This window comes from Metopolophium dirhodum, chromosome 3 (assembly GCF_019925205.1).
Source record: "Metopolophium dirhodum isolate CAU chromosome 3, ASM1992520v1, whole genome shotgun sequence".
In the NCBI taxonomy this organism is placed as follows: domain Eukaryota; kingdom Metazoa; phylum Arthropoda; class Insecta; order Hemiptera; family Aphididae; genus Metopolophium; species Metopolophium dirhodum.
The window spans coordinates 37735782-37879960 of record NC_083562.1 but is presented as its reverse complement, the minus strand read 5'-3'; the positions used below and the strand labels follow the sequence as shown (position 1 = coordinate 37879960).

Sequence of the window (144179 nt, the reverse complement as noted above, 5' to 3'; positions counted from 1 at the left end):
ATATATTACGATTATAGAGAGAGACAAAAATAGATAGAGAGTGAAAGATAAGGAGTTACCGGTGCATCCTTCGATGTGTTTTTCAACACACCTTAACCATCACATGGTGAAAATACACATCATCGTTTCGCGAGCTGAGTTATGAGTTTTTGTAAGTAACCGTAATGATTAAATAGGTCTAATTTATTGCATCTATACACTGATTGATTATATGATTTAGAAAATGATGCAGTGGTATACATCGAGTCAAGAATAATTTCAAAAGGTATAACTGGTAAAGTCTGCGAAACGTGCTGTTGTTGCATATATTATTATATTGGTTATAGTTATTTGGTTACTCATACCTATTATTGTATTAACGCAAGGAATACGAGTACCTCACTATGCATAAATAGAAAAAAACTCTGTCGGTCTGGTGTAATCGCGCGTCTTAAATTTTGGATACTTTTTTCAATCTCTTATTCCGTTATATTTCGACATCAACTACGTTTCCAGCGTTTATTTTATGATGTTTTAATGACATTGTATAATAAATATAAAGCTGTAGCCTTTCACATTAATAGTATTCCGTATCTCGTTCTAGGTACCTATATGATGTTGGGGCAATAGGTGTAAAAATAATTGTAATTTATCAAATAAGTTTGTGTTTAAAATCGGAGGTCGTTTTCGTGCGAAGTGCGCATGGTTCAGATATAGGTACCTACGTAGACTAATATATTTATATTTTATACACTAGTAAACGTAGTGTAACAACATTAAAGTACATGTACATTATACAGGTTAAAATCCTAGGCATTGAATTGAAAATGTTGGTAATTTAAAAAAAAATTAAATCTCATTCATTGAAAAATTAAAATATGCAAATATTATCGTGATAAAACGACGAAAACTTCGCGGTCCGCTCCAAAATTAGGTTATGGATTACAATATTATAAAACGTTGCTCAACAATAAAGACCCGCCGAAGTGTCCCTAACGCCGCCGCAATAGCCACCACGTACTTACATTTGATAGGCACTTAGGTAATGGTTATATTGTCAGTTGGTACATGTTTATACCACGAATGTGTATATTATAGAGTCGATTATTATTACCGTTTTGTTGTTTGCTGCAAACGCGCGGCCAAGGTTTCCTAGCTGGGGACTCGGCCAAAAACAGGACGAAAAATTGAGAAATTCAGACGACGTTTTTATCGTGTGTATACCTACATATAATAATAATAATAGGTAAGCACAATCACATGGTATTCAGTAGCTGATACACGCGCACTCGTGCTATATATATACCTACTACATTGACATAAGCGTAGATACCTGTTGCATTCAGTTGTCACAACTATAGTATAATATACACGTCGAAGGCGGATTTTTTAAATTACAAATTAAATTAGGCGACTGTATACAATATAGGTACCTGATGTATAGAAGCAGTTCCTATAATGACACGACTACGACGTACAGGTAGTTGTAGGCTCAGACTTGGGCATAGTATACCTACATACACCCGTTACCGCGCGTATGGGTACACCGGCAGTGCGAATTGTTGCCACACCACGCACCGGAGTGGTTTTAGCAGCGTTTCTAATCGTTAATAACCAATCTGTTCAACGCGAACACGTGCATAATAATTACGATTACCTATAGCTGGTATATATATATATACGTAGATAGTTTATGTGTCTCCTATATATATATAGGTACTACCGCGGCTAAGTAATGTGTGTTACGAAAGAAAACTCGCGTATAGTTTCGCGACGGATGCTATTTAACTAATTATTTATAGATTTTTTTTTTACCGATCCGGCCCAATGGTAATAAATTAGGTATAGGACTCGGATAAACGCGCGCCAGTACGTGGTGGGAAGTACGTTACTATATGGCAAGGTGTTCAAGGTATCGAATAGGGAAACCAATCAAATAAAAACGAGACGAATCCTTTTTTTTTTTTAGCAAAGTAATTTATTTATGAAAAGATGCTAAACGCTTTGACACGCACATTGTATAACATATACACATATTATAAATATAAATAAGGGTGATTTTTACAATATTGACCTTAGAAATAACAAGTCACACGAAATATAAACAACATAATTTCATTGCGAACGAATGGAATTTTTATCATCCTGTAAGACTCTTGACAAGTATGATCAGCAAATTGAAAATTATGAGAGGATCTGAAATAAAATTTTAATCATACACATAAATATAAGATATTAAAAAGTATTACATATAAGGCAATTTCGTCAATAATATCTAACACGGCGTCGTATATATACATAATACCATTGATTATAAATAATCAATGATAATACATAGTGTTTCGACAAACTTATGTACTTGCAGGAGACCGTACGACGAAATGAAAGTAATTTGTTTTTAAATTTAAAACTGTGGAAATAGTCACGGAAATATTAACCATTTGCATTATATAACACGTAGTTACGTCTATACTATAACGCATCTATGACCTAAGGAGTATAATACATTCACAGAATTGTACTCTACCTATACACAACAATATAATATACATATAGTATATACATACGCGTAGACGTTAATTCACATAAGACTTAATTTTACGATGACCCAATTTGGAACACTTCTTTCGTCAAATTACAATATTACATTATGATGGCTATAATAACATATTAACATGATATAGATTTTTATTTTTGATATTTTATTATGGAGATAAACGTCTGCAATCGGCGCTACATTATGTAAAACCGTACGTATACCGACATACCGTACTTTTAATGAAGGCAATTACGTATAGGTACAGAAAAGTATCGTATTAATTAAAAACTGTTATATACCTAGTGCAATAAATTTTGTTATTAAACCGTATTTTCCAAGCACCGAATACGATCGTAATCCGGAGCCGCATAACTCGCTCCGGTATAATGATCGGGTCAACAAACTGAACAAACTCGAAAAAAATTAACAATAACATTCATTATACTCTACAATAATATTGGGATAATAGTTGATAGGCATTGACTTAAAATACAGTTTAATTATTGGTAATAGGTATGTATTGGGAGAAGTGGATACTTCTAAAAAATAGGGGTCAATTTAAATACAATGTTTTTTATAAGTAAAGTAAAAGTTACTGTGTTTAAATTAATTTTCTTATAACTATATGAAAGTATAAAAAAATTAAAATTATATGAAGGTACACGGTTAAACTTTTTATGAGTTTATGAGACTAAACGGTTTTTTAAAAAATTAATAATCTAATATTTTACTACAACCGAAGCTGCGCGCGTAAGCATCTAAAAACAAACAAATTTCGATTTAAAACAGAGGTGTTTTACGTCCGAAATCTTTCACACACGCATTATATTTGTTTATTAAAATATTATTACATATAATTAATTATTTTGCACTCAATACTAGAATCGCTACTCGGTGTAAGTATTGATAAATAACTATGGACTGCCTATACACAACGCCTTAGTGCAATGTGACCTAAAGCTGCCTCATAATATATTATATAGGCAAAAAGGTTGACAATTTATTAGATACCCATCCTAATGTCCTCACTCCTCACTAATCTGATGTCTAGATATATTATGGTCTTAAAATCTCAGCATTAAAAAATTAGGGTTTCATTTAGTATGTTATAATAATAAATATGTCTTAACTCATAAACAACTGTTTTAAATGTGAGATCATTGACAAATTAAAGAAAATTAACTATATATTTTTTTAAATATTGTGGATTGAATAATTTGTATTTTCGGATTTATGACTTCAGCTCGAAATATATGCTCAGACCTTTTGTCCAACATTAAATACCTAAATGAATCAGGATTTTTTCAAATTGTAGTTTTGGTCCCGGAATTTTACGACTTATTGTCAATAATTATATAGGGTGACAGTCCGACCTGGGTCTAGACTTGACATGGATAGAATATAAATATTAATATTCTGAATACATTTATAAATACAATGTTAAAATTAAAACAAACACGATTTAGGTAATATTCTGAGAGAACTTAAATTTTGGAAACCATAATGTTCATTGTGTAAAGCAGTAAAGTATGCTTTAAGTTAAAAATACATTTTTAATACACTTTTTAATTTTCAGTCAAAGTAGTTACTTGATGGACTATCATCCAAAATAAGGTCCAGCAAATTTGTGCAGCAATTGATGTCTACTGTCGATAGATATTAACTTTTTATTATTAAGCTAATTATATTAAAAAATACTAAATATTTATTAATATTTTATTTTTTCAAAATTTCAAAATTTAAGTGGACTACATACTTTATTTTTAGATTACTGGTAGACAAGATCGTATACTAAATTATAGCCAATTTATCACTCATTCATTCATAACTATTATACGCATTTTGAATTTAAAATCTTTTAACTAGGTACATCAAAAATATAATCATCAAGTTGATTGTATTTTTTATTTTTATTTGTGAGTTTACATGGTTTTAAAATGTATGATCATAAAATGACGATCTTAAATAAGATATAAAAAATATTGTTTTATAGATTAAATTTAAATATCAGTTTTATAATAGTTGGACAACCTTATTTTAAATAAATAAAACAAATAGATAGTTATCAGAATAAGACTGTACAAGAAAGGATCAATATAAACTTAATAAATATATAATAAACAATGAGTTTACAAAGATATCGCATGTATACAGAATAAAAGCTTTGTTAAGTAAAATATTAAAAACTAAATGACCATGTTAAAAATCACAAGAATTCATAGAATTTATTAAATATTACTGAATATTTCACGTAAATAGATGGAATACAATTATTTAAAGAAGTTGAGTTGCGATAACTCAAAGTTGAAGGGGATTAAAAATTTGCATCAAGATATTATGTATTATTTGATACATATTTATGTTATTTCTAGGAGAATAAAAAAAAATTTGAGTTGTTAAGTTTTTTGAGTTATTGCAACTCGACTGTAATATAATGCTAGTGACATTGTACTAAATTAATCTGAACCAATAATATCAGCCTTTGGGGGTAAGCTGGTAAGTACTTAAGTATGTAGAAGATGTTAAACTATTAACTTTATAAAAACAATGAAAAATTAGGTATATTCCAGACATGAATAGTATAAATAGTTCAGCAACTCTAAAAATATAGGTCTTTATCTGTATACATTTTATAGTAGGTTTTAGGTGGAATAGTGTATTACAGACTTAAGTGATTCTTAATTTTTATGACACATGGATCCCTGTATGATCTTTAAGGCCATAATCCCAAATTTATGAGAAAAAAAGTTTAATTCCAATAACTTAATTTTTTAATAACATTAGTATATTTTTTTACACAAATGTTTCTTTTTTCATTGAAAACAATCAAGAAATATCTATAATAATTCAATAAAAATAAATAATAATAATAATGCTTATAATATAATATGCAATATACGCTTATACTGTGTGTGTGCGTGTGTGTATGACAAGAAAAACGAGTGTCGTGGGCACTATGACAACATGAGTGTAGCAGACCACGGGTTAAGAACCGATGGTGTATTATATAATATTATTATGTACACAATATGTGGACCCAATTAATGATAATGTATTTTTATGAACCTACCCAGTAAAAATAAATAACAGTACCTATTGGTGGTAGAAATGTTTAGAATCATAATATAATGTAGTTTTCAATATGTTTTATTCACCTTAATTTAAATTAAAAACTAGACTTTCGGCTCAGTAGTGAGGCCAACAGTATACTTACATTTGACGACCGTACGGATAGACTTCATGAGTGACAGTATCTGCGTTTTCGTAGTCGGCATATCCTCAAACTCTCGGTTCACCGTGGACCAGCCGTCTAAAAAAACCAAACGGTGTAAATAACCAGTGACACGCCTAATTATATGGGTGGAATGCTCGGTGGCCCTGGTACTCACACTTGGCCAGAACCCTGTCTTCGTTCAGGATGCATATGGCGTTCAGACACAGTAGCGAGGCCTCAAGCAAGGTCCACAATGAAAATCCCATGTTTGTCGCACGTCAGTACGTCACCCGACGGGGCAGCCAGATGATGCTACGCAGACGCGGAAATGACCGGATTACCGGAAATATATTCGAAAATCGAAATCCCGTTGTCGAAGTCAGATGAAAACACGAAATCTGGAATCATGATAACTACTAACTATATAGGCATAATAGATGACAGCCTGCATCTTCGCCACACGCACGATTTAAGATAGTACTATCTTAAATCGTGTTTTTACGTAATCCACCAAGGATTGTTATCACTAATTTTTGTTGACATTTAAACTAACTGACAATTTATTATTTAAGTAATTAACCATTATCATTTATTACACTGTTGAAGTAAAACAATTTTTAATTATTATTAAATAGGTAATCATAATTCATAATACTCGATCATGGGGAGTATTTAGTACCTATAATATATTGTAATTATTTAATTAATTAATTAATCAGATCATCTTGTATGATTACATCTAAGCATAGACTAATTTATAGGTTTATACATCTAAGGCCTAAACTGTGGTGAAGTCAACGGCATATAATATAAAGTACTAGCCATGACAAAATAAATGTATTATGTCATGCTGATAATGATGTATCGTGTTCACAGGTTAACCCAATTTGTTAATACCTATAAATTGAAATTTAAGTTTTTAAGGATGTTAAAAACTGGCCAATTTATATAGGTACAATATGAATACTTATCAAATACGTTAGTAATGACATGGTCGTTTTGTTTATATTTAACTATAATAATTATGACTCCAGGTCTTTCCAACAAGTACTTATCTCCAAAATAATTATGTACTTACTTGTCAGTTACTACTTATCTCAAGAGGACGAACACTGTCATTTTTGTCTTACAATTGCGTAACATAGCAAATTTACGCTCAGCAGATTACGTTTAGATTCGTTAGTTTAAAAATTAGATTGAATCGGCGTTTTATGAAACATGGTTAATTTTAACTTATTATTTAGTCATGCATGAAATCGCGCGCGTTATCACACTACGTGGCCGGTCTGTTATCGGCGGAAGCGACGATGAAGCATTTGAAATTAATGGCGGGCAAATTTCTTCCATGTTCGTCCGTCCCTTATCGGTATCGCGTTCTAACCTACGTTTGCAGACCAAGTGATAACGACGAAACTACGACGACGGATGTCGGGGTCGAGACTTTCGTTTTTTGGGTATAACAACTTTGCGTTTACAATTAATTTCACACAGCTGAAAATATAATTAACAACGAATTCGTGCTTTTTAATTACCATTAATATATTGTTTCGTTGCGATTATTATCAATTCTATCGTCGGCCCCGTCGTCCGAACGCCGGTCGGGCGTGAAGTGCGAGTCGTGTCCGTCGCCGTTTCGACTGTCTCGTATTTGTTTTTGTTCGCGAACAACGGAAATATGTGCCCGTCACGCCGCCCGTGTACGTAGCGTGAGCACGCGCTCGCCCGCTCCTCCGAATCTCCCGACCGGCCCAGTCATCGCCGCTGCACGTGCACCACACACACACTGAGTGAGACGATGTTGCGACGTTGTTGAGCTCGTCACATCGTCGAACACTGCGACGGACTTTAGCCAGAAGAAATTGCTCCTTAAGGTGGTCGCCCAACGGATACGCTCCTCAATCAGGTAAATTGTTGTTGGTTGTTTCTCGCCAGTGACATCATTCACGCTTCTCTAAGCTACACTCCGTGTCATATCCACTTGACAGCCGCGTTTATGCGGTGCTGTATTATGAAATATGAAGGATATACCTATTGTGCATTAGGGGTGACGCACACCATTGTTACCTTTAAAAGTCTTTTCCACTATTTGTACCGATCACCTCGTCGCTGTTCCGAATACGATTGACAATGTCCCAGTACAAGGTCTAAGCTTACCGTCCTCCAAACGATATGTCCAATTGTGTTCTATTAGTTTTTGATCAACTGAATTTTATGAAATTTGACATAATTTTCGTTTTTTCATGTATCTGGGGATAATCAATTTTTGTGCATGATATATTGACTTGATTAATTTACCCAGTAAAGAATACCTTTAATAACCTCTTATTTTTTTATTGATGACTGCAATAAATTGATTTAGTATTATTTATTTTAGTTGAATTATTTCCTTCGTATGGATTTTACAGTAAGTAGGAGGTACACCAATATGTCTAGATATAATAAATAATTTATTATAATGCAAATAGTATGAGTTGTAAATATTTTGCCAATGATGAATAATTATGATTTGAAAAAAAAATAAACAGGTAGGTAATATGATATTAGTTATATTTTATGTCATTTCTTACTCATTTAGTTTAAGTCTGAGGCAAACAAGTAGTTGAGAAATTTAATAAGTACCTACCCTGGTACTTACTTCATATATTTAACTATGTATTTACCCACCTGGGTATACCTATGAGTTAATATTTGTTTATTAATTAATATACTAACATGTATAATTTTTTTTTATAGCTAAAAATGGACTCTGAATCAAATGATGTTGAGTTGAAAAGTGTCGTTTCAGATACAAAACGCACTAGGTTTCAAGTAAATTTGGTGGATTGTGAAACTCCTCCAAGGCTGCGATTAGACAGTGCTTCATCAGAAGATAATAAATATAAAAGTTTTCGACAGTTAACACGTGAAGCATTACCAAGATTGGATAATTACAGAAATATTATGTCGGTGCATGTTGCATGCAGACCTACTCTGGATGAACTGCATAATTGTGATTTGGCTGAAAAAGTATGTATATTTTCTTAATAAAAATTACATATCATTTTATAATATATTAATTTTTATAGAACATGGAAGCTCATGAAAATGAACCAAGTAGACCAACAAAAAAGAAACATGAACAAGGATGGATTCAAGGAGTTCTTGTCCGTAACCTGGTACAAATATGGGGTCTTATGTTATTTTTAAGAGTAGCATGGGTTGTTTGTACTACTGGTTTAAGTAATATAACTTTATTTTTTTACATTATCATTAATGGAAATTAAAATAAAAAAAAAATTAGTTTCAGGAATTGTTATAATATTATTTGGTGGTGCTATCACAACTATAACGGCCTTATCTATGTCTGCAATTAGTACAAATGGTGTGTTGAAGGAAGGCGGAACTTATTTTATGATATCTCGTTCACTTGGCCCAGAATTTGGTGCTTGCATTGGTGTAATCTATTCAATAGCATTGGCTGCCGCATGTGCAATGCATATGGTTGGATTTTGTGAAATGGTGCAGATTATCATGAAGTCGTTTAATTTATTTATACTGGACGGTGAGGTACAAGATATGAGAATTCTTGGAATATGTTTAACAGCTGCATTGTTATGTGCAACATTAGGTGGCATTCGGTCACGCATTCAGGTTAATATATACATTGTTACTTAAATATATGTATTATTAATCTACCATTTCTTTGGTTGTTCAAATATTTAGGTGCATGCAGCTGTGCTAGTTCTTATAATCGCAGCAATTTTAGATGTATTTATAGGAGCTATTTATGGGCCAAAGTCTGATTCTGAAAAAAACGAAGGTTTCATTGGTTTTAGCTGTAAGAAAAATTAATAATAGTATAAACCTAGTATAGTTTTATTACTTCATAATCAGCAATATATTATTATCTTTTTAGGGGTCGCAATTAATTATAACATGTTCAAGAATTTTGAAACTTTTGAAGATTGGTGTAAAAGTTTTTGGTATGGGTTTAGTATATTTTTTCCAGCAGTATCTGGGTTTTTAGCTGGAACAAATAAATCAGGAGAATTAAAGGTAATTTAAATTGTTATATTTTGTTTGAAATCTTAAAATGTTATATACCCGATCATATTTCATTTAAATATAAAATAACTGAATATTTGTATGTGTATCTATACTCAGACTCAGAAAGTGCAATATACTGATAATACAAATATGCACAAAATATTTGACAGTGACATCATCAATCAACTTTAAGTGAATTAACTATTCTAGAATATTCAACCAACCATTATTTTATCATTGTACCTATACTTTAATAAATAATAGTTGTGAAGTCCAGTATAGTTAGTTCTAACCCATTACCACTCGCGCAGAGTAAATATTCACCTCAGACAAACTAAAATGCACTTTTAAAACTAACATAATATTATTATGTCCATAACTGTTAGTACCTTCTAATAGCATATGGGTATATATTTCTTGTTATTATCATTTTTTTTCTATATATTTTCGTATAAAAAAAACGATGGTGTAAATTTTTACCACGCCCGAGTGTATGATGTGGCATCAATAATCACGCTATTGGTAACTGGTTAATATATGAACTATTAGTAACCAATTTGAGACAGAGTATGATTAAGTCATTATAGCAGAAAGAAATCTTTATACTAATTTTTTGATTTTTATTTGCCATCTAGGACTCATTAAGAGCAATACCAAGAGGTTCCTTAACATCTATTTTTATTTCTTCATCCATTTATATTAGTATAGCAATTTTGGTTGGTTCAACATTTGTAGATCAAGATCCATTTTATAAATCTAATTTTGATGATCATAATAAACACTATGTAAGTTTTTAGGCCTATATAAAAGTAAAATATTTGTAAAATGTATTGTTTATTTTATTTTGATAACAATTTTTAGGCAGTCAATCGGACTATTGGACTTATAGCATTATTTAGCCCATTAGTATACGCATGTATCTTGGCCTCAACATTAACAGCCTCATTTTCTTCATTTTTAGCTGCTCCAAAAGTATTTCAAATGTTATGCAATGATAGACTTTACAATAATCTTACATGGTTTGGATTTAGTAATAAATCAGGAGAGCCAATAAGAGCTGATATTTTGACTACAATAATTGTTTTGCTGTTTATACTTCCCGGTATTATAAATTATATAATTTGTGTATTCAATTATTGTTAATAACAATGCATTTGGTACTTATAGGTAACTTGAATGTAATATTACCGTCAATATCAAATATATTTCTTAGTGTCTATGCGTTGATAAACTTCAGTACATTTCATGCATCTTTAGTTAAACCAATTGGATGGCGTCCTACTTTTAAGGTAAAGTTACTATAACTATTCATTTTTCATAAACATTTATTTAAACTAATAAAATATTTTAATTCAAACATTTTTATTTCCATTTCAGTTGTATAATATGTGGTTAAGTTTAGGTGGTTCAATGTTATGTGTAGTATTGATGTTTGTCATTAGCTGGGGAACAGCTCTGGTGACATTGGGAGCTATATTAGCTTTGTACTTAATAGTATCATATCAAAAACCAGGTAATTATATTGATTTAGAAATAAAAAGTAACCAAATACATAGAAATGATTTATTTCAGATGTCAATTGGGGTACAAGTACCCAAGCTCAAACTTACAAACAAGCCTTAATGGCCGTTCACAATCTTATCAGGGTGGAAGATCATGTCAAAAACTTTAGGCCTCAACTACTTATACTTACTGGAATGGCATCTTCTAGACCATCATTAATTGATTTTGGACATCTCATCACAAAAAATTTGTCATTACTCGTGTGCGGAAATATTATCAAAGTATGTTTGTATATTAAGTTGAAATATTGAAACTAATTATATTTTAAACGACATTATATCATCTAAAATCTTATATTTTTAGGCTCCATCTTCACAAAAGTTACTTGAAATTTATTCAAAACGTGCTATAAATTGGTTATGTTACCACAAAATCAAAGGATTTTATGTACAAATAGATGGTACTAATTTTGATGATGGTGCTAAAAGTTTAATGCAAACAGTTGGTTTAGGCAAACTGAAACCAAATATTGTTTTGTTAGGTTATAAGAGTAATTGGTTCAAATGTAGTTCTCAAGATTTAAATATGTATTTCAATGTGTTACAGTATGTAAAAACTGATTTTGAGTTATAACTTATAATTAATCATAAATTATTTTGGAATTTTTTTAGTAAAGCTTTAGATATTCATATGGCTGTGTGTATATTGCGTGTCAAATCTGGTCTAAATTTTTCGAATTCCGTTCTCATTGATGAAATGCAACTTGATATGATGGTGAACCGTAAAGCATCATACCTTTCAGAAGAACCATTTTTACATAGTAGATCACAGTCAATGTCTACCGTTAGTAAGTATTAAGTTATGTTTTTAAGAATGTTATAATAATCATTTTTGCCTTTGACTGATTTTACTTTGATCAAAATTGTATTCTGTAGTAGTTATGTATTTTAATTGCTATTCATACTGATTATGTCTTACAGAATATTAAACAATTAACTTTTTGTTAAGAGTTCATATTTAATATTTTATCTCTAAAAGAATTATTAATGTATTATTCATTAATTTTCTTGTTTTGATATGAATTTTATTAATATTAAAATCATTTTCAATTTGATTCTGAAATTATGATTAATTGACTTATAAAAATAATAATAATAATAATTTATTATGTATTTAATATTTTACATTTATGTACATATTTTCCAATTTAACAAATTTAAATTTATACCTAGTTAATTTTCTTCTACAGCTGATAAAAATGACAGCGATGAAGAAAATGAATTATTGAACAAAGAAACATCTACATCATTCAATAAACAAAGCACTGATGATAAAGTTGATGATCAACCAAAATTAAATAAAAACCAAAAAGTCAATATTGTCAAGTAAATTTTTAAGAATTATTTCATAATGTTAAATAAATGAATAATGAATTTATACTTTTTATATTACAGAGGAACTGATGGTTATGATTTACCCAAAGACACTATGAATGAGATAACCAGGTTTCAACGTAAACAAAAGAAAGGTTCAATTGATGTTTGGTGGTTATATGATGATGGAGGTAAAGTTTCAATATTCACTGCTAGTAATATTTTATAATATTGTTATTTCAATTTGTTTAATTAAGGCCTTACATTACTTTTACCATACATCTTAAGCACGAGAGGTAATTGGTCATCTTGTAAATTGAGAGTATTTACTATAGCTAATAAAAAAGATGAATTGGAATTTGAACAAAGAAGGTGAAACATTTTTTAACTATTTATTAATTTACTATTATATTTTGTTATGTTATTTTAATGTTTGGTGGTCTCTTGTAGTATTGCTAGTCTGTTAGCCAAATTCCGTATTGATTATTCAGACTTGTTAGTAATAACAGACCTTATGAGGAAACCACATGAAGAAACATTAGCTTTTTATGATGCACTGATTAAAAGTTATAAGCCTAAAGGACCAAACAGTGAAAGTATGGAATATTGTAATGCAAAAAAAAATGACACCTTATTAATATATAAATTCACTTTTGTAGATGATGGTATAAAAGAGTCTGAGTTAACAGCAATGAAAGAAAAAACAAACCGTCATCTTCGGTTAAGAGAGCTACTTTTAGAAAATTCACAAGAAGCCAATTTAATTGTAATGTGAGTAGTACCACTAGTACCTACCAAGCTTTGGAATAGTTTAATAATAGTGTGACCAAAATGTATTTTGTTATTGTGTCTTGATGCAACTAATATAAAATTATCATTGCTTTATAAAATTAGCTTATAATATATTGAGAGTATTGAATAATTTTGTTCTATGAAATTAGTAACTTATTAATTATTTATTCGGTTAAATGTATAATAAAATACAGGAAAATACTATTTATCATACTTTTACTTCAACGAGTTATTTGATATAATCTCTAGTTATAAAAATGTAATATCCGTTAAAATATACAATCATAATATAAAATAAAAACACCATAATAGACAATAAAGTATTAAATTATATAATATAAAAATTAGTTTAAATCTTAAAAACTATTAAACTAAACTTGTTTATGAGTGCTGTGTTTGATTCCGAATTATACAGTACATTTTCTTGTAAATGCCTGCTTTTGTTACACATTTGATACATTTTGTACTTTTAAAATGTAAATGAAAAATTCCAAGTTTTTTATTGCTAATAAATTTTCAGACCAGACCACACTGTAAATAATATTAGTAGTTTTAACATTCATAAAAAAAATACTCCAATAAAATATGTAGGTCTAATTTATTACACTAGTATTGGATCCATGTTGATAAAATTATAAAACTATCTCTGTGTTTTTAAACAGCTTTTATAATTTAATTTGGTTTACCTCTTCTTTTAATAACATTAGATACTAAATTTAGTATTTAACAAATCTGTCTTTCTTTTTTTCCGTTATTCAAAAAACTTTTTAATTGGAATTTTGTACATAGTTATTGAATGTGATAATAATATTTTATTTATTTTTTTAGTTTCTGACAAGAATAATATAATATGACCGATTCTTATGTTTAACAGTAAATTAACAATTGTAATAAATATTATATGAACAGCGTGAAGGATAGGAATGAATTAAATAACTAATTTAAATATACATTTTATAATTTACCAATAATTTTTAGATATTTCATAAAATGACTGATTCATTCAATGTTTTAACTGTAAACATATATGTTTATTTATATTAATAAATCACACACATATTTAAACCATAATATCATACTATATTATGTACAAATTTATTGTTTTGTTAACAGGACTTTACCAATGCCCAGAAAAAATGTAGTACCAGCATCTTTGTATATGTCCTGGCTAGAGACGTTGACGCAAGGTATGCCTCCATTTCTTTTAGTGCGAGGCAACCAAAACTCTGTACTTACATTTTATTCCTAAGCATCTTTCGCTCAAGTACTGTTCCTCTATTAAATACCGGTAAAGTGATGTTAAGTAATAATATTTAAGTAAATTGAAAAACAACAATTTAACATGACTCGTTGGCACAAACCACGTTTTATTATATTTTTATCACAAAATAAGTGTTTTTTTTTTAAAGTTATAATAATAATAAGTTCTTCTTTGTATACAATTTAATGATTCATTAATTTGCAAAATATGTTATGTGTAATACTGTAAAATTGTAATTAATTAATTAATTCAAAAACATGCTATAAATTAAACACATTTTGCACAATTAAATTTTTATTTTTTAAAGAATCTCATTTACATTTTACATACAATATATGTATATATATATAAATAATAATATACTATGGTACAATGCTTAATATATTTGACATACTATAATCATTTTGAGTTATTGATGCATAGTTTTCAGTTTTGGTTTTCTGATGTATAATTTATAATTTACTTAACTTTAAATATTTCATTTATAATATAATAATAAAACTTATTGAACCCCGTCTTTAGTCAACATATCAATCATTTCATCTTGGTTTTAAATGGAACATTTGCCTACTGAGATTTATATTAATTATTGATTTTAATATTTTCTCTTTAAATTGCAATGTTTCTCAATACATTCTGCTTACAATTAAAAAAATCATTAGAAATACAAACTTATCAATTTTCAACATAATTAGATCTGAATTTATAATTTTTGTATGTGAGAATCTTCTATTTTTATGAATGAATCAAATTAATTATTATAGTTAATATTCACTGGTATAAAAATTATTATTTAATTATTTAAATGTTTAAAATCAAGTATTGTTACTATGCATTTTAACTAGATAATTATTATTACTTTTTTATTTACTTTTTTTAATGAACTAAAACACAATTATACAAGATTACATAACGTGTTTAATGTTCATTTGTGTATGCATAATTTTTAAATATTTATATAATTTGCTTACCATAAAATCTGATGAACTACTGTAAATAAAGTTGAATGTTAAAACTAATCAACATCTAATATAATTTTTTACTATTATTCATTTTTTAAATATTGTCCAAGGCCATATGTATGGTTGTACATTTATTATTTAAATGAAAAAATATCAGTTGTTATTCTATTACGGAGCTTTAAAATTGTTTAGACATCAGATGTATTCTAGTCATACTATGGAAACAAAATTTTACCTACTTTGTCAACTTACTATCATTACACATTTAATGAACCTGTACAAAAATTTACAGTTTTGTTTAAAACATAATATAAGATGTATAATACAACTAATTAATATTATTAGAATTGAGATATCTGTGATCAATCCACAAATTAATTCAGTTTATATAATTTTTTGGTTTTTTTTCATTGTGGCCTTTAACAAAAACGCTCAATTTGTGCTCAACGGAATCATTTATGTATATTTTTGAGAACATAATTTATTTTGCTAATACAATTTATATTTTTTAGTAGAAATATATTTTTTATAAATCGTAGTATAAGTAAATTATACATAACTATTATCTAAGTTTGACACTCCAGCAATAAAAAAAAAGACTTATTTTAGAAATGTATAAGAATATTGTTTTCATCAATATATATATATTTATATATTGTGTATACGAATAAATATTTTAATTTAATTATTCATCTTGGTATCTTTTATTATGGTAACTATGAAGAATTATTACATTATTTCAATTGATGCTTTGTTGTTCATGGAAAACCTATAAAATTCAAAATGATTGTATCACCCCTAAAAGAACTCAATTTTCAAGTATATTACATTTTTTTTGTTCATTGATTGTCTAAATATTATTTATTTTAATGCTTATTAATGCTTTATTTTGTGCTTATTCCTTCTTACATTCAAACAAAGATTATCATCGTAAAAATACTGTCAAGATATAAATGGTTCTTTTTTTCAATTTCTGACGGATTTTCCAAGTAGGTAGGCAATAAGTACTAGTGATACAACAATAGTTTACTGGTATACAATACGTGTTACCTAGTGTTTAGTGGCCATTACAACATAATTTTTTAATGCAAGAATTCTTAATGGATGGCATGCTATGATATACGCACACATACACACATATACGCACGCACACAATATACCGAGGAACCGTAACGTTTTGTTGCTGTAATACTTAATAATAAAATCATTGGTAAAACATATTTTGCGCGTCCTACCTTTACGGCTATACCATAATAACATCACGTTTCGGTGAATTAGTCTATTGTGATATTATCATAGAATATACTGGGCCCTACTACGATATTATTCGACAATTTGCCTCGTGGCAATTTTCTTTTCGTATAAAATATCCATATAACATGTCTATTGCCTACTATTATTATTATATTTCTGCAATCCGGCTGTAACATAAGTTATTGTCATGGTTTTTTCTCCGTGCAGGAGTATATCACACAAACGCATATAACTTATTCGGTCGAGATATCATGGGAATACCTATACTCTATACCTATATAGTTTAACTTTACCTTATACTTAATGCATAATATTATACATTATTATTATTTTATGCAGATTATAGGTCTATAGTTTCTCTCCGGAAAACTGTTTAAAATCCTCTCGATACCTAAATAAATAGGTTAATAACACGACGTAGACTGTAGAAGAAGAGTCTCTAGATCGTGCGTGGTTATGATTTGCGTCAAGTGCAATGGTATTTCTCGTTTGTCTGACACTATAGCTCCTTTCTTGGTTAGGTTGTGTGATAGGAGATAGTGGAATATCAAATTTGTTATGCCTCGAAAATAGAATAATATTCAACCGCGATCTTCGCGAGTTCAACACTGCGCGTTGTAAACAACTTTAGGCCCATTTTCATATAGCCACGCCATTTAGGTAGGTATCATACTCACGTTTTTAAATTTACATTGTCTGAGATTGTATACGCGTACTTCGGTACGAAAATATATATACTAATATAATATATTATATATATACCACGAAACTTTGGTTCGAAGCCGGAATGACTCCTTACTCAGTTACTACTTACTCCTTACATTCGAACGAAGTTAATTCATTATTGCAACGGACAATCTTATTTTATGTACCAGGTACCTCAATATAGTAATATACTATGACCTAGATAAGGCTGCACTAGCTTACGTGACTGCAGCTATATGCATATGTACCTAGGTACCTATACGGCTACCGATACCAACCAATTGGCAGCTAAATATACCAGCCTTGGATTATTATGACCGACGAGGTATTATAATTGTTTTGTTCATACTTACATCATCGTTGTCATGGAGACAAATATATTAATATTATATACCTACTGAAATCAGACATTACTCGGCTAGGCTAGTAAATAATAATGTTATCTTGTTATTTTGCATATTAAACTCTCGTCTCCCGAACAATGTCTCACAATTTATTGCACATATGACACGAAATTTTTCGGCCGCCGCCGACTGCAGAACATATACCTATAGTGATGACGTCGTGTATCTCATGTCCGTATAATATGCATAATCAATTTGCGTGTCACATAAGACATAGTTTAGAACATATCTTATTGGACACATACATTGTCCATGTATATTTATATACGGACATGATTTACAAAATATTATACAAAATATATACACCTCTTCAGTGCTTAGTACATCATTATTAGCTCATTACCTCATAAGTTGTTGCAGTATCTCCCATTCTCACTTCCCCCGGCCTCGCTGATCCAAATTTGAAGTATGTATTATGTATTTAAGTATTATGCCGACTAATTAAATCTGGACTATTTTCGATTTGTATCGATGTATATACTTGTAATCCATGCCACACAGAAGTTTTGATTATTTATTTAACAACTCGCAAGTAAAATGAAAACAATATACCTACGTTATAGGATTAAGTTAGGGTTAGATTTCAATTTTTTTATATAATTTATTATAAAACTAATGGACCAGCATTTTTGTTTTATAAAGATATATATATATATATAATCTGTACCCTAACATTAGGATACATTAGGTAGGTATATACTATAAAATATAAATACAAGTAAGACAACGAAGCCAAAGTGAGCGAAAGTTTTGAATTATGCATGTTGTTTTATCATATTTTTTAACAATCTATTAATAATTTGGTGAACATTATGTAAATATGCGTTACTTACGACATCACACCTGACTTTAAAAGGGTTAGGTTTTTTTGATGGACTATGATAGACATTTGATTTTTGGCATCCACCTCTGGTGTGATTGCCATTTGTATAGATAAAGAGCTTCGTATTTAATTTGATGTTTGTAATTTTAAGCCTACGGAGACATGTACTAAGACAAGTCTTTTGGTTTGAATATGACGATCAATAGTTATTCAGATATAGTCACCTCAGGATTAGGAAGAAGACGCGGAGTGAATGTGGTGTATGGGGATTTCGATTGATTTACTTTTGAGCGCTATTTTTTATGCGACAGCCATCATGATCTCAAGATCGTTTTGGAACGTGGTTTATGGATGATTATGAATTAATATAATACCTTGTCATCCACAAACTCAGCAACTAATGAGTTTGGACAAGTTACTATAGGTTATTTAGAGGTTATGTAGGTACACTAATTATTGAACATTTAACTGGAGAGAAGATGCCTACACGCGGGATTCTTGCACTAATATTTACTATGTCCGAAAAATACGAACCAAGTCTGACTTGAAAGTGACGGTTGGAAAGATACGATTTGATTATCAACAATTAGGAAACATGTGGAGAAGAAAAAGTTTTAGTTTGTATAGCAACCAAGTGCCATTGCGCCAATACGCGTTAAATATCAAAAAACACGCAAGAACAGTATTTTTTCTATTAAAGAGAACAGGATATCGGCTACATATATTCAATGGATTTTGCGCATTATGGAATGAGAGTTAAGACATCTAAAACGGGTATTTGGTGGAATGTCACTGAAAGTTCGCTTCATAGGAGCCAGGAAAATTATTTTTAGAATTAACTTCTCAAGAATTTTGGGCGAAAATGGCAAAAGACTAATAGGTCGGTAGGTAAACGAAAGGAATATTAGGAGGCTCATTTAGTTTTAGAACTTAAATGATTGATGAGAATTTCCGAAGAAGTGGGAAGTAAGCCTGCGGTCTTAGAGACCAAACTACCATTTTAATATCATTATAAGTAAAGTAATTGCTCTTTTCATCTACCCACTTCTGCATATGGGATAATCTTACTTAATAAATACATATTATAGTTAACTACTTACCACCGTATTACCGTAAACAGACTAAATTATGGCTAAATGGATTTTCGATATATATCAATTAAACTACCAGTATTTGGTAATTGGGTACATTGACCACAGGGTTCCACTACTTATAACGTGACGTATAAAGTTTAATTATATATGTATATTCAACTTAATTGTAGGTAACGCGTGTTACCGAAATTTTTTACGTATACAGTTACCTATACTGTTAAATATTAAATAGACAAATAGTATACGGAATACGACACGGTGTGATAAAAATCCGGTTTTCATGAACATACCGTGTCTAAGTAATTATTAAAAATACCACGGAATCGGGTAGGTAACTTGATGAAATACTGTCTGCATATTATATAAGTTTAAAACAAAAATTGTATAAGTAAGTGCCATCCAACGTGTTGATAAGTATAAGTTCAAAATGCTGGCGGTAGATCACGCTACCGTTATCGTCCGGACTCGTATTGTTGGTCGAATACAATAATAATTTATAATATTGTATTGTTATTATAACACACCGAGACACACCACACACGAGTCACGACCACCGACTAACACGCATAACAGTTGCGTAGGTGCATTTGGTTTTAAATACTATGGATTGGTGGTGAATGGTGACCCAGATGAACAATAATAATATTATATTATTCGATATACATTATATTCATAAATCATAACAAACCTTGAATTATTCAATAAATACCTACATTTTATATTGAATATAGGTACCACCTGATATAGAGAAAAAAAATATAGGTAGGCATTCCAGCTATCCTGAATGCAAGGTTGGAAAGCGTTTTAAAGTTTTGTACAAACTGTTTTAATCGTGTGTTTAAAACTTTTAAACAAGTGGTTTTGTTTGAAACATATTATAGGACATAGGTACACACCACACACGAATCTTTACAACAATATTTATTAAAGTATATAAAAAAAACATAAAATTGTTAGCTATCATCAATTCTACCATGAAATGTAAATGTGCGTAGAATATTACCAGTACCATTACATTTATAATTAGATAGGTAACCAAAATCAATAAATTGTAGAATCAACACTATGTTCAAGTTTAAATCACTATAATAATATTTTTAAATTGTATTAATCTTATTAGTTATTACTAATTATTTTTAGTTGTAGGTATAGGTATTACTTATTAATTGAAAGTTAAGTTTAAGTGGTTGGTTCTGACTATGTAAAATAAATACATGATCATTTTATATAAAATTTATAAATTTATTTATTTGCACTTAAGTTTCAAACGGGCCAGGCCAAATTACATACATTATATTATAATAATAAAAATCGTTCATTATTAATAAAAGACAATGAAATGCAATATGCAATTAATGATATATGATATATATTTATAGACGTTATAGCTGTGAATTTACAAGTATGGTAGGTAGTAGGTACCTATTACAATACATTTTAAAAGAGTTAAAGTTTGGTGATATGAACAGATCGATGTTTAATTCATTTATAGTTTTGATAACTCTTTTGAGGGGGATGTCGCTTGAATAAACAGTTACTTTTTTGGTAAGATAAAATGTATTATTAGACCGGGTGTTACGAGTAGGGGTATAGAAGGAAAAACAACTCGAAAGAACTCAGGAAATTAAAATTGTCCTGTAAGGAGTTTATACGATAAATATAAATCTAACCGCAAGCGGCGTTTTTCAAGTGTTTTAAGGTTAAGAAGCGGTAAAAAAGGGGTGCACGAAGAATGCGTTTCTCTAGCTATGGAACATTTAAATGAGAGGAACATAAGAACTTTTGCTGAATTTTTAATTTATGATGTATATTAATACAGAAAATAACACCCGTCTTAAACGAATAGAATGTTAATATGGGTACCTACATTTATACACTTGTTTATTATTTTTAATGAACCAATTACCGGCTAGTATCTATAGTTAACAGATTTAAGTTAAAACACAAAAAACTGAAATTATATTAAAGCTTGAATATGCTATTCAAAAATTAAATTGGTTATTTCGGTTTGACATAAAAATGAAAAGTTTGATTTGACGTTTTATTCAAAAACTGGTGTTCAGTGCGGTATAAAATGAAATGTTTGGTACGGGTTGGGTTAGATATTGAATCGTTGAACTTGAAATGTTCGGTTAAAGTTCGATATCTCACTGAATTGTTTGATTCGACGTATCACGTATGAATAAAAAGTTCGATTCGAGACCATTATTTTGAGTTCGACCCACCCCCAATAAACCTATGACCTATCGACAACTTTTACAAGCCTGTTTTGCAATATTATAAATGCCTCGTATATGCCTGTGATTTCACATTCAGTAGAAGCCAATCTATTCTACACGAAGGGCCTATCAGATGTGACGGCCATTATCATTAATTATGGTTTAAAAAAGCTGGACATGTCGTCAGATGTTGTTAAATGCATAATTGACTGAAAAGCATGACGTATACGTCCATACATCATGCACGTTAATTTCTATAGTATAGTCAATATACCGTACAATATAATCAATGACTAAAAATATCATAATGACGAACACAAATGCGTTACAATATAAGATACTGATCTACCTATAGTCACTGTTATCACGGCCACGATATAGAACAGCATAATATAGGTAACCTATACAATATGTCATTACTCATTATTGTTATTAACCTGTGTATCATTGATTATACAATAGGTAGGAAATACGAATTATAAAATAAAACGTAATATAATATTGTATTCGTTTATCTGTCGATGAACGCAACTAATATAGGTACGAACATACTACATAATGTCACAGATCCAAGTATAGGGCGACATTGAGACATATTAGAGGTAGTATTTACCTACCGCTTAGCTATCACTAGTAGATAACCGTGGTAGCCGGTAGGTAGTTATGTGTGTATGTTAGTTTTTTATAATATTATATGCCGCTACAATAATATAATGTTTTAATAGATTTCAATAAGAGTGCGTGTTTATTACCGATTGTGTTTCAGATTCATTGTTCGCCAGTTCGGTGATCGACTCGAGATTAAATATTAAAATAACATTGTTTCTATATTAGCTTATTATTATATTATTTACATAACTTCATATTATAGTAATTATTGTGCGATACGGCTATAAAACAAAATATATTTTTCTTGTTGACTCATACAAATCACAATAATTATTATCACTATTATATAGAATGATCGTATACTATTGATTATTGAACTATTGAAGTAAATGTTAAAAAAAATAATGTTTATTCCGTATAATATCTATACGAATATTGCTAGTCGCTAGATTTATATATACCTACCTCTACCTACATACCTACAATGTTATGACAAACGGATTAAGACCTAATAATTTACTATATTAAGCATGGCCAACGATTAACGAAATAATATAAAATATGCAAATACCCTCTAGGCACCTTTCTATAATTCCGAAACGGATTTTTCCATTTCGATTGAAATTGCTTATTTTTTTGTTATATTTTATAATTTATATATATAATGTACCTATTATGTATTGCTCACGGACACTCAACGTTTGTCACCGCAGGCGCACATTCTAACAGTTCCATCAGATCAGATATGCGAACACTGTATACAACTATAGATTTAGGCATATGTAATACAAACGATTTAGAAACCATAAAAAAATAATACTTTTATACGTATATACGTCTACATGTATGAAATGTAAATAGAACCTATATACAATATAGAGCATAATCTCTTAGTATTTTATTTATTCCTCTATAGGAGTTACACATTACACGCACCTCGAACGTGTCGTTCAGGATAATAGCTAAAATAATATTATATTAGTTTATATAGGTACACAATTTATAGTATACCTACCGTCGTGGAACATTTGAAAAAAAAAAAAAGTAACAAAACGCGATTTCACTGTTTTCTTCGCACCAGGACGTTAGTGTACGTTTTCTTTACTTATGTATAGTAATAATATTGTAATATAACAAGTATATAGTATAGGTATCTATGCGTGAGTATAACAATATAATGTATAAAAATACAAGTACTTACCTATATAATGATATTATGTGTGTACACAGAATCACAGCGGATATCTGCAGACCGATGCATTGAGTGTAATAAAACGCGTTATGCAAGCATTGGAGTATTATAGGTAAGTACGCAGTTTACAGAACGTTTTATCTACACACAGAAGTCTGCGCAGCAATGACGATTTCTTAAAAGTCGACAATAAAATAAACACATTTCGTATATTATTTTTTGTCACGCCTGCGCCGAAAGATTGGTTTTCGATGTCGTTTGGAGCGTTGGAAAGCGATGTTTTTCCGTCCAGCGGGCGGTAAAGTGGGAATCCCCAAAAGTGCCGGGCGGTAAAGTGGAAATCCCCGAGAGTACTGAGCACAGATATCACGCGTATTCTCTGAACTAACAGACGCTAAAATCTATACTGCGGTCCTCATAAAACATTTTTGGTTACATCTTATATTCATATTACAACCTCCTTGCATGACGCGTAAACATTTTTTTGTCACGCCTGCACCGAAAGTTTGGTTTTCGACCACGGTTGAAGCGTTCGAAAGCGTCCTTTTTCCGTCCAGCGGGCGGTAAAGTGGAAATCCCCAAGAGTACTGAGCACAGATATCACGCGTATTCTCTGAACTAACAGACACTAAAATCTATACTGCGGTCCTCATAAAACATAAACTTTTTGTTACATCTTATATTCATATTACAACCTCCTTGCATGACGCGTAAACATTTTTTTGTCACGCCTGCACCGAAAGTTTGGTTTTCGACCACGGTTGAAGCGTTCGAAAGCGTCCTTTTTCCGTCCAGCGGGCGGTAAAGTGGAAATCCCCAAGAGTACTGAGCACAGATATCACGCGTATTCTCTGAACTAACAGACACTAAAATCTATACTGCGGTCCTCATAAAACATAAACTTTTTGTTACATCTTATATTCATATTACAACCTCCTTGCATGACGCGTAAACATTTTTTTGTCACGCCTGCACCGAAAGTTTGGTTTTCGACCACGGTTGAAGCGTTCGAAAGCGTCCTTTTTCCGTCCAGCGGGCGGTAAAGTGGAAATCCCCAAAAGTGCCGGCCGCCGGGCGCGTATCCCCTGCACAACCAGAAACTAAAATGTATACCTACCACGGTCCTTACAAAACATAAACTTTTGGTTACATCTTAAATGTATAGTATAACCTCCTTGCATGACGCATAAACATTTAAACATATTTAATTTTCACTGTTCCTAGATAAGTGCGCCGAACGATGCGTTGTAAGTTTATTTCACGCAATTTGTATAATAATCTTATCAGTTGAAATAATAAAATATACAAAGTGAAAATTGTAATTTTGAAATAAAATAAAATGTCTTCCATGAAATTGTTTTTGTAGAATAGTCCATAATTGTTGCATAGATCCCTGCATAACCTTTTCCATGAACGCAGGGGCGTGACAAAAAATAGTATGTGTGGCTCGCGCGGGAAGGCCATTTCCCGCCCTTGCCACACAATATACTAATGTGTGGCTCGTGTGGGAAGGCAATTTCAGTCTTGGGCGAAATGCCCGTGACTGAAATAGCTCACTTCCCGCCCTTGCCACACAATATACTATTTATCGAGAGGAGAAAATGCTGCAACAACTAGATTTATACATATTTTATACCTATTTCATGGGCGGACTGGTAAAAAAAGTTGGACACAGCAGCTACATCATTCTAGTAAGTACAAATAACAAAAAAATATTTAAAAATACTAAATATAGCTGGTAGTGTAGCGTAGAGCACCCCACATTAATTTGAACAAAAATGTATGATTGGCAATCACCGGTTCTACAATATTTTGCAACAATGCAAAAATAAACGAATATCTACGCATACTATATGAATCACTTACTCTAAAATTATTATAATTCCAATTTAGCAATTTAATTGGTACCTATACCATATATATATTATCACCAAATAAAAATTAAACTATATAGACGTATCAACTGACATTTACTTAAGTAAAATATTAAATAGGTACCTACATATATTTTAGTCAGGTACATAACGTTAATTCATTATGTTCACCTCTATTAAAATTTATAACTATAATAAATATTTAATTATTGTACTTTTCAAAATCATTAAGATAAACTAACGAAAAACCGTCGGAAAACGGGAATATTTAAGGTATACACCAGTTTTTGACAATTTTTTTTTAAATTAATTTATTACGGCTTCAACATTATAGTCATTAGATGGGAACAAAAACGTATTTTGACAAATTATATTGTTATTTTGTTGTAATCCAAAAATGAATAACTGTAAAACTTCGGTTTTACCGGAATATTTACATTATAATTTTCTAGACATGATAAGAATTTCAAAATATTCTGATTCTTTTTGAGCAATTTATATTTTAAATCGTCTAATGATTCTTCTAGTTATTCTGATAAATCATTTTTTATCGATAAAAAGCTACAAAATGTTGTAAGTTCAAAGTTCTTCATAAGTGATCCATATCCCTGACATAGCTAGATAGCATAGCTATTTAATATTTCGGGTTAAAATTCGGAACGTTCGTTTTCGCTCCATTTCTGCTGGTTTGTGTGGCTCAATATTTTCCAAAATAATTTGCGTTTTTCTTAGGGTTTGTGTGACAATATGATGCTAAAAAAAAAATACTATACAGTTTATTTTACCGGGAGAAATATATTTTTATACATTTGTATGGAAAAATTCCTTTTCCACGTCCACAGTCAACCATCACCAGTTTTAACATTCTATTTTTCCGTAATTAAAATTCGATACCCAAAGCAGAGGCAAATCGGAATGAGGAACCGTTAATATGATCAACTAGCGATAAGCGATTAGAAATTCGCCACTGGAAAAATCATTTTAAAATAGGTTTCTTCAAATTAAGCAACTTGTTTAATTTATAATTTATCAAAAATACCGTATTACTATTTTTCTACTAGTAATGTTTAGTAAATGACAACATACTAACGTAGACTAATAATTTATTGAAGTTTGATTCCCGAACATTTTATCGTAACACCGGTACGCTGTATAGGTATTCAAAACGTATAAGGCTATAAAGTCTCGGCCAAATTGAGACACATGGCATTTCAATATCGCGTATCTACCGTGTACAACGGTGTTAATAGGTTCGTGGTATAAATAAGGCTTGAAGATAGTCTAAATATTTTGAAAATTTGTGTGTAGAAAAGCATATAATATGAGTGAGTAATATTGGAAATTGGAAGGATTCAAGTTTCGATATGATTAATATTTTTTTGAATAGGTGACCTACCTAATATTAAAATAACAAAAACTTTTGTGGACTAATCGTTATTATAAGTACATTTGAATAATTGAATATCAAAAGAATTTGCTGTATGAGTATATATGTACCTAGTAATAAATCAATATAATAATACATATACATTATGCTTAAAACATATTTTTACAAATTATTCGAATTTTTGTCTGGGCAATATTTTGTACATTCTCATTAGTGAATAGTGATTATTGTATATGGTTATTGGTTTGTACATATTTGTTCTCATCTTATCAGCATAATACTAAAATGGTAAAAAGGCGAGATTTCTGGAAAACGGTTAGTATACCTATACCTATAGGCTATAATATCATATACTTACTATATAGAGACTGCAGTTGTATGGTAGGGCCATTGTAATGACATAATAAGTTTAAACGATAAATCGGCAACCAATGCACAACAGTGTCCAAATTATCAGTTGTGTTAAAAATCTATGCACTGTAAGAGAATTATTTTACAAAATGTGTCATTTATGATTTTGTGAAGTACCAGTTAATAGAGTGGGTATCTTCAGTTTGCGAGCTTTCATAATTCATAATATTATGCTCAAAATCTATTTTCATGGAGTATTATTTTACCAAGTAGGTACCTAAGTCTTTTTTCAAATAATTACTGATTTACTCGTACTTTAAAATATAAGTGTATAATATATTTTTTAATGATCATTTATTATCGTTCTCTAGGTGCATACAACTTCGATATTAAATAAAAATAAAAATGTTGTATTGACTAGTGTGCAGATATATCACTCATTGGGATACATAGTTCATGATCGAAAGGTAAAATAATTATACTTCATACCTACTACATGTCTAGTGTCTACATATTAAATTATTATTATACATTTTAATTATACGTAGGCACCTACTTCATAATCGGATATTTATAATAAACTATAACATAATTAGAATAATACAGTTTAAAATAGTTGCAGTGATTTTATTTTACATAAGTCGTAAACATTTTGTGTGGTCTGATTTGAACACTTAAATATTTTATCAAATTTTAACTATCGTTAGTCATTTAATTCAAGCATTTTTAAAAATTATTGCTCATACACATTTTTCGGATTAATAAAAAAAAGTGTATTATATTACCTAACAATTTACTGCACACCTCTTTTCAACCAAATTGTATTTTGTATTACAATCTTGATCATATTGTGTTTATATTTTTATTTTAAATAATTTTGGTACACCTAATAAAAAATAAAAAATATAAGAATATTAATTTTATTAATATTTATTTAAACATTTAATATTGCTTAGGATGATTTTAGACTTATTAAAATCTAAATGCTTGTAATATTGACTTTAAACTAATCTTATATAATATAATTATAAAGTAACATTCAAACCATTTGTATCTAATTTACTAAATTACTATCGAATATGTGATTATTATGTAATCTAATTATATTTTCCAATATAAATTATAATTATTTTTATTCTATTGTGATTTTTAAAAAAATTATTTAAATAAATTGTTTTATACTGATGAAGGCACCTTGTAAATTGTGCGTTAATGGTTTATCTTCGTTTCATACAATATTTATAATTTTATCTCTACTTAACTACTATATAACTATAAGAACAATTTAAGAAAATAAATGTTCATACAATTTTAATGCTTAAACTTATAAAAATGAATAATATAGACAATAGGACGTGCATTAGGTATCCTATGTTTTTGGTCAAGTTTAGTTCAACTTATTGTATTCCACTATTACTAATAGAAAAATAAAATAGATAGTAGCCTTACTTCTTTGAAATAGAGTCTGATACACTATCTTCAACTAGAATCGTTTTTAGCAAGGGTTTTTTTTGTTTACAGGTATACCTACAAATTAAAATTTATCACATTTTCTTACTAGTTGAAAAATTGAAAAGGATATTTCACCAACTCCAATTTATATAATATATATAATCAATGTGACAAAATAAAGCTTACTATATTATAAAATGTCTTGACTCCGAACGAATTAACCGATATATATCATATATATTATGTTAACAGTAATTTTTTTGAACAAATAAGAAGGACCTAGTATTTGTAAATATTAGAGCATTGTTTCAAGTATTTTAAAATATTTGATTGAGATTTGTCATAGCTCAGATACACGTGTCACTCTGCATTGAAGATATACAGGGTATGCAAGCTATGCATTTAACAAGTTTATAAAAAAGAGACAAATATTTAAACAAAATAGTAAAACAAAATATTTCAGCATAATTTGTAAGATAGACAAAAGCCAACGTTAAACGTAATAATGGAATTTGGAGAAAGCAATCCAAGTCACCTACCACATCAGAATAAAAAAAAGCAGCTACATAATGATCCAATAATGGCATTATCCCTCATGAAAAGTCTTGCTCCGTACGACAAAATTATAAATGATATTGGATATGATCGTTTCTTTGTACATTATTGGACTTTGACTGAACTTGATATGTATAGAATGTATACAAAAACTAATAAAACACCAATAATTATAATTGATGCTACTGGTGGTATAGTCTCGAAATGTAAATTAATTTCCGGCAGGGAAACCTCATCTATATTTCTTTATCAAATTGGTGTGATGGATAAAACACTTTCTCAACTCAAAGTTGCCCATATGTTATCAGAAAGGCATGATAACAACTCAATTAGTCATTGGCTTTCTGAATGGATAAGAAATAAAATTGCTCCTCCAAAAATTGTAGTGACAAATCAATCTAAAGAGCTAATGGTTGCTGTAATAAAAACTTTTACTCAGTATTCAAGTTTGTCAAAATATTTGTGCGTATGCTCATCACTTTTGTTAAAAGAAACTAAAGAAGTCAAGATACCAGATTGCATGCTTATAAATGATTTTTACCATACTGTGAATCTATTAAGTTCTTGGACAGTAATTAAAAATTCTTCACCCAGAATCAAAAACTTTTATCTACGGTCCATAGGTTTGGTTATTGCAAGTATTGATTTTAATGACGCAAAATATTTATTGGAGTGTATTTTTACTGTCGCACTAAATGAAGAAGATGGATATAATATTACAAACAAAATTCCAAATGCATGTGAAATCTCAAAAAAATATTTAAAGCAAAGGATAGAAAGTGATTTAGTAATTAGTCAAGTAAACATACATTTAAATGATAAAAATGAAATTGAATTCCAATATACTGAGTCAGATGAGAGTTCTCTTTTACTAAACGAGTTAAGTGACGAAAATAGTATTTTTAAGATAATTCAAGGAGTTTATAATAATTGTTTGGTAGAATCACGGTCTCACAAAAACCAAGGCAATCATGATAATATGGAATATAGTCCTATGATTGCCAAAAAACTTCTACAATTTTCCAAACTTATTCCGTGTTGGTCCGCGGTTATGGTTTCTACATTTAAATACGACGAAATAACAGAAACGGGTGGTTTATTTGAGAGTTTATTTTATGGCTTAAAAAATCATACATTTAAATATAACACTGTACCAATACGTGTAGACGATTTCATTCGAACACACGTCGACGATATTTTAGAAAAACAAAACGCGGACATTGACAATTGTATTATAGTGGGAAATATCATTGAAGGAAAAGAAATTAATGAACGTAAATCTTCCGTACGAATTAAAGAACTGCAAGTAAATAATGATGAAATCGAAACATCAGTATTGTTAAATGAAAAGATTCAACATAATAAAATAAGTACATCGCCGACTAAATATAATCCAATAACTAACATAGAATATTTGCACGAAAAAAAGACGAATTGTCGTTTTAAGAACATATCACTAGCCACGATAAATACCACTGAGTATAAAAAGAGTATACAGAGTATAACAATTAACAATAAACAATATATAATTACTAATACTTGCGCATTTGATAGTTTAATACACGTCTTATTCACATCGTATGCGGATAGTCCAAATAATTATTTAAAATTTATTGAAGCGAGTACCGAATTTAAACTGTTTGAGTTTATTACTTATGCTAAAAGAAATGGATTTAATTTACAAACTTACGAGAAACGAGCAATGATTTTAATTGATATATATAAACCACTAGCAGAATATTTAAAAAGCCCTATCCATTTAGACTGTTCGTCTACTACAAATTGTGTAATTAAAAATTTGTTTTGCAACTATGACTCATTAAGTGAAAATAAAACATGTTCGAACTGTAAGGAAGAAAGGACAAGAAAAGAAAAGATTATTGTTGTTAATTTACTAACGAGAGACTTGACGTTTTTTCTCGACGTTTTTAAAAATATGTACTCAGTGAAAACACATGAAAAGTGTGACAATTGTGATAGTTATACAATAAAACGTAAATTTACATTTGGAAATCAAGTTTTTATCGAACTTTTTGTCCCACCTTCTAAGCAGAAACCGTTGAATAAGTACTCTGATGTTTCCCTGACTCTTTCAAAAATTCCACAAAGATTATGTTTAGATGGAAAAAGTTTTACTTTGAGAGGGGTGATAAATTTAATTCCACCATTATTATTAAAAAGTGGTGCTATAGGTCACTATGTCTCTTATTGTTGGAGAGAACATTTAAACAAATGGGAACGTTATGATGATCTAAAATGCAACTCTAAGATTGTAATACCGACAACAATAATAGAAAATTGTCAATTTATTATATATACAGTTTAATATAAAATATTTTAAATTTCAATATCGAAGTTCTTTAAAATTATTATTATAATATTATATTTTATAGTATTCATCAATAAGTAATGCAAATAAATAAATAAAGTGAATATTGAATAATAAATATTTAATTTAAAAGTTTGCACTGTTAAGTATTGCATTTTTTTTAATTGTTAATATAATAATATGTTGTCAAACATTTAACAGTAATGTAAAAAAAAATATAAAGTGAATACTGAACAATAAATATTTAATTTAAGAGCGATGAATGCTATTAAACAATGCTGTGTATGTTTTTTTGTGTGTTCAACGACGGTAAATAAGTAATAAGTATTTGGTACTTAAGAGGAGGTAAAAAAAAATTTTGTAAGTAGGGGTTGAGATGGATTTATTTCACTTCAGCACAAACGGAGCATAAACGAAAGCCCCGAGTTTTAATCATAATTTTTAAATGTCCGCAGTGCCGTTGATATCAAGGGGACAATATACCTAATATCATTATAATTAATAATACATAATAGATATATGCGAATATTATGTTGAAAATTAATTAACGTAACGAATTAGTGTCTTAATAATAGAAAAATAAATTATAGTAGTATACATTATAAATATATTAGACAATAAAATTATAATACCTACGACAGTCTTAATATTCTTGAAATCGGAATTCACTAAATTTATTTTCAGATCCTATCATAACTATGTATTATGTAATATACAAGATCGTAATTATTTTAACACTTGTAAACACGTCTTATCATCTCAAAAAGAGTTAATGTTTTTGACAATGATATTATGGTTTCTAAGAACTGTTTTTATCTTTATTATTTTTAAGTTTTTTACTTTTTAGAATGGTGCCATACATTAATTTTTTCATATACCAAAGAACAATATTTTTCCTGAGAATTATGATTGTATAAAAATCACATTTCGAACATGAGCAGTTAATTAGTTATAAGAATTTCAATTTTGGAAGAATGTCGTGTGATGTGACACAGCCAGGAGCTAGTATAATCCTGTAAAAATGTTGGTCTTCTACCCCACTCATATACACTTTAAATACGTATACCTAAGTTAGAAGTTATAATACATATTAATTACTTGTTCAAAATTCGATTTTTCTGTATTTAAATTTTGAGAAAATATAGAAGTAATACATATAAGAAATGTTAAATTATACGTCATGTATTATGCTGTCATTAATAAATCGAAAAACTTAAAAAATAACAACGATAGAAGTAGTAATAAATATAATATTTTTCCAAAAAAAAACCTAATTACTTTAAACTACGTAAAAAAATATTTTCAAAAATGTAGACACTTTTCAAGATACTTAATATTATAGTTTTGACTGTTAAAAAAATCACTTAGCTAGTACTCTATTGCTCATACCTAAATATTTGTCACACACTTTTTGTAAATTGATATGTTAGAATACTATTTTATCTATAAAACATTTTCCTAAATACCTATATAATAGGTACACAATTTCTTCAGTCATTAACGAACTATACATTATATTTATTTGACTTGTACTTATAATTATATTGAGTTCTATTGTTTAATGACTTAAATGTTTACGAGTTTAAAGTCTCTAAGACAACCACGCCAATATAATGATTCAAAATATTATTATTTATGTAATAGGTACCTACCTACCTTTTTTTTCTACTACTGAGACGTGGAAATTGGGCATGGCACGCGTTGTGTTCAGTGGCATAAGACACGATACACGCGCATCTTATCGTGATCGAACTTAATATACTCCGCCGGTCTGCACGATTTCCCATTCCGCCAATTATTATTATAAATAGTCGAATAGCTCCGAAACTTGGAAGGTTTACGCATATTATTATTAGATCGTCTTACATCACCTCCTGTGTACGGTTTTATCGACTAGGTAACGTAATAATTGTGTTCACCGCGGTCTACGTCGTCATGATAATATATTATACCGTTCTTATTATATCATCCATCAAACGTGCATAAGTCATCATGGCGATTGAGTAACGGCTAACGAGTTAAATATTCTCTCGCTTTGTGTGCAGCAGTAATTTGCCCGAGATCGGGATACAACAAGCTAAATATATTATTATATTATGTTCGTGTGACTCTCTCAAACGTCTCGTATTTTGTTCTTTGGACGATTACTATGCGTATTTTGTTAAAAGTTCACAGAGACATAATTTTATTCAGATTATTAATCTATACGACAACGTATCGCTATTTATGTAATAAGTAGTCGTCTTAAATGTCATTGAATACATTACATAAAATCGGTCAATGATTGTCGTCGCGGGCCGTGGGCGTCTTACAGATAAACATAATTTATTATGGTAGGTAGGTACCTACAACTATAATTTTTTCTTATTTTGAAAACCGTCTGAGGAACAAAAGTCGTAATATCTGGACAATTATTGACTGAGATAATTAAGTAGATTCGGAAAGCCGATAAAATCTGAAAAAACAAAACAATTCATTGTGAAAAAACTAGGTAAGTATAAATATTTTCGTTAGTTAATATAGGTACTTATAATATTATCAAAAGAAATCTGACTATAGAGCGTATTATAATTAAAAACTGATTAAGTTATGCCGTAGGTAGGTAAGTACTAAGTAGGTAGCCATTATGATAATACGTTGACAATTATTGTGTAAAAATAACTTAATAATATAATGCTTATAATGATCATAGATATGTAGATAATATACACGCAAATACTCAATTAATATTGGTCGAAAACGATTATCTTTTTTATGCTCTATAATAGTTTATAATGTTCATGTTCTATGTAGAATCTGTTTTGAACTAATTATTTTTACATTAATTATATTATGCTTGACACCAAGCCATATTTATTATTAAATATTTATAATTAAAATATGCATACATAAAATAGGTACGTATGTGATAAAAAATAGTAGATAGGTTACCTAGTTAGGATGTGAGCTATGATAATATAATACACATATTGCAGGTTAACTAAGTTACACATAAAGTAATATAATAATATTATTATTGTTTTTTTTTTTTGAACTCGAGCCCGGCAATTATGGCCATTAGCTATTGAAGGGATTATGGACTATGGCTGGAAGGGTTGGTATGGTAGGTAAGAAACACGTGTATGTGTAACAAAGTGGTCACCCATCCAGGAACTAGTGGCAGCGGATGTTACTTACTCTCAGTCACGTTGCGTGACTGATAGCAGCCAACGCGCCATCCCAAACCACATAATATAATTATTTATAATGAATGTATTGACATCATATTTTGTAAAATATCAATTAGTTAAAGATGTTCACAATTATAATACCCAGCTATTAAATTATTTATGTTTGTTAGATTTTCTAAGACCAGTGGCGTAACTAGGATTTTTGTAAAGAGGGTATGAATTATAAATATTATACAATGTAAATAAACTATAACTTTGATTTTAATTAACACAAATATGTATACATAATATGACGTAATGATCAATAGATTTTCAATAATAATAACAAATTATAAAATAAAATAAATATTCCTTTAGAGTTTAATTAATGTAATAATTTGATATGACATGGCTCAAGGGGGGTGTCATAACCCCTAACACCCCCTTGCACACACCACTGTTTCAGACATCTGAAAACTTCTTCAATTCTCCATTTTGTACTCCTGAGTCCTGATCCCTGTATAATCTTACAGAATACAGACATACAGACAGCAGTTATTTATTATGAAAACATATTTCTCATTTATAATATAATTATTGCCGAGTTTTTTATTTAACATCTAATTTTTTGTCAAAAACAAATAATTATAATTTATTTATTTAACTTGTTCTGAAAATAAAATTTTAAAATGTATTATAAACTAAACAAATTCCAAATAATATTATACAGTAGACCCGGGGTCGGCAATTAAATTCTATGGTCTATGGTGGTCCAGATAATTTGAAAAAAAATTTCCGAGGTCCAGTAAAAACTTAAATATAAGTTAATATCATATTATATTTATTTTTTAGTTAAAAATACAGTTTAAGCTGTTTAACGCAAATTATTTAATGTAATATATTATAAGCCAGTTTTTCAAAATTTAGTAGGTATACTTTTGAAGAACAACTAATGCGCAATGTTTTTAACGAAGAGATCAGTTAATCTAGAACGATATTTATTCTTTGAAAACGTAATTTTGGACAACAAAGTTTCACATAATATGTATTTATAAATATATAATCTAATATAAAATACATCCAAATACAACATAAAAATAGATCAAATATTTAGATATTATGTGCGGAAAATATGAATTAAAAAAATATATTCATGTGGTCCAGTTATTTCCCCTCCGTAGGCAGGATTTGGCGCACGGACAGCTTATTTCCGACCCCTGCAGTATAGACACTATATGAGCATTCATTTTGATGAATAAAATACTTTCTTTGTACTTTGTATGTATCTAAGGATTTACAATAAGTATAAGAAACATAATTAGTTTTCGAAGTCATTGATTTATAGACAGATATATGTTATATTATTTCTTAGGGCATGTTATTATTCGTCTGCGAACTATAGTCCATGTGAATTCTTTTGATTAAGGTTACGATATTGCTTATTGTGATGTTATATTGGCTATTGTAATATTATTTTCAGTGGATAACACCCTTTATGTAAATTAAAAAAAAATAAATCAATCAGGCTGTGTATATTATATATTTTATGAACATATTGTTAGAATTGCACACATTGTATGTGAGTATAATATAATATTATTTGTACATGTGAATAGCAATATGCTGTAACAATAGCTTTAATATTTAGTATTTACCATAAGTTATTTTATAAAAAATCATCAACAATACAATTAATATTAATCTTGTATTGAAATCTTTATTATTTAATATTTCCACAAAACATACGAATAGATCATCAGATTATTTTCCATATTTCATTATCCTATTATGTAAAACTACATTCCGCAAGTCTCTATGATAATACAACCAATTTGTTTTATCTTTTATTTCCACATACAAGTTTAATATTAACATGCAATAAGCCAACATTCGGCTGTGGAAATATTAATAATAATTAAAAACAAAATGTACTTATCACAACAACGAATATAATATAATATTATCCGACATTGACATGGTCCACATTTTTCCTCCCGATTCAAAACGCAATCATACAATTTATACGTCACGTAATTACACATATAATATTTAAAGGTATTATACACTATGTACTATATGAGTAACTTAGTAACTGAGTACTTAAAATAAATATGTAATAATAATATTATGGTGTACGTAATAAAATATAATTAAAACATAATTAACTACCTATATAATATATAAGGTGTAACATGTTGTAGGAAGACCTGACAGATGAAGTAGTTTATTTTTTAGAATTTTTTAAAATATCAATATTTTTTTGAGTAAATTTATTTAAACATAATAACTTTTTCCAAAATGTTATTTTGGGGAATTTCTTGACATGAGTATATTTCTTAAACTATTTATTGACTATATAATTTTCACAATTTTTGCCATACATTTAAGTAGCATCATTTTTTTTTTGTCAGGTCTTCCTGTTACACCCTGTATATAAAAATAATAAATCTATTATACAAAGTGTGGCGTCCCCATTGACCAATTTCTAGGATAGGGGAGGACGTCGAACGCATTACGGTATACATAATAACATATACTGCTTACATAATATATCGGGATAAAAAACCGTACCGTTAATTCCAAAATAAATTCCTATACCTGCAGGAGTCCTGGTGACACATTCCTGCGAAGTTCTTGACATTAAAACAGTCCCGTACCATAAAAAACAGTCAACGACCAACGGAAATAATCGCGGTTACTTGGTCGCAAATCATCATAGTTCTCGTCATTAGTTAATATCGTCTAGCGTCTGCTAATGCGTTTTTATTATAAAGGTATGTAGTGCTACCACATTTTTTTTCGTCGGGTGAGACGAATCTATTGTACTTACGTGTTTTTATGTGTTTCATCACCTCCGGTCCGACTACGAAACGCGTCGCCAGTTTTCCGAGGATTATACACTTCAGGTGACTATTACTGACTCGTCAAGGTAAGACGCACATAAACTAATAATTACCTACGATGCATTCATATTATTACTGGTTCCTTGTAACAGTTATACAATTGTATACGTTTTTTTTATCGAATTTATTGTGTTTACATAATTATTAGGTACATCGTAATATGTGCAGAACATATTGCATACCTATATTCAAGTAAATTAAACTTATAGACTATATTAAGTATAACAGTAGATGAAATAAATAATTTTTAGTAAAAAAGCTAGACAATTTAATACAATAAAATTGTTTCTCGTAAATTGTACAGTAACCCGCTAAAAAGAAATACCAAAAATAAACAAAACACAATTTTTTTTTTTTTAAAAGCTGAAAATCGTGTTGATAAAAGTTGTATTCTCGGTTAAAAACTTAAAAATGTAACATAATATACCACATAAGTTGTTCTTATAGAAATTTAAGATTATTAAAAATATATAGGTTTTTTTATAAGCATTTGATGTTCAAATTTAAGTGAAGTTAAAGTCGAATTCACGAAAATTTGCAAATTATTTTCGATCTGTGAAAGTCTGTATTAATTCAAAAGTTAATAGCAATAATATTTGATATAAATATATATATTTATATATATATATATGATATATATGTGGTATTACCTTTTATAATAATTAATAGTATAATATACAATATGATGTTTTTTACTCACCAACACAATGTTATTATGCAGAAAATGACAAAAAAAGAAAAGTGTAAATGATTTCAAAAGCCTATAATATAATATATAATATTGTCTCACACATAAGAAACTAAGATTTTTTGAAAATTAGGTATATCATGTTTAGAATATGCTAGTATATGTAAATAAATATGTAATATGTTTATTATGGTTATTGGTTTTTGAATTACAACAACAACATAAAATTAATTTTGTTAAAAACTGGGTTTGTATAAACATTTTTCTGTAATTTTGTTTTCCTAATTAATTTGTATAGTTGGTTTCTACTTGAAAATTACTTCCCTAATTCTTTCGACCTCCCAAAATACCAATTAGATCCAATTTTCTATTAGAAACCACTCTTAAAATTTAAGACTGAAGCATTTGTACTACTCCAAAAAGTTACAACAGTCAAAAATGTATACACACACACATCATTGTAGCCAAATAATTAAATAAACAATACATTCATCGCCCCGACTCCGTTTAAAATCTAAAAGTCATACACTACACATATTTGGGTTATTAAAAATGTCTAACCCATTATTTAACTATATTTAAAAATAATAAGTTATTAATGATTACAAATTTTTCTTAAAAATATTTTTCTGTACACATTTAAATCTGTTCTATAGATGGTTAGAATCTACCTATCTAATGGTTTTTTTTATATCATATGTTTTTAACGAGTTTAATAAATTAGTAGGTAAGCAATATCAAATGATTCTGTCTGAACGAATTGCGCGCGCTTATTTCTAAAAAGTCTTAAAATAACCTTACTGCACATGTCAAATGAGTAAGAAAATTCAAATTTGACCTTGTAATCATGTATTCATATAAATTATAAATGAACCTATCCTATTAGTTTTTAAAAATATTTCAGAGTCATTAAGACCGGCTCAAGCGAAAATAATGAACTAGGCAAAATCAAATTTTGCTGCCCTAACAATACAATATTATCAGTATTTAAAAAATACCACCCTCTTACTAAATAAATGCTGCTTAAGTGCCACCCTAGGCGTGGGCCTATGTCGCCTACCCCTAGAGCCGGGCCTTATAGAGTCATCATAAATCATAACAATTTATAGAATCATGTTTAGATATTTTTAAATATTTTATATGGGTATTAGATTTCCTTTTTATTAAACATGTTACATATTATTATTATTATTAACAAACTGTCACTATAGTATACAGATGCTTATGAAAGTAATAACAATACTATATATTATATTTTATATGCGTATACCATAATAATTATACGGTATTGGGATGTTTAGTATTATAGGTAATTATTGTATGCTATACGCTATACGTTATATACGGAAGGTAAAAATACTTTTGGGTATGCTTATGTCAATTTCACAGGAATAATTAAATTATTATTTAACTATACAATACATTGGAAAGTGTAATGGTGGTGTGTAAATGTAAGAGTCAAGATGAGAAGAAAAATTAAAAAATTTCAAATTTCAAACACCAGATAACGTGCGCGAGATCGAGTTTGTGCGTATATTTATATACATAAGATATAGATTGACGCGTGTATCTGATAGGTTTATATATAAATTGTCACTATACGCAGTCCGCTGCTAAATAAAACGTCAACAAATTATAAAAAAAATCTTATGCATATTATTATCGGGACATAATCTTGGAACCTAGCAGTTTCCAAATTATGGAAGCGATTTAGACGTTAAAATAATAATAATATTTTCTATTTCACATATCTATATAGACACACCGCACGCGCCGTACCACGCGTCAACTAATGCTTTGTGTTTTAATTGTTTTTTTTTAAACATTTACCAGAGTGAAAATACTGTTTTTGACACATTATCACCCGTATTATTATATGTACCTATAAGCATTATGTTGTGTAGTTACTTCCGCTGTCATTTTTGCGTGCACATACAATCACGCACACACACACACGTGTGTCTGAATATTACATCTATTGTATTATACGCACGGTTAGGACACGGGAAAACAAAATAGATTGGATTCACGCGTTTTTCGACAGTAATTATTCGCATTTTCTTCGATTTTTCTCCTCTAGTCCTTTTGGCCAAACAATGAAAACAATATAATAATATATTATATTGTACGTCACACGGAATTTTTAACAATAATATTCTAATAACATTTGCTGTAATATAACGTTCGTTTACGGTTATAATATTATAATACAGTGTGTCAGGGCCGTAGGGGGTTAACCCCCCCCCCCCCCCGCTTATAACATATAGTAGGTACTAGGTATATAAATGTAATTATATTATATATACTTATAACATTAAAATGTTTTTTTCTGTGATGAACCCCCTCCCACCATCATATTAAATTCCTGTCTACGGCACCGTAGTGTGTGTTATTATTTCTTATTAGTATACTCATACTTAATGCAAATTACAGCACAATTTCAAACGACAACGTGAAACCAGCAATAATAAAAACGCTTAAAACGCATTTTTTTTTTTTAGATTGACGCTGGAAAACTACAGGGTACGATCATTGCGAGGGGGGGGGGGGGTGTCGGAGCGAGCGCAAAGGAACTGTCTTATATTTTGTCGTCGTCCCCGCGGCGAGCTTACCGTAGCGCATATTCGCGTAGATTCAGCAGCGTGTGTGCGCTGCGTGTGTTGACACGTCGTGAAAGCGTGACAAACCGACGACGATCGGCCGCGATCGGCCACGATCGACGATCAGCCGGTGGCGGCAACGACCTGTCTGTCGGAGGAGGCAGCGGTGGCGCGGCGGCGAAACCGGAGGACTGCTCGGTCCGCCGCGCCACCACCGCTGACGGTCCGCACTCCGAGCGCGGTAAGCGGTTCAGTAGTGAAGAAACGACCGTCCTGGTCGCGCACACCGTGTACCGCGTAACTGATAACACGCTCGTGGTCGTCGCCGCGCGATCGATCCGTACTGTAATACAACTGGCAACGCACTGATTTTTAATATTTTATACTTCGTTTGACTTGGTGACTTTTTCGTTACAATTCCGCGTCGGAATACGCGAAAAATTGAGCGTCTCGGCGTGCGAACGGAGTACGCGCCCCCTCGACACGGCGAAGAAATAGGGCACGCGATCTACATGGGATACGTCGTGCTGGACTGCTGCAGTATGTGTGTGCGTTCGATCTATGACCAAACAGACGGTCATCGCCAATAATAATAATGGGTATGTCTTATAATATATAACCATTAGTGTAGTATAAGTATAGCAAATATAGCGACTTGACGTAGGTATACTTAGTTAATAATAGTACCTAGACATAATATTAGAGTAGTAGTGCTCAGCATACTTAGTAGGTACTTGGTACCTACTATTGTAAGTCGACGTTAACGTGTATTTCGAGCGGGATCTCTTGTACACATAATATTATAACATTATACCCCTACGATCGGCGTAGTGGTTGCCCAATATCGATGTACACTTTCTTTGTATACATGCGTGTGTGCAGATCTATATAACAGTATATACCTATGCACGAAAACAATGTCTGTTCGATACCGCCAAAGGGTGGCTGAGGTGATGGTCGGGTCCCACGCCGGGAAATTCACTTTCTTGCAATAATTCCCAGCAACTCTACACGCCCCGATATTCTTCATTGTTATCGTCTATCGTTATATGTCGCGACGATTTCTGTGTCACGACGAAACACTATACAGTGTAATATATATACGTACCTATATAACGTAATAGCGCGTAACCGCCGCCGCCGCCAATAATTATCGTACCTGCCGCCGCCATGTGAAAGTTTCGATCGGCGTCTCTGTATACATTTTAGTGTCCGCCGTCCGTGTGTAAAACTGCGTGGTGTCGTATCCGACGATATATTTATTTGCTTTAATCCACTGTTTCCGACGTGCTGTATTCAGATTAATATGCTGACTAAAAAAAAAAAAAAATAAAGAAATTGGAAATGTTCGTGTTATTTGATAGATTTTTAATCGTCTTAGATCCGATAAGACAATGTAGAGTGCGTACTGCGTATAATATAATATACTGTAATCGTCGTGTTGAAAAATAATAATATATTCCTGCGTAGTTGTAAATATTTTTATAGGTATCTACAGTCTAGTACAGAATGAAATAATATTAATAACCGATGTGCGTTTTCCTATTCATTAGTCCGTCGAGGTCGTCATGTTAGGTATACGACGGCGTTTATTACAATTATATTCTTGTGATTAACGATAATGATTAATATAACGATTAGAAGACGTAGGTTACCTATATATATATATATATCTTACTATAATATATTGTTGTTCCGGAAACTTTAATCTGGTGACTTGAACGACTGCTGTGTGCACCACGATTAACAATTTGATGCAAATTGTATTCAGTTTAAGTTTGATTTAACGATTTTGTTACCGAATTGTTCACCAATATTTTGATCCTCTAAGATTTCGTGTTATGACATTAAACGTTTAAAAGTAGTATAATGTGCCTATATACAGTGAAGTCGATTCATTATTTATCTATTTTTTTTTTTTTTTTATTGATCGTGAAGCCCGGCAACTATGATCATTAGCTGTTTGTTTTTATTTGTAGGGGAGGGAACTGTAGGTGTAACACGTGTGTGTAGTTTTGGCAGATTTTTTAGTGGGCACCCGTGAGTATCTGCCTATTTATCTATTGTACCTACCTATTTGTATTTTATTTTTAGATTCTGAGTGAAACGATGAATGTATTGATTTTACAATGATGTGTGTTTTTTTTTTTATTTTTTTTTTTATTTATTTTTTTTTTTATTTTTGTGTCTGTGTACACGATAAGTAGTCGAAATAATGCTTCGATTTTCGACTTCAGTATCTTGTTCGATGGGAAAGTGAATATCGTTGGTGCATTGGGGAGGTCAAAATTTTAATTTCCCAGTAGTTTTCAAAAGCGATGTGAAAAACAAAAGAAAAATTAAGGAAAAACGGGAATTTTTACGCAAAATCGATTTTTAACAAAATCGATTTTGGTTATTGGTGTAACTCTAAAACAAATGACCGTAGATGCATGAAATTTTCACTGGTTGTTTATATTTGCATTTTCTATACACAATACAATTTTGAAAATATTTTGACTCTTTTTGAGCTGTTTACGGCCATTGTCAGTTTTCAATTTTTTTAGTTTTTTTTTCTATAAATATCAATAAAATTTTATCTGTTGAGTAAAAAAGCTTGAAAATTTAATAGAAGGCTTCTAGGTTATTGTTTCAAAGGCAGATGAAAAAAATTAAAAATCCTTAGTCACAGTTTTTAATTATAAGCATTTAAAGTTCAAATTTTGACAAAATACAGAAAAATCACGAAAAATAGCAAATTATTTTGAGTGGAAATTCATAAAAATTTTTCTTTTTAAATCTAAGATTTGAAAATGTAATATAAGATTACTCATAAGTTTGTCTACCTTTATCAAAAAAAAAATGTCTAGAAGAAACTTAAATTAAATTTTTATGAGCGTCTGAAATTTATATTTTTACAACATTTGATATTTACTCGATTTCTCATGTAACAATTTTCTTATTTTATTGTAATTAAAAAACAAATGACTGTAGATACTTGAAAATTTCACTGAATGTTCATATTAGCATTTTCTATACACCATAAAATGTTGAAAATATTTTGACTCTTTTTGAGCTGTTTACGGACATTGTCAGTTTTCAATTTTTTTAGTTTTTTTTTCTATAAATAACAATAAATTTTTATTTGTTGGGTAAAAAAGCGTGAAAATTTAATATAAGGCTCCTGATATATCGTTCTAATAGCAGTTGAAAAATATTAAAAATACATAGGCACAATTTTTTTTTATAAGCATTTAAAGTTCAAATTTTGACAACATTTATCAAATTTATAATTTATTAATTATTTTGTGGTTAAAAATGTATAAAATGTTTAACTTTTATGGCTAAGGATTTAAAATTTAAAACAAGGCTCCACGTAAATAGGTTATATATAAATTACTTTATTCACAATAATATCATCAAATATACTTGGAAATATCATAGGCTGACTGACCGTTTTCGCTCAGAATCGTTTTTCTTATACAATGATATTATATCATTGAATTCAAATTTAACACCATCCATTACAGTGACCCACTTGTAACCTACTGTACAGCAGAGCGACATCCACTTATCCACCTTTTTTAGTTTTTAGCTACCTAATATATACGCACGTACCTATATATATAACTACATATCTAAGTATATAATGAAATTGGAAATTACTTATAAAATTTGTAAATGTTATTATAAAAATATCATAGTTTATACAATACGTAGGTAATGTTTATACATAATATGGTTTACCTAATTTTTTGTAAACTGAAAGTACGATCAAATTTTTACGAAATAACGGAAACACGATTATGGAATCTGATACAGGTATATTACCTCGTATATTACAGAAACTGTATAGCAGCTAATTGACTCTCTAAAACAGTCGATTAACTTCGAAAAGTAACAGAAACTTATGCGTATTAATTTTGCATTGTCATAACCGCCGGATAAGTATATTTGACTGTCAGGCAAATTGTACTATGTGACGTATACTGATACATTCAAAACAAAACATACAAACTTCAAAGAAAGAAAGAATGATTGAATAGAATTAAAAACTACATGACAATGCATAAGTGAATCTCAAAAGAAATCTACTTCCCTATATTTGAGAATAGCCGTGCAATTTGCTTATGTAGAAACAATGTAATGAGCATAGAGTCTATGCCATAGATTCCATAAAGGCATAGACTATACAATATATTGCCTTATCACGAATACAAACTACGGCTAACCGTTACATTATATTATGTTGACTATCAGTGATTCGTAAATCTTACAGTTAATAATATTATTATAATATAATATAATATTGTATTATATTATTTATAATTAATATGTATTTTATATAGATTATTATAGGTAGGTACATATAATAGTATAATGGATATAACATAAATCTAACATTTATTGTCACCTACCATACTGTCATAATTTAGTTAATAATTTATTTACAATTTACAATTATTTATTTATTTATAAGTGTTATTGTTTATGACAATTTCTATATACTACAAAATGTTAGTTATAATACCTATTATAATATATTATACAATCAGTTGGCATTGGTGGAAACTGGTATAAGAAATACTCGTTATTTTAAAAATGCAGATAAAATCAATACATTTTATTTTTTAATATGAAAGGTGTTATATTTTTGTAGTTTTATAATTTACTATTAAATATTTAATTTATATTATATTGAAAGTGTCCCCTTGGGTGACTTCTTTCTTCAAAAATAGGTACCTACTCGTGTTTTTTTTCACTCTTAGCATACATGCTTATTGTGTCAACTGATACAGATAGTATATATTAATTTATTATTTAAAATAAAAAAATGGATACCTACTATACAATGGTTACAAATTAACTTAAATAGGATCTATAAAATTGAATTTCTTATTTCTTATATTTCATATTTAGTAATTTTTTAGAAATATAATAATAATCTATACCTTATTAAAGTACAGTAATCTACAAAATATATTCAATTCTTATACACATTGTTGATACTTAGAATACTAACTAAAACGTTGCAAACCTAAACAGTAAACATTGGTGCATTTTGTAACCTTGATTCTGGTACTTTATGTGCTTTGTTTGGAGATTTGTTTTAAATCTATTATACGTCAGATAAAAGATAATAATATTTAGTTATAATAAAAATTGAATTATTTTATTCTGTTGTAAATCCTGAAGAAAGTAAATCATTATTATAGACTAGTTTATTGTGTGCGGATATAATATATAACATAATATCTATTATATGATTTTGAAGAGTAGGTATAAAGAAGGTTAGAAATAAATTGGCAAGTTGTTAAGACCTTGATATTATACTTCATTGAACTATTTGAACTCCTCAAATAATAAAACTACTATTATAATTACATTTATAGGGACATTATTATTTATTATTTATTATAAAGTATTCATATTTATAGGCTATAGTAAAATTATTTATGTATAAGGTTAGGCCTAACTATAAATGTATAATAGAAATTATGTTTTATTTCAATTTTCAAAACTGTTTTTCAAATTGATTAATGACAACAATAACTACAGTCAATGTACAAAACATATACACCTATAATAATTGACTAAATTTATATTAAACCAATTTTTAGGACATTTGAATGAAATTAAAAATATACATAGTATATGCATGATATATTATATTGTATATACCATTATGGTATTTGCTTTTAGGTAATCAATATTCAATGTATTTATTACTAATTTAAAATTTTTTAAATAGTTTTTATTTAAAATACTGGTTTTCAATACAAACATATAGTCTGATAGCACTATGTCACTATGTATACTTACAAATAATTCTAATAATTTAATTGCGTATACTTTTTATAAGAGATATTATTTACTACAACTGCCATCACGTAATACGATTTTCGATACGGAACGGTCTTTTAAAATGTCTCTGCTGTAATGTCTCCGACGTCATGTTACGTAGATATCTAACTATTGTTCTGCTACTGAGAAAACGTTAACATGCATATACTTTAAGAGGAATCTAATAAACAATTTAACTAATGTAACGGTCTAATAAGTAAAAAATACTATAGTTGTATATTATTATGCTTATATTTATGAACTATTTGTCATTTTTATATAAATTATTTGGTAGTATACCTACCCTTATGATTTTTATCGTTTTTTTTATGTGTAGTGTTTGTGTTCATAGAGATAAGAATGAAGTAAAAAAAAATATTGAATATTTATATTGTCTTTATAAATATTCTCTCATTACTTATAGGTACGACCTTCTGATTTACACGATTCTTTATAGAGTTATTAATATGATTTTATTATTTTAAGTTATAATAACTAACATTATGTATTTATATGCACGGTGTTTTATTTAACAAAAGGTGATTCAGTGATTGGTATATTATGTACTGGTTTATGTCGCAGTTATGTAAGTTGTTCCTTAGCTACCTTTATTAAAACAGTATAATATTTAGCTAATTGTGTTTATTGACAATATATAAGTAGGTACATATTATTATTATATACTTTTTTAGTGCTTATATTTGTAAAACTTATAATAAGGTTTGTATTATGTTTTTAATGGCGTTTAAAATGGTTAATTGTGCTACCGTGGGTTTTTATCTGGATTTTAGATCAACATTATTATAATATAATAAGGAGGTAGGTGTTTTGTAAACTGCCTGTTTTCTTAATTTCCGTTGTTGCTTTAAATATGAATAAAGAATACATTTAATCATCTACAAATGGGTAGCTTATAAAATATTTAATTATATTGTTTATTTTTAAAATATATGGTCATTACTCATTAATGTATTTTTCAAATTAAACTATGTACTTATATAATATTCTTTTAAATATTATAAAATATTTTTATTGGTTATTTTTGTTTCCATAATTATGAATTTATTGGCACATATTATGGTTAAACAGCAGGTTTATAACAAATGATTTATCAAAATATTATACCTTTACGTTTTTAACATTTAAAAAGTAAATTAGTAGCTTTTAAAATTATTATATAATTAGGTAACAGGATAGGTATGTAAGCTATATGATTCATATGGTTCTACTTATTAAACACTTCAACAAATTACATATCAATATTATTGCGAGAAAAGGTATAGGTATTTGGTTTTAGTGAAAATCCCATCATTAACTTGTACGTATTTTCGCTATGGACATTACCTAGTTTGTATTTTAAAATGCCTTCCTATTATTTCGTGGACAGATTTTATGATTTTTTAACTCAATTATCAGTATATACATTATTAGTAATATATATTATTATTATCATTAAATTGTTGATTTTTAAGGCAGATTATAGTTATATTTTTAATTTTAATTGTAAATTGTACATATAGCAAAATAGTTCATGTTAGGAGTTTGGGACTAAGGCGTATAGTTGAATAGTGGCATAGGTACATACACTATACTACGTTCATTATTAAGAACGACACGAAGGACATTTGTTGTGGCGAAGCGTGAAGGCGTTTGTTCTGTTTTCTTATCATTAAACCAAATCAGAGAGTCTGTATAATATAATCATTCGTTCAAGGTAGAAATAGGTTATTTAGGACAGATTTTAGTTTTAAATATTTATTATCCATGCACTATGCGTTAGTTTTTAATTAACCATATGTTAAGGGTATTTGTATCATTATTTGTTTCGGATGAACCATTTTAGCCTCGAAATAGTATTACGGATCGTGCTGCTGTGATAGATCAAAATTTGTACCAAATTATTCGAAAGGAAATGTGTTCACTGACTAGTAAAAAAAAATAAACAAAGAGTTGGATATTCGAATAACAACATTAAACAATAGAAACTAAACAAAAATAATAGCATACTTACCTATTTAACGTCGAAATTATATTTTTTGATAATATATAATATTTTTCAAATAAAATGGTCTTTAAGATTCAATTATATTTTTATTTTCCCAATTTTAGTTTATAAATCCAATCGTCATGTTATGTATTTAATTGTGTTTGACAAAAATAATAAAAAGTTTACGGTTTACTGTATAATGTACCTATATGAAACAAATAACGATTTGTTTTCCAAAACTCGACGATCGATTTAAAACAATAGAGACCTTGTCGGCTTCGTGACGTACTGAGCTTAATTGCGGTACTTGGTATTTCACAATCGGAACGAATATGGTGGTTAACTTAACTGTAAAATGATGGGTTTCAAGTCTTTGCGAACGGATGCATGGCTGAACTAATAACTAAAAATATTAAATGATAGCAATTATGGAAAAGACTACCGAAGGTATGTTATTTTAGAGAGTGAATATCTTGTTATAAATTATTGTATATTATTATTATTTATGAGTTATAGCCTATAGGCGTGTAATCCTGATTTGTACCTACATAGTAAAACAGAATTTGAATTATTTTTAAATAAGTTTATATTACATAATAATTGGCATAATATACCTCAATAATAAGGAAAAATAATTTGTATTCAAGAGCCATATAATACATTTAGTTTAATTCAAATACTTATACGAATTATTTAATAATTTTTTTCTTCAATAATGAATTTATTCAAGTTCAGATTTTTGGAATGTTTAAATATCATATTTCAAATTTATTTTTAATTGTTTGTTCAACTGTGTCCTGTGGTAATACACAAACTTATTTTTTTCAAATGAGAATCTCTACCTTTTACTGTATAATATTATTAAGCGGATGGTTTTTTTTGAAATATTTGATGTAGGTGATCTTTCTACCTAATTCGAAATTCGAACGTATAGTTTCTCAGTTATATAATAATAAGGATAATAATCCTTCAAAAAGATTTACATAAGTATTAATTAAATATAGAAGGGGGGGGGGGGTCATCATTTGAAAAGCAGTAACTTCACTCTTTAAGTATTACAAAAAATCTCAAGAATTTGAAAATATGATCTTAATAATATGATCAAAATCCGATTTTGAATAATTTGGATTATTGAAGAAAATCTAGCTTTGGGTGAGTATAGATTGGTGAATCATCATGTATGTTATAAAAGTATATGCTATGAGTAACTTCTATGTGTCATGGTTAATATTATTAATTTCAAATTTAATCTTTGTATAATATTATAAATTATAATGTATGTAGGTATATTATAATTATAATAAGTTTCACAATAAATGCAAAAATATTAGTATATATAATACTAATAACGTTAGAATACAATCATATTCATCTATTGTAAGTATTAATAATAGGTAGACGCGCAAGTGCACAAAAATTTTACGTGTGTATTCACGCATTATGGAAATGCGAACTAGGCGGGCTCTTTAGGATATTCAAAAACCTCAATAACAATTGAAATCCGTTAGACGTATTTTTTTTTCAAACAATTGTACGGTTTTTTTGCATAAATGAAAGTCAAACGATTAATTAGATGCGGAGTGTGTACGTATTACGTCTGGTTTTGTCGCAATTGCTGGAGAAATTTGTTGAGTATAATATATTATGTTTTTCACCCTGAGCGAGTTTAAGAATTTTTTTTCTATCATTTATGAAAATTCAAATATACGTCAAAACGAACGATCGGTGTTTGCCGAATAATTAACCGTAATTAATTTATCAAACGCGCTAATTCTCGGTTTTGCAGTAATAGTTCCGTATTTTCATGGTTTCAACAGTTATATCCGTTTTAACGTTATTTTGACCTTAGCCAAACTATAATATACTAAATAAAACTAGAAAATGCATAATGAAATCATTATAGTTGATTTGTGATACATTTTAGTCTAATTGTTCGTGAATATTTGGATATGTAATACCAGGAATACCGAAAATATTCAAAATTTTAATTATTATAATAGAGGTATTGATTGTTATTCAGTATTCGCTTAACACATTTGGCGAGTCTCGTGAAAACGAATTCAACTTATCCGCCCCATTGCGGTATATAAATGTTGACAGCTCCAAGGGCTTCTTCGTTTTAGTATATGAGTGAGGTCCCTTAGTTAATTTACGGACTAATCTTTTGAAGCCAATAAATAAATAATAATTGTAGTACAAGGCCATAATTCATTTAATTCAATTAGTCTCATTCTCGTACAATTTGTTCAAACTCTTGTTGACGTCTTGAACGTGCGCGTGCAAAACATGTTTCGGTGTATGGGTCAAAGGAAAATAATATATATTGTTACACATTATTACATTCTGCCATTCTGGTTCATGAATGTTGTGTTATTATTTTCTTCATATTATATTAAATACTTCATGCAATAATATAATATAATAGTATAGAAATATAGTATAGGTTGTCTAAACTCGAAAGTGTATATAAAATTAGAATTACTAACACTTAAGTAGTTCCCAAATTTTCGTTTTTATTTTTTAGTATCAACTTCAACATTAAAGTGTATAGGAGGTAGATTAATATATTTTTTTTATCCGCTCTCGAGTTGTTGACCTCTCGTCCTCAGTGTCTGAGCGTCATGCTGCTGTATACATGTTCAAGTAATAATTAGAATAACAGGAAATTGAATACAAACTATTTATTTATTTGTTTGTTATTTATAATATATTTATTAATGTAGTGATATTCCTGAATAGTAAGCATAGCCTATTAGCCTAATATAATTTTTTTATCTTCTTGCAGAGATGAACACATGCATGCGAATATTTATTACATTTTATACTAATTGTTATTTGGATAAAAGTAAAAGTATTCATTATTATATTTATATAGTGGTATTTAATTAAAACTTAACATTACGAATAATTTAAAATATAAATTTACATATTTCAAATTAGGCTAGTTTAAATACGTTGTATAATATGTACTCTATAATAATATAATATTATAATCTTTGTTTTGTTATGCTGTTTTAAAATTGTATTATAATACAAATATTTGGGTTTTGTACTTAAGCGCGAAACGTCCAAAAACAGATTTGCTTAATATCGCGTTGATATTAAAACTGTAATAAACACACTTCGAAATACACTGAGTTATATATAATATATATTACAGTGTTCCGCACGCACCGTATTATTGCACATGAGTCAATTTTTTGTTTCACTTTCACTTTGATGGACAGTCATACGTTATGGATTTAATTTTAATAATTTTTCTTTATTAGTAAACTGGAAAATTTTTACACTTTGCAGATTTGACGTGGTTATTAAATTAATTTACATTCTCTCATTTGGTTGCATTATTATATAGATTATAGTCTATGAGATAGTTTATAGGTATACACAATACAAACATTTAGTAGATATGCGTTGGAAAATTGTATTAATATACAATTTTTATAATGGACCCGTAATCCGTGTCGGAACATAACCTTTATGGTTGTCAACAGTTTCCCACGTTTCCCATTTTCAACGCTATCTTGGCGTCTTGTCCCTCAAGGTATATTTTCATATGATGTGTTGGTTACATATGAATAATGTGTACCTATGCGTTTAAACATTGTTGTGGTAATGAGGTACCTATTGTGCAAATTCGTTACAAGGAAATTAGTTATTAAAATCCCTTATTCATGGGCATTAATAATATCGTATCCAAGTAGAAGTTAGATTAAATCCATATCGCGCTCCCTGCTAATCGAAATATTGTTCTTGCCATCGCACTATGAAATAATATAAGTCCTTGAAAAATGTTCAAAAGAAAAAAGGAAATAACATAGGTACATATCTACACAAAATCAACTTTAATATCGCATTTTGCGTTATTGTTGAAGTTTTTTATTCAGTGGTTAAGCCCCCCAGACTTTTGAACACGCTTAAGGGGTTATTGTAAGTTTTAACCACAAGTATTGTTTTCGTCTAAATAACGAATAACATGGACAATTTTATAATCAGTAGGTATAGAATCCATTTTACTCTTGTTTTTTTATATCAGAATGAATCAATCTATTATCAAATTTAGGGTTATGAATATTCTCCAGGGCCCTATACATAAGATTTTTATATTTTAATTTTGAACCAAGTTATGAACTTAAGTTATATTTTTTTTAATATCCATTCCTCTTAAAAATGTTCTCCAATACATATACTAACTCAATATTTAAGTTGAATCAAAATAATTTCCACCGTTAAAAAAATAATTATGTATTTCCAAAATGTAATAATTATAAATAGTTACATTATTAAATATTTTTCATTTTGCATCAACATATCAATTTAAAATTGAATAGTTAAATTTCTTTAATTATCTCACTATTGCATATTATTATGTTTAGGTACTCTTTGCTTCCAGGTATAGTTTTTTTATTTTACTATATTTTATTTTGTTACCTTATGCGTAAGCATATAAACATTATTATGTGTAATTTAAGTATAGGTACCCACTAAAGAAAATATAATAAATATATTTCTTCCTGAATTCGTATTGTTTTATTTAAAAAAATCAATAAATCTAAGTCTTTCTCAATAGATATTCGTTAATAAAAATGTATACATTTTTCTTGCAATTATAAACAATTTCTAAGTCTATTTAGTATACACTTTAACTTCGAAAATGTCGTTTCGCAACGTACTTGTGTGCAACGCAGTGTTAAGATAAACTTATTGGTACGCTAAAAACAAACTTGAATATATCATGGAATATTAAACTAAATATAAATTGTAGATTTGTAAAACTTCAAAACAACATACAATGCAATCTTCACATTTATTTTTGTTTTCATCAGCTTTTTCCTTATTATTCTAATTATCATCATACTGTAATTATTTTTCCTGGTCATCGTCATCAACAAATTGTTTAATTTTACGCCATTTAGATGCAAAATTTTTAATTTCATTTGATTTTTGTTTTATTTGAAAAAAACAATAAATCTAAGTATTTTTCAATAGGTATTCATTAATAAAAATGTATACATTTTTCTTGCAATTATAAACAATTTCTGAGTCTATTTTGTATACACTTTAACTTCGAAAATGTCGTTTCGCAACGTACTTGCGTGCAAGACAGTGTTGAGATAAACTTATTGGTACGCTAAAAACAAACTTGAATATGTCATGGAATATAAATTGAATATAAATTGTAGATTTGTAAAACTTTAAAACAACATACAATGCAATCTTCACATTTATTTTTGTTTTCATTGGCTTTTTCCTTATTATCCTCATTATCATCATACTGTAGTTATATTTCCTGGTCATCGTCATCAACAAGTTTTTTAATTTTACGCAATTTAGATGTAAAATCTTTAATTTCATCAGTAAACGTTCCTACAGTTAAGTTAGAATAACATTTATTTAAAGTACTTGTTAGTCTGGTAAGTTTTTTGCAATATCAATATATAGCTTAAATTTAGAGTTGAAGCAAAATTAGAGGGATCTAAAATTGAAATACAAAAAATATCTCGTTCCGAAAATCTTTTTTATGCTGTTTATGATTTGATCTTAAATCACATTAAATACGTTAATATGATATTTGTTTACTCGGTTTATTGTTGGATTGCCGCTGCTAATTTCTCCTGCTATTTTTTTTTCTTGAAATCCTATCTTTTATAAATTCTTGAAGTAAACCTAAGTGTCGATCATTAAAAGTCATATTTGCCCATTCCGTAAAAGTGTTTGATGATTATAAAATATTTTCAAAATATCGAGATTGTTCATTTAATGTATGACCATTTTGTAAGCCTGAAAAATATCCAACCCATTTGTTTGTAAATACAGATATAGTGGTGTTCTCGATGAAAATATTTGTAAAAAATTTGACTTAGGTAATAGGTACAACTGTTTCAAATTTTAATAATGAATCAATGTAAACTTTGGCATTGAATATACCATTTGATTCAAAATTTGGTGTTTTATAAATGTCTTTTAAAATTTGAATTATATTAACAAAGAGTGCTTCTTTAGAATTATGAAATTACCCAAATATTTTGCTTACACAACGGTCTTTGGCCCACCACCTATAGTTTCTCCAATAATAGATATAAATTTGTATTTACTTAAAACATTTCTAACAGTGACCACTGGCCATACTCTAACCATTTCTATGTGTATACTGTATAGCATAGTTTTTCATTAGATATCGTTATATCGATATTCAACGGAAGATAACGATTTTTGTTAGGTTATCACATTTTTGATGTTTAAAATATAACATAGAAAAGGTATTTACACTGATTCAAAATTTCATCGAACCAATTCTATCGAATTTTTAACGGTTCACCTGATTTTGCCGGGTAGCCCGCCCGCCCGCCCAATCCAGGCCTGTGTATACATTTAAACTATATTACATATATCTGGGTTTGGTATATTATTTGTGCCATTTTGGAATACAGAGTATTGTCAGTATGTTTTCAGAAGTCCGATGTAATATTTATAAATTATAAAAATTGATTTTTTTATACTAAAAAAACTAAAACTATAAGTTAAAGACTTGACATTTTATTCAAATTGACCAATGTTGATACATTCATTTAAAAAAGCATGTTATTCCTAAAGTAATTACGTTAAAATTCCCTCGCGTGTGCCTACCAATATTGTACTTTTAAATTCTTTTTTGTTATTAATAATTGTAATACTTATTTAAGTATAATTTATTTATAGGTATATTGTATTATTACGTAATGTGTTTGAGCCAGCACGGACGTTTAATTAAATAAATAATTAAATATGTTTATAATTAAATTATTACCAATTTAGGATTTATCAATCTGAAAATCTGAACCTAAATAACACGTTTTTTATATTACGAACAAAATTATTTACCTCCACATTTAAATTGAATAATGACTTAATTGCTCGTTTTGAAATTTATTTAATTTTATTAATAGTTGAAAAATATAAATTTTAATTTATAAAGGTAATCCTGTCTAATAATTGAGATCCGTTTTAATATCATGACTAGAAAAATATTAATTTAATTTCAAACATTGGAGAGAATCGGATACCTCAATAAAAAATAATACTCTTGTAACCCTATTTATCCTAACCACATAATCGGAACTATTCTATACCGATTTTCCTTTACGTTTTGCGCTACGGAACAAATATTGGGTTTCACTGTTTTCGTGATGTCATCGCATCATAAGTCAATAATTATGTATTGAATATTTAGTTTAATAATATTTTTTCATGGGTATCTAATTGACTAATTGTATTAAATGTTTTAGTGGTATATGGTATATAATATTATCATATATTATGACCGTTATCTTATATGATTGATATGTTAACGCATGAGTACTTGGGACTTTAGGCTTGGTAAATAATACTAATACAAAATATCAAAATGTATTTTTAGTCTTTGTTTATAGGCCATCGAGCTGTGACGTGGACCTGTTATTTTTTATACCGCCATGTAATGTAACGCCCTCTAAAAAAATCCTTTCTGTAAAATATTTTATTTTTCACCTTTATCGAACATTGAAACCCGTCTTGATAATGTTGGTATATAATATCTTGAGTACCTACGTATAATATTTTGTTTCACCCTTTATGTATAGTCATGTATATTGTACAGGTATAATAGGCTTTGCCACGGTAATTTCTTTTGTCCTTTTATTATCTTGTCTTTTTTATTTTGTTCAGGTATTCGACAAAGGTATTTCATTATAATATTATTATAATACCTATAACATTATTATTTTCGTTAAATGTAGAGAGTATCTACGATTATATGGATCCCGTAAAACTGTCATCATTTGGTAGACATCAGTCACGGATAATATACTAAACGGTCGAAGCCAAGCGCTGTTAGCCAATCAAAAACAATTACTGATTATGACGTCACAATAGACCCATCATTCCCGCGATGTATTCTGTGATGTACAAAATATATTACAAATAACAATATAAACAGTAAAGTCAGTAAACACATTAATTATCGAAATTATTCTCAATATTAATTGATATTTAAACAGATATTATATATTATATTATACTGATCACCGTCTACTAGAAAAAATTTAATATTTAAATCTATTCATTACAAGGTCTTATAATTAAATGTGTATTTCTTTAATTTTTTTGAAACATAATTTAAATTGCCCAATTCCAATGTAATTTAGTCCACACAAATAATGATCCTATTCTGTAGAATCAAACACATTTTTTTTTAACTAATAAAGGGTAATATTCTACAGAACACATTGAACTCTGTTTTTCAATATTTTAATCTCAAACTTTATATATTATGTCTTCAAAAATAACAGAATTTTTAGCTTTTTTTAAAAAATTATATTAAACAATATACTTACCTAATGTAACTAATTGGTTTGATAATAGTTGGGAAAAGAATAACACTTTGATTATACTAAGTTCAAGCTAAAAAGGAAAAATATTCTATGTATATAACCGTGCAAAATATTTATTAAGTCAAACCATAAAATACAAATAAATAATTATTATAAATACATTTAAATCCATTATAAAAATAATAATACAATGTTGTCAAAAATATATTAAAGTATTTATCTAAGTAGCAGTAGCTCTGGATAGAGACCTCATTGGTCAATAAAAACTGAAGAGAAGAAGAAGATTTACCTAAGTAGTAATTTTTTTCATTTTTTTTTTTGACTTCCTATCTGTATCACTGTAAGGTCTTTTTTGTGTAGCAATTAAATTATTATTAAGTTGTTTTATTCTAATGTAAGTTCTTTGAAGGACAAATGATTTAATCAAATCTTCAGGCATGTCATAACATTTTTTCTTTATCAGCTTCGTTAGCCTTTTGACAATATTAGCATCAGGATTAATTTTGTCTTTGTGAAACTTTTTGAACATATTTTCAAAAACCTTAGCTTTTTCAACCCAAGTCGCAGTGGGTTCTGTTAAACCTCCATATGATAAATGTTGTAGCCAACTTGGTGCACTATAGGAATGATCAGGTTTGTTGTCCTTAGTATAATTTCCTAAATGAGGATATTTGTTTTTGAATTTCCTAGCGAGCCAACCGCAAAGATAAATAAAACCATCTTCTTCATTTGGTGTTTCAGAATTATTTTGAGATGATTCACATGATGATAAACTACTATCTGATAATTCATCATCATTTTCATTATTATTTATTTTAATATCTGCAGTTGCTATAACATTAGCTACTAAGTACTCTTCTACATTTGTGTTATTATGTTCCATTTCAATATTAAGTTTTTCTTGTACAACTCCAGGATTTTTGCCGAGAACGATTATTCTTATTCTATACATTGCATTCAATGGCGTAGGATGATCATGAAGTCCTCCTCGGCTTCGAATAGTAGAAAAAAAACTTTCAAGGCAATCTTGGTTCAACCTATGTGTAAGGATATAATCTATGTTATATTTCTGTTTCAGATCTTCAAATAATAATTTAGTAGATGTTATAGATATCAAAATTCCTTTTTGGAAAGTTTGTAGAGTGTTTTTTCCATTACATCTCATTGAAAATATTAATTCATGCATTTTATCCAAACATTTATTTTGTTCTGAAAGATTTAAGCCATACGCCTTCTTTGTACATAGTGTTTCAGTAGATGTATATGAGTTCATAATGTCATACCAATTACTTATTACTTCAATAAATTTTCCTGTATTTTCAGATAATATTTTATTATATCCAGGCTTGTAATGGCATAAAGCTGTTGCGACACTATGTGATAGTAGTTGGGCTGCTAATCCCACATTTTGCCTTTCAGCCTTTACACATTCTATATGTTTTTCAGATAATTTATGACAAGTAGAAATTTCTGACTTGGTTATTTTTAATAACTCTTTTAACGGTGTTGAATTTACATTTGAACCATCTGAAAGAACAAACCCTGTATCTATTAGCCAATTGCGAGTGAGTTTCAAAAGATGAGGTGCATCTGCAAAGTAATAAATTTTATCATTTGTGGTAGGATGTAAAAAATAAGTATTTTCAATAGATATATTTAATTTTTTCCACAAGCCTATATTAGCACCTCCACAATCGGATACACATGCAACAACTTTATATGAATTATCATGTAATATAGATATAATTTCATAAAGGATTTCTGGTGTTACGATTTGATCAAAGTTTACATAAACAGGTTGTTTCCAATTTTTAAATAAGCCTCTAACCATAATTACTTGCATTTGGCGATATGGCCCAATTAACTGATCATTTTTTTTGTCATATTCAAAAGCGGTTTGTATTTTCATTTCATCGAATTGAATGACACATATTTTTTCTAACTCATTGAAGTTAAGTGCTGCTATTTTCATTATTCTAATGACATCCGATAAAATGCCTTGACGAAAGCTTAATCTTGAAGCCCATTTGACTAATGTGGAAACATGTGGAAGAGGATAATGTAATTTATTTCTAAGATAAATATAACACCTTTTGCTTAGATATCTTATTGTAAAAGCCTTTGATATATCATCTGTGCCCCAAATAACTTTTTTTCGTTGTTTTGTAATAAGGCTTAATTGAGTCTTACTAAAAATTGATTTTAAAGCTTCTTCTAAGCAATGTGTTTGGCTAGTTTGTTCTCCAAATTTTTGGGAAAGTAAATTGATTTTTTTGTTTAACATGATTATACGGTTTTTTTGGTTTCTTTTTAGTTCTGATAAATGTTTATATTTTGTTTTTAATTTTTCATGTTCATTGAATAATTTTTCATACTTATCTTCAATAACGGGATGTACATCTTCAGGTGATTCATCTTCAATTTTTTGAGTTGGTAGGATTAAATTTTTTACAATATTTTCGTTTGTGCGTTTATTCGCACGTTGTTGTCTTGATGTCACTTGTGTGGAAATATCTGAAGAACATTCTTTCAAACATTGTGTAGGAATAGCTGTAAAATATATACATATAATATAATTAATAATGATGTGTACCTTATAATATATTATAATATTATAAGGAAACTAGATTGCTGGGTGAAGAGTGTATTACATCAGGAAATATGAGCTTAATGTATGGAGGTATTACAAATAACAAGCATGAAAATGGAGTAGGATTCCTAATCAACAAAAAACTATTACCTTGGGTCAAGAAATTTAGAGCAATCAACGATAGAATATGCTATATACAAATTAATATGAAACATAGAAATTTAGCGGTGATATGCACATATAAACACTAACATATTAACACAACATTTATTAGCTTAGACCATATATGTTATTATTAAATTTGAGGTAAAATTACAAAAAAAAAATTGTATGTTAAAACAAAATGTTAATATCAAAAATTATCCATACCTTGAGGTTTTAATTTTCTTTTAGTTTTAATGTTCATCAATTGACTGCGGAGATCTACTTCAAAATCATCATCTATAAAATGAATGCTACAAACTGTACTAGTTTTTGGATTCCATGTATCTTTTCGTCGACAAGCATTAACCCAAAGATTACACAATTTTTTATCCTTAGGAAATGTATGATATGAAATGTTAAGGTCCTTTTTCTTAGTCACTTGCAAACTGTTGGAACACAAAGCTACAGCACACCTAGTACCTGGCATCTATATCATAAATTAATAAAAGTTTTTAATGACATAATAATAATACTATTATGATATACTATATTCCTAACAAGTTGAGTTGACCCTATGTGACATATTCGATGCTTGAATAAGTATTCCTTAAATTAATTTTAATAATTAAAAAATACAAAATGTATAATAGTAACTAAAACCAATGCAAGGTAGTTTAAGCAATACTTTTTTTTTTCTTTTCTTTAGCCATAGTCTCGTTTATGGATAACATCTGAGTCATAAGTATAGCTTATGTGATACCTACTTATTCTTAAGTATTGACTATGTATACGCCATACGGCCCATAATAGTTTGTGACACGTCACATTTATGTCACACAATAATATATTAATTAAAAATTAAATATTTACGAATTAGGAACTTACTTTGCTTGAAAACTGAAAACTGAAAACTGGCAACTACTTGTCTGCTTGAAAACATAAAACAAACTTAACAAACACATAAGACATTACATTATGATACTGAATAATATTGATATCAGTATATTACAGACAACAGAGGTCTATTATGACGTCACGGTATTAGAAACCACGCCCCCTTCGTGGTACAATGCTTTGACCGTTTAGTATATTATCCGTGGACATCAGTACCCATATGGAGAGGCGTATTAATTATTATTTATTATATAATTACTTCGCTTTTAATATTGTTTAATCGTTTATTTTTTTAACATTTTATTAATAGTGCAGTGGCAAAAAAATATAATATGATGGTAACTGCAGAGGATAAGTTAACTGACATAATATTATTATATTACAAATATTTTATCAATGTTTATTTATATTTTTTGATATTATAATTTTATATACCTACGTTAAAATAAATTATAACCAAGTTGCAGACCGTTATGTGTCACCAGGAAAATGCATGTTCCATAAGCATGCTTGCAGGTTAAATAAAATATGACAACTCACTTTCATGCCTTCGTTGCTCTACACATTATATTATAATAGCGTATGTACCTATATAAGTATATGCCAAGTGCTAACAATAACTATTACACTGTTTACATATTATTTTGAATAACTCGTGTGTACCTAATACCTATATATATATATTAATATGTCTTGCGTAATTTTATTGAGAAATATTTATAGCTACCTATAAATGACTGATATTGAATAATAGTCTTACCCATTAAACAATACATGATTGTGAAGGGCTGCTTTTCATACATTAGTATAGCAGCGTAGAGACACAATTTACAATTTTCATGTCATAACATTACTTACTATGCTTTACCATTATAATACGTTCATGTTCATAATATATTATATCACTTGGTTTAACAAAATTAAAACTTGAGTATGTGCATATGTTTTCTTGTGGCACGTGTTGCAACTACATAATATATATTTTAGACAGCGTATCTAATTCAAATTGACTATAGAGTTGGTCGAGTGTTTTATTTTACTCGATTATGTTTTACCAAAAAATATTAAATTTTTTATAAACTTACATTAATATATTTATACTTATTTATTTCGTTGTGATATAATTATTATTTATTTTAGATTTTATGGTTTATCAAGGTTAAATTATTATTATACAAGCTAAAACGAGTTTTTACGCTTCATCGAAATGTACGAAACACAAACTAGTTATTTGTGTTTACTTGTTTCAGTTTGAACTTTAAATAAAAATCCGTTAAATAAACATTTTCGGAATGGGCTAGAGATTAAAATATAATATATTGATTATAGATATCCATTAGCTATAGTAGAGGGATCCATAAGTAAAATATTGTTTTTGATGGGCTTGGGTTTAAAAATGTAGGCCAATGCAGCCAACAAGGGCTCTGAAGTATACAAATATTGCAGCTTGTATAAAATGATTTTGTAGATAAGATGTCCACTTCAATGTTATGATAAAATAATATACTAGGTTTATCAACCAAGTATTTTATATACACTCATAATATATTAATTTATTGCGTATTTTTTTTAAAAGTATTTTTGCAAAAATACATTTCATGTGTGTGCTAAACGGGTGACCAAAATATTAAGAAAATGATTTACGGATATTAATTTTCAAATTAAAAATGAGGTAACGTAAAGTAGGTAACCGTTGTAGCGTACTAGTAGCTAGGCGTTAGTTGTAGATACGGCGTCATTGAGTAAGTCACGGTAATGTATGAGTTAAATCGTTGTATACGAAAAACGGTTCTGTGTGAAGACTTTCTATCAGTTTATTTTCATATAGTGATATAAATATAATATTGCTATTAATTGTTATAGTAATTTGTTTAAATATTAGTAATACGGTATAAGCTATACATAAGCAATAGCATAAAATTAGTCTAAATGTTTTGAAAACGCCATTGTGTTTATAAAATATAATGTTATAATTCCCTATGAGGGTCTGCTGTAAAAACGCTCCGACACCCTAACATAATAATATTTTACTATGATTTTTATTCTTCTGATTTTTGGATATATTGTACCTATATTAAAATGTATTTTCAATGTATTTTTTTTAACGAATTCATTTGAAAAAAAAGTAAAAACAGTATACTATTATGTATAGGTATTATTTATGTCGATAACCTATTTTTATTACTGTTGAAATATTCATTGATTTTATGCTTGGTATATTAGCCACGGTTACTATTTTTAGTACCTATAGTATGCTTGTTTTATATATCCATATTATATAAGTACTTAATATATTTTTTACTAACACTTGTAAATTGTAATTCTAAAGAATTTGTTTCTTATGTACTTATAAATAGTGAATTGCATGCACGGATCCATCCAGAAGGGGGTGCCAAGGTGTATAGAACCTTTTGGCATGTTGCTTCCTAGAAAACAAATGTTCTACACAACATGTATTTTTCAGTAAACTGGGGACATTTATAAACACAATTGGTACCAAAAAAAAACCTTGAATTACCGCCTTTTGAATATTAAACACATTCATTTTGAGGACTAAAAACAGGTCTTGCTATCAGGATGGAGTATACTACAAAGTACGTCTGAACTTTAGTATCCTCATAAAAAAAATCCAAGATCCACCACTAGTGAATTGGTTATTATTATTTTAGAACATTAATTCATTTTTACGATTAATTTGAATATCATTTTATTCAAATTATTATTATACATTTTTGATATATTTTGTTTTTGTCTAAAATTGTCTGTTTTCTGTCCATCATACAACATGTTTTTACGTATCAATATACATTTAACGATATCAACAGTTTCCTAATGTAAAATAAATAATATGTCCTACATTATTTAAAATCGTAAATATAGCAGATGTTCATTTTACGACTTAATTCTAGTGTTATGCAAAACATAATTTGTTCTATGTAATATTTGTTTACTAGTTTATGTTTTGAAAACAATTCATGGACACTATAATGCACAACGTAACGATAGGGTTTTATAGATATAAAATAAGCTTTAGTAGTTGATGTAATAATGAAAAACAAACATCCGTAGTATTCGTAGGTGTCCTTAAATATTATTTTAATTATTATTAAGAACCTAGATTGTAAGTTGACCGATTTTGGGGGTGCCTAATATAAAATATGGTTAAGAAAACATAATATTCTGGTATTGATAGAAAACGTATAAGCGGGGTTACCAATAAACAATAGGTTATATACACAATATACAATTTTAATATGTGGTTTTATATTACAATTTACTTTTACAATCATATCATCTGTTTTTAAGTGTACCTATATCGTGATAACTGATTTGTTGAGTGTGTTGGATGTGACGGATGTTGTATTTCACTAGCTCGAGGTGTGCTATTCGTGAATTCTTTTCGCCAACATTATAATATAATATCATGTGGGTATGTATATATCCACCCGACAGATAAGATACCGTAGCGAGAATGTCCGTGTTCGATGTGTGTATAGAAACCATAACAAGAATCAAACAGCCATGCGCGAATAGTTTGGCCGACGACCGTCGTTCTTGTGTGTTGTTATTATTATTGTTCAATGTTCGGTCTCTAGAAGATGAAAGTGGGTCAGCCGGCCGGTATACACCTATACTGCCGCCGCTGAATAGACTACGTCGTCATACCGTTGCTCCGGGTGATAATATTATTAGGATTACCTCTCATATATATTATTAGAATAAAATATACGTCCCGTTCTCTAATATTTGCGCATAGATTTGAGTATAGGTACTGGATTTCGACGATTTTACCGTGAAAAAATTAGTTGATAAAATTGAAAGTAAGTTTAAATAACGGGTAATTAAATGTATTGTGTGCACAATTTTATTATTACTGCTGTAAACGCCCATATTTCATAAATACGTGTGACCGTAACGTCACCGTCATCCAAAATTGGAATAGATAAATATACATTGTACACATAATATATATATATATATATATTATAGAGAGAAGGAGTATAATTGTTATGTACCCGGAGCTATACCTATTATACCATGGTTGTCGCGATTTAAATAATCGTTCTTAAATGTATCGAAATCTCCAGGAGATCAGGACAAAACAGTGTTGAATTAAAAAGGAAAAACAGTAAATACTTCAGACATAATATTATATTGTATATTGTATAGTGTATATCTAGGGCTATATAATAGATACCTACTCAGAGCTGGATTAAGAATTATTAGTGCCTAAACAATTTGTACTAAACACATTTTTTGTAAATACAATTTCGATTATACCTATATAATACCTATAGAATATATACTATGTTATACTTTTATAAGCACTAAAATTTAATTGTGAATCTAATAAACAAAACACATGGAGATCCAATATTATATCCTTTATGGGTAACCTATATAATATTAATATTGTTATATTATAATATTATACTTTATTGTACCTACTATATTTATTAAGTTATAAATGTATAATAGGGGGGGTGGAGTGGCCGAGCAGACGAAGGCGTCGGTTGCAATGCGCACCGTCGCCAGTTCTAACCTCGGTCACGAGCGGCACTTCTCTCCGGCAGATATCTGTCCCCCGAACCGGGCATGTCAGATACCTACGGGTGCCTAATTCAAATTAAGATGTGTAAACAAATCTACAGTACCCTCCACCACAGTACCACAGGCTACCTTAGTAGTTGAAGACTCAACCCTAAAAAAAAAAATGTATAATAATATTAATTTTGTTTTACATAAGCAAGTTTTTAAAAATAATAATATTATGTTAACAAAAAAATATTTCTTTAAACAACTGTTCCAAAAAAAAAAAATCATAATCATTTTTAATACATTTTGTGTTATTATTTTGTATCATCAAACCGATAATAGCTTTTTAAAAAAAATTTTGACTGTCAAAGTATTCTATTTTAACAATGTTTTCGAGTATAAACGTATTATACATGAAATAAATAAATTTTAAAATTTTAAAATATACATACAACACTGTATAATATAAAATTGTTAAAAAAAAATTACTGATCTTAACAATTTTACGCCTCAAAAAATATGTAATTTTGCACATAATAATATATTATGTTAATCTTGCCTCGCTATACCTAATTTTCAATCAACCTTATGTATACACATATTTTAGATATCTATACATAGCATATTATTATATTATTTTGACGCGGCGTCATTGCGGTCCAACTAAAACGTTTTAGGAGATACCGGCTGCAATTCATTGTTATGTACGTGGTTTAGTTTCGCTTGCATATGCTACCTATATATACGCCCACGCCGTTTAATATACTATAATATGAAATAACCCGTTACCCAGCAGCCACAGCGACGGTGGCATATTCCGAGATTTGTTCGTTTGGGGGAAAAAAAGTCGTTGCCCTTGACGGTTTATGTTCCCACCAGCGCGCTAGTAAGGTACCTACTATGCCGGTGCGGGTTCCTCGAGTAGAATGCAATCGTTACTGGTGTTTTACATGTGTGCATCACTCAAGGTCGTTCTCACACACGCTGGAACGCGTGCCGTGAACACGTCTTTAAGGTGGTAATTATTATATTAAAACGTTTAACTGAGGAAATGTTAGCGTGCGAGTGTGCGATGTGCTATGTACACAATAGTGTATCTACAGCGGTAGGTTTGGTTCTGTACGAAGACGAAAGTAAATTTTCTATTTTGACAATAAATTAAAATATATATTTTAATGATTAGTGATATAATTAAAGTCTGATGGTGTGACCACAAATGAGTCCATGCACCACGGGCTGTCTCAGCTTCCTTTGAACCGAATTAGATATAATTAACGTAAATAAGTATCGAGTGATACATAATATTATATAATTTTATACCGTTTTAATATACATTTTAATAATAATATTTAACAATAATATTACATATGCAAAATACAAAAACATTTTAACATAATATTACATTATATTTCCCCCTTCAGGAAATGTATGGGAGTTGTCCTACTGGTGTGTTACAACTATAAATTATAATATGCGGGAAACACATCGCTCGCTGCCGTATCGTCACCGTTTGCATCAATAATATAACATTAGATATTTAAATTACTAAAAAATAAAAACTCTTTAAAAACCTGCGCCAAAGTTTTGAAACCTTTATAAGTATATTATTATTATCGAGTATTCGGACTTTCCTTAGCGACCGTGTTGTGAGTTACGTGTTACCCTGCGTGGCGCGTGCCATCACACACACACTCCTTATATTATGTATATCAAAAATCGATGTGAAACATAAGTATTTTATATTTATTGCGGTAGTACCTATTTCATTACAGTATATTATATTGTTGTTGTTTACGGTACCTATATTTTATTTGCTATTTAGTATATTACATACTCGTACAGGCTAACTATGAGATGGAAGTTTGATATATATACTATAACTTTTAGATTCATTAAAAGGTATACGACTTGTAGTTTTTTAAGTGTTAAGATTTGACATATAATAACGATTAGGTTAGGTTAGGTTAGGTACTATATGGATACTTGTATAATCATGTAATCATGACGTGCATTATACGCTATAGTCTATATATGCTATATTACCATTGATTATAAATACTATAAGTATTAGGTACTTATATACTATTAAAGATTAAGACTACATTTGACGTTCGACTCCTTCTGCTTAGTCCATTAAAAGTAAAATATAATTTGTTGCGGCGTCAGCTCAGCAATTACAGCAAAACGTGCGTGTTGTTACAAAATGTCAGCGTGGCAAACCCTTAAAACGTTTTAATACACCTACGAAAAAGTTCTATTTTACGTGATAAACATCGGATATTTTTGTGAAACACTTATACATTTAATGGATTATTATAACGATTCATGATATTTTAGTGTATGTGGTGTATTGTGTATATGTATTATATTATTTATACAAGCGTAGGTATGCATGTTCCGACCTGATAATATTAATTGAGGCAAATTGCTTGTGTATAATTTAACTTGGGTTTATAAAATATAGTATGTTGACCTGTAGAAAATGTTAGTAGATGATGATTATGATTATGTGCGTTACGTTTTAAATAATAAAAGTGAAATGATCTATTGAATTACACGACAACTATGTATGACGTACATAATTTATTAATGAACGACAAAGTTATAATAGTATATTAGTTCAGCGTTTTCTTTTTTTTAACGTTGTAGAAAATGCAGTATGATAATATTACCACTTATAAAATTGGTTATGGGTGTGTTAATGGTTTCGGTATAGGTTACTATAATAGGACCTACTTGTCTACAATATTTGGTCTTTAATTGTTTTTTATTACAATACTACACTACTACTAAGTATTCTCTAAATCATACATATTATCACAAGAATTTGATAAAAATATGGATTTGTTTTGAGTTTAAATAAAACTTAACATTGTCTGTTTTATTCGTGTAAATGATAAAACTAAAAATTCTCTATGTGGAGTTATTGAAACAATAGGAAAAAGTATGGCGTGTTCTGTCATCAACAAAGAGTTGATCTCGGGAATACTAATGTAAATACTCGGTAAATCACACATATCTGATAGTTATATTATATGATACACAACCAATGACAAATCATTATATTATGTCTAACCATGTATTATGAAATATAATAATATATCTGAATACTTCCAAACAGTATAAAATATTTTATATTATTTTATAATTTTGGTTGCTAAACACGTAGGTACCAACATATTGAAATAAAATATATTGTTGCGTCTATTATATGAGTATATAACATATATATTAATACATTATGCAGCGATGTGAATGATGTCAACATTTCAATCGAACAAATAATGTGAAGACATGATACAGGGTTAGTTTAATTTTCATCCGATATTAAGCTTTTGTTATGTATGTTTGTGGAAAAATGTTATTAGGTATAGGTTAAATTTTACCCTAATAAATTTGGATTCACACGAGTACATCTTCACGAAAATTTCTATTTACCTATTAATAGGTAACATTGTAACGTTTTTAAATACAATAATACTCTTGACTTCTATATAAAAAAAAGATAAAAAAAAGTCACATACCAATTATGTCCATTCACCTTGAATTTTTTTGATTTATTTCATCATCGTGTGCTTGGGAGTATCTTTGATGAATACTCTCGTAGTCCAGTTGTAAACAATTATTTTTCTCTTTACGCTCTAAAAATCAAAAAATTCTTCTTGATCTACCATTGGATATCCCTACTTTTTTCGGTTCAAATGTTTCACTTGTGTGTCTATATATCCATGAATAACACTGGTACGATGACGAATCAACGAGACTAGAGTGCTATAGACTCACAGATGAACTCATTAAGTTTTAATTATTATCACTAAATGAAAATAATACATTTATTATAAATTTTACATTATAAAGGTATCAATGTTTTAAAAAACAATTATTATAACTAAAACTCATTTCAGAAATAATTTTAGTTTAGTGGACATTAATAAAGTTAGGTTAAACGCCTAAAACACATGTTTCATAATAAAAAAAATAATGACTAAGGTAATAAAAATGATGTGAATTAATTATAATTACAGCCCAACTAAACATTAATTTTAATATTTTGTTTTCAGAACGTATTTAAAAGTGAACAATTTAAGAATATAATATCAACATTCATTACCTTGATACCTACATATAATTGTATCGGAAAATACTTAACAGTCACTTAGAAAATATATATATAGTATATGCCTATTACACCTTATTATGTAAAAATTAAAAAAAAAATTATTTTGATGTTTTGAAAATAGTTCTCTTGAATAACATATTTTTTAAAAACTATTTCCTGCATTTTCTGACGGTACATTACTTTATATTGTTCAAAATATTTTATCACAATTATATGTGTGTATGTGTTTTGTCTAATTCAATCGTTGACATTTTATACGATCAGTTACATTTATGTCAAAAATTTAACAAAAGGAGGCGTGTTAGCTTCCGGCAATGTGTTGCATGATTTGAATTGCGGACGTTTGACTAATATGTTAACCAGGGTCAATTGAATAGCATTGAAACAGTTTTTCAATACTATTTCGGACTGTTTTATTTCCGATATAATATTATATTTTAAGTGAATAATTTATTTTCAAAATGGATTTTTTTTTATCACAAGGTCTTATTTTTACTTTTATATAATGATATAATATAGGTAATTCAGCTATATTTCTATATATATGTTATAGCTTATTGTGGCAGTTTGGCTTAAAAGAAATTCGGTCGAGTTCAATTGGTGTAACTACAGTATTTTAGGATGTATTTTTAATCATAATATTTTACAGATACATACAGTTTTATATTTATTTATAATTAAGGCTATGGACTTCATGCCCTAAAAAACCTTTAAATATGCATGCAATTATGCCCTAAAGAATCAATAAATTTGCACAACATATGCATTAAAAAAAAAAATTATAGTATTGAATAAAACCTTTTTATTTTAAAATCTAGATAATATTTACAAAATTATAAATTGTAATTTATAGTAAAAAACTTGTGCATTAACTAACAATTCATTTTCTTTTTGTAATTGTTTTCTTCTTACATCGAGTTTTAGGGAATCACGCGTGTCGTATACCGATAAGTAACAATACGAGTGATCGGCGAGAAAAACAATCATTAATTTTAAAATATTCATTTTCTATAAATCATCATACTAATATCTCAGGGTCCAGGTTAATCTATGTAAAATTTGGTTTATTTTTTAAATTACAAAACTTACACCTTTATATAACAAAAAATTGTAAAATATGCAATTATAAATAAAAAATGGTCAAGTATGCAAAATATTCAACTTTAAATCTTAAATATAAACTTGTATCGCTATGAAACAAATTGTTATAATACTTATTAGCTATGTTTTTAATGATTATTTAAAAACATGCAAACTCCTAGAAGTCCATACCCCTATTTTTAATAATTAAATAATTTCATTAATAAATAATACATATTATTATATCTATAGATACAATATTGGTTTCTCGAAACATTTTATTAGTTACTTATAATTGTATCATAGTTGAATACATGCATCATACATGTTCTTTATGCTAAATTTAATTAAATGTTTAAATCAATTGTTTTAATTAGTTCCTTTGAAAAATTATAATGAATTATTTTTAATTTTCAGGTACAAAAATGTGTCCTAACAACAAACTTGGTTAAATATGACTGTCGGTATCAAACGATGTCCCCTGTTGGATACTTTTACAACTCAACTGTATAGATGAAGTTTCATTCAGGGTGGATAGGTAATATATCATCTTTTTATTATTGTATAAGTTTTGTACCAATATACAAATAATAATAGGCCTATTTTATACTAGTAAAATAATATTAATAACAAATATTTATTACGATGTGTTTTTCCTAATTATTCTTAACACAATATATATAGAAAATGTCAATTATATTTGTAATGTTTTAGTTTGGATTTGGGCGTGCATTTCCTTAGTCCTATGCCAAGATGGCATCGGTACCAACAATGCAACAAAGAATTCCATACTATCGGAAGTTTCAAAATTACAAAATTTTGAAGTTACGACGTCACAAAAGCCTACCCTTACAGTTCGAGAAGAACAAATTGAAGATGAGTTAAGTAATAGTGCTACTACCACAGAAAAGTTTATGGAAAAACGTAAGTTTATAATTAAACCTTTAAAAGAAAACGAAGAATACCGGGAAGTCTTTACAGTCAGATTTAATGAAACCGGTCCAACTACTATAAGAAGTAGTCTCAGTTCGACCAATAAAATTAAAACTTCGTTTTCGTCAAGCTTCACAAAATATGATGAGCCTGAAGATGTTACTGGTAGTGATGATTCTGATTTTACCACATCATTTGATGGTTTGACGAAAAAAGGACCCATCGATAATGGAGAGAGAAAAACTAGACAACGTTTAGATGGATTAAAAGGTGTTACGACAAATAGAGGGAAAACGAGATTCCAAAATGAACAAGGAACTTCAGAAATTCCTGAAATTTTGACAATTTTACGTCACAAAAAACCTATTAGAGTTAAACCAATTGATCAAACCGTTAAAGATGATGTTGCTTTGACTTCAACAGCTGATGATTTAATTGACACTACTACAATAATGGATAATTCTGAAATTGAACTGCAGAGGCCAAAGTTCAAAAAACCACCACTGATTGCTACTCACCATCCAAATTTTGGAACTTCAACTGAAGCATCTCGTAGACCCACAATTAGATCAAATTTAAATTTAAAACAAAAAATAATTTCTTCTACAATTAAAACAAAACCGTTTGAACAGGATGTAACGGAGCCTGAAATTATAATAGCCAACAACAATACAGCTGAAGTTGGCTCTCCTAGTGTGCAATTAAATAAAATGAGACCAATTAAAGTGATTGCTCCAAAAGGGTCAGCAGCTCAACAGCCTATTCCACCAACAGCAACGGCTTGGGCTTTGGCGTCGTTAAAAGCGCCAAATAACACTAATAGAATTTTCAAGAAACCTTTAAATGTAACAAGTGTACAAGAATCAGTTACTAAAATTAAACCGTTCATTACTTGGTCTACTAGATTGCAAAAAACAAACGAAGATAATTTAAACACAACTTCTACTTCTAACGGTGCATTAGCCACCGGGGAGTCCAACGAGACATTTACAGGTACGCCTGAAACATACGTATTATCGAATGAATCAAGTACTACTAATCGATTAACTCCGGAAATTACATCGACGGAATCTTTAATACATACAATTTCAATGTTGTCAACAAGTCATATACCAAATATAAATGATTCTACGATGAATGTTTTTGGTGGTGACACTGATCAAAATAAGTACGAAGTATATGGATCTCAAAGGCCTGATGTTGAAAATACAACTACAGTAATTGAAACATTGCGTCCATCGTCATCTACAACGCCAACGGAATCTCAAAATTCTAATTTGTTGTTAGTAACATCTTATAAATCAATTTTCGAAAATAATAATACTTCAGATGTCCAACAAAATATTTTTACATCGTCTGAAATCCCTGTGTCACAAATCGCACCGAAAATAGAAGTTACAAAAGTCGAATTTACAACACTATCGACGGACCCATCAAACATTTTACATAATAATGGAGTAACGATAAATACTGAAGATGTAGGAGACCATAAATTACCAGTGGTACAGACTTCTACTGAAATATTTAGTAAAGCACCGGGACTTTTATTTGATTATTCAGAATATCACGATAGTAATAAAATGCCGACAACGACTGGAGTCCAATCGAGTAATTCAGATATAGAATTTTCGATTTCTCATGATGATATCGATTTAAATAACCAAAATCATTCGACTACTACTGAACATTATATAGAAAGTATTAAAACTAAGTTAGATGATAAAATAACGGAATCAATGGACAATCACGATTCACTGGAAATGATTGATTTTACACATATGTTTTCGTCTGAGAATCCTATATCTAACTCTACTGCAGGAACTGAAGTTGTAACAGCAACTTCAGAAAAAACCTCATCGGGTAAGTTTTTTGGAATTATACTTTTTACCATTGTTCATAAAACTAATAATGTTTATATTTTCAACAGAATTATCCCAACTACCATCTAATGATATATCGAATACTTCTCAAGCGCCTAGTTGGTCCAACACCCCGGATCCGTCTTTTATTGATTTCGAATATAACTCAACGGACAGCCACGATGATGCAGTAGATGATGGCCAAAAAACATTTGAATCCTCTTCACTAAGTCCCATGGCAGTTAATGAACCAACTTCAGAATCTGATATTTCAGAAAACGATGTTCCTATAGTCACTAGTTTATTAAGTTCAACAACATCAACTACATCAACAACAACAACTACAACAACAACATCAACAACAACAACTACAACGACTCCGAAACCAACAACAACAACTACGACAACTCTAAGACCCACCACAACAACTACAACCACACTCAAACCAATAGCAACAACAAGTACAACTACCCCAATACCAACAACTACACAAAGAATAACAACGACTACTTCTCCACCTATAGTAATTGAAATAACTACTCCTACTACAAGTACTACTGTGAAGCCGTCCTCCACACAATCTTCCATCACTACATCACCAAATAAACAAACTACAACAACTATTAAGCCAAATTCAATTACCTCAAGACCAAAACCAGCTGTGGTCGATTCGAGTACGACTACTTTCGGACCAAATGAACCAATCATTCAATCATATCTAAACGTTATGATTAACTCGACAATGGCAGACATATGTGAAAACAAAGACGAACTTAAGGATGCTATTATTAAACTATTTGAAAGTGGTAGCGAAAGGTAGATTAATTACAATGTGTTTTATACGAAATATTATAATTTGAAATGTATTTTTTTTGTAGTGTTCATTCGAAAAATCAAATTAGATTCCTCAACGTCTTCGAAAAACACTGTTTTCACCCTAATGATGAGAAAAGTCCGGTGGAAGTTGAATTTTACTTGTTAAACAGTAATGGTGATTATAACACGTTTATGAACGAAGAGTTTCTTAACTTACTACACAACCATCCATTTGATTACAAATCAAACGTACGTAATACGTATAATGATAATTTAAAATAATAATTGGATTTTATTGAATTATGTTTATTTTAAGAATAATAATTCACTATATAAAGAAAATTTTAATATATATATATATATAGGTAATAAGAGCCAAGTTTATGAAACGAGCTATAGAAATTGACGTTGATAAGGATGAAACTGAAAATCCAAGGGTGAAGGCTGCCATATATTTATCATGTATAGCCGGTGTTTGCACCCTCCTTGTATTGATTTTAGTGAGTAAAATATTTGATATAATATATATTATACCTGTTTGTGGTTTAGCTTTTATATAAGTATTGATATATAACCGGTTAATGAACACGATTTAGATAATTGTCCGCAAACGTCAAAAACGATTCAACTATGGACAAAGGTGTACTCCTGTTTCATTAGACGACTATAGTATGGACAATATATCGGTGTTCAACAGCTTTAGAAGAAAAGGCGCTCGTAGAGCGTCAAAACGGTCATATGGGAATCCTGCTTTCGACGAATCTGTAAGTATTTTTTTTTTCATTCCACATCCACTTTAAATTAGTTGTTTTCCTACCTTCTGGACTTTAAGATAACGTGAAGTTTCATATTCGGATCTTGTCGTTAAGTTAAAACTTATAAGTTATTAAAGATTAAAAAAATTCCTATACGTAGGTATTTATTTTTTTTTCGTTGTAGTAGGTATTCAATATTTTCCTATAATATGGTATACCTAATCTACTAAATACAATATTATTCGTGCTATTTATTCATATATTATCTATGCTATCAATGATAGCGTGGTGGATTAATAGTGAATACTCATTTATACATTTGTGCCGATGTAAAACCATATATATATATACCTATATATATGATTATAATTTATAAGGTTTTAAAAAAAACTAAATCCTTAGTCCGTACAATCTTAGTTTATTTAGAAATGTAATACTATGTATATAGTCCGAATCACATATACATTTAATTATTTTGTTATATATCTACCTAGTGATAAATATTGTTTAAATTTATTTATACGTGACTTGGCTTAATCAAAATATTTACAAGATTAAGATTTTTATAATCATATAATATTCAAACGAAGCTACTTATTATAACAAAAGCAGTTAATATTTTGAATACATTACTTAGGATTCGTTAAAATGTTCGTTGTATTCTAATTCTAGTTCATATTATATTATATTATTGGAATCCATATTGTAAAATAAAATGAAAAATACTTATACTAAATTAACCCACTTTTTATTCATTTTATATCCTTGAATAATTGTATAAACGCATTTAAACTTTTCATATTTTATTAGAACGTTTCATACTTAATCATACAAAATAAAAATAATAAAAATTAAATGATAAAAAAATTAAGTTATTTACGTTTTTTTTACTTTTACCTACTCTGGTGTAGGTAAAATTTATTTTTTATTAAATATTTTATATACCAACATAATTATAATTTATAAATTTCGTTATTCAAAATGTACCTATTTGACTTATATGTATTTTATCATATTAAATTTAAAATTGTTAACATCGTATTCAAGAGGTATGTACCTACTTTCATTTGCCATATAATCGATTTTTATTGATCTACTGAATTGGATTAAAGTTTTAAAAATATATTTTATTTTGTCAAGAGACAGATAATTGGCTTTGTTTATGAACTATGTAGAACATTTAATGTTTTTTAATAAACATACAAATAAGAGTGTGTGATGAGTATATCGTATATAATTATTAACGTATGTAACACAAATAATTTAATTTGTTATACATTATCGATTTAGAACAATACTGAATAATATACTATTTTATATTTTATATAGGTTTTTTTATTACTTTATTTGTGTGTATTTTAGAGTTACTAGTTGATAAACAATTAATTATATTTTAAGCATGAAGGATACGATCATTAAATCGTTGTAGGTAAACCTATACAAATTTACTATGAGCTCGAAATTCAAAACTGTATGTTCGCATAAAATATATTAAACTCCATATTTGTAGATCTGATCAGATAAATCGTTAACAATATAATATTACATACAATAATTATCGTATACGGTTAATTTTCGCGAAAAAACTTACCAATGATCGATAATAATATTATAATCGCTACACATAGTTAGGTACAGTTATAATTTTTCATGAATTGGCGGTATTCGTTTTCCGTCAGTCATATTATATTTTTTGTAAACTTAAAAAAAACAAAAAATGTTGTTTATTAATAAACGTTGTAAAAAAATTGTCATACGAACGAACACATATGCATGCCCAAAAGGTTTCGCCTACTGAACCACTTATCGCCACGTCGTAGTTCTATTAATCCATAGAAAATAATTGAGATGTACGTCGTACGTGTACGAGAACTAATGAAACCAATTACACTATTATACGATGATGCGCCGTTGAAAATGGTTTTCTCTCCCACTTGTTGTAGATGTCATCCTATCCATACAATATTATATTCAACACATAAATTATTTTATCGCTTCCCGTATGATTTGTTCCTTGACATGTTTGTTTCTCGGTGTGCTAGTCAAAAAGAAAGGTCGCCTATTGATAAAAACGACTGTTCGTCAATGCGTTATAAACATTTTAAATAATAATTGTCGTGATCATAAAAATAATATTGTAACAACATGTTCGGTTTGGATTAAATTGTTTAGTTTACGTTCGTTACGCCCGGGTTAACATATAGTACACGATACACCGTTAAATAGTAAATTTGGAATCTCCTAAAAATATTATTTTATGTATAAATTATGTGCTATTGGTGTTGTTTTCGTCAAAAGTACGGGCGTACTGTACCGGCGAGAAGAGATAGCAGGGCCAGTAGGTCAAGTAGACGAGATAGTAGAAGATGGAGTATTTTTACGATTTTTTTGAAAGATGTATTTATCTCAAGTATTTGTTTGAACGTTTTGATTTTTATGTACTAATGTATTTTATTTTTAGTCGGCTTGTTCACATGTATTGAACTTTGCTGGGCTCGTGAGCTTCTCGGAAGACCGACCGGCGATTGACGAGGAGTTTTCTAATGTACCAGTGATCACAGTGAAACCAGATGAATTGCCACCGGGCGCTGAAACGAAGAACCGTTACGCCAATGTCATACCAATGCCAGAAACGAGAGTTCTGCTGAATCCTCGTGGTTCTGGACTGAATTCGGACTACATAAATGCCAATTTCGTCAAGGTACGATAACAGTTTCACATACTAATAATATGGCTATGTAGTTATTTGAAATATACACTCTAAATATCACTGTTTTAGGGATATAAGGGTGCCGACAAGTTTTATATCGCTTGTCAAGCTCCAATGCAGTCCACCGTGCCCGACTTCTGGCAAATGATTTGGGACCAAAATACTAGAGTCATCATTATGGTCACAAGCTTGACTGAGAAAGGAGTGGTAAGTCTAGACGTTCGGTCGGTCTAACGATACAACAGGCCAAATTTAAATAAAAACTGTATATTAATATAATATCAGATCATTTGACGTTTGTGTGAATTATTTGTTAAGTTTATATGTATTGTTAATAATTATATAGTTATAACTTATAACTTATATTATAATATGAGTATAAGTTAGACTATATAAACGCTAAAATATTTTATAAAATAGATGAGTAATATGGAAACGCATAAGGAAAAATGCCCGTTATCTCTATGGTTAGCCATATATTGAATTGTTGTCACACACATTTCATAAAATCTAATTTAATGGTGTGTGTTTTCACAATTTAATTTGAATCTAAAATAATTAACTCATTATTAAAGATAAAATAAAGCTAATTGGTAACCTGTCTTATTATTTTTGTATGATTTATAATGAAAATTATGATTTTTGGTAAATCGTTTTATATTAATTCTTGTGCCGTGATTACATCGTACGTGTGTATGAGTGGGTAGCAATATATATAAATGTTCATTCAGTTCTTGGTAAAAAGCTAAAATACTACAACTTATAAATTATAATAAATTATCCACTGTTATGATAAAATTCTGATGTTATTAATTCAACTATCAATTACTAATAAGAATACTTACCTAGTTCGGTCCATAGAATATACAACTACAAAGTTAATACATTAATTTAAATATTGCTCAAACACATTTTATTTGTATTATACTTATTTAAAAAAATGTATACTTAATTCCTTGTTCGTGTTATGCAAGACATTAAATATATGCACTGTATACATTTCTAAACAGCAAAAAAATATTTTATTCTATTATGTAATACTACCTATAAGTTTTTTTGTATTCATTGGATTAGAACGATTGGTTTTTTTATCACCTAAATAATTTTATTGAATAAATAAAAAAAACTACATCTGTGACTATTACTATGCAATTAAAATGTTTCGATTTATACTATTATGATACTATCTTAAAATAATTTAAGTATGGTATAATGGATATTGAATCATTGAAATTCCATTCAAAATTACACACCAGACTTTTATTGAAATACTTACTTGTGCGTTTCCGATGATAAATATTAGTTCTTGCAGACTGCCATATAAGTTCACAATAAAATTAATTAAGAATGAAAAGTATACCCGAATTGAATTATTATATTTTATTATATACCTTTCTAATAACTTCCCATTACATTTTTACGTCACAAATATATGTTAAACGTGTTTTTTTCCTGTTCACATGAAATATATTATGTATTTGCCATTATGTTTTCACTATACAAGCCTAGTGAACGATATGTCGATATACCTAGGTACCTACCTACTTATTTTTTTATAAGAACAACAGTGTTTTGTAAATATATTTTCACAGAATATAAATAAAACCTACAGAAGATAATAACCATTATAGATAGTACCTACGTAATCGAAAACAATGTCAATACAGAATGACTCATATGCGAAAGTATTAAGACGTATAAACTATATAAATGTGAAATAATATAACATATTAATTAACGGTTAACACATCAGTAGACCGATTCAATAATTCTTTATGTCTTATGTTTTCGTGTATGAGAAGAATGTACTTTAATACTCTACACTCGTATAAATTAATAACTACTATTTATGTTGTTCATGTTAATAATGGTATTCAATTGAATTAAATTATATCATATTTTTTGTTTAATTGAATTAAAAAAACAACGTTGAAACAAAATCTAAATTGTATTCTAAAGATAATTTCATCTAAATGTGAAATACGTTTATTTGTCAATTGTTGTTATTACTTATTACTTATTAGTAATTACCTACTGTTAGACCTAAAATTAACTTAATTCGAATCTAATTAGAATTATTGTGATACTCGTCTCATTTTAATAAAACAAATTGTCGTGTAACCACATTACAGTAAATAATGTAAATTATATTTTTTTTCATACTATTTCAAAATGTATTCAATCACCTTTGATGTTAAAATGGTTTTTAAATAATTTTTTCAGAGATAGTTTGAGAAATTTATTAGGTAATAATTTTAAAATGTTTAGATTATGAATATCTATGATACTTTAAAATTTAAATCTTAAATGTATATTATTATTTAACACTTGTAGGCATATAATTATATCAGAAATAAATAATTACGTAAATAATACAAGATACGTCATGATATCGGCTTAAAAAATATTTGCATGATGATATAATTAATTAGAACAATTAGACATACTCCATTTAATAAGTAACATGATTTCTTGAATGATGGTAGGTAGTTAAAAATGTATATTTAATTTAGTTTTTTATTACTTAAAATTACCATGGTAAAATGTCTAATCATTGTCGAGATAATTAAAAAAGCGTGCAAACAGGGTCTGTTATAATAATAAATTAGTTATGTAGCGTCATTATATTATTTGGTCTTGAGCAATAAATTATTTTATCTGTTTTCTAAGGATTTTTTTTTTTAAATTTTATCTGTGACCTGTGATTATTTAACAATACAAAGTGGATACGAGTAATTCTAGTCAACAGCCGCAATGTCTTAATGTAATAAATGCTTTAATTATATTATATTGTATTATATTATTATGCAACAAATATGAATATTGTAGTAATAGTTTATATATTAAATTAAATTATTTACATTTTAAATCGAAAGTAAATAGTTTGACATTTATTTGACATATCACGATTTATTTTCAAGGTTATTGTTAATACTGTTAGAAAATGCCAGTATTTAAATCTTAAGTAAAGTATTTTCATGTTTTTTTCTTCGTGTACAAATGTACAATTATGTTTGTCTACAATCTATGTTATTATATTATCTATAAATGGATTGTCTAACAGCTACATAATGATTGTTTTATTTTATACTTACAAAAATGATTGTCATTTATAAAATAAACTTTTACATTATATCTATGTATTGACTAGGTAATTAGTATTTTTCATTATATATAATTATAACTAAGCGTTAAATATTTCTTATATAAATTATGATGTGCCTTTGGCTTAAATTTAATGGAGATAGTATAAAAAATATTATTATTTTAATTTTTGTGATGTATTTTTATAACATACCTATTACATTGTTCATGATTCTTTATAGTTGTTCTTTTAATGCCCTTATTTGTATTTATTTGTTAATTGTGTTGTGCGGGTAGCGGGTGTAGAATATGAAGCATTTATTGTCGATTTTTTTCGGTAGAAATTACATGTAAATACATGATGTACCCTCATTTATGGGGTACATCAAAAACAATGTCTAATTCTAAACTCAAAATAAATTAATCAATACTATAATTTGTATACAAGAGTATACGATATATACGATAGTAATAGATAACTACATACTTATGACTAGTGATCATTAAGAATATAATTTTAACCATTTTATTCAATATAATAGGTACGCTTTTTATTGTTTGCATTATACCTATATTATAAATTATAATATTATAATAATATGTTTTAATATAATATTACTTTATATTTATATAGGAAAGATGTGCTGACTATTTACCGCCTTCCGAAGTCTTGGATTGTCATCGGTTGTTTGGTGATTATCAAATAACATTGAAGAAACGCGAAGTAAAGGAGAAGTTTATCATCTCCAATTTGCAGTTGAAGGTATACCTATAAGATTTAACTAACCTAACCTAATAATTCTATAACAGGCATACTTGTTAATCGTACATCGTAAGACACTTATTTTACATGACTATAGGGTGGATAAAAAGAAAAGGTAAGCTGGGGCTATTAGATACTTTTCAAATATTCTTTCTCGTTTATTAGTTATAAGTTATACCTCATAAAAATTGGTGATTCATACTTTAGTCTCTATAAGAATAATACAAAAGTACATCAGTACCTATGTACAATAGTTTATAGGTAGGTATATGTAAATATTATGTTAATCACTCTATAAAACTGCAGCGAGTATTTTATATGGTTATTACTTATTACGTATAATATAGACGCATATATTATCTTGTGTCTAGCACTAGCCCCTAACATTTTTTTTTCGTGCCTAGATCCACTTGTGCACGAATATAATATAAATAGTATGTAGTATATAATATAATATAGCAGTACTCTGGTCCAGAATTGTATGATATGCAGTTGTAGGTATATGCATATAATATTAATTTCGACGATTACAACACTCCGCGATCCCCTGCCTCGGTTAGGTTTACGCGCGATAATAATTTAACAAACTTAATTTAATGTATTTTTTCTTGTTCATCGGCAGAACCTGGAGACGAACCTTTGGCGGGACGTGACGCACCTGTGGTACGGAGGTTGGCCGGTGCAAGGTGTGCCGTCCGACCCAGGCGCAATGTTGGCGTTCGTCATGGAGGCCAGATCGCACATGAAGACCAACAGCGGCCCTCACGTGGTGCACTGCAGCCCCGGCACCGGTCGGACGGGTACGGTAATCGCATGCGACATGGCCATCAGAGATTTTGAACTCACACGGACCGTCGACGTCCCGAAAACGGTGTACGCGGTCCGGCGGTGCAGGGCCGGCGCGGTCCAGACCAGAGACCAGTACGCTCTCATATACAAGGTATACCTAATGATGTCACTTACAACTATTAATAACTATTTACTCGATTTACGTTTATATGATAGCGTTGGACCACACTGGTTCCCATTACCCATCTAACGTGCCCCTCAAACGGCGGCACACCAAATATCAATACATTACTTAATAAACTTGTACTATATTATGTATATACTGGTGTGTATCAGGTTGTCTCACCGTAATAATTATTGTCCTCGTGGCTCGTGTAGTTTTAAAAAATGTAATGTTACTGTTACATAAATTAGATGTCTTAGATTCTTATCAAAATACGAAAACAACGGTTACATTTTTTTTATGCCGAGGTAAACAATAAAAAAAAAAACATTATAAACTATGTGTGTGTGTGTTTGTGTGTGTGTGTGTCATCCATATGCTACGATATTATCAACGCTCGGATTTCGGTGTTTGGACGTTCAATCAGTCGGTAATGCTCAGTGACGCACCCGAAAAATATTTTAAATTCCACGTACGATTTTTGTCCAATATTATCAATAGAATGGTAGATACTTTATACGTCTTGTATAATATTATACATAGACATTTCGAGTGATGAATATATTTTAATTCCAGTATAATATTATTCCTACGATTCCTACCTATATGCAGTGTTCGGACTTATCTAGATAATTATTTGTTCATCTTTTATTATATCTAGATAAATAGTTACAAGGTATCTAAACGTTCATCTTAGATCATTTTTTTACTAATCTAAATAAATTCATCTAGATACATTTTTTATTGATAAAAATCACGAAATTGTACAAACGCATTTTTAAATATTTATACAGATTCTCAAACAAAGTTTATGGTTTATAAATAATGTAATTATTTTTATTTATATCATTATTATTATTATGTTCCTAGTGCCCAACTAAAATATACCGGCATTTAAAACCATTTGAAAAATAATTGTATCTTTTTTTTATCTAGATAAAAAAGTATTTATCTTTATCTTTATCTAGATAAATATGAGTTAAGTTATCTTTTATATCTATCTAGATATATTTAAGTTGCATTACCTTTGTCTTTATCTAGATAAAAAAGTACTTATCTAATCCGAACACTGCCTATATGTACACTTTTTTCCTAGTTAATGGATTGCACATCAGTGTTCAAAAACGTGTGTGTAGTATACCTTTATGAATATCGAGAATCGTTTTTACCCGTGTTTGTTCTTAATTTTTTAATAAAATTTTTGATTTATTATTGCGTTAAATTCATACAAATATATCTGCACTGTGCTGTACCAACGGGCAACGATAGGCGAACGAACCGAGACGAGTCCCCTGAATACCCGAATTCTTTTTTCGCAAGTCACAATATTATTTTATTCCATATATTATTATATTGCATTAGAAACGTGTATGATATTATTTTTAACGAGTGCTTACCTCTTCACCCCCACTATTGATCCAATCACAGTTATATAGTACCTCAACACATCTTTACAACCGTTAAAATTATTTTTGTACAATTGTACGTCATGTAATATAACATTATAACAATAATACTATATCCGTCAATAATGACGTGTAGTATTGTGTGTGTAATGTGCACGTTTACGTAAAACATAATGCGAATGGTATTGATAGACGATTTCAACGAGTCCAAAAATCACACGGTTTATATTGAAACCGCGTTTTTATTGTGTAAACAATTCAAACACACGTCTTATTAATTCAAAATAAAAACGTAAAAAATGTGATATTTTCTTTAATGCTTTTTAATTTATAGTATCACGTTATGATAAAGTATTTAGTATATTCTAATTTTTTTAATTTAAATTCTTTAGTGAGATTAATAATTATTATTGTATCATAATCTAACGAACATTTTATTAATGATTTCAGGTGGTGAATCTGTATGCAAGTAAACTCTCAGGAGGTGTATTGGATTCGTTTTAATGACATCTTACTCATCTTTTATTTTTATATATATATACATATTATTATATAGTTAGTTATTACTTATTACATAGGTAATTGATAATTTTATTATATCTTTTATTACTATTTGTTAATATTATTATAGGATGGTGACTCTCTTTTGTACTATATAAAACTCTTATATTTTATAAGTTCGTGTTTAGGTTCCGAACAAAATTATTATAAGTCAGGACGATCAATAATCTCCGAGTTCAATCAGCGTTTCTGTGATAAGCAAATTGTAATTCGTGATCATTCGTGCTAAACGATCATCATTGATATATATTTAAGATCTTTTGAAAAAGACGGTTAAATAATAATTAACAATTAAACTCTTTATCCCTTTTATTTTTATTACTATTACGTATATAATATTAATTATGTAAATAGACGAATTTGTTATTATTACGATTCATTTTTTAGAAAATTCGTAGGAAAATTTCTCGATGAAATCTTCAAGTGGATCGTATGTAAATCTTTGACTTAAATTTTTTTTTCCTTTTTGTACAACCCAATGGATTTATTTACTCCATTGAACCCATACAGCGATTACTACCTAGCGATAGGTATAATAGATTTTATGGATTTATTGTTGTTACAACCATTTAACAAGTATTTCAAGATATAATATTTATAATATGTTTACTAAGTTTGTTTACTATTCGTGTAAAACAATAATGAAAGTTCCTCTTTACGTATTTACTTTCGCATTGTCGGTATTAATACAGATAACTATAATATTACCTACCTATTGTATATATAAAAATAAGTTCAATTTACGCTTAATTATTATACACATACGTAATATTAATAATGATTATATATATATTTTTTTTTATATATATATATATTATACTTAAATATATTATTTATATATGTTTAAAAAAACTTGTTCTTACATTCTAGGTAGTTTGTTTTGTAAATAACAGGTATCGTTGTGACATAACATAATATTATTATGTCCTTGTGACGATCTCATCGGGGACCTGCAGTCTCAATTTTTTTTTTCGATCTGACGGAGGTCGCTGGAGACTGGGCTAAAAGTATTTCCGGTTCAACAACCACCAATAATTATTATGTACACATAGCTTAGTTTTTATTTCCGTGCTGTACTGACACAGCTGCTGCCAATACATTTATCGTCGGTATATTTTCCACATAGACTTATAGAAATAGACGGGACATTGATCCCGAGGACTGGAAGGAGTGGTCGTGCCAAACGGATTAAGAGAGATAGCAAGAGTTTTATCATAAGAGTGAGAGAAATGGCACTGACAGCCAATACAGCTTTAATAGCGCCGGATCCTCGTAACAAGCTCCGCCATTGCACCAGTCTATGATTTTCCATAACGATTCGTCCATGTGTAGCCAACGTGTTGCTGCACTGTATATGGTAGACATATAATCTTTCTCTCTTTCTCCCCCTTTTTCTCTATTTCTAACTATAATATATGTTATACTTGATAAATTAGTAAAAAAATCAATCTACACGTAAATTGTCAAAAATAAACATTCAATAAACATAAGACGTGCATAGAACATTAGCCACTCATCGCATGAAATGTTTACAATAATAACAATAAAAAGGGTGTTTATTGTTGTTTTTTTTTCATAACTAATTTATCAGTGGTACTTAAATGAAGTGTTCAGACAATGCGAGTGTGATTCGTACGTATACCGTGTACCAAGTATGAGGTTTATTACCATTGATTGTACAAACATTTCGAATTTTGATTTTTTGACTTTTAAAAAAAACTAAAATCATCCGTTCACTGCAGTGCCCAAATATTGTATAATTATTATTGTATCATGTAATATAATACGTATACGCCTACTGTACCTATATAAATATTAAATAATATGAAATAAATACCTTCATAGTATTATAGGTGTGTGCGTTGACATAGGAACATTATTATAATGTAATAATATATAATTTATATTATATTGTTTTTATTACAATTTTGTATACGAATATATTATGTGATAAGATGTTTAGAAAAAAAAAATGTTTTATTAAAACCAAACGATAAAATCGAGTTATGCCATCGTGTTTATAATTTACAATGAAACTATTTTGGGGATAATAATAATGATAATAATAATAATAATAGTAATAATAATAATAGCCCACAATGGCCGTTACAGAAATGAGAAGCGCGCGCGCTGAAGGCTCTTTATTTATCGTCGAAACGCGTTCTTTTACTGATACCGAATCGCATGAAATTTGTGTTGTCCATTCCGGTGTCCGCATTCTTCCGACGGTTCATCAGCACAGTCAGTAGTTCGGCTGCGGTCGGCTTCCACACTGGTTCGACTAAAAATACACATAAATACGATTAAAGTATACGTCCGTGTCGATTATCGAAAAATACAATTTTTTTTAGCTACAAGAATATTTATGTAAGACGTAATTCTTATAAAATAAGTCACAAAGTTAAAATATTATGTTATATGAACTTAGGAGAAGTTTGAGGGTTGGGGTCAAATATATTTTCATAGGTAGTGAACTTATAATTCACACCGGTTCGTCGGTTTAAAATTGCTTTACAAGTAACAGCTATATAGTGTTATATGATAAATATTAAAATAATTTTAATATACCGCAGGGAACATGAATCCATGTGGAAAACTCGCCTTTGTGTACTCTCCGTGAAATACACATTCTTAGAAGGTTTCAACTACCAATACCCTCATAAAAAAAATCTTACATCAACACCATCTTATCCAAAGAAGCATTCGGTACCGAACAACAATCGAGAATTATAGATTTCTTCAATATAGCCGATCTCACCGCATGTATGTAGAACACTGTACAGAAACCTATTATAAGTAGGTATACTATCACAATATTATTGTATTTTTATAGCGGCATAAAATGTTACAATCGTATAAAACTTTAAACTATCGTAGGTTATAATGAACAATGTATTTGAATTTTGAAGCTTTAATTTTGTAAAAAAAAAATATTGACATAACATGCGATTTGTTTTGTCAAAAACATTTTGAAAAAATAAATTTCTATAATAGCAGTAGGTATAGATATTTAATAAAATATCATAATGATTTATAATTGAATTTAAATTTAACAAATCAATTACAGCCATAGTGGTTCACACATTGACAAGATACATTCGATACCTATATATAATACTATACAGCAAAACTAGTTACCCAATTATTTTTAAAATTTAATATGCTAACCTTTACACAAATATAGTTTTTTTTTCAATAAGACGATACCTACTTTTATATTTTAAAATGTTGATTTTAGTTAATTTTTTTTTGTTTTAAATGCAATTTTAAAGGTTTTTAGTACATTCAATTTTATCATTTATTATAGTGATAAATATATATATGAAAATATATCATTGTCCAAAGTTGCAGTCATATATAAATGTCACGCATTCACATCAATATTCGAACAGACCAATTAGGCGTGTGTCCGTGTGTGATGAGTATTATCATTGATTATATTATGTTACTTAGTAATATATTATAATCAATACCCAATGGTATTAATGTATTATACTTATTATACGACTGTAAAATATCCTACGCGTTGTTAATTTATTTTTAATTGTGCTTGAATAATGGAACTATTTTGTGCGGTGTTCGTCCATCCATATTACAGTTAAATTCTATTTTTTTATTGTAGAAAAAAAAAATCGAATTTTTACGAGCCAAAAACAATAGGTTGTATAGGTACCTACTTTATAACATATTAATTTGTTGATAACCTACACAAAACGTGAGAGCTATCATAAGTAGCTTATATAACATAATATTATTCTGTTCCTAATATAATAGTTGCTCCTAGCATTTCGATTTAAAAATGAGGAAGAATAAAAGCGTCAAAGAAATAAGTAAGTTTACCTACTAAAATTGTTACAAAAATTAAACCACAAAACAAAATTCAAGACATTAACGATTAACTATAATGGTAAAAAAATAATGCTTAGTTTTGACAAATAAATTTTACTCGCAATTTTTTTTTTACTATAAATTTACTTTATCGGTTGTTTAAGTGGAATAGAACTACATCTATAACATGAATCATGAAAATATTATTCGATTGTATTTTATTATTTACAACAGTTCGTAATGTACATATACATTTATGATTCGTACTATAATTATTTCTATATGCTTGATTTTAGTACCTTTCCATTTTATGCGGGATATGGATCGAAACAATTGTCATAATCATGCATAATATTTATATATATATTATATATGGATAAGTACATATCGTTTATTGTAATATAGGTATATAATAAAACATATTATAAGTATAATATGACTTTTTATTTAGATCCGATCAGATCTGTTGACATGCGAAAACGGCCATAAATCGCTCAATGTATCCAAATCGTAATGTATAATTTTTAGTAGAACAAATAATATCACAGTATATTTTACTACAGTGTTGACATTATTTTTATTTGATTTATATGTACATATCATATAGGTACTATTTATTACTTGAAATATTTTATATTTACCAATTTTTGATATACGAATATCGTGCGTTGGTAACGATTTGATTATTATTCGAACGAGGATTTGTAATTTGCAGATAAATATTTTTTTTTGGTGGTTAATTTCCAATAATAAACAGACCGATTACAATACATAAATAAATGATCGGTTTAACAGTATATTAATACTACGCTACGATATTGTGATTATTATATACATATTATCATAAACGATAATATAATATTATAATATATAAACTAAATAACAACGCGTTTTTGGAAATAATAATAATATCATAAACCTCGTCTCAACGAACCTTTGAAACGAAAAACTATATATTTTTGCGGTCGTTAGGTGTACGGACTTCGAGTGGGCTTTTCTATTATTGTTTATATAGTATTATAACAAAAAAATATCTTATTTTGGGCTGTTATATTGGTCGGCAAGCCTGGGTTATGTTTTTCACTTCCGTCCGTCGTGTACAATTGAAAATACTCGTCACATGTATAATGTATGATATTATGTACTTATGAAGAGGAAACAAAACTACCGTTTTTGTGGAAAAAAAGGCTGTTTTTTGGAAACGAATGCGTACACGCACGTCATATAAACGGTATAACGAATCTCGTGCGGCCACTAGGGACCTTCTCGCGGACATGGTGTGAAAAGTAGTGCCATTATATTAATAAAAGAGGACTACACGAATACAACACGACACGAGTGAAAATTGAGTAGTACGGTTATTTTAGGAATTCTTTTATTTTATTTGTTTATCATGTATGTTTTATTATAGTACAATATATATTATTTTGTAAACGATTATTTTTCAATAAGCATGGATTATGAATATTATAATATTAAATGATGAACCTAAATAATCATGAACGTTTAGTGAAGAAACTATTCCACATGGATAGAACTTCATGCAGTGTTGGTTGTTGAGTGAATGATTTTATAATTTTATACTGTCGCTTTTTCACGACACCGTAATATTTTGCGTTTAAAACAGATCACCCTAGATACCTATAACTACAAACCCATTTTGTAGAATATTATTAAAGGATTACGGTGTAGTTGGATAGGTCAAAGTTTAAGCGTTCGTAAAAAGTTTTGTCGACGCTTTGAAGCGAAGTCATTATTATGGAATGTATTATTCGAAACCTGGAAAGGTGCTTTGGTTATTTTATGGCACTATATGAATAGGAATGTTTGAATTATGTTTGAGGGCTTGGCTCGAGGTTTGTATGCCATATGGCCATATTTAAATATAAGAGAATTGTATTATTCTACGACTATTTGAATAGCACGATTAACAGGGGAATCTATTTGGTCTGAAAAGATGAAAATAATTGTATAATAGCATTAGGATGTTTACAATATTATAATGGTCGAACTAACAAATTTTTTACGAAATTGTATGTATTTAAATAAAAAACAATGACTTGTTATTTTGCTGTATCAAAGTAAAAAAAAATGTAAAATGTAAATGTTTATAAGTATAAAGTATTAAAGTTTATCGCTTTTGAAATGTTGACGGGTATATTTAATACGGGTAACTTAGGTATACCTATGTTATGACGTATTATAAGTGCATATTTTGTAACTAACCTCTATTTTTTTAATCGCTAGACCCTTCTACCTGTCTCACATTGAATGACTATACACACCTATTATAATATCGTCTACAAATTACAAATGTTATTGACATGTCAAAAATATTGACAGTCGTTAAACACCATATTATTAGATTTGTATATAGATCACGCTAATGCCGAAGGACTTGCAACCGCTCAGCGATTATAGGAGTTTCAACGAGAGCAGTGTCAACGTATGTAAAGTTGACCACCCACATAGTACAAAACACTTTGAACCACACCAACAATAATTTTCAAGTGATTTGAAAGAATTTGCATATGTACTTACACAGTTTTTGTATAGGTATAACTGGTATGGTCGTCATTATATAGTCTACCCAAGATATCCTGAATAGTCGAAATCGATACCATACAATAATATAATAATACATTTGTAACTTGAATAAGTCAATAATAATAAAAAAAAAAGGTGGATAAGTGGATGTCGCTCTGCTGTACAGTAGGTTACAAGTGGGTCACTGTAATGGATGGTGTTAAATTTGAATTCAATTATATAATATCATTGTATAAGAAAAACGATTCTGAGCGAAAACGGTCAGTCAGCCTATGATTTTACCAAGTATATTTGATGATATTATTGTGAATAAAGTAATTTATATATAACCTATTTACTCGGAGCCTTGTTTTAAATTTTCAATCTTTAGCCATAAAAGTTAAACATTTTATACATTTTTAACCACAAAATAATTAATAAATTATAAATTTGATAAATGTTGTCAAAATTTGAACTTTAAATGCTTATAAAAAAAAATTGTGCCTATGTATTTTTAATATTTTTCAACTTAGAAAGATATATCAGGAGCTTTATATTCAATTTTCACGCTTTTTTACCCAACAAATAAAAATTTATTGATATTTATAGAAAAAAAAACTAAAAAAATTGAAAACTGACAATATCCGTAAACAGCTCAAAAAGATTCAAAATATTTTCAACATTTTATGGAGTATAGAAAATGCTAATATGAACATTCAGTGAAATTTTCATGTCCCTACGGTCATTTGTTTTAGAGTTACACCAAAAACCAAAATCGATTTTCTCGAAAACAGATTTTGCGTAAAAATTCCCGTTTTTCCTTAATTTTTCTTTTGTTTTTCACGTCGCTTGTGAAAACTACTGGGAAATTTTTACTTTTGACCTTCCAAAGTACCAACTAGATTCACTTTCCTATCAGAAAAGTTACTATTGAAGAAAATCCAAGCACTTTTACTGTCCTAAAAGGTGATGACAGACACAAAAATAAAAAAAAAATTTAAAAAAAATTTTAAAAAAAGGTGGATTAGTGGATATCGCTCTGCTGTACAGTAGGTTACAAGTGGGTCACTGTAATGGATGGTGTTAAATTTGAATTCAATGATATAATATCATTGTATAAGAAAAACGACTCTGAGCGAAAACGGTCAGTCAGGCTATGATATTACCAAGTATATTTGATGATATTATTGTGAATAAAGTAATTTATATATAACCTATTTACGTGGAGCCTTGTTTTAAATTTTATATCCTTAGCCATTAAAGTTAAACATTTTATACATTTTTAACCACAAATATAAAAAAAAAACACACATCATTGTTTCATTGATTCATACATTCATCGCTTCGCTCAGAATCTAAAATGTGCAGAAATTATATTTCTCATTTTTAAGGGCTTGAGTATAATATTATAAAAGCACATAAAATACATATTTCAATAGATGATTATATTTTATTATATAACAGCAATATTGTCAAAAACGATTGTTCAAAAAGACAAGAGTTGTGGGTGCACTCCTGCAACAGACTCCCTGACGGCTTATGAAGTCATTAAATGAGGAAATCGTAAATATCTGTTGAGATGTAATTGCACACGAATCACATTTTTTAACGATTTTTATTTTCAAAGAATGTTTCATACCATAATATATAGTTATATTATATTCATATGGGTTGCTAACAATAAGACTTTTAAAAATTTGTTTCAATGCTATAAATAAGTACATAGGTTATGTTTTAGACCACACTGAACCACAACAGTCGGTGACACCACTCACGAGTTCTTGATATAATTGTGAAACCAGAAATTGATTTCAAACAATGCGAAAATCGAAATAAACCTGAAATAATGCGGCACGGCTTGGTGCGGGAAACAAGCAGGAAACCGGGCCACGCTGAAGGAACAAGCGGCGCGTGCAGGTCTATGGATCGCTTAAGCTATATTATGCGCGTGTTGTCGTTACATCGCAATCTGCCGCGGACCGTCGCTTATGGGACGCGTCGCGGCCATCATTCAATACGAATTTTATTTTTCCGTGTCATTGAATTTTTGCCAAGACGAGTAAATCTGTACAAATATAGTTAGATAAAAGACGCGACGCACTCGTAAAGTTGTCGCCGAAAAATTTTTCGGTGCGGTTCTAAACCCACGCGTAGTGGTTCGATCGTGGTGACCGTTTGACCAATCATAATACTGTTTACGGTAAAGGTGCCTTTATTAAGGGGGTTCACATTTACACCGTGTCGTGTCGAGTCGTGTGAAAAATTTTCTCTGATTGGCTGAACCGCGTGGTTCTATTGAGGTTTACCATATGGTATATCATAATTTTATCACACGATACCACAGTAACCAAACGATACCGCATAGTTGAATATATTCAACTTTTGGCCGTGTGGTTACAGATTAAGTGCAGAAAAATGATAACTGAAAAAAATAATAACATTTACTGGAATTGATAATAATTTTGGTATCGTTGGTATTGTATTTTGGTATAAAACCCACGAAACGATGATGATCGTGATAAATGTGATCACACGATCATAAAAACTAGATACAACACGACACGGTGTAAGTGTGAAACTGTGAACCCACCTTTACACTGTACACAGTACACTGTTTCGTGTCGTCCATATGTTTTTTTTTTTTTTATCACGTTCTTGTTAGAACGGTATTAGGTTAACGAATGTAACCGCGTATCGTGTAACCTTATCAAATGAGCATGGCTATTATTTTGACAGAAAGTAGTCGATAACAATTAAACCACTGTTACCGCGCGACGGCAAGTTAAATATTTTTCAACTTTCCGGTAACGCTCGGTAACATGGTATATTAATTAGGTAACCACAATGTTCGGCCAATCAAAACACTGTAGTTTTAACAACTACGGCGTGTTAAATTATGGACGACACGATACAGTGTAAAGGCATCTTAACTTATTCGAGGCGAACGCGTAACCGCAATTGCGATGCATATGATATTATGGCGCCGGTCAGTATTGTGAAACGGTCGTCGAAGCTTTCTGAGGTTTTCTCAGTGTCCGATTCTCGATCGACAAACAGTTGTGTCACGTCCGCGAAAAATGCGTAAGTTTTTGTCCAGTGTGACGACCATTCTGCCGTGAATATCGAACCTACCGTTCCCGCGTCACCGTTCAGGTATATTATGCACATTAAAATTTATTATAGCATTAATATTATAGTATGTGCGGTATTGAGGTGTTACCGATTATCGATCACCTCCGACGAGTCGCGTACCACCCGATTACCGATGAACGTCAATCCCTCAAAGTATGTATACTCAGATACTCTGATCGAGTTAAGAAACGTGGCCGGTGGTCGACTTGTGCACTAGAGGCGTGGCGACACTACACGACAGGTATACAGATAACTGACTGGTGTGGCGAACGGGTGTTTGCCCGACTTCGGCCCCCGATGACAACTGGTCGCAGCCGACTACGTTTGTTAACTCGAACGGACCCCAAGGTTACGCGGGGTATTTGCAGACGACAAATTTCTAGAGAAATTAACCGTTGTGAAATCGATCTTATTGTTTTGAAAAAAAAAATATTACACGGTTTACTGAATAATAGATGTATCGTATACGACCTACGACCTACGACCGATCTTTAGAAATTATAGAATTTATTACAGGTGTGCGTGTAGATGTATCATAGGTGCCTACTTGTACCGTAGGGTCCTATATGAGACATAATTATATTATATTATAAATCTAAATACTATACAATATAATATATAATATTATGATTATTATATTACTTAATATTATAGTTATGTACTTATATAATATAATCATTACATCGGTTTCCATCGTCGTTCATGTAGTTCCTGTTGGCGATCATGGCGTACGGTAGCACCACGCCGGCCGTTTGACTGGCTCTCAACCTGGCCACCGGGTGATAGGGTACGGAATATCTCTTGCGGTTCAGCTGGAACGTCAGATAGTTTGGGGTGTCCGCGTAAATCCTCTCGTCCAAACGGCTGTCCTCCCAAGGAGCTCCCACCGCTGACAAACCTTCGGTGCCGTCGTCTGCAACATACACACCCCGCCGTCAGTCGTAAGCAGTCAAGCAGTGAGGGGTTCGTATGATAAAATTAAGTTAGTCGAAATATTATTATTTATTTTGTATGCAAAATTAAACATCCATAATGTGTTCATAAGTGGGCGAGTATATTAGGGCGAATCCGTATTTCAGACGACAACTGAAGTATTTTATAATGTATCAAACGTTTAAACGAATATTTATTAAGAATTCACTTAAACGCTGTAATAGTTGCTGTATAATGCTTATACAGAGGGTTATCTGCAGTTGACAATTTCAATATGGACGTTTGAAGCGGGATATTCTAGGGCATTTACGTGTTTCGACAAGGCTTACATTTTATACAATAGGTCGCAATGGTTGTTATCGTCATGTTAGATGTTACCAAGTAAGACACGACTCTACGGCTCTCGGGTCGTAAGTGCACATTTTAATGTCAATGAACCATTTCCACGAAACTATGTAAAATGTACAAGAATAGTCTAAACAATAATTGTCAATCACGTTACTTTCGTCAAAAAGCGAAAACTTTTTTACAGTTTTATACATCCGTAATATTTGCGTACTTATAGTAAAATAATTTAGTATAATATCATTGTTGCCGCCGCAACATAACAACAATATTATTTTTATATAGTTAATTATATATACCGTACAATCATATTATATTAATTTATATTAAACAGTCGTTAAACGTTGTTTTAATATTTAATTATTATTATCAACTATTGAGATTGGATATTATTTTCATTTTATGTATTTCAAAATACAAACATTTTACAAAAGTTCATAAAATTAACAACTTTGGTCATTGAGTATGAGTAATAGATAATTAAATTTCCTAGAACTGACCTAGAAAGGAACATACAATTATCTCAACGCGTGTTTTCAAAATTAAAATCAGATAGGTAACTTATAAATATTTGTCATTTAATAATTATGATATTATGTTTGGAATAAGCCAAAAATAGTTTTTAATTGTGTTAAATCGATATGTAAATTATGTTTTCTGCCAGAATTATTGTATCTTTTTTAAATTTCAATATTATTGTTACTGACTGAGAGATAATGTATTGCCTACTATAGAGTAAGAATTAAAATTTAATTTTGTAGTAGTTACATATAGGTACTACTTAGTAACTTAGTAGATAGTTATTTAACTATATTATAATCTTTTTTTCGTTAGTAAACCATATAAATACAATAAAGTTCCTAACTTAGTACCTACTTAACCTAGTATTGGTGTAGTTTATAAATGTTATTTGTTGTATTCATTGATTTGGACTTCGGATGATACAATCTGAGATTTTTTTATATTAATATAGTATAGGTGATACAGGTTCTAAAAAGCCATAGACAATTTTTTAAATTACACTAATTATTTCTAAATTTCCTAAATTAGAAAATTATTTTATGATAAAGAAACCTGTATATTTTACATGTACACTGTGTCAAATGTTGAGTGTTTGTAAATTATTGCAAACTTTTTGATCTAAATAGTGGCATGTGACACATTTTTTTAAATGTGTGGGGTGAAGGGGTAATAGTGGTTGCATCAAAACTTTAACGATAGAGAGCGTCAGTGTCAAAACTCTTTCTACCTACGGTAGTTTTCTGGACGGTATTACAATATTTATATGTATACCGATAATGGTGTATGGTGAGGTTATATAAAAAAACTTCAACAGCAGATGTGGTACAAAAAATTCACATGAAATCTGCATCTGCTAAATAAATAGACCGTATTTATGCAAAATCTATTAAAATGTATAATTTTAAATAAGGTACAGTGAATATTTAAATACTCGAGAGCAAAAAGCTCCATATGAAATAAATCCAGAAAAAGTTATCTTTATAATTCTTTTCTTTAACGTTAAGTCTTTCAGTTACTCAATAGTTACAATAGTTACATCGAATGTCACACGAGACTTTGGATAGGTACCTACCTACGTAGTTTGCATTGCAATTCAGAGTATATTGAACATTTATGTAAGTAGAGGAATTCAATAGACTCATGCATGATGACGTGTTCGAGCCACCTTCATTAAACTCAGCTTATATGTAATAAAATAATATTATATGCAATATACGTTTAAATATTAATGAAATTGTTATCATTATTTATGATGAATAAAATTCTATCCCCCTTTGATAAATTTAAACACGTCACTGGTTCAGACTTTCAGAATATTGCTGCACGTGTTGGTGGCTTTAGTTTTTTACTTCCATGTTTTGATTTTAAATATATGTCGTTTTATACCGCTTGGGACAATAAATTATCTCCAACTCTATTAGTATATAAATTTGTTGTCAGCATAAAAATACACTTAATGGTGTCTCAGAAAATCATATTATTTAAAACTGTTTTGTAGTACCTATACAAATTTACTGAAAAATATGTAGGTAGTTTTAATTTAAAATTAGCATTATGTACGTCTATAGAGTACCACAGACAATAGTAGTTATAAGCTGAAAAATCGAGCGATCAAATTAACAATTTATTTATGAATATTATAATTGTGATATAGGTACGTATTGTAACTATTTTAAATTTTTCGAGAACGGGTACTCAAATTATTTACGTTTGATGTGCTTTGAACTTTTGGACTGTAAATTGTGTTGAATTTTCTCTACTGCCAAGAAAGTTTCTTTGAACATATTTTATAAATACAATAAATTGAGTAAAACAGATTTAATAATACATTGCGTAATTAAAACGTGTGTGATGATACTAAAACAGTATAGTGTAATTATAGGTATATACATTGACGGTATTGCTTGAAGCCCATATTAAGTACCCTATTATATTTACAAAAATTTAAAACATCTCGGTAAAAATATAAAGAAATAAAATATAAAAATATAAGTTTATAAAGATTATAATATCTAATATTATCTATAATTTATTATTCACTTATAATTTAATTTAACTTAGTTCAATGAATTCATCAATAGAATATATTGTGCAGTAAAATTATTGGTAGGTACTTTGAATTTTGAAATATATTATATTATGAAATTCATGAAATTATTTAAATTTCATACTCAATTTTAATTAGAAATAATAAATCATCCTAATTTGTAGTTCCAATTCAAACTCAAATCATCAGTATTATAACCATAGTTTTTTGCCCAACTTTGCTATAAATGAATATAGATACATACCTAATAAATTAATAATACAAATAATAATTTTATTAAATAATATGTTGTTTTCAAAACGTTTCGGGAATTTCAACTTATCCGCTTGTGACAAATATAACTCCTATCGTTGGTATTTAACAAATAAAAATCTTCACTAAGACCTTAAAATTCTTACCTTTACTTAATCAATTAGTCAAATTATATTACATTTCATATAAATTTAAACTCAGTAATCAACTAAATAAACAATTATCTTCTCTATCTCACTTCCCAGAAATGCGTACATCGAAGTTTAATAAGACAATAATGGCCTAGAGATTATTACTTAGATAGAAAAAAAAAAAAACAATTAAGTTTCAGGTTGGGTATCCCATAAATGTTAATATTCTTTGCTATGTTATAATATTATAAACTAGGTAGTTTGTCATCAAACTTACGTCTTATCATATACTATAAAAGTATATAGTTCTAAAAAACCCAGCACCAGGTTTCTTCAACTGTTTAAAATGTATAATGAGATTTCCGTAGTTTTGGGTAAAAAATGAAAAATATATTATATGCGTGTGTGTCATGCAGTATATACTATCAGGTACCTACTTATGAGTCGTGTGTAAGACGTAAGTACTCGTAATCTTTTGTCTGATTTTGGTATTATATTAGAGGGTGACAATGAGCGCCGAGGAATTTCGGTGTTCTAAAATATGACAGAGTGGAAATTTCAAGTCCAAGTCCGATAGCCACATAGCGTCGTATACGGATGTACTTACTTAATTGTGCGTTAATAATCGAACGTGGGTATCTGATTATAATGCCGAACAAAGGACCACATGGTTTGAAATAGGTCGAATATATTATTATATTAAGTAATATAAGCGGTAATTATTGAGAAGCGAATTTCGGTCGAGTTCACATGCATTTGAGGTACGTAAATGGTAGACGGCCCGGCGTCCGTGTGTGGTACGTTAACCGCGAATTTGCCAAAAAATTAAACATCAGAGCTATCGCCGTAATGAATGCGTAAATATTATAAGATTATATATGTATATGTACATACATATTTCGCATTTTTTGATTTGGTTTTAATAGCGAAACGGCGAAATTGACCGTACGGAGAATTCAGCTGAGATCGTTATAGGTACATTTAAATGTGGTGACCCGACCTGGATTTTTAATTTTTACTCGCAAACGTAATTAAAAAATATTTAATTCGTGCGTATTGTCTGCAGTGATATTGCTTTGAAATTACAATACAATTAGGTTATTTTAATTTCATTTTCCGGTCGTCTCAGCTGTTAATGGCTTTATTATATAGGGTCCATGTATAATATTATTATTATTTTATATTCATCTGCATAATTTATTCTGTCAATAGTATTTTATTTATCCACTTATCATCCATGTTTAAATTTATTGTTTGTTTTTTGTTTGATTTTCAATAAAACGAAAAATAATATATGTACTTAAAGAGATGAATTATCGTGTTTTGTAACTTTTTTACATTTAAGTCGGGTCACATAAACAATCGCTAAACATTTAATGAATCAATGTGAACTAATGGCATCTTAAACATGATTTAGTTTAATTAGTCCATTAAATTTAAGTGGACCTTTAAATTGATCAATTTTTTATGCAAGCCGGCACGAGTCTTTTGGATGCAAAAGCACAGTGGTTTGAATTATTTTAATATTTCCATTCTAAACTTTAAATAAGTACCCATTTTAATGTATATGATGTTTAAGTATACTTAAAAGTTCCGAAAATCAGGATTTGAATAAGTGTATTAAAGAGTAATTAAGAAAGAAGCACAATTTATGAAACACCCTATTTATTAATTATTATAATGTCAGGTGTACAAAAGATTTACAATTATTTATATTGAATTTGAGCCACTATTTTGTATACAAACGGTAAAACTCCATATTTAATGTAACCGGCAAACAGTATGTTTGAAATACTATTACAATTAAACTATAAGAGTTAAGACTTAACTCTATTAAGTCTTTTATTAGAACAGACAATTTTAAATATTTATATACCTATGTATATTACGGAATGTGTATGTTACAATATACATTAATAAGCTTTAGTGTGAGAGAACGACCGTGATAAATAATTAGAATATCTTTATTTTCTGATAATGACGATTTGCCTTATGCATTATTTTGTAAAATTCAAATATATTATGTATAGTATATTTAGATCTTATATGCCGAGTTTTGATATTTCAGCGTGAAAATGTTCAACAGTACCCACCATGTAAAGTACACTAAAGTGTAAAGTATAATATTTTAATGGAAATTTATTTACTTGACCATCCTACACTTGTCGAACCATTGTAGTAAATTGTATTCACACTATTTGATTCAACTAAATATGCATAATATATCCATATCATTATATTAATATCTTATGTAGGTATCTTTAAACTAAATTATTCGATAAAATGATGAGTGAAGCGATTTATAGTTTGTTGTAAAATTTTTTTTATTGATCAATAGTATTGAAGTATACATTGGCATTTTACTGCTTTACGACTATTTGGTATGCATTTTAATACCAAATCGTATTATTTTGAATTAATTATTTCTTAATTTTAAATATTATGAACATTGTACACACAAAAACCTAATCGATTACACCGTACTCATGATGTCAATTATGATTTTACAGTGTTGTTGCATCTAATATTTAATTACCAATATCTCGTTAACAGACTATTAGTAATTAAACAATTATCATTATGTCAAAGTATGTACATTTGGATTTAATGAACAGGGTAAGTCAAAGTATTGAAAAGTTCTGGTAATACCTTTTGGAATTTTGCTTACGTCACGTTTGATGTTATAGTTAAGTAATATTATTCACCTACTTTACACACATTATGAGTAAACTACATTATTTTTAAATAATATAATAATATACATGGATCTTAAACTCGATATGACATGATAAATCTCTTTTGGACATTTGAAATATATCGATGCAAAAGTTAAGTTTACTTTGAAATTAGAATTTATTTTATCCATCTAGGAAATGTCGAACACATTTAATTAGTTCGGCAATCGTTTGAGTACTATAATAGTGAATCCGATTACTGTTTAGATGTTTATTATATGCATGACAACTCACGAGTACACGACTACAATAAATTATTGTTTTGGACCATTGTCATCAACAAGTGTGTTCACAGTTTTTTACCGTGAGTCTTCAACTAAACGCATTGTAATTTAAATTGTTATAACGTCCAAATTTTAATAATACCTACTTAATAGGTAGAATTATATTAAATATTATATTTTATGACATTTCAAACTCTTCTCCGTATTTTAAAATGTATTACGAAAAAACAGATATATTTGCAAAACACCAATTTTAACAAAACTAATTTTGTTATTTGGTTATAATTCAAAAATTAATAATTTATTCTTATTTTCTATACGCAGTGCATTTTTAAAAATATTAATAACATGTTTCCCAATAACTTAAATTACCATTATCCTGACATTATTATTAATGAAATTAAATGGTTATTTTTATACTCACATTTATATTTTATTTCTTATTTTTTTTCCAATTTAAATAAATACCTAGTTTTTTTTTATAACAAATTAAATAATTATAAGGTTTTTCCTAAATTATTTTTATAACGATCAAAAATTATAGAAAATACATTATCACGATATTTTTTATAGACATTTGAAATTCAACATTCGTCAATTGACAAAATAGGACATTTCAACGAAAAATTATGATATTTCTACTTACAATGTTAGTTATTTTGTAATAATTCAAATAATAATAATTTATTCTTATTTTCTATACGCAGTGCATTTTTAAAAATATTAATACTATAATAATTATAAGTTATAACTATTAAGCTATTTATACTGAGTCTACGAACATATTTACACCGTTCAGTATGTCAATTGTAAGTTAATAACTATAATATAAGATTCAATATAATAATAATTATCTTATAATATACTTATATAGGTACGTGATGCTTTTAGCAAAAATAAGTCCAATTTGCTGTATTAGAGTTATTAATATAGAACAATAATTAATTAATAACCATATAATATATAAATTATAAAATATCGACAAATATAAGAGGTTAACACACTCACACACCCTCTCCGCTAATAATCGCGTTTTATTTATGCAACAATTTGATATTAAATTCAAATTTAAAGATACAAAAAATTTAACACTTGCATTACAGTGACTTACTCAATAATGAGATACATCCGAAACAGTTATTATAAAACAGAGGTTTTTTTACATTTAAAACGTCATGTAAGAATTATTGGCATTTCTGTTTATTTCTGTCATTTCTTTACTCGTTGTGTGTCTATATTAAAATTTCCAAAATTAAGCTGCGTTAAACGCCGATAGGTTTACGAGAAACGACCACGTCTTGAGATTTCTCGAAAAGTCGAAATATAATTATTGTGACTTTGTGAGGTCTTTTTGAGTGTATTATATGGTTTTATTCCTGATACAAGCCGTGTTTGTTAACTAGGAATTGTGCTATAAATAATCGTTTATCTACTCGTTTTGTTAATGAAATATTCTAAATAATATTATAATATGAATATTTAATTAAAATGTTACCACCTGTAGTATAACGCGTCATAGGCGTTAGGTATAATATCACAAACTCGTAATAATCGTATGAAAATATACGTAGATGAATCATAACTAATATCTAATATTACTATAAATTCTAACAGTCAAATTACACGTAATTCACTAGTTAATCAATTGATACCAGTTATTGATCTATTACAATATGAATAAATTGAAAATATTGATGTTTTACTTTGTATCAATTCAGCGGAATAAAAACAAATAATATAAACCTATTTCTAAAAGTAAAGCGCATTTTCATTTTAATTTAAACAAAATATATAAAATCGTTATACATGAAATGTTTATAATGTTATAGTAATTAAAAAACGTCATAAATTTGAAAATGTGTTATAAGCAACAAATAACGAAGTTACCTATACGATCATACGATTATAGAGTTTGGTATTATGATAGTATTATCATTTATCAATTATTATGTGCCTATAATTTATATCTATCTAACAACGGGCAAATTATTATTACACATTAATTTTATTATAATTAGTCAACAGTTTCGGGTAGCTAATTGATTACCATATTGATAGCATGGACATTTATTTGTATACTAATATAATATAATCATGAATTATAATGAAATATAGGTACTAATATACATTTTATAATACGTAGGTAATACACCACTAATTTAACGAACCACTCATTAACAATTAATTGATATAGTTTCATGCACATATTTTTAATTAATTAAAAATAATTTGGGTGAAATATTTTGAAAGCGCATGTTGATTATTATAATAATATGTTAAAATAGTTGTATTCGAATGAACATAAACACCTATACTCAATAATACTAAAACCAACAAAAATTTTTGTTAAAAATCGGTGATAGCGTTAAAAAAATATTGCCAATGTCTGCCACTTATATTTATATAAATTAATACAAATAAGGTATTGAAAAGTTTAGTTTGATTAAGCTTTATTAAACTAATATTTCCAAACAGTGCTTATGCCTTATTATTTATTTCATTGGAGTAAAGTCAAAAACTAAATATTGACTTGGGTACACGTAATATGTTATATTATATATTTATTATATAGTATATAATATTATACTAGTTCAGCTATTTTCAAAGCGTGTTCCACGGAACGTAAGGGTTCCGTCAACAAATGTATGTGAATATTAAGATAATTATTTTATATTATAAGTACTTGGAAAAAAAAGTTTATCTAAATAATAGTTACTATATAGTATAATATTACTATACAATATTCTATGTACAGTCATTGTGGTGCCATGAAACACGAAACTTTTTCCTGAGGGTGGTAAAAGCTTAGATTTGATTTTTAATCATTTAAATCTTTGGGAATATTAGAAAAATATTGTGATATGAGTACAATATTATAAAAAAAAAAAAACACTTATAGCTGAATAAGCAAATAAATTATTACTTTTATAGTTTTATACTGCAATAGGTACAGTATTTTACAAAATCTAATGGTTAAATTACACGTAATCAATAAATTCATTGGAGTTTTTAATCAGTCAAAATACGAATAAAATGAAAATGTTGGTCATTTTATTTATCAGTGGTTCGACGGAATAATAATAAAAACAAATAATATTTATAAAAGTAAATCAAATTTTCAATACATATAATATATTATACCTAGTGTATTGTATATATCTTATAGAATATGTTTAAAACCACTGTCGCCACGTGCAGTTTTTGCATATTTTTAACTTACTCGTCGACATCAGAACGACGGAAACAACTTAAGGAAATAATAAAATAACAAAAACACGGTATAGACAGTAGCCCTAAGAGGACGTGTATACATGGGTGCAATACTGCAATGGGTAAATTTATCATATTTTAGTATATATTTAATGAGATTATTATAATATTATATTAATACATATTTTACAGAATTGAACGTAATCTTACCAGTGATTCCGGCGGTGGACGCGGCGACAAAGCCGAAGACTAGGCCGGCGACCAACGTCAAGTGTACCATATTGTCGCGCGGCGTTTGTCGGTTCTGTGATGCGATCGGCGCGAAATGACAACAACGATACCTAATACGACGTAATATTTATAATAACAGTTATTAACTATAATAATAATATATAACAAAATATACCTATATTATATAGTATATAATATAATATTATAGTGCCGACGGTATATTATATTATTGCGGACAGTCGAGCTTTTAAAATACAATAATAATTATTATGCTGTCGCGCGGCTTCAATAATTACTATGGTTTTGTTATAATATACTATTAATTATTATACGTCTCTATAATATTATTATTATTATTATAAGATAATGTGCACCTCGTCGGTGGTGGACTCGCTATACCTCGGTCGGTTCGTCTGCAGGAGTTTTTCTCGAGCGCGGTTGCTCGCGGTCGGCCTATCCGGTGCGGTGTGTGGCGGTTCGGAAAAACGCGCGCGTGCCCGCGGCGCAGGTGAGAGAGCGCGGCGGCGGCGTCGCGTGTACCGGCCGTGTATGGCGCGCGAGACGCTGCAGCAGACGACGCGGTAAAAAAGATTTCGGGGAGGTACGGCGGCGGCGGCGGCAGAATATTCCGACGACAATAAATTATCTATGACAATAACGAAGACTGTATGCTAATATTATAAAAAATTATTAAATATTATTTCGCGTGCGGACCGAAACGAGCGAACGACGCTTTCTGAGCCGCCGAAAACGCGGTGGTGGTTTATATATGCGATACGTACCTAACGTACGCGTGCCCACACAGGACGCGAAAAGGGAAGGGTGTCGAGCGTAGGCGGTCGCGGGCGGTGAAACTTTGACGCACGTCTTCGCCCCGCTGCGGCGGCGCCGTCCTGTAGTTGTTATAATTGTTATTATCGTTGTCCGCGGGTCAGGTCCCACCGACGCTACCGGTTTAGCCGGGTATACCGCAGTGTTGGTATAAAATGGTACCGTACGCAATATATACATGTGTACCTGTAATATATTTGTATTATATTTGTCCGTCGGCGCAAAATACCTGTTGCACGTGGATGCAGGGCGAGGAGGGGGTAATTAAGTTACCTGTTCACTTATTGGACCGCTGGGGCGATGTGGCTGTGGGATCCTGCTGGCGGGGATCCTATTTGTAAAGCGAACACTATATAATAGTGGCTGTTACACCACAACAATGATGGTAATAATTATTATAATAATAATGACGACGACAATATTATTATACAAAATATTATACCTATTATGATTCTCGCGCGTAAGTGCAACTCCGGCCGCTACAGTCGACCGATTCTCGCTTTATTTCTACGAGATTGGCGGGCGAGAGGGGCGTCGTGCATAATCGTCCGAATTAAAATCGCCGCAATCGGTTTTGATAATATTTTATGATTTAATGGTCGACCAGTTATAAAATTAATAGTCTAAACACAAAAGGTAAATAAAGTTCTCATCCTTTTAAAATGTCTTGCTGGTGGCAAGATTCACACAGATGGTGGCGTAGTAGACAATTAGGTAGGCAATTACTAGTTATTAACATAAACAGCTGTTGTTTTGTTGGCCATGAATTACATTGTAATAGTTAGTAAGTAGTATTAAAAACGTTTGGTTAACTGATATTGTTATTTATACTTAAAAAAAAAAGCTTAAGCCAAGAAAACTGTTCTTGTTTAAATTATGTAGAGAATAGCCTAAGAAATTCTATTATTTTTTTTTTTGGTTACCCAGTTTATTGAAAAAACATTATTTTTTGTCAAATAATAATGCAATATTTTGTAGTTTAAAATGTATGCAATATTTTCAATTTAAGTTACTTAGGCTAAGGCTTGACAATTTAATACAAGGTTTCTCTTAAATTTATCTTTCAGAAACATACAATTCTTTAAAAATGACATAAGGACAAACATTTTTTTTCATAGATATTTCAAGTTTAATTTTTAAAGAAATCAAAATTGGTTTTTGGAAAAAATTAATTTAACCTACCATATTACTAATATAAATATAAATATATAATAAAATATAAATTAATATCATTCAAATTTAACATATCCATGATTCATTACTATGGGTTACTCAATAATGAAGTAGTATACTATTGACCCCCCTCCAATGTTTTTTTTTTGTGTACGTGCCTGTCATCTATCAATAACAATCTAATATAAAAATCTACAATAATATTGTTAGATGATAAAGAGGTTCGCATAACTATTGTTAATGTAAATTTAAGGCTATAGACTATATAGGTATTGAACTAGTTTTGAAAGTTTAAAAGTGTGAATCAACATTCTAATTCTTAAAAGTTAAATGCCAATAGGTGTAAAAAAGTGTGTATAGGTTTAGGTACTGGGCAGTCTTGTACCTACTCTTGTTATAACTTATAAGTAGGTATTCGAATACTTGTATTTAAATACTTTCAAAATACCTACTTTTACTTCGTATTTTATTCCAGAATACTAAATCCTTTTTTATTCTATACCGTAGATTTTTCAGTGAAAAATATTTTCGTTTTATATATTACAATTTAAAAAATTGGTCTTTAAAATAATATTTTATAAAATATGAATAATGATTCTAAACAGTGCCGTGTTAACTCTCATTGGTGCCCCAGAGCAATAATATTTGGCACCCTTATTAAACATACATATTTAAACATGTGCCGCCCTTTAAAATTTTACAAGTTTGGCCGCCCTAAGACTCTATTTCTAAGAATTTTTTTAATTTCATTAAATACGCAGATGACACAATACCTAAAATGCATAATATAATCTACCTGGCTGAAATTTTACTCAACAATATAATACTTATAGATATGTGACATCTGAAATAACTGAACTAATTAAAATTTAAATAGGTAGGTAAGTATTCAGGTTATACATTTAAAAAGTACCTATTCTAAACAAGACTGGTAGTGGGAGACGAAAGTCATAATTGGCTGTTACCATATAGGAAATAAATATTATTTACTTCCCATGGTTATAACTCGCCAGTAAAAATCGACAGGCAGTAAGTATCGCCTGTTACATTACGCCAAATATAATTATAAACACATAGATAATAAAACAAATACATTTTTTATAAGCTGTTTTATTAAAATATTGAATTATTTTCAGTTTTAAAAACTATATTATATCTTATAATGTGAATATTGCAGGAAAGAAGTTTTTTTTTTAAGTTTTCACCAGCTTATATTTTTTTGAAGGACTTTCTATTAAAACACTTAACTTTTATTTGAGTTGATTCGAAAAATTGAATCTATAATAATATTAATATTACTATTATACAACTGTATATTATGTTGTTATTAATGTCTATGTTAATTTAAGAACAATTTACATTAAATTACAATTTATAGTTTTTATTTTACACATACTTTCCTGATTCAATTATAATAGGTAGGTAGTTGTCAATCTTTTTGGTATAAAAAACAATAGCTCAATCTCAAGTAACTATAGTTACTTATAATGTACAACTTAAAATTAGCGGAATTGGTTGTTTAATTAATTAACAATTAATGTATTTCTGCCTTTTGTGGCAGAATCAATGAATATTTTCCTAAATAAAATATCTGGAATCAAAAAAATTCCATTATTTGAACGGTTTTCCTGTTGATACAACAAGAACATACAAAGTTAAAAATGTTCATTGTTATGAGACACGAAAATAAACACAGATTATCAGCTATTTATCTTGGATATCGTTGAAATGGAAAAAGTTGGCTGTTAATAACAATAAAGAATATTTAAATTGAATTTGTATTTTCATACAAAAATACATAAAATGAATGTAAAAAGATATTTATTTTATTTTCAAAATTTATGATTTGTCAACTCTATTTTGAATTATTTTTCTTTTAATATTCAAATTAACAATTCCTTCGAAGCTAACGTGTGTGAAATTCCTCCCCCCCCCCCCCCCCATATCGGGCAAATCGATCTGGACCAATTGTAAGTTAAAGATATTCATTTGTAAGTATTTGTAAGTTGGTTTTCAGAGTTTGTAAGTTGGTCCTCACTGAGATATCTACAGCCCTAGATATTAACCATCAGCCCCCCATATCGACCGAATCGATATGGACCGATTGTAAGTTAAAGATATTCATTTTCAAGTATTTGTAAGTTGGTTTTCAGATTTTGTAAGTTAAACCCCTACCCTCTGGCGAATTTCATTTTTAATTAAGAAAATCTTTTTAATAAAAAAATGTATATTTGATAAATATCTTTATTTGATACGTTAATTTTTTTTAGTCATTCTTTAATATTTTAAAGTATCAATTTATTATTAATTATAAGTATACATTAAAAAATCTATTTAATTTAGTTTATTGAATTTAGTACTTCTTAATTTCATCACAATAAGCTTTTTAAAATTGGCTTTATAAATCTACGTTCAATCTATGGTAGTTAAAAAATACCTACTTTACACACGTTCGAAGCTAATCATGTAAAACTAAATTTCATTGATAATTTTTAATAAGTTTTGTTTAATATATAACAAAAGTGCGTTGTGATTGAAATTCTCATATAAAATAGAAATATTTAATATATTATTTTTTTTTTTTTATTTATTTAATTTAAGGCTTCAAATACAAATAAGGTTTATTAGCCTACTATGGTTTACATGACTGGTGGTAACATTTAGTTATAGGAAATTTGGTTTTTTTACATTAATAATTTATAAATATAATTTAGATGTTAATAGTTATATGTGGCTTCGTTGATCCATTGTCTTATATGTTCGTTGTGAGGTCGGCCATTTTGATGAAATTTGTTATGGTTTTTTCTTGTCCTGGTCCGAGTGCGTCTTTGAGTGAGGTGGTGTTTATGTTTGCTTTTGTTCTGGCGTTGTGGTAAATGGGGCATTCTAGGAATATGTGATTTACAGTGAGTTCACAGTTGCATGTTTCGCACCTGGGTTTGAGCTCCTTACGCATAAGATAGGAGTGTGTGATTCTAGTATGTCCGATACGTACTCTGGTGACCATGGTCTCTTCATGTCGTGTAAGCTTGACTGTAGGAAATAATATATTATTATACATTTAAATAAAGTATAAATATAATATTCTGTTTATTATACTGTACAAATTAGGATAACAAATCTTTTGACGAAAAAAAATTATTGTTTATGGTTCCTCTTAATAATCATTGACTGTGGCCTACAACCACCTACGTGGTACATACCTCATTTTATCCTTTATCTTAACTCTTAAGTACATATTTTAATCATTGAACAATTAATATTTCGTTGTTTTAGCATCGCACACACGTTATTAGTTAATAATATATTATTAAACCGCAGAACGTTTCTTTGTAGCATCAGAAGTGCAGGATTCAAACAAATTTAAAATTTATTATTAACGTATAAGATTATTATTAACAGACCACCAAACAACCGCATATGCAATAGCTCAATATCGCATCAACATCAACATTTACGTCATAAACAATAAACATAGACGTAATATACGTACAAACATATTATACATAACTTATACATAATATACGATATAAATAACGGTAACATATACGTCATGACCGTCATGTGCAATGTGCATTAACGATTAACATCATTATAATATTGTAATAAAGTAGGAATTTAGTTTTTATTATTTTTTCGTATTACTTACCGAATTTCAAATGACTTTGCGTGTTTCATATGAATTATAAGTTACAACTTTTATTTTTGATATACCATCGCTGTATAACATATTATCATAACCTTAGATCCGACATGTAACTGATATTTTTATGACAAGTTGGGTTTTTATTACACGAGTTTTAGTCTCGTGATTTTTACAATCAAGATATTTGTTTTCAGTTTTAAAATGGAGACAAAACTGTTTTATAAGTTTCAGAACACCTACGTGTTCAAAAAGTATCCAATTCGATTTTAACATTATTATGAATAGACAATAATAATATTGGGTACTCTTAAAAGTTTTTTTTCTAATTCAGTGAAGCATGTTGGTATAAAATACTTTGGTTTTACTATCTTCAGAGACCGCGTTGTATTGATTGTAATTTGTAATGTATGATGTACCGTTGTACAAATGTAATACAATTAATTTAAATTTTTCTTATAGTTTAAAATACATAGTTTAAATATGTATGTAGAGTAATTTATAGTTTTCGTTAATTAGTTTTAGTATTTTATAGTTATTAAGTCAGTGAGCCAGGAGTTCAACTCGTCGTTAACTGTTTATGTTTACCTAATATAGGTGTTTTATTTAAAAAAAAAATATGTACCTAGTAAATGTGTCAATGAAGGAAATACAGTTCTAGTTACATTTAAAATGTCTATGTAGACAAGGCGTCAAGCTTGTGAATTTGATTAGCTAAGATTTTGGATATAGGTATGTGTTATTACTTACTGGATTTGGAAATTGTTGAAATTGGTTTAAAATATTTACTTACTGATTTTGATTCAACCAAATACAATAAATACATATTGGATTTACACTTTGACAAATTATTAACAAAAAATAAATAGGTATTGTAATTTGGGGTATATGGGCACTGTTTGGCTGCCTGGATTTATATCATATAAAGTATCTGTAGATATTATATAATTGCGACTCTGTTTACATACCTAATATTTATTAATATCATGTGTTATGATAAAAAAAATAAAAATAGTATGATAAACTGCCCTTATAACGTCATATCAAACATAATATGATGCATCTTATATTAATTGTATAGCTTTATTTTTATTTTCTTCTCAAAAGTACACGCATATGGGGATACAGGTAGGTATACGCTAATTTTTGATTTAACGTTTTTATGAAAAAATTAACTATTACAAAAGTGTCCAATACTCCTATGTATAATTAACTGCGTACGATTTATGTCCATGTGGTGATAGACTTATTTTATGGAATTCATTGTTTTAAGTAATGTTAAAAAACAGTTTAAAAATGTTTAAAAATGTCCAGTGTATGCACCTATTGGCTATTTTATGTGCTGTGGGGCAGTTAAACACGATAAAGAGTTTATAGGAGTCTGCAGATATAGATATAGGAAATGATCAATTTAAGTGTCTACACTCATTATTTCGAAGTTATATAACTGTTTTTGAAAAATACTTTTTACATTACTCTTTGATGTAGTTCCAAAACAACATTTTTGAAAACAATTATATTTTCTACTTACAATTTTTTATTATTTTTAAGTTTCTTACTTTTTTCAATGTCACTATACATTTTCAAATTCATATTTTGAAGCAGAATATTTTTTGAAGTTTCCCTATGGTGCATACAAATTGAATTTTTAACAAGTAGTTATACTCACTTTTACCTAAGTATTTTAAGTATTTTATGAGCGCAAAACTTTGGTTCAATAATCCGCTTATCTAAACTTTAAATTTAACTAATTTACTATTCGTACAGTTGTACAATTTGTATGTACTTACTCTATGTTAGGGTATTCGTGTAATATATGGCAAGGGTGGGACCTCACTGGGAAGTGAGTTATTTCAGTAGCGGATGACGTCCACAGGCTGAATTTTACCCAAGACTGAAATATTTTATATTACCATCTCGCACGAGCCACGCATACTTTTTTTTGTCTCATATCTGCTGCCTCCACTGCGTATCATTTTTACAGTAATTACAGTGGCGATTCTGGCCACTTCTCGATAAGCACGAATATACCCCAGACCTCAGTGCTCAATAGTCATTCATTGCGTACACTTTAAAATATAATAACATCGGGTAATTGCATTCGCGTCCGCCTGTTGCGGTAAACTTGTTGGTAAACTCCATAGCCCTTTCCGTACGTTTAACCATTGATTTTAAAATATATAAAGTATATTTTAAAATCAATGGTTGAACTATAAAAAAATAAACAAAAAATATTTTATACAATTCAAACTGATATAGAAAATAACTTTTCTGACCGCTGTTGTAGGGCTTAAATATATCGCTATTTGTATTGAATAATATATTACGTCAATAGTTTATAATATTTATAGTCGAGGGGTAATAGATTTTTTTTTCCAGGTGAATATGATTTTCATATTATATTATAGGTACTATTATTACTTTTAACTTTAGAAGTAATAATTAATAATAGTAGTACTTCTATGTGTAATGTGTATAATATACTGTAGTTGTTTTACAAACCCCATAGTGTACCATTTTGATATACATTGTACCTACAGTGATTTTATATTAATAAGATTTTTCCGCTAAGTTGATGATTTTTTTTCAGACTTTAATGAACTAGTAAGTAGTAAATGTATTTATCTTTACTTTCGGATTTACCACACTCGCTATAACTGCTCTCATAAAAATATTTTGAAGAATATAAAATAATATACATATACATATAAATATAACTACTTACTCTTATAGTTTATATAAAGTTCCTTTTGTCAATTTCGTTGTATTTGTATGAACTTATCGATTTGTCTATATATTGTATCAAAACAGTTTGAACATAGTTTAAATTTATAACATTTTTTTTTTGTTTATTTTGAAAGTCGAATACAAAGTCAATTAACAATAAAATATAAAATCGATATGTCATTCTCACAAAAATTTTATTATCTATCTCTTTTGTGATGGGTGATTTTACTCTAAGACTACATAAAAACATAGAAAAAATGATTCTGCGTTAATGCGTTTTGTCTATGTTGCGCTTGGGCCAGAGAGAGAAAACAAATAGTGCGCCGACATCCTCTTAAAGTATAATAATATACCTACTAGTGTTGAGTGTGAATTTTGTTCGTGTCGGTTACCGAGTATTTCACCAGGTCGAAAATATAAAATTTAAATCGGACAGAGAGCGGACAGAATTCTATTATATTTCACTATATTACCGACGATTTTTGGTATCGGATTTTATCCGCTGTGAAGTACCTGTGAAGTATGGTGTTCAATATCTGTACAACCATACGTCATGCATTTTAACATTTAGGTATATGCGATAGCATATATTATTATATTATAGTACTGTTACCTATTTAAAATGTCGCGCGACAATCTGGGGCGTTATAATAAAATAACATTCTATTATATACATAAGCTTCCCAAAGTTCAAATTTCAATCGAATATTATTCACATTTATTATATTATTTATATGATAATATTATAGGTACAGTCGTACAGCAGGTACATATTTTTTATATCTTTTTCGTGAAATTCCATAACGAGTTTCGTATTTAGGTACCTATGTATTGATTGATCGGTGTCTCAGTTATCACATTTATTATTATAAAACAATAAGAAATACGTAATATATAAATTAAACTGTAATATAATATTAATCGTACAGCCGGTATACTAGGCTTATATGACTGGTTTATAATAATCTACTAAGTCGATTCTTGTGATTTTGAACTAAATATTTTTATGATGCTCGAAGTGTTCATACAATACGTCTTAAATTTTTATAATAATTATGATTTGGATTTTTAATTTTTGTTAATGACCACTAACATGTATATTAAATAATATTAATTAAAATCGGAAACAGAGACTGAACTTAAAACTTTGTAATAACATTTAGGTACAACCTTTTTATCTTGGTAAATATGACGCCATTAGTCTTATTATATTACATAAAGAAAATACCTACTAAATACAATAAATTGTTATAGATCATTTGAAAAGTTTTAACTTGTTCGAGAAGCAAATCAATGGCATATAATAACCTCAGCAGGTCCCTGCAGCATTTTGTCATTTGCGTGAAAATTTGTAATGTCTATTCTTAATTTAAAACAATAACAATAATATGACACATACAATTCCCAAGAGATGATCATTGCATAACAAAGTCGAGCTGTATTGTGCATGAATTGTTTTCGGCTGTTTTTAATAATATACATCTTAGGTTAGTTTTCATAAAAATGTTGTATTTCTTTATGATCAACTGCAGAATAGTTATGTTATATAGTAAAAAAAAAAATATATTCATAGCCTTACGTTTTGAACTTGTAAATCATAACATGCACAAGATTATTAATAATATTGTCAAAAGTTTATGCATAACTCAAAACTATCTTATTGCATTTTGAATATTATATTGTAAATTTGTAAAATCGTAATTCCCACGGGCCACGATCATTTATCGTTAGAACTACATACTGCCTTTAAAGATGCGAATCCGAAAACATAATTTGAACACTAACCACTGAGTCATAGGCATGCACATTGCGTGTGCTGGAATAAATTATGATACACAGATTCTTGGGGGACTTGGCCCCCCCCTCTCTCACACCCGCCTAATACTATGGTAAATTCCGTTGCAATGATTTTAAATTTTTATACATGTAAATAGCAATGAATCAAATCGTCTGTACGACTGTTAAGAAGAGGCTACATCCGCATGTGTTGTCTCCATCTTACAATAGTGTAAAACATAGCGATAATATAGTTTTCTATAGTATGATTGCTGTTTATTGTTTAATTGTTGGCCGAAAAGTGAAACGCTGAAAAGTGCATTCATACAGTACTGTTTTAATTGTGAATTCGTGTACCATTGTCTATTTGTAATGGAAAAAAAATATCCGACCCAATTAACCACAATAATTTACAAACGATTGGTGAAATACTGAAATAAATTTTACAGGGAACTGGGGAGCTATAAATTGAAGACTGGGGGTGTTCTAAGCACCCCCTAGCACCCCCATATGTGCGCCTACGTGACCAAGTCTGCTAAAATTAAAGATATACTCGACGATATATTTTTTTATAGGTTTTCCCTAGTTATATACATGGAATGTTACACGGTAAACATTCGTTTCCGACGTATTTTGACCTTATATTAAATCTATTCCGCGGTTGCTCATTTAATTTAATGAGCACACTATATCTGTTGAGTGTTGACGCTATTCCGATATCATCCATTCTGGTTCCGAAATAATTGGTGACAAACTGGACAACCTTCACATTATTGGCACGTACGCGTATAATAAATACAATACTTTGGACCTCGTAGCAAATAAAGTGTGTTATTCGACGAACAAAATAAAAGAATTCAAAGTTTTTTTTCTCTTAAATATAAAATGTAACGTACAATATTTACAATGACGAATAATACTTTGGATGGATCCGCGTATTATTGTTAATTATAATTCTATATAGGTTTTTCGATTTTCGAAAAACAAAAATCTGAGGATTTAAAAAATATATTTTTTTTTTTGGATTATAACATTAAATTGAAATGTAATCGTTATAAAACAAATAATAATAATTGAATGGCAAATATATGTTTTGAGGGATACGTCGAACTTGCGGGAACTGTGGCGTGGGACGATGAACACAGTTATGATTGCATCAATATTAATATTATTTTGTCCTTTATTGTTTTTGACGGTGTGTTTCGTACAGCTGAACGGGGTACGACTACAACAGACTGCAGACAATAACAAACACGCTGACAGACAGACGTATTATGATACACAATTACAGCGCATTATTACGTCTCGAAAGCGTAATAAATACACTCAATTTTGTTTATCGCTGAATGATATCTGTGATAAAATAATGTGTAGTTGTTTATCATTTAGTAAACACTGGTAGTCATCATATTATACATAACTACAGTCAATGGTGAAGGAATATCTGTCTTCCAGAAAACTTATCGTACCGTCCTGACAGTGCGCACGATTTATTTGTAAACGGTATAATCTCGTTTATAATATTAATACTATTAACGCAGCATCATTATGATATTATGATAATATTATTATCTACCTACTCGTATTCGTCTTTTGTCGTTTATCAAGGTGAAGTCTAATCTATGAAATAAATACGACGACGTAATTATTACGATATCATAGAATTATACAAGTTCAACGACGCGTATTATAAATTCTAATCGGTAGTGTGTAATACGATCACGTCGTCGGTATTCAGAAGTAATAATAAACCATAATAATATGTGAAATTGTGAATTCTTCCACGTCAAAATAATATGTTGCAAAGTATGCGTGCACTTGAGCGATACCGGCGAATGGAAACGAGTGTAAATTGAATTTTGTAAGAATTTAGAATTGTATACTTATAATATTTTAGTGCGCCACAACTGTAAGTTACGCGTTTTTAATGCAAAAAGTTTTAAAACGACTTCTTAATTTAGACTCCTACATTCTGTGTCTTGAAAAATTAAACGTTGATTCACGTATAATAAAGATAAATTTTCATGCTGTGGGGTTCACGCTGATAAAATAAATTATTAGACTCGTATAAAAACCACAAAAAAAATAATAATAATTCTACGTAGGTATTATATTATATTATAATATGTCCATTGCACGTTATATATAATGCACATATTATTTTCTGTGTTTATCTTGTATGCTCTTATGATCTGTTCGATCTGAACATAATATTATATATTATATAAATAATGAGTAAGGAAAATGTTTGTTGGCACATTGTTGAAAATAACGCAGATTGAAAATGGTATATATAAGTACAATTTTATTATTATACGCTATGGCTATACCTATTATAATAAGGTATAAAATAAAATTACATGAAGTAAAAGAAAAGCAGTTTTCGTTCTAAATATAACGGTATGTATAACCATAATTTTTAATTAATGGGAAATTAATTTCAACCGAAGATTCGATAAATGCCGGCATCGCTGGGATGAAAACTAGTTTAAAGTTTATTTCTTGGTTCTTATGGTAAGCTTTCAAATTTAACTTAACTGGTATAATATAGTTTTAAACCTATCCACTTGAAAACTACAGGAAATATTCATAAATTTCTTAAGCGAACTTCATAATATCGTTACCTATGCATATAGGAAAATCGCTCAATAATGACATTATAAATAATAATTAATGACGTGATATTTTACAGTTATTTTACTGTATAAAAGTATGTAAAATCAAAATATTTTATAATAATTTATGGGTGATCAATGACTTGCAAGTTGCATTACTATAAGAGTGAGATGTTTAATTTTTATGAATAAATATAATTGTACGTATAATATATAGTTTGTGGACTAAAATATAAACGTCTAGGTATATTATAATATCACTACAAATAAATAAATATGGTGGATAATTTATTATGAACCAGGCAATAATATTTTAGAAAATATAAGGAATTATTTGTTTTGTTTAATTTTAATTACAAATACTGATATTTAATGTAAAATACTAAATAGTACCTAAATATTCTTGAACATAAAAAAAAAAAAATTTTAAATTACTTATATTTTCTTGGGTTACTATTAAATAGCCATCCTGTACATAAAATGATATTTAAATTGAAAATGTTCAATAAATGAAAATACAAACAACTATATTATATTCGAATCGATTATTGTTACAGCAGTAAATTTAAGCATTTTGTGAAATTAAGTTCTAAGAAGAAAGAAAAATATAATTTTTGTGCTTAATATATATTTTGTTCTATTTTAATTTAATTTATTATTTAGGCATAATTTTTGCTATCTATCTATTAATAAAATAAATTAATATTTTGATAAAAACATTTTTGGTTCAACAAATTAATCCATTGTAAGGAGAAAAATTTACACTAAACGCTCAAAATAAAATATGAATCACAGTACTCCTTGTAATTTTGTGTCATTTTAACCCCTGTAGTGAGGTCTGATTAGGCGCTAATTCACCCCCCCCCCCTCCTCCCAAATACACGATAAGTATCACTTACACTTATTCTGTGTTTAGGTATATACATTATAACGATGATCACGGGGAATAAGTCGTAATATTTACCAGTGCCATCACACACACATCTTAAGTATCGTAACGCTATGCCAGTCTGCAGATCCTACAAGTGGTCTGTAAACTGGAACCTCCCACCTACAAGTCGAATGGGTTACCCACCTGTTACACAGAGTGTACCTACTGCTGTAGTCGAGATTAAACTCTCGTAACATGGAGACGGTAAAACAAATTGTGGTGGTGTGGATTGAAAAAGTTTTAAGATCAAAACGCATCTCGACAAGACCACTGGGCGATAAATAATTCGAACCAGCGTGAAAACTCTTTTTTCTACGTGGCGACCACCCACCGACAGCAGCTTTATGATGATGTCCCCACCGCGCGCCCAAAACTATCGTCGCCCTTGGATTTTAATTAAAACCGTTTTCCCGGCGTTATAAGAGATAAAATAATTATTTTTGCCAGTAGATCGGAGCATGGTGTGTATACTGTATATATTTTAATATATTTATGTATATGTTTCGGTGGTATATTGTGCACCGCAACGGTATATATGATTTATCTTATGCAACGCAATGTGCAGCTTATAGTTACCGGTATAATACAATATAATATATTACAATTGCACTTTACGATGCACCGTGGTTATCGTACCTCCCCACTGCAGGGAGTAAGCCACTGGGACATTTTAAAAATGGATACTTTACCTCATCGTTTATCAAATTATTATATTATTACTATTATTTTTGCTCCTGTTGTAGTAATATCTGCCGACACTGGTAAATGGTAAAGCTCCCTCCCGTGGCGTCTAGAACTTTAGTGCTCGTGTACGGCTGCAGTGAAGGACAGACCATACCAGCTGCTGATCAATCGTCAGATATAGTTTGTATAATCAAATTATGAAGTCACGAGCGTGAAGTGAATATATACGTTGTGTAGGTGGAGACGGTGGTTTCGAACACAGTTTTACTTTTAACTAATTTATTCATCTTCGAAGTTATGTGTATAAATTGTAGCCATTTATTATAATATGATATTATTCACCAACAAACGGTATACCGCGGAGTCTTTTTATAGTCTCCATAGCGTCCGTTCCACATTACGTCCGTTATTATGATTTATAATATTTATAATAGGTATAAGTACTATCATACACCTTCAACCTTACAACATAAATATTGTATATGAATTAAATAATTGTTTAGATTTTTTGGTTACAGAATAAACTACTATTACGTAGAACTTTGTTTTACATTTTAATCCTTAGTTAAAAAATTTAACAGTTTATACATTTTGTAGGTAATAAAAATGAATAAACTGATATTGTAACAATGTGTGAGAAGGAGTTTTGTATTACATTTTATGGCTTTTTGACTCAAAAAATACAATTTCATTGACATTTATAAAAAAAATTCCTACCAAATGACAAACGCAGCAAGAAAATTTTTGAATTCTAAATATATATTAATAAGTAACCATTAATTATATCTATACCTAGTGGAAATTAGATAATTTTTATATTTCATTCGTTTCTATGGTGGTAAGCTAACCGTTAAGCAAAATCGGTTAGAAAATAAAAATATCAATACCCAGTCCAAAAACATACTAACGTAAGAAATACTAAAAAAACTAAAAAAATGAAAAATGAAAATGTCTGTGAACATCTCAAACAAGTAAAAATAATTTTATCAAGTATATAGCAAGTGACAAAATAAACATTTGGTGTGCCCAAATTAAAAATATCTACGGTTATTCGATTTTAATTTACAATAGAATAAGAAAATCGTTCCATGAGAAATCGAGTTGATATCATTATGTTGTAAAAATATAAACTTCAAACGTTCATAAAAATTTAATTTGACTTTTCGGTAGAGAATTTCGATAAAGGTAGAAAAAGTTTTGGGGAAATTTGTATTAAATTTTTAAATCTTAGATATAAAAAGAAAAAATTCACTTCAGAGTTCTGGAACTTGCAACTTACACCTCTATAATAACTATCTAGTATCTATCGACCGAATACCTACCTATTTATATAATTTTAAACTGTAAACACTCATTATCTCGAAAAATTTTTTGTTAGATAATTCTAAGTTATTGGGGCACAACATTTTATGAAAAAATTACAAGTACAGGTATCTAAACTTCTTCAGAAATATGATATTAAAAATGTAGGTTGGTATAATAACTAAAATGCCATAAAAAAATTAAGGAGCGTAAAATATATCTTTTTTCCAATAGTTTCAATAGTGTTGTTTTGTAGTGGTAATGAATTATATGGAAACAAATTTTCAAAAACGCTGATAATACTCTTAAAAATAACCAATGTTTATACTGTATCACTCGCAGTAGGTACCTATTACTTCATAGACATATTATCCCTATAAAGTATATTTATTAATCTATAATATTAAAACCAGCGCTATCGGACTTGTGGATTGAAGATATCGTATAGGCGGCCCTATATATAATAATATAATATAGGTATCTAATATGATATTATGTATAGTATAATAGAAGTATATAATAATATATTTCCGTCTTAAGCGGAACTGGCCCAGGGACATCCTTAAGATTCAAAAAAATAAAACCGCTTATAATAATTATGAAGTAGGGACCCCCCCCCCCATATTACCTATTATATAAATTTATTATAGATTGTAAAAAAAAAAAAAATAAACATGTGCGAGTCGGACACGCACACAAAGGGTTCTGTGCCATATAATCTATAATAAATGCGCGCAAAAGACGTACACCGCCGCGAATTGTAGCAAAAGATACGACGAACACGACGTAGGTATATGGGTGGGTACGTAGGTACCCATAACCCGCAGCTGACCCCGTCGACACCAACTGTCCATTTCGGACCCGACCGGTGTTTATGATACATGTTGGCAACACTGCTTATATTATATATTCTGACGGATTTTCAGTAAAATGTTGTTATAGCGGCAACAGAAATACATCATCTGTGAACATTTAAACTGTCTAACTTTCACGGTTCATGAGATACAGCCTGGTGACGGACAGATGGACGGACGGACGGACGGACAGCGGAACCTTATAGTAATAGAGTCCCGTTTCACCGTACGGAACCCTAAAAAATAATATACATAAATATTGACCGACGGGTTGTCGTATATATTATATGCAATGACTTGCTGACTCCGCGTGCCCGGCCCGTTACTGATGCTGTCGTCCAGGATCTCGTTTTGCCTGTGATGGTTTCCTAACCACGTATACATGTGCCAGAAACATATGTACAGACAAAGTTGACGGTGGAATATGTGCAGAGCATGGCACGGTAGGCCGTGCGTGATGACGAGGATTGTCTTGCTGGACACGAACGAGAAGAAGGCGAGCGTGAAGGACGCGAACGCCGAGGACGTTGACCGGGAACATGCCGCCGAGGAACACCGCCGGGATAAAGCCGATGCCAATGGAGAACGTTGCGGCGGACGTGCGGCGTGTGACAGCCACCGGTATGCAGCGGTGGCGAAGTAGTATAGACGCGGAAGACGGACGTGACTATACTCCCGGGCCCGTCTCGGAGGCGATCAGCAGTGGCTTCCAGCCCGCACGGTCGTCCAGGGCCAGCCCAACGAAGTAGACCACCACCAGGGCGACTATGAACTCGAACTTGCCCATGATGGGTGACGGTTCGGGCAGTATGAGCGCAGAGTGCGCGGTCAGGCTGCTGATGCCTCCGGCGCGCGGTCCCGCGCACGCCACCGCCACTACGGCCAGCGCGCGGGAGTTGTTCCGGTCGGTGAACAGCTCGTCGAACGCCGCGACCCGTTTTCCGTGTCCTCCCGCACGTTGGCCTCCATCAGCTCCATCGGCGCCGCAGCCCCTGTACCAACGCAGGCATCGGCCCACCTCGGTGGTACAGTGACTCGGGCACCCAGAGGAACGCGGCTAAGAACAGCACGGGCACGACGGCGGACGTAGCGTTGAGCGTGTGGTACGACACGTACGGGCCGACGATCACTTCGAACAGGACGCCGCCGCTGGGCTGTATGGCGAGCACGCTGCCCGGGCCGCCGCGGATGCCAACGCCCGCGATCTCGCCCAGGAACACCGGCTGCACCACCGTGTACGTGACACCCTCTTGCCCAGACCCGCCATTGACCTGGCCGTGTACAGCTGGGCGAGGGCGACCGTAGCGGGCGCGCGAACAACGTCAGCGACCAGGAGACGATGAACAGCGGGCCGAACCATATTTCAAACGTACCCGTCCATCGGGTAGGCGACGAACAGCTATTATACCGGCTTACCTAAACGAACTAAAAATTGTTGTTAAGTGTAAGTGTTTGATTTACAAAATTATAGTTATAAATTGTTATCTTTAAACATTGGAAAGGTGCAGTAGTATTGTGTATTTACTATATTGCGTATCGTTAATCATTTTCCGGGAAATATAAAAATAATATTTACCTTGTAAAATTAACTAATTTTATAAACATTCATACTTATATTTCGAAATTAATATTAAGACTAGGTATAGTATTAATCCAATGAAGTATCTACAAGAAAAAAAAAACAACCGATAATCAATAAAATTTAAAAATACCGTTCTTACGTAGGTACTTTAAATTTAAGTTATGAATATTTCGCAATTGATTATTCTTATATTTTATGATAATTACTTTTATACCGCGCGGTTACCTTGTCGCGTTGAAAATCGAAACAAATATAAATATCTCAAATGTTTTTTTTTTTCATATAAAACCTTCGTCTGGAGTTTTTATATTTACGTACAAACAATTATTTTAGTTTTAAATATACTAATAAATCGATGGGGAAAAGTATACTAATATTAGTATGCCACGTAAAAATGAATATACATTATTTAAATTATTGAAATAATAATCGGAATTCTTTTATTCTTCTATCATACTATCACATTGTCATCTTATCCTGCTTTATAACCACGCAAATCATTTTCTTTCAAATTTTAATTTAACGGATATTGTTCGTCACAAAAATTTTACATCTATCGAAAACTACTTATTTTTCTTATAAAGAGAAGAAACTTACGGTTTTTTGTATTTTAATCAAAACGTTACCATTGTCTACTAATCAAATGGACATTTGGAATAATCGCACGTACATTGTTGAGTCACACTCGTGATCATATTTACCGTAAGTGCATATTGAATGGAATATGTATACGTTCATGTACCTACTAAAAAGTATAAAATGTTACATTATGGAAATGTGATGTTATCATTTCAACCATATGAAATGTTATACCTTAATGCTGTAGATAATCATTCATAATATTATATTATGTGTGTTCTGATAAGGAATGGGTAAAAATGTATATTTCTTAACAATTTTTAAAATTATTATTAATTTTGAAATGTGTTGTCACAATAATCACAATGATACGAAGGTCGGGTATTAAAATCTTATGAGTTATATTACTACCAATCTACTATAATTTTTATAATATCGAAGTGTATTAAACCAATCGAATTGCCTATTTCAAACCCCTTATAAATAATTTATTACAATAATTGTGAAATTGGGTTCATCATAGTTTAAGTATCTACTCTAGTTTACCGAACGAAATAATTATTTGCATACTTAAACATTAATTACATAATATGTTAAGAGTGTTGAATAAAATGGCTCTTAACACTCATAAGTGACATTTTACCTATATTATCTATCTGGCGTACAAACTTTAACTTTATAGTTTACATACATTTTAAACATTTTTATATTTTTATTGAGGGTGATCTGATACCATCAGCCTGTTTTTTAACGAAAAATACATATAACCTTATCATATTATGTCTATTATACTGATAAGAATACCTAGTAATTCGAAAACAAATTTTTAGACATATTTGAATTCGTGGCATTTAATTAATTTTAATTTTATTTGAGATCAACTATCCTACTATTTTTGGATTTTTGTTTCAAACCGTACAATTGCTGTTTGAAAATTCGTCAATGTTTATATTTTAAAAATCAAATTTAAGGGTAGATAATAATCGAATGGAATTTAAATATGTTTTCAAATTTTTTATCACATTTCATCATATGTCTACTAGTTTTAAAGGTACAATGGAAAAATATAATATTCGTTTTAATTTTAAAAATATCAAATCTCTATCCTTAGTTATATATAATATATTTAAATTTTTCGAAAGAAAAATAGTTTGTTATATTTTGCCCGGTGGTAAGCAGAAATGCACACATGCCTACATAATACATGAGATTATTATCTCAACTGAAATACATATTGAAAAAATTGCAAATAAAAATGAACATTGTCGTTTTGAACGTGTTCGTCGAAATGTAATTTTTTCCGCTTGGGGAAATTTAAGTTTTATTATTCAGATGTATAATTTTATAAACAAAGTACTAAAACCGAAATTTAATGTTTGAAAAAGGTTGTGAAACAACTATATTGTTGTCGGGATATGAAAGTGTCTGTATTATATACCGTTGAAAACCAAGCCGTAAATCGTTTGCATTTTTATACGATTTTTCCATTCTACATAAACATTTTAACGAGTAATAAAAATCTTTTATGAATATAATTGAATATTGTGTGATTTTTATGGATTTTCGTTATTTTCGATATTGGGAGTTGTCATGGATGTATATATAAAAATAGAACAGCCGATGATTGATAAAATGTTTAGTTATCGTTCTTCATTTTCAATGTATGCTTATTGATTTCAATATAAAAGTATGTCGTATGTATACTACCTAGTAAGTTTTGTTATTTTTTTATCAATCCTCAAATAGTCATTAGAGTAAATTAGTTTATTAAATTAATCGTCATTAATGCAGAAAATAGGTAGTCAATTTTAAATTTTAAGTTTTAATACATATTTTTTGAAAATGTTTCACCAAGAATATAATTATGAAATACGTAAGTTTATATTATGATACATTATGTACCTGCTGGTAGTACTGGGTTACTGAAATGGCTTCCCAATATCATTTTTTTTCAAAAGCTTACATAATAATAATATGTGCAATTTAGTCATTTTTTTTTAAATAAATCTATAATGCAGTATAAAATATATCTAAGCTTAATTTTTCATATTAGATTGTGAAGCGATTATGTTTAATCATAATACAGTATTTGAAATACGTAATCATAGTCGCTATATTGTGTGTTGAGGTCATGCATAGTCCAGTGTTGCTAGCTCCCGGATGGGTGACCACCTGGGTTTTTGGCGACGAATCCTCGCCTCACATTTCTTACGTATTGCTCAAAACCAACCGTGTAACCCCTTACAAAATGCTAACAGCCATAGTTGTCGATGCTTCAAAACCAATAAAAAAAAATATAAATAAATAACTAAACGTCATACAATAATGCACTGTCGTCGACGATTTGCCTATACAGATCGCCGGGAATCATACTATTTCCATAGTTGGTTTTTTATTATTTTGTCCATCAAATCTTTCCATTTTGTGTTGTTTATATTAATTTAATCTGTACATAAATTATTATTGTTCATCAAAGCTGCTCGTAAATAATAATAATAATATAAAAGTTTATACAGTATTTATATAATATAGATATCTCGCATAGACAGTATTTTTGTTAAATTATGTTAACAAACATAAACGTTTGACAGATAATAATTAATTATTTTTAGGTGCGTGACCAAATTTTTTTTTCTCACGTATACTAATACACAGTATTATTATTTCAAACAATACTGAGGCAAGTGGCTTAATAATTAATGAATCAATTGAAGTCAAGGACCTTCGATATCATTTTCGGGGAAGGTCAAGTGATAATAAGGGAATCGTTATTTTTAGTACTCTTATTGAAGTGAAGTATCGTTGATTTCGAAAAATATTTAATGCGATGAAAACTACAGTATAGCTTAATTCCATTTTCACACTACCCGTTCACCGTTGGCTATGTGAGTTTCATTAATTTTTGGGAATATAATATTTAATATGTTTATAATATAGTTTATTAATACAGTTTATTACCTGAGCTATAAACGTAATAAATTACATGTCTCTTATTTTATCATCAATAAGTAGGTATACATAATAGTGCAATACACATAGGTTTTTTGAGTATTGGCAGCTGCAGTATTGATTTAAAAATTATACTGACGGGCACAAAGATATGCGTATAACTATTAATTACGTATAGTTTTATTAACAATTTTTATATATTTTAATTTACCAACTTAGTAGGAATTCAAAATGTTAAATATATTTTTTAGGTTTATGAGTGCTTATAAATGGTCTTTAAAATTCTTAATTAGACTCTCACATTATTTAAGTCTTTCACGAATGCACTTTTTTCGTGGGTTAGGAGGTCTTTTTGTCGTGTGTTTTAATACTCAATAAATATAGCTGTAGCTATATGAATCATATTTGTGTGGTCACTGCTTAATTCATTGAAATTCAATAATATAACTTGATGCTTAGGTCCCTCTATTTGATGTTTTTTTTTTTATTATTATTATTATTGAACAAAAATTTATATTTACAATCTGTATTTACATGTAGTACAATAAGTAAATGGGATGTGGGTTGATTAGCGGGAGGGGGAAGTCACCCAATGGTGGCACCCTGAATCTATTTTATGTTAAGGACATCTTTATGTAAAGTCTTATCTTACACACTGAAGTATGTTAGTATGTCAATAAAGGATCATGCATTTTTCTAGCATAATATTATCTCGATGGAATTGGAATCTAACAAGTATTATAGTAAGAAGTCTTATACAAAGGTCATTTTCGAATTTCCCAGTACCTAATTTTAAAGAAAAACGTCAATCATTTAAAAAAAATACCATATAAGAATGTAAACAAACATAAAAGTTTGAATTAAGGAAGCCTTGGAAATTTTTAAAACATTTCTTTCTGACTGTTATCGGTGTTATTAACGACTTTGTTTTTCAAGAGAGAGTTACAAGTTTCATAAACATTTTTTGTGCATATTTATAATAATGCTTGTCAAAAATTTAATAACCAGATAAGAATGAACAATACCTTTGTAATTAATATGTATAATTATTATGCCTTGTTGTTGTTATACACACCATTTTTATTAGTACAGTATGCAAAACTTAACAATTCATTTTACGCAAAATTAAACGAGCTGTGCAAAAGATAAAAAATGTCTTCACTTTTAGACAAATTGATTTACCCTATAGACGGTGGCGATTTAACAGTCTACTACTACGTTCAAACCGAAAGTATGTACTTATGATATTATTCATAATTCATGGAATAAAGTTACAATGTTTGTAGAAATAAGAGCATTAAAAAAAAAAACGAGCTGAAGAGGTCGCGAAACATATTACATAATATATTTTATGTATTTTTGGTGCTCCAATGATAATGGAAGAGAATTCGTAAATCAAATAATTAATAATTTAAAATGTATGTGGGATAATTTGAAAATACTACACGGCAAGCCCCGACATAGCCAATCACAAGGTATAGTGTTGAAAGGGTAAAACCAGCTAATATCCAAAATTTTTTAACTACATGGGTGCAAACAAATAATTCAAAATCTTTGTCCGAGGGTTTGAGGTTTGTACAATTAATGAAGAATAGAGCATTTTATAGTGGGCTGAAAAGGTCGCCATATCAAACGATGTTTGGTAGGTGATATCAAAATTGGATTGTCAACGTCTATTCTCCCACCAGAAACTATAAACAATATATCGTCAGAAGAAGATTTAAAAAACATATTGTAAAATATTGGGGCAAACAGTGAAAAAAGCAATTTTGTCGATGATAATCACGTAAATAGTAAAAATAATAAATAATTCGGTTTACAAAATATTATATCACTCATTTGTTTCGTAGGACGAAGAAACACCTAAAATGTGTGTGTCTTGTGGAAGTAATATTCAAGCAATATTAAACGAAGCTGTCCATTTACAACGTATTTATAATTTGTGTGCAAAAGAGGTTATTTATTTTCAAAAATAATCTTAACCATAATCATTATGATTATTTAAATTAATTTATGTTATTATAACATTATTACTTATTATACTAAAAAATGTTGATGTTCCTTCGATGTACCAAAAAAAAAAATTAAATATTCAATTGAAAATCATTCTATTGTCCTAAATATATAAATATACGTTAGATTAAAAAAATAATTCTAAAATATGATTGTAAGTTGTTAAAATCATTGTGTAAGCCAACCAACTTGTATACGTAAAATATAAGCATCCGTGTACTAATTGGCTTTTTAATATTTTTATAACTTTTCAGAGCATGGTAAAATCCCAGAGAGACCTTGGCATAAAAGCGCTACAACATCAATCTGAAAAATGAAGTTAATATCATAAATACTAAATAATACTAAATACTAAATAATAAGTTACCACATGTCAGATTCGGTGATACGGTTCGAGTCACCATACTATAGATGTAGATAAAGGTAGAGGATATACACGAAATATTTTGTTTGCAGTATCAATAAAGTATGAATAATTCTAATGAGCTAGGTAACAAAGAAGGAACTATAGAACAACATCGTACTAGGTCTCAGTTTGATATTTTTCCTGGGCCCATTCATAAAAGTAGACGAGATGACAAAAATAAAACAAAAATTTTACGATAAATCGCTAAAAATTTGTCATTGTTAGGTGATCAGAGCATGCAAATCTAATTTCAAAACAAATAAATGCAAAAGAAAATCATCAGGCATTTTATGCAATTCTAAAAGTCATCACAGTTTACCTTGTTTAAATAAATAACAAAAAAAATACTATCTAATAAATAGAATTAATAATATCCAACAAAATAGATTTTGTATCAAATAAAAATATATTTAATATAGCGTTAAATATATTTTAATATTTAATTGTTAACTTATATTAGTTAATTTTATTGAAAAAAATATGTATATTATGAATGTATTAATAATATTTTACATTATCCATAATAATAGACGGCGAAAGTTACTTTAGCCGGGTAATGCACACATAATCCATTTACTAATAGTTTTTATTCACGGCTAAAGTCCGAAATTCGGACTTTAGCATTGGCGGAAATCTGGGGGAAAGGAGGGGGGCTTGAGGGGGCTTAGCCCCCCCAAACCTTCTTGCAAACATAACAATTTCGTAGTTTCATTTCATGTATTATATTCTTAAAAAACAAGAAATATAACACATAATTATTTTTTATACTATACATTTGTTTGTATAATATTTTACATAATATTTTATACGAAAATTAAAATTATAAGTTGGAACACTCCGAACACTGTCCTATAGTGATTTGTTTTATCGTCCGTCGAATGAAACAAAATATATAAAATTATATTAATTTGGAAAAACCAATACTGCCGATGGTCGATACAATGATTGTGTTGATCGCTGCACCGTGGCAGTGAAAAATAATAGACGATAATGTTTTAATTATAGTCATTAATTGTACATATTTTGTACGTTGTAGGTTGTAACCATTTATCATCACTAATCATTAAGTTCATATCCTGCGGTACCGGTACGTCGTACTCGTATGTTATATTATATACTATTTATTATTTTAATTATATCTATATTTAATTATTTTATATTTTAGGATTTATTGGATATTAACAAACTAAATATTAAATCAGAAACGACTGTTGCTAGAAATTGCATAAATAAAATCAACAACGATTTTAACACGATTTGAAAACAACAATAAAAAAAAAAATTTTTCCAAATATTTACAAAATGTTACAAGTAGCACTTACTTTACCAGTCAGCTCTGCAACATGTGAGCGATCTTTTTCGGCTATGCGAAGAATAAAGACGTGGGTAAGAACTTACTTCTATGCATCAAGAATGCTTTACAAACCTTTCTATTCTTCACATAGAGAAGGATGTAACAAAAAATATTGATACTGAATGTATTTTAAACGAATTTTCTAAATCCTCAAGGATGATGGTTTTAAAATAAAGCATTTATTGTAATAAGATATATTCAACAAGACAGTTATTTTATAGTATTTTTTTTCCTTATACAGTACCTATACTATATTATTATATATGTTATAAAATATTTATATTATTAAATTTCAAGTATAAAAAAAAATAATTGAACAGTAATTTTATATGTCTGTTCAATTGTTCAGTAAAATTTATGAGAAAAATCGTAGCCCCCCCCCCTAACTTTTTCAATGGATTTCCCCCTATGGACTTTAGCTATAATATTATATACATTTAAAGACAATAATAATAAAATAAATGATAGAATATAACGTCATTACACCTATAGTGTACATAAGCTCGCGTTTTCCATATTATAATTTTATAATTATTATTATATTATTCGTTCGACAAAATAATAAATATATCGAAATGATAGTCAATGTGCAGAATTATTGTGTTGTATGCGATACTTCGTTACTCGTTGGTCGTTACATCACTTCCGTAATATTATAATATTATATTATCATTATCATGCCTATAATTGTGTGCCCGTACATAGTAATATATTGTGTGTATAACAGTGGTATTATAGTGCTAGAACTATTATAATAGTAAGTATACAAAATACAAATACAATATCACTAAATTACATTATACAAATAACGCAGTCTTTCAATCGTAGATACCGTATAGTTATATTAATAATTAACCTCAGCTCTGTACACAGATATTCGGTGATCAGGAGCTCGGGACACCAGTAGCGGATCCAGAAGACACACAAGTTGGGGGGAGGGAATTTTCAAAAATTAAATTGTCTTTTTGTTAAGCCAAATATTACGATAAAAAATAACGTTAAAAAAACAGCCCTCGTATCCACCACTGCGGCACATAAATGTTTTTTGTAACGTGCCAAATAACAGCTAAAAAAAGTAAAAAAAAGTTGCACGCTACTGCTAATTTTTTTGTTGATGTAGCCCACTACTTCTTACGCTATTGTTTAAAATATGTAGTGCCCTCATTTTTTTTAAGTTTCTTGACTAATTAACACTGTCTTATTGATTAGTGTTTATTCATTATTTGTTTACGCTCATCACTGTTTTTTTGTATTTTCAGATGGCATTAGCAGGCTCGGATCATGTATGCACGACACGTACGTCTCGTAGAAAAAAAATTAATAAAAATATCTTATTTAAAATTGGTAGCTGGTGCTGACATCGGATCACTGCACAGGATATGAGGGGATTACCGCGAACAATGCGAGGTGCTCAACATTTTAAAAAAAAAATGTTGGTGTCCGCGCGTCGTACGAAATAAAACAGAAACATTGTTTGATAACAAAAAAATTGTCATTTGCGCGGTACAACGTAATAAAGGTTGTAGCCTGACGCAGGTTGCGACAAATGAACGTTTACGCTACGCTAACCGTACGCATTTCTATAGCGTGCTACATTGTATTTCGCTACATCTGTGTGTACTGAATTGCTATAGGTACATAATTTATTATAGTGACGCAATGTTATGTATCGTTACAAATAAAGACGTGACGTGTCGCTGTAACGTCGCTACAACCGTGGCGGTACCCACTGTAAATATTGTTACACATGAATGTGTTAAATGTGTACATTTTTAGTTCAAAGTCGAACTGAAGGGTTCGGTGCAAGAACCGGGTAGGCATCTCCACTCTTTTTCGAATGCGACTTTTCCATGAAATCGTGTCCATGGAGGAAATGGCTACAACCAGGTACCTACTCATTTTTTTTCGTTTGTTCGTTTTCAGATCGCACTGTACTGTGGTCTGCGAGATTCTCGAAAAAAAAAAAACACGATAAAAGATGAACACTAAAGACGCAGTGAAACGCGATCATGTACATTATGGCGAACACGCGGTTCGAGTACGATTGGTCTCAACTATACGGTGTATACAACTACAGAGCATTGGAACACAAACCCGGCCGAGAAATGGCCGACTGTAATAATGACCACGTCTGCACGGTCCGACCGCAATGACTGCAGTTCTGATGGAATATTAATCGTCAAGAAATCGCGTTTCACGGTGAGGTATGAATAAGACGCCTTTATTCCAGCCATATTATTGCCGCGCAGGTCGATATCGATTTGGGTGAGATCCGTATAACATTACTATCGTTATTACCAAGGCTGGGCAAGTAAATGATTTTTTTTCAACTCGGTTAAGTTAAGTTAATATGCACCAATAACAAAATGTTTAAAGTTTAAAGTTAATTTAACCATAGGTTAACTCAGTCAAGTTAAAAGTTTGTACACACTTTTTGTTAACTTTCTATTAAGTTAAAAAAAAAAGTTAATTCGTTTATACAACGCTAGTGTAGTTAATTTTTTTCCAACCCAAAACTAAATTATAGACCATAGTGTTTATACTTTAAACAGCATTTCCATATAAGTTAGATTCGAATGATATCACGGTAAATATTTTTCAACATGAAAACCAGTGTTTGGAAGGAACGGATTCCTGGAACGAATTCCTTTTTAAAGAACGGCACAGTGAACGAATTCCTTTTTATAAAAAAAGAACGAGGAAATTAACTAGTTCTTTTTTCAAGGAAAAATAACAAAATTGTTCGTTCCTTTCTAGTTCCAATAATTTACACAGATAATTCCGTAAGTAAAATTTTTTAATGTGTATGATGTATATTGCTAATTAGTGATCGTTATCGAGTATCGGCGTTAAGACAATCGGCATACGTTAGCCAATAATTTAATTTTGAAGAAAATCTCAAAATAGAATTATAAAGTACCTACCTATACTTGTAGATACTTGTAGTAATATATTATAATTAAAAATTAAAGAAGTATGCATATGAAAAAAAAAACATAAGTGATTAAATAAGAATTTTTATTTTATTTGGAACTAAAAAAGGAACTCGTTCATTTTCCAAAGGAACGAATTCTTTTTTTTTTTTAAGAAACAAGGAACAGAACGAATTTCTTTTTTTTTAAAAAAAGAACGAGGAACGGAACGAATTCCTTTTTATAAGGAACTTGCCAAACACTGATGAAAACGAAATAGACTGAAATGTAATAAAATTATAAACAAAATAAATTAACTTAACTTACTTCTTAAAATGAAAAATTAATTAGTTGATTGCACGTTAATTAAAAAAGAAATTTAGTAAGCTAACAGTTAAGTTAATGAAAAGCCAAAAGTAACTAGTTAAGTTAAAAAATTTAAATACACTTAACTTTAACTTTTTAACTCGTTAATGCCCAGCCTTGGTTATTACTATTTTTTTTTTTAGATTCTGAGCGAAGCGATGAATGTATTGATTCTACAATGATGTGTGTTACTATATTCACTCGATTTCTCATGTAACAATTTTCTTATTTTATTGTAATTAAAAAACGAATGACTGTAGATACTTGAAAATTTCACTGAATGTTCATATTAGCATTTTCTATACACCATAAAATGTTGAAAATATTTTGACTCTTTTTGAGCTGTTTACGGACATTGTCAGTTTTCAATTTTTTTAGTTTTTTTTTCTATAAATATCAATAAATTTTTATTTGTTGGGTAAAAAAGCGTGAAAATTGAATATAAAGCTCCTGATATATCTTTCTAATAGCAGTTGAAAAATATTAAAAATACATAGGCACAATTTTTTTTTATAAGCATTTAAAGTTCAAATTTTGACAACATTTATCAAATTTATAATTTATTAATTATTTTGTGGTTAAAAATGTATAAAATGTTTAACTTTAATGGCTAAGGATATAAAATTTAAAACAAGGCTCCACGTAAATAGGTTATATCGTCGGCTAAGACGTAATACCTCGTAAGTCAAAAAAAAGGTATTTTGAGATAATAGCTCCACGTAAATAAGTTATATATAAATTACTTTATTCACAATAATATCATCAAATATACTTGGTAATATCATAGCCTGACTGACCGTTTTCGCTCAGAATCGTTTTTCTTATACAATGATATTATATCATTGAATTCAAATTTAACACCATCCATTACAGTGACCCACTTGTAACCTACTGTACAGCAGAGCAACACCCACTTATCCACCTTTTTTTTATTAAAGATGACCCTTGGCATCGCGGTCGCCATTTGGAGAAAAACAGAGATCACAATATATTATTGTGTATCGTACATTATAATATTACCAGTTGTAGGTGACCACTGACCATATAGGTCAGGTTGAGCAGTGTATAATATTATGTTTCTAACTGTGGTGAAATCGAAGCAGGGTCGCGTATATTGATTACCACCGCGATCGACACACGCCTTTTACCCAATTATTATCGTATGAAATTGGTGTAAATGTAACAATAATATTATTTCAGCAAACCGAGTCGTCGGGGGTTTCACGCACCGTAAAATCTAAACCTCTTTCCGCGCGTACCGTAGGCTTACGCGACTCGGAAACGTTCGTACGACCGCCGCCGATGTCGCGTGCGTTACGCGAAATGGTCCGTTTTTCAACCCATTCGAATCCGATTTTATCGAACCGCCGCCGGTTGTTTGCAGCTCGACACACAGACGGGTCGTATTGTGTAATACAATATTAATTATCATTATGCATTTATGCGTCGGTGTCATTGTGTGTGTCGAATATATTATTACGTTATTATAACCGACGGAACGACAACTCGGGCGATATACAAGGGGCGCGGGCCGTATAGCGTTTGCTAACGAGATGGCTTTTCGGCAATTAAAAACTTACCAAATTACAGTGTGTAATATAATAACGACGATAACGCGACATCGTCGTCGTGTGTCCGAAACAGAACCGACTTACACATCGCACACAACGGCCGTTGATTGTGTGTGCGCGCGCGATGGTTATATAATATAATATATTATAATAATAATAATTATATTGCCGACGCCTTTCGTCGAGCGGTTTGTGTTATATCGACCGTTTTCGCGTCCAGCTATGGAGGAGTCACATCGCGCTGTAGAGATCGTTGACCTTTTATACATAGATACAATGCTCAGCGCACAATATTATAATATATTAATATAGTATAATAATTGGTATTATATTCTTTCGAGACTTTTCGGTGTCAACTGCTGCTGCAGTGGTCGCCGCAAAGAGTTTTAAACGTCGTCGTTGGCGGCGGTGGCGGTGGTGTAAACACCTGTTGCGACGACAATATTTCGCTTTTTATGTATTAAAATTATTGGAGTTAAACTAAACGTAGCCTTTTAGCTTTTAAGAGCAGATTTAGGTCGACGATTTTTGCGATCAACTCAGTGGCGTGTATCATAAAAAAAATTGATGTTGCTCAAATAGTTTTAGGAGACCTACCCTTCATAATACTGACATACCGACCCATAAAATTACCTTTTTTTTCATCTATCAATACCCGCCCACCTATATTTAAGGTGTTGCCTGAGCAACACTTGGACCTTATGTTACACGCCCGTGGTCCAACTATTGAGCGGCGACGCGCCATGGAGATCGTTGACCGGATATTACGGCTATACTCAGTGTATAATATAATCACATCATAACATAGTATTATGATATATATATCGATATTATTTTCTTTTAAGACTTTTCGCGGTTGTCGACTGCCGTGGCTGCCGCAAAGAGTTTAAAACGTCGGCTGCGGTGGCCAAAACCGTTGCGATGACATAATATTATTATTTTCTGTTTTTTCTATATTAAAATTAAATTAAACGTCGCCTTAACCACCGCGAAATCGTCCCACGCGTTTTGTATTATAATACTGTTTAATTTACACGCCGCCGTTATTAAATGCTGTCGTCGGGTTTATGTTATGTCGAAGTAATACGACGTGTAATATGTATATAATCCAATTAAAATTTAAAACGATCTAACCGAATTTACCAAGTAAAAAATAGCTATTATGTATAGCTGTTGTTCTTGGATCTTTATGTTTAATTAAAAAAAAAAATAAATAATTAAACCGTATTTTTCAATATTATATATTGGACACGGCGGCGGCAGCTGGACAGCATAGTATAATATTACAATATAATAATTCGTCCTTAAAATATCGTCACACATTTTTCCAGCTTTCCCGGAAAACTGTCACGATCCACATTCCTAAATATACCTACCTTGTACGGTAAACGGACAGTTTGTACTATCTATTGTTTGAGTTGCATATCGCGGACACTTTGTACGGTGAAAGTAATTTGGTAAAAATCGATCGCGGACACTTTGTACGGTGATGATAAATTGGTAAAATTCGATCGCGGACGTTTTGTACGGTATAAATAAACCGGGAAATATACCTTAAAAGATGAGATAAAATTCAATTGCTCAAAACTTTAGATTGCGAATCATGATCGCGATTAGTATGTGTTTGGTGTCACAGGCCACAGCATTAAAAGTATTAAAATATTAACTTATTCACTATATAAAATGAACAAAAATCAAACTAGCGAACTCAATCCAAAAATTTTTAAAAATGGCTATGAATATACTATTTTAAGAAAAAATCAATCTAATATTCGTTGGAAGTGTAATAAAGTGACGTGTACGGGGAAAGCTACAACAAACCTTAATGAACCGGCGAGTTATAAGTTAAAAATCATATTATTTTCATAATATCTAAATCATTTTATTATCATATTTTTTTTAAATACTTTTGTATGTTTTCATAGTATGAATTATTTACGAAATGGACTGATCATAACCACGAATCGAGTGATGAAATATTGAAGTTGAAAAACCTTGCATTAACTAATATGAAAAGCCGATCTCTTAATAGTAGAGAATCAACAAATCAAATTCTTCTATCTGTACTTCATTAAAATAATGGTTAGGTTATAACTAATTTACAATTGCTCGAAATAATTTGCCATACGTTTAATTTTTAAATATAATATATATTATGATTTATGTGATAATAGTACAAACTGTCCGCCATGTATATTTTATTACTTTTTGAAATAGTACAAACTGTCCGCCATATATATTTAATTACTTTTTGAAATAGTACAAACTGTCCGCGGTTTTCATTTTTTGTGGGTGACCGTACAAAGTGTCCTACAACCACCTTGTACCTACGTTAACCTATTCGTCACGTCACTATGTCACAGATTTGGGTGTATCCCTGCAGTGCGTAAATAATGATATAATATAATATGTCATGTAGATTGATATCACGTAATGCGTCCCACATGTTATTAATACCTATGCATTATGCTATTATCACCGTAAAAATTGTTTTTGCCAATACAATTATAACTATATACAATAACAAGTCATGACTTGCAACGCATATTTTGTTTTGAACATTGGTCGGACTAAATTTAAATCATCCGCGGTTTACTTCGAATTAATTTTTTTGGCATAATACAATATAATGTAAATTATTTAATACATTTCCATCAAAACAGACAATATGTAGCATTTTATAATTTATTCACAATTATTTGAGATTTTTATATAATAATATAGTATATTCAGATACTATTGGCACTCTTTTTTTTTAGTAGTTTTCTGCTCAGAAATCGATAATACTAAACGATTTTTTTTTAAATTTTCTTTAAATAATGTGTTTTATTCGATTTAGCTTTAAATGTAGACTGTAGCGCACGCAGGATTTTAGTTTGGTTAGGGTTTTACCTGAGTAAATAATTTACATTATTTTTCGCTAAACAGTTTTATATAATTGGTTAAAAAAATTGTAATTCGCCTCACATAAAGTCTACATTTAGAACACTCGAGTGTTTAACCCAGACACCTGGTCATTTATAGAGCCTCTTCGGGTCGTAATAAACGTGGTAATAATCGATGAACGATGGATTATGGCAGACGTTTGCAATGTTCTAAATCAACCAAAAAAAAAACTGAAACTATGATTATTGACGTCTTTGTCATATTTAACAATTTATTTTATAACTATTAAAAATGACAAATAATTGATCGACTTTGTGTGTTGAAATAGTGGTAAATAAGATTTTTTGTAAAAGGAAGACATTTCGGGGAGGGGGATTTGAATCCTAGAACCCTTCGTCCCTGCCCCTGCGTACGCCACTGATATAGATACACAAATGTGTAATGTTTACTAGATTATATATTATATAATATATATACCGGTTATCTATGTTACGTAGACAGTATACTTACATATTTCGGGAAAGAAAATTGTTGTTTGAACTTTGGTTTAGATTTAAATTATATTATTATTTGTTACACGTACCATTGACCCACCTAGACCGCAATCTCTGTGCAAGTGTTGTCGGTTCATTTAAGTTTCTTTATAGACGAAAATGTATTGTACAAATTCTTGCATAAAATTAAAACTTCCCAGCAAATAAAACCCCTTCGGTGATTTTTGTTTTGTTCATCATAGCTCCCACGTAAAAAAAAATCGTGTTCCTATAAATTAATATTAATCGTCAATACCTATATTGTTAATAATATAAAACCAGATTTCCTTTTATCGCACACCTATAGGCTTGCGTATACGACGTATCCGTGGTTTTGAGGTACGCATATTATAAAGCGGTCGTTATTGTTTCTCTGTGCGCGTAACCGTTTGCACTATGGTTGTTTGATCCTATACCACGTGCTATTGATTTCAATCGTTTTGGCCGTGTTTGGTTCATTTGAATTATCAAATTAATCATCGTTATGGAGTGGAAATTTTCACGCACTCGCACCCACGCGTTTGAAACCTGTCAGTCTCGAAGGAATTTGCGTGGGAAGCTCTTATACATACTTGGAAAAAAATATCTTATACGTATATAATAATAATACATAATATATCGTATCTATTAAATACGATTCTCCAGTACGCAACCTTACCTCTCGGTCATACTCGCAAGTATCCTCATAAACATTAGAGAATATATTTTATTTATTTTTACTTTTTACTCAAACGCGTTTTATCACATCATGGGTAGGTACAATATATACTATTATTCTCGATTATTATCGGACATAATAATAAGTAATAACTAATAAGCAGCGTTTGACTTTGTATATATTAATATTAAACATTATGAATGTAATATATATTGTAGTGTACCGTGTACGATATTCGTGTTTGAGTTTTTGGTGAATCTGCATGAACTCAGATTTATCGAGGGAAACCAACGGAACCTCATACATAATATGTACTTTTTATTTTTCATGTATTTAAAAATCTTTGTTAATTATTGTATTTATATTAGGTATACATGTAAATAGTATTAGTATTACATACTCTGCATAACATTATTTACTATATAATAAAATATAAATAAATTATATCTCATCACTATTATGATAATGTTATTGCGTTTATATATTTTAACTATCCATCGTATATTTTATTCATCTATTGTATATATACCAAATCTTAAAAATTATCGCATGGGTATCTACTAACCAATTACACTCTAGAATTGTAATCATTACTTATTAGTTATTACTGTAATACTGTATAATAATTATACCTACTGATATTTAAGCGATAATATAGTAAATATATTAATTTTATGTTTCTCTGACAGTAGGCTCTTGTCATAATTTTTGGCGTTTTGTCTATGATTTTTCACTGAACATTTATTAATAAGTACTCATTTTATTTTATCATTATTCGTAATGCACTTTTTTAGTACTACGCAATGTAAAAATGGCATTTTGATTAATTCTAATTTCTAAGTATTCAAAATCTAATTTTAGCAAAGATTTAGGACTTAATTAAACGCCCACATATGGTGTTAAACTAATATTTTTAAAGTGGGTACTATTTTTGGTGAATAAGAAATTAATAAGTCGTTCAAATTAACATTACCTTCAGTCCTTAACCCCAGGGTTTTTAATTACCTTTACAATATAACATAATAAATTGAAAAATTGACGATGGCGTGAAGAAAGTGTAAACAGAATACTAGAGCACTTTACAGATTTTTTACAGACATTACTATTTACTATATGACCCAACTCAACATATTATTTATGCTTTTACAATGAAGTGTTTGGATATTGATTGGGAATTTCCACGTCGTTAAAATAGTGTAATTATCTGCAACAGCATTTTATAATTGTATTAATACTATAATTAATTAGTATTCGAAATTATATTCAAATATTCAAATTATTGTAATAATAATTACTTCTTAAATCAAGCTTAAAATGATGTGAGTATCTATAATATATGACGGGTTGGTGACGCTTTGAAGTTTTAACATAATATTATGTGAAAGTATATTTAGGCAGATGACGATTTTATTACTATTAAGTATTATTCTAAATTGTTTGCTTTCTCTTCAATAGGCTTGTAGGTATATACGAGGGACCGAATGAAAATACACGTGGGTTGACGACTTTGAATACAATTAATGCATAGCAATTAAACACATAGGTAACCAATCATATGTGGCATACCTATATGGGCTATAATATTATGTAACTTTTTATATACGCACAAAATAGTTTATACGACAGGACATAACAAAATATAACGTAAGATTACAATATTATACCAAAACGAAATCAACGAAAATATATAATAATATTTACCTATGTAAAAACGAAGTATAAAACAAATTTGCAGCAAAACTACATAGATAACTTTCTCCAAAATATTTATTTGACAAACGCGATAGATCGATTTTTGCTTCGTAAAAAATACTTTATTCATTTTAAATGTTTTGTATCTTTTATATGTTATCGAAAAAACAATACTTATAATATTATGTTCTATTTATTATGACTTCGATACCGTGGTAGGTATATCATAAAGGTTATTCAATTGTGAAAAACAAAATAAATATCGACGAGCATATAAATACATTATTGGATGTTAATATAATGTTTAATAATATTTTTTAAGTCTCTATATCATCTAAAACGGAATCATTTGATTAATCTCTTGAATAGATTTTCCTCTATTAGTTTAAATACCATATGTTCACATAACATTTCAATTTAATATGGAATATATTATCGTATATGAGTAACAACACTTTTAAAAAAAAGGTAGGTAAGTGGATGTCGCTCTGCTGTACAGTAGGTTTCAAGTGGCTCACTTTATAATGAATAAAAACTCTAGGGAATTTTAAATTTTGACCTCCCCAATGCACCAACAATATTCACTTTCCTATCAAACAAGATACTTAAGTTGAAAATCAAAGCATTATTTCGACTACTTATCGTGTACACAGACACAAGAATAAAAATAAAAAAATAAAAAACACACATCATTTTAAAGCTAATACATTCATCGCTCCACTCAGAATCTAAAAGACCAATAGTGTTGATTGTTCAAAGTCATTCATAGCAATATGAATTAGTATATTATTTTCGGTCCTTGTAGTTGTAGAAACAAAATTGTTTCAATAAACTTTTACACGATATAACTAAGGATAAAAAAAAGTGAATAACTCAAAATCAACTTCTAGGTACTTATCACGTTATTTATTTCAAGTACTCTTGAAGTTATACAATTTATACACTAAATTAAATAATTTTGTATTATAATCCTATATAAAATATAATACAGAAGTATCTACCCTATTTCAGAAGTTATTCATGCAGGCACAATATAAAATACAATTAAATTTTTCAGATCATGGCGAAAACAATTTTTCATCTTACCTATAAAGAATAGGGTAACATCATATTAAATTTTTTATAGTTGTTTAACTAATTATTTTCTTTTAAAAATTGACTTTATTTAAAAGATTTCTTTACGAAATTAAAAGAAAATGTCATATTCACACTAATATTTAATTACAAAATTAATTATTTTTTGAAATATTATATTTTAAATAGGTCGTAAAGAAAAGTTTTTTAAAACTGACATAGGTACATAATAATATTGTTTGTATATTCCGATATTGTGAATGAACACAGAATACATAGTTTAAATCCTTTGGAAAAATTTAAATTTACAATAGTATAATTTAAAAATAACATTTATAATTTATTTTTTTTTAAATTTACCTTGAGTACGTATACATTTAAGAAACTTAAAATCTAAAAATGGGACTTGCGTCTTGCATTCAGTTTTTTTTCACGAACAATACTACTATTTTGTAACTTAGTTACAATGTTACATATATAAATACATATTATATGACAATCTAAGTTAAGCGTGTAAAACCGATTTGGATTATAAATGTGCATATTAAAATATTTTCTATTAAACTACCTAATCTCTGTTATAGCTTTGCCGACGGAACTTCACGGTGAGTTGCGTGATTCAATTGAAGCTACCATACTATTAATGTGTATAATATTATTAGTAAAATATGTTGTTAGGCGCACGTTACTGCATAGTTGGAGTCTTTGTCTGCGGAATGTTCTTGGCAAAGCTTACATATAATATTATTCATTTAATCGGACAGGGACTACGGAGACGAGTGTGAAGTGGATATAATAGAGTTTATCACGGTATGTATTCGTATATGGTTTGGTTTCCTTTTCGTTTGTCCAATGTGTAATAATTAAAATAATAATATCATATTATTTGCAATAAATCCTGGCCGAGGAGGTTATAAATACATATTATGATATATTGATATATTATGTAGATATGTACATAACAATAGGTTATCAATTAATATTATAGGCATCATGACCAATATATATATTTAATAATATTGTTATAATTTATATTATAGACAACGCAAGTTACTTATATTATGTTATAATCTCGATAGGTCAAATGGTTTATAATGTTCGTTGACCGTTGTATATTACAATTGTTCGTCGATCAATCATAACGTGTGACCGTGTAGTTATTTTTCCGAGGAGTACCCATGTACGTCTTATAATATCTTAGTAACCCTACACCGCTGCTACACAAGTAGCTGCTTTTTTCGTGACTAAGGTCCCTCCTGGCGGAACGTTAGCTTTTCGACCACATACGCAATTCTCGTACTTCCGACCTTTGACCGCAACCGCGGTAGCCGTTCGTAAACGATCCAAACTCGCAGTTCCGAGTCACCGACGCGGAAGTAACGAGTCTCCTCCACCATGTACACACTTCGTCGGGTGCCAAATCTACGGTGGCGCACCTTGAAAATTGAATTTTTTTTCATGATCAACGTGGGCGCGTCGGCCGCATCCAGCGGATGACCCGCCAGCGTGGTCAGTCCAAGAAAAGACGACAGGGTCGACTCGACTGTCGCCGCCGGTAGCTCCACGATATGCATTATCTGTATAATACACATCGCATATTATATGGGACATATTATTATTATTTTATACCCACTATACACCTACAACAGGAAATGTGTACATAATGTGCACCTGAGGGATATTATAGAATTTATTACACATTTAGATTGTTAATTAAATCACTAGATCCTTCAGGCACACCCACCTGTATACACATGATTAAAACTGCAGTAACACCAGCAGCGGCACCTGATCGGAATAATATTGTGAACTTAATGTGAACACAACAACGAGACCCTATTTTATAAACGTTAATACAATATGCGTCACGTATACGTCATGTTTGTTGCGTCCGTTGTGTAGCCATATTATATAGGTATAGTATTATATACAAACGTTCGCATGGTTTGTGACGATAAAAGGCAGCATCCTAAAATGTTGATATAGGTACACCTATAATACCTATACGCAGTAATAATATTCAATAAGGCAGTGCGTACTTCGTCTCGCAATAAAAATTAAATAACCTTATATTTGTTATAATTATACTTATAATAGTTATAATAACTACTTATAAGTAAGTAATTATAATAAATTGCATTGTAAAATAATTAACAAAAAACATAATATCATGATTCAGAAATTTCGTTGTACTATTTATCATTGTATTTTTTATAGTAAGTATCTATTATTATTATTACTATTAATTTTTTTTTATTATTATTGTTTATCTGTTAGATATTACGTATGAAATTCAAGTACTAACAATAGGTATACGGTATACCTTATATTCGTTTGTATTATAAACGAATAAT

At 29.4% G+C, this 144179-nt stretch overlaps 5 protein-coding genes and 1 pseudogene across 9 annotated transcripts in view; 2 read left to right on the top strand and 4 right to left on the bottom strand.

Moving 5' to 3' along the window:
- Nucleotides 1-1934: 1934 nt before the first annotated feature.
- Nucleotides 1935-7403, bottom strand: LOC132940982 (immediate early response 3-interacting protein 1). Of its 2 annotated transcripts, none has more exons than XM_061008826.1 (4): nucleotides 7265-7403; nucleotides 5908-6130; nucleotides 5733-5828; nucleotides 1935-2175 (listed from the first exon to the last, which is right to left on the bottom strand). In XM_061008826.1, exons 2-4 carry the CDS (start codon nucleotides 5996-5998, stop codon nucleotides 2120-2122), a joined length of 243 nt encoding a protein of 80 aa, XP_060864809.1. In that variant the 5' UTR covers nucleotides 5999-6130; nucleotides 7265-7403; the 3' UTR covers nucleotides 1935-2119. The 2 variants fall into 2 exon arrangements, with proteins under 2 accessions (XP_060864809.1, XP_060864808.1); XM_061008825.1 differs by lacking the exon at nucleotides 7265-7403 and adding an exon at nucleotides 6811-7003.
- Nucleotides 7404-7496: 93 nt separating this feature from the next.
- Nucleotides 7497-15706, top strand: LOC132940981 (bumetanide-sensitive sodium-(potassium)-chloride cotransporter). Of its 2 annotated transcripts, XM_061008824.1 has the most exons (19): nucleotides 7497-7635; nucleotides 8466-8738; nucleotides 8798-8951; nucleotides 9013-9362; nucleotides 9435-9549; nucleotides 9628-9767; nucleotides 10394-10543; nucleotides 10620-10860; nucleotides 10926-11047; nucleotides 11136-11271; nucleotides 11331-11542; nucleotides 11625-11866; nucleotides 11933-12108; nucleotides 12511-12646; nucleotides 12716-12825; nucleotides 12892-13006; nucleotides 13085-13230; nucleotides 13294-13405; nucleotides 14540-15706. In XM_061008824.1, exons 2-19 carry the CDS (start codon nucleotides 8472-8474, stop codon nucleotides 14673-14675), a joined length of 3060 nt encoding a protein of 1019 aa, XP_060864807.1. In that variant the 5' UTR covers nucleotides 7497-7635; nucleotides 8466-8471; the 3' UTR covers nucleotides 14676-15706. The 2 variants fall into 2 exon arrangements, with proteins under 2 accessions (XP_060864807.1, XP_060864806.1); XM_061008823.1 differs by having other exon boundaries at nucleotides 13085-13405.
- Nucleotides 15707-41470: 25764 nt separating this feature from the next.
- Nucleotides 41471-85451, top strand: LOC132940182 (mucin-2-like). Its single transcript, XM_061007638.1, has 12 exons — nucleotides 41471-41836; nucleotides 71177-71297; nucleotides 71474-73552; nucleotides 73620-74367; nucleotides 74430-74616; nucleotides 74733-74867; nucleotides 74964-75131; nucleotides 77584-77823; nucleotides 77902-78039; nucleotides 81551-81679; nucleotides 82302-82619; nucleotides 84488-85451. Exons 2-12 carry the CDS (start codon nucleotides 71273-71275, stop codon nucleotides 84539-84541), a joined length of 4221 nt encoding a protein of 1406 aa, XP_060863621.1. The 5' UTR covers nucleotides 41471-41836; nucleotides 71177-71272; the 3' UTR covers nucleotides 84542-85451.
- A 1044-nt stretch (nucleotides 85452-86495) lies between these two features.
- Nucleotides 86496-105465, bottom strand: LOC132940183 (uncharacterized). 3 transcript variants are annotated; one of them, XM_061007639.1, is made up of 4 exons: nucleotides 104890-105465; nucleotides 104694-104824; nucleotides 94767-94997; nucleotides 86496-86879 (listed from the first exon to the last, which is right to left on the bottom strand). In XM_061007639.1, the coding sequence occupies exons 2-4, from the start codon at nucleotides 104761-104763 to the stop codon at nucleotides 86740-86742; spliced, it is 441 nt and encodes a 146-aa protein (XP_060863622.1). In that variant the 5' UTR covers nucleotides 104764-104824; nucleotides 104890-105465; the 3' UTR covers nucleotides 86496-86739. The 3 variants fall into 3 exon arrangements, with proteins under 3 accessions (XP_060863622.1, XP_060863623.1, XP_060863624.1); XM_061007640.1 differs by having other exon boundaries at nucleotides 105089-105465; XM_061007641.1 differs by having other exon boundaries at nucleotides 105114-105465.
- Nucleotides 105466-121034: 15569 nt separating this feature from the next.
- On the bottom strand, nucleotides 121035-125673 carry LOC132940687 (uncharacterized; annotated as a pseudogene).
- A 17396-nt stretch (nucleotides 125674-143069) lies between these two features.
- LOC132940686 (uncharacterized) overlaps nucleotides 143070-144179 on the bottom strand; it is a 2152-nt gene continuing 1042 nt past the window's right edge. Inside the window, exon 2 of the mRNA XM_061008394.1 lies at nucleotides 143070-143402. Within this exon, the coding sequence (XP_060864377.1) occupies nucleotides 143070-143402 (333 nt within the window). The remainder of the gene's footprint in view (nucleotides 143403-144179) is intronic.

Coding starts and splice junctions, on each gene's coding strand:
- LOC132940982 (XM_061008826.1), bottom strand. CDS start 5,998: ATGGGATTTTCATTGTGGACCTTGCTTGAGGCCTCGCTACTGTGTCTG. Junction 5,829..5,907: donor AGACAGGGTTCTGGCCAAGT/GTGAGTACCAGG, acceptor TGGTTTTTTTAG/ACGGCTGGTCCACGGTGAAC. Junction 2,176..5,732: donor TATCCGTACGGTCGTCAAAT/GTAAGTATACTG, acceptor ATTTTATTTCAG/ATCCTCTCATAATTTTCAAT.
- LOC132940981 (XM_061008823.1), top strand. CDS start 8,472: ATGGACTCTGAATCAAATGATGTTGAGTTGAAAAGTGTCGTTTCAGAT. Junction 10,544..10,619: donor ATGATCATAATAAACACTAT/GTAAGTTTTTAG, acceptor AACAATTTTTAG/GCAGTCAATCGGACTATTGG. Junction 12,109..12,510: donor ACAGTCAATGTCTACCGTTA/GTAAGTATTAAG, acceptor TTTCTTCTACAG/CTGATAAAAATGACAGCGAT.
- LOC132940182 (XM_061007638.1), top strand. CDS start 71,273: ATGAAGTTTCATTCAGGGTGGATAG. Junction 73,553..73,619: donor TTCAGAAAAAACCTCATCGG/GTAAGTTTTTTG, acceptor TATTTTCAACAG/AATTATCCCAACTACCATCT. Junction 74,617..74,732: donor CATTTGATTACAAATCAAAC/GTACGTAATACG, acceptor ATATATATATAG/GTAATAAGAGCCAAGTTTAT.
- LOC132940183 (XM_061007639.1), bottom strand. CDS start 104,763: ATGGTACACTTGACGTTGGTCGCCGGCCTAGTCTTCGGCTTTGTCGCC. Junction 94,998..104,693: donor GTCCACCGCCGGAATCACTG/GTAAGATTACGT, acceptor TGTATGTTGCAG/ACGACGGCACCGAAGGTTTG. Junction 86,880..94,766: donor GAACGACGATGGAAACCGAT/GTAATGATTATA, acceptor GTGTATTTTTAG/TCGAACCAGTGTGGAAGCCG.